Source organism: Pinus tabuliformis, chromosome 6 (assembly GCF_031772625.1).
Source record: "Pinus tabuliformis cultivar Carrire ecotype Pingquan chromosome 6, CPIR1, whole genome shotgun sequence".
NCBI lineage: Eukaryota > Viridiplantae > Streptophyta > Pinopsida > Pinales > Pinaceae > Pinus > Pinus tabuliformis.
The window spans coordinates 1,074,521,618-1,074,665,796 of NC_142292.1; positions in this window are offsets into that span (position 1 = coordinate 1,074,521,618).

Below are 144,179 nucleotides of genomic sequence, written 5' to 3' on the forward strand. Positions count from 1 at the left end.
TACCTGTACGCACTGTTGCTTTGTGCACAGTGCGTACCCGCGCCTGTGTGAACAGATGACTTGCGTACCCCTGTCAATTTTGAGAAAATTTCAATTTTTGCTTTTTTGCTCTTTAGATTTTGGTTTTAATTTGTTTTTACTGCCCAGATCCACTGATTACCTGCCATAAATCTTCACCTAAGCTTGTTTCATTGGCATTCTTGTTTTAAGCTTTCATCAATTGGGTGTTTTGAGTCTCTTTTTTGAGAAATTCTTGATTTGATTTCCTTTGGTCATTACTTGGAGGTTTGTCTCAGTCTTTTCACAATTGTGTATGAGTGTTAATCGCCTTTGAGTGTTTTTATTTTTGATCTTTGGAACTCTCACCCAATTTTCTCGACTTGCACTTGATTGATTCTTAGATTACATTAGAATCGTCTTGTGTTTGGGAATTCTCTTGCATAGATCACATTTGCATAATTAGAATTCTCATTTTCACAATATGAATGAAAAATGTGCATAGATTACATTTGCATACTTTTCAAGTGAATTGTGCATAGATTACAATTGCATAGTTTACATTCTGAAAAATCAATCGTAGATTTAGATCAGCTTTCTTTGATTTGAATTTACACAAAAAAAAAAAAAAAAAAAAAAAGATTTTGGAATTGATTTGCATTAGTTTTTCTTGATGAAATTAGTGCATTAGAGAATTTGTTATATTTTCTCTTAGTGATCAATTTTTTGCATTGTTGGAAGTGAATGGAAACTCTCTCCTTACTTTAGTTAGGATTCATCGAATTGAAAAGATTACATTATCATATTCGATTGCATTCAGTTGAGACGGGTCATAACACCATTGGTTTCATATCCATTTACCCATTTGAGTAATAACAGCCTTAATAACACAACGCTTAATTAAAATTCATCTAGTAATTTTTACATTTCTAGGGCTCTGAAACACCAACATAGCTTAGGCTAGTGTCTTGGAGTAGGAGAGTAATTAACTCTCCAAGACAGTAAAACCAAACAAGTAGCTCATCTTGTGGTAGGATAAATCCAACTGTTACATTTATGCTCTGGGAAATCTCCTCTTAAAGGAGAAGCACGAGACCGTGTCCGAACCAGTGAGGGGATCAATCCTCCTTCATTGGGAAAGACGCCAGATACGCACGTAATACAAACGGTAAACCTTGGATTATTGTCGAGGAGCCTGGGGTCACTTGTCGGTAAACCTTGGATTATTGTCAAGGAGCCGGCAAGGGGATTGAGCTTGTTACTCTGCCCTTGCGTGCTATCGGGTCGTAGACTGTTCCCCCAGGTATATCTGTTGCTGTTGGTGACCTTAGTGACCATTATCTTTAGGGTTCTACCCGAGGTGACGGTGGAGGGAAGATCCCACTGTACCTGGAGCAGACGTCGGCTAGACTCACTTGGATTTTCTGGGGGGTTCACTTCACTCGAGACGGTTAAAGTGGAGGAACTTGGTCCAGTCTATTCATTAAGCAGGTTGTCGGGGTAACTATTCCACCTGCCACTTCTGTACTGAATTCTACGATGTTGGATTTCATCCCCAACTAGTGTTTTCGGTCCGGAAGGTTACTGTTTGTGTATGGTTTGACTCCTAGATTTGATAGCGCGTGTTAATTTGTTTGTTTTTACTTTTAGAGACCATAAGTGTGAATTGTGAATTTTAATTGTTAGGTGTGCATTATGAATTGTTAATTTTAGTTTTAAAAAAAATTGTTAATAAAATTCACTGAAGTTGAATATAATGTCAAATGTTCCGGAATTTACCAACCTACGAACCCCTCCTAATGAGAATCCTAGTACTTTTCCTTACTTTGGAAATGTTGGTCCTCCTTATATGGCTACTTTGACATTACCCGGATTTACAATAGGTTTACCAATATGGTTATTTTCAACTTCGTTGGCCCAAAGTACTCCAATTGTTCCACCTCAACCGATGCTTCACCTCAACAGAGTTCACCATCTCAACATCACCAACCTTCTGTTGACCCTTTACCTTCTTCGCCTAATTTTTCTTCCTCCATTTCTTCCTCTTCGCCTGGTAAAAGCCTCGATGCTAGTAACCAGGTGTCTAAGAAGAATAAGAAAGGGAAGAAGAAGAAGAAGAAGAAGAAGAAGCAAGATAAGAAAGAAGTCAACCAACCAACCACGACTGTAAGTGTTAGTTTTGTTGAGGAAAACTCTGACATGCATCGTAAACCCAAATACCCTTGCAGGCTTTGTAAGGGTGACCACTTCCTTGTCAATTGTCCTAGTATTCCAAAGGTCTTGGAAGTATGGTGAGAAAAATCTCATCAACTTTCCATTGATCCATCGACCAGTGATAGTCAGGTTCCTGGGAAAAAGGGTAAAGTTAGGTTTCCTTGTAAGTTATGCAAAGGGAGTCATCAAACTCACATTTTCCCTCACATGGATGAAGCCTCAACATTGTTGGAAAAACTTACTGTTTCACAGCAAGAATTTCCAACTGGTTACCGTAAAATTTCTCCCAACCTACCGTCAACTGACGGAGTGATTGATTTAAATTCAAGTACAGTCGATCACACTCTCCCATTGGAGAGTGAAACTCATGTCACTCAGGTTGATGATCCATTAGTTGATCAAGTGATCGATTCAATTTCACATTCGGTCGATCCCACTTTCCATTTAGAGAGTGAACTTCATACCGCTGAGGTTCTTCTTGTTACATCAGATTCTTCTATGCCGGGGGGCATTTCATCTGTTTTTACAGAACCCCCTCCAACTACTGAGGTCTTTTCCTTTGATTGGAATAGACTGACAAAACCTCGTCTTCCTTCCTCCATCCCTTTCCAAATCATTGCCAAGGCTGGTGGTAGGGACATACATCGTACTCAGGTAGATGAAGGTGTTTCTGTTAGTATTTTATCCTCAACTGTTTGGAAAGCTTTGGGTTCCCCTCAGCTTGCGCCTATTACGCAGAATCTGAAAGCTTTTAACAAAACCATTAGTGAACCTTTAGGGATCCTTCCTAAGTTTTCTACTACCTTGGAAGGTAAAACTGTCTGTATTGATCTTATGGTAGTTCGAGGTCCCTTGGATTTCAATTTACTCCTTGGGCGAGACTATGTTTATGCAATGAAAGTTGTCGTATCGACACTCTTTCGCGTGATGTCTTTCCCTCACAATGGCAGTATTGTGACTGTAGACCAGCTTTCGTTCCCTAGTCTTGTTTCAACTACCAATAATATGACACCCCTAAATGTTCCTGAGTCTAAAGTGGTATCTACCCTGCCAGGGGTTAATTATGTGGCAACTGGTCCCATGTTTTCAGTTACCAATGTAAGTGAGCCTCTCACTGTTGATTTAGATCTGGTAATTGACATGGAAAACTCTATGGGATTATTTGAACACTATGTTCTTATCCCTTTTGAGTCCCTTGACATGTGTTCCTTCCAGAGAAGTGTTCTTCCTTCGGATGAAGACCTTTTGGAAGCCATGATCAAGGTGTGTCCATTGACATGTCTTTCTTCCAGTTGGAAGCCATGATCAGTGTGTGTGAGGATAGTTTCTTCTAGTCTCAACCTCATTAAAAAATGAAACTGGAAGTCATGAGCATAGTTCCTTGTCTTGTGTCAAGCTCATTAAAAAATGAAACAAGGAGTTGTGAGGAAAGTTCCTTTTACTGTGTCAACCTCATTAAAAAATGAATCAGTGTGTGTGAGGAAAGTTCCTTTTACTGAGTCAACCTCGTTAAAAAATGAATCAGTGTGTACGAGGAAAGTTCCTTTTACTGTGTCAACCTCGTTAAAAAATGAATCAGTTGGTCAGAGGGTAGTTCTTTTTACTGAGTCCACCTCATTAAAAAATGAATCAGGTACGAGGATAGTTTTTTCCTGTATCAACCTCGTTAAAAAATGAAACAGGCTAGTGTGAGGATAGTTTCTTCTAGTCTCAACCTCATTAAAAAATGAAACTGGAAGTCATGAGCATAGTTCCTTGTCTTGTGTCAAGCTCATTAAAAAATGAAACAAGGAGTTGTGAGGAAAGTTCCTTTTACTGTGTCAACCTCATTAAAAAATGAATCAGTGTGTGTGAGGAAAGTTCCTTTTACTGAGTCAACCTCGTTAAAAAATGAATCAGTGTGTACGAGGAAAGTTCCTTTTACTGTGTCAACCTCGTTAAAAAATGAATCAGTTGGTCAGAGGGTAGTTCTTTTTACTGAGTCAACCTCATTAAAAAATGAATCAGGTACGAGGATAGTTTTTTCCTGTATCAACCTCGTTAAAAAATGAAACAGGCTAGTATGAGGATAGTTCTTTTACTGAGTCAACCTCATTAAAAAATGAATCAGCTATATTTTAGGATATGTAGGTAGATTGTAGAAAGTAGGGTTTTGAGGATAGTTCCTGTTACTGAGTCAACCTCGTTAAAAAATGAAACAGGTATGAGGATAGTTCTTTTCTTGTGTCAACCTCCTTGAAAATGAAACAACTCCCTTTTCAAGTAAAATATTGAAAGTAAACCTTCATTCCATCCATCTAGTTGAATGCAATGAAGCCTGGGGGTCATGTACCTCGCTTTGCATCGTTATGTTGGGGGCATGCGAACTTTTTGAGCATAGTTCCTTGTCTTGTGTCAAGCTCGTTAAAAAATGAAACAAGGAGTCTTGAGCATAGTTCCTTGTCTTGTGTCAAGCTCATTAAAAATGAAACAAGGAGTCTTGAGCATAGTTCCTTGTCTTGTGTCAAGCTCTTTAAAAAATGAAACAAGGGTAGGTTAAGTAGGTAGATTGTAAAGAGTGGTCATGAGCATAGTTCCTTGTCTTGTGTCAAGCTCATTAAAAAATGAATCAAGGATTTTCGAGCATAGTTCCTTGTCTTGTGTCAAGCTCGTTAAAAAATGAATCAAGGTTTTTAGATTATAGTTTTTGTTAGGTAGATAGTAGAGAGTATTTATGAGCATAGTTCCTTATCTTGTGTCAAGCTCATTTAAAAAAATGAAACAAGGGTTTTGAGGATAGTTCTTTTCCTGTGTCAACCTCACTAAAAAATGAAACATCTCCCACAAGTCTTTCCAAGATCTTGAAAGTAAAGCTTCATTCCATCCACCTCATTGAATGCAATGAAGCTTGGGGGGCATGTACCTCGTTTTGTGTCATTATGCTGGGGGCATGTGAACTTTTAACAAGCATAGTTTTTCGTTTCAAGCTTGCATAAACATGAAACCGATTCCGAGCATAGTTCTTTTCCTGTGTCAAGCTCGTTAAAAAATGAAACAAATCCTCCTCTACTTGAGTCGAGAGATTGACTAGATCTCATAAATGTTAAGTATTTAGGTTAGTTATTTCAGTTTTTTGCATAATTTTCTTACAGTTTTAGGTTGAGTCTTTCAAATGATCTCGTAACTCAACCTTCATTTCATCCAACTGGTTGAATGAAATGAAGCTAGGGGGCATGCGCTCTAGCAGTTATGCTTAGGGGGCATCAAGCACAGTTTCCTCTCTGTTTCAAGCTTGCGTAAAAATGAAACTCCTTTGAAGCATAGTTTTTATCTGTTTCAAGCTTTTGTAAAAATGAAACCTATCTCGAGTCAATTTCAGTTATTTTCAAGACTCGTTAAACTCATGAAAATCTCGAGATTATTTTGCTATCCTTCATTCTCGTAAAACAAATGAAAATTCCGAGCTCTTTCCGTCGTTTCCTGCTCGTAAATTAAATTGAAAGTCGGCCATATGAGTACATTTTTGTCATTTTTTCGAACTCATTAAAACTTACGAAAAAGTGAAAACCATGAGTACATTTTTATCCCTTTTTCGAACTCGTTAAAACTTACGAAAAAGTGAAAACCTTGGAGTTCTCTTTTAAGCCCTTTTCAGACTCTCAAAACATGAAAAGATTGCCGAGCGTTTCTTTTACACTCGTTAAAACGGAATTAAAAGACGGTCCCCTTATAGCTCTTTCCTGACCGTAAAATCAGGAAAAGATTGCCGGGTTTTTGTCGTTTCAAACTCGATACGGAAATAAAACGACGTGTCCTTGATCGCTTTTTACTTTTCAGGTCAGAGACACTAATCATGAAAGTACTCCTTGGTCGCAAGATCAAGCGGTTCTCCCAAGTATTATTTTATACTTTTTCGGGCTTGGGGGACACAAATTTACGAAAAAGTTCAACCTGGAGTCTTCTTAAGTTTTTCAGACTCTCTAAAATTGAAAAACGCCGAGTTTCTCCTATACTGGACTCGTTAAAATTTCACAGTAAAGGACCTGTTCAATTACAAACATGAACGAACCACTCCTTCCCAGGGTTCGAATCAAAACTAGGTTGGACTCATCCGAAGGATGATCTTATAATCAAGCATATGTTATCCTCCTCAAGCTTGTTAAAAATAAAGAGGTACTTGCCAGAAATGGTGGGGGAAAAGAGAGAAGAATGAGCCTATTTGTTATCTTTTGTCTCAGAAGAAACTTTATTACCACTCTTGGACACGACACTTTTCATTCACCTGGGTTGGGAAATCCTTTACCTCACAGTTGATCAAACCACTTTGAAAGTCTTCAGCCGGGTTTCGGGGATTAACTTTGAGTCGTTTATCACCAAGCCATCTGTTGTGTCGTTACATGTTCAAGAGGTCTGCAAGCAAAACTTTCATCTGCAAAATACTTGTCACCCATTCGACCATCCCTGAGTCAGTCCTTACAGCAACATTTCTTCAACTTGAACAAATGATTTCGTGTTGTGGGCTTGCCTGCAACGGGTCGCTTTCTATCGACATCAGCACACTATCTAGAGAGATGACTTAGAAATCGTCAGTACCTTGAAGTCTGCATGCATCAATGGCAGGTTTCTCGCCTTTGACGTCAGTTTACATCATTGACTTTCGATCAAAGGATTCCGTGAAATGTTCGACATCAACTCATTCATTCACATCTCATGGATTGTACTGGGTACTTTGAGAACCATTGACATTACTGGTGGTCTCTCTCACACTTGTTAACAGTTTACATCATCGACTGGTAATCAAGTGGTTTCTACCATGTTCGACATCAACTCATTTATTCGCATGGCTAGAATCGTACCAATTCGGGAAGTAGAAATGAAGACCCTGGATCTAGTTTCCACCATCCAGGCTGCGAGGAGTTTTGTATTCATTATATAGTAGACTAATCATAAACAGATGGCTGCGCCCATACTGTGTCTACAAAAGTCTATGATTATGATGTACTGCAAGATCATTCCTGTATCAGAGTAGTTAGTCTGTTAGTTAAAGTTTTGATCTGAGTATGGGAATGCCTACCTCAGTGATGATATAATCTTATACATGTATTTTGTGTTGAAAATTGCAGGTTCTGACCAGGCTCTCCACGAGATAATCCTTGAAATGATAAAGCACTTCACCCTTCCTAGATAATACAAAACCCTAATCTACTACAGGCTTCGCACTTTAGGGGGCAATCTGTTACACTAAAAAATGTCACCATGGCTATATACATTTAGTATGGCTCTATCAACAGTCATGCTATCCTCTTAGGCAAGTCTTATGCCTCTGCTCTCCATGTCAAACTCCAAAAAGAGAGAAAGTCTTTATAAATGTATTTATCTCTGGGTACGCAGGTTCTCTCAACCTTACCTGCGGGTACGCATCCAATGTTCACAAAAGCTGCGTACTTGTACGCTCTGTATGTAAAGGGGCAGGTGCGTCCCCCTGTAAAGGTCAAAATGCGCAAGTTTCATCTTTAAAAAGTTACTTGTAGTCATTTCTAGAGCATTCTAGAAGGTTGTTCGACGTGTATTGAGCGCCTCCAGATGGTTCATGTACCCCTACCAAAGAGGAACTTATCCCATCAATGAGGGAGCTATCCCATCCAAAGAGGGGATTATCCCATTGATGGTGGACCTGATTAACTTCCTCTTGAGCACTATAAATACAGGCATTGGGCCAGAAGGAGGAGAGGTTGGAAGCTAAACATTTCTAAGGGTAGATGCTGCTGGAATTAGGACTCCCATTTAGAAGCTTGTGAGGAGAGATTGCCATCTTTGCTTGTTCTATTTGGAAGTGGGTGAGCTTTGTCAAAGTAAAGGAGAACTCTTGATGGACCCTGGGAGGGACTTGCACAACACCAAGGCTCAGGTTGTAATTGTTCCTTTTGTTTCCTATTAATGCAAATGAGTCCATTCTTCTCAATAACTTGTTATTTATGAGTTGTTTCATGTACTCCTTGGTCTATGTGTTAAGTATGTTTTATTCTATGAGATTATCAAGTGCTATTTAATCATTTGATTGTTAGTGGATGCAGGTTTCAAAGTGAAGGAGGAGCTCATCCGGATCAGCGGAGCTGGACTGCTACAACAGCGTTGGACTACAGGTAGGATCTAAACACTTGATTTCTTATATAGTAAATGCATGTTTAGAGAAGGATTGCTCTTATTTGTCTTGTTTGTCACTAGAGAGTCTTAGGCTCCTAGGGAGGTTGGTTGTGTCCGCACTATCGACTCTTTCCGCCTGACAGTTAGATTTTGAAAAAAAGGTAATTTCATCTAGGTATATCATAAGGAAATCATGAATTTCTTTTGCAAAGGCTATATCCATAGCCCTCTGGAAAGTTTCTCTTGCATTCATTTGCCCAAAAGGAATTTTCACAAACATAAATGTGCCCCAAGGAGTAGTGAAGGCAATCTTGGGTTGGTCATCTGGATGAACCAAAATTTTATTGTAACCAGAAAACCCATCCAATAATGAGATTCTGGTAGATCCAACTACCCTTTGTAAAATGTGATCCATCTTGGGGAGAGGGTAATTGTCTTTTAGTGACACTTTGTTGAGGTTTCTGAGATCAACACAGAGTCTGATCTCGCTAGTTTTCTTCCTAGTTGGCACCAAGTTTGAGACCCAATCAGAAAATCTAATTGGTGCAATTATTTTTGCATCATACATCCTTTGAATTTCTTTTTCAATTGAAGGTAATAAGATAGTATTGATCCTTATAAGTTTTTGTTTGAAAGGATTTTGATTTTCTTTAATAGGGATTGTGTGCTGGATGATGTTGGTGTCATAGGATTTGAGTTCCTCATAACTCCAAGCAAAAACATCCATAAATTATTTCAACAACTCAATGTATTTTACTTTTTCAGTGGGAGGTAATGATTTTGAAAGTTTGATTAGTTCAGGATTTTCACTGGTGCTTATATTACATTCCTCTATATCAGACCTTACTGGTTCCATTTTAGGTTTCCTAGGAACATCATTTGAATCAAATAATTCTTCCAAAGGGGTTAAGCCCTTTGGTAAGAAGTTATCCTTGAGATTAATTACTTTGGTTTCTTCACTTATTATTTCATCAATCTAAATTCACTCTAAGTTATCTACATCTAATTTAGTAAATTTAGTTTGGTTAAATCTATCTAGTTCATCACCTTCTATCTCATTAATTTCTAACTCATCCTTAGAGTCAGGATCTATGGATGTATCAGTATCTTTGTTGTGATTTGCAAACTCTTCTTCTAAATTTAAAAAGTTATTTATCTGTTTATCATTAGAAAATACTTGCCAATTCTTCTAATTATCTGGAATTGTAGGTCTATGCCTAACTTCAACAGTATACTAATGGTTAGTTTGGAAGGGTAACTTGCAAGTGATGGCAAACATTGCTAAACTATGGGCTTGCATATTGTGTTTTCTGGGGATAATTGTAAGCTTGGTTTCTAAGAAAGTATTAATTATTTCTACAATAGTTCCTCTATAACAACTTAATCTAGGGTCCTTTGTCATATATACAAAATCAGTCTATTTTATAACTAGTTCAGAGTCTCCCATTACAGAAACTCTTTTAGCTCCAAGATTCCTAACTAATTTAAGACCTGAAATTAATGCTTCATACTCGACCATATTGTTAGTACATTTAAAATTTAGTCTGTATGCATGGCCTTCTGAGTGATTATTCTCCAAATTATATATCCACACTCCTGCTCCTACTCCAAACTTATTGACTGACGCATCAAATTCAAGATGCCATAATATCTCATGCTCATAATTTTCACTATCTCATGCAAAAAAAATTTCATCACTTACAACAATTTGGCCACCTTGTTTATTGAAAAACTTTAAAGTTTGGTTAGTTTCAATTTGTGTAGAAACTGCAATTTCTTTTGGTTCTGTATTAATACTGTTTGAAATTTCTTGTGTGTGATCAACATTATACAAAATAAAATAATCAATGTCTAAATGTATGGAGTAGATGGGAAATTTTTGAGGTTGATCCTAGCTACTTACCATGTATTTCATTAAGGTTTCTCAGTATATTTTCTTAGGTTGTCCAAAAACAAAAATTGTTGCATATGACATATCTAGTTGTAAGGATCCCTGAATTTTGGCTCCCCATGATCTAGACAACAACATGCCATACTTTGGTGGGATGTCAGCCACTACAATATCCATAAGGATGCTTTTGGAAGGATATTGGACTAAAGTAACACACAAATCTTTAATCAATCCTAGACACTTTACTTGACTTGAGTCAAATGAGAATAAGTCCTTGTAAGGTCTTGTAATGTATAGGTTTAATTTCTCCATCACTGATTTGGCCATTAAGTTGTGAGAGGCCCTAGAATCCAACATTGCATTGTGTAGAATTTTATCATGGATACCAAGGCTAATTTAAAAAGGTGGTACTCCTCCTTCTAGTGGTTTGCCATTAACATCTAGACCAAATATGAGTTTTGGTTGGTCATCAAATAGGTTAACGGAATGCTCATTTTCAACAATGTTTAAGGTTTGGTTTGTCTGTGATTTGTAAGTTTCATTCTTGATTAGTTCTGTTAAAGGGACTGAAATCTTTAGCTTAGCCACCTCTTCTCCTAGATTGAATGGAAAATGGGCTTTTTCTATTTGAGGGTTTTGAATTTTCACAACAGGATTTGAGTAGGATGGTCTTCTTTTCCTTTATGAGGGACCTTACTTTGTCGGTTTTTAAATTTGGTGTTTTGAGGTTTTCCACTGGTTATTTAGGGGGAATTGAAGTGGATGGATGATCATCAGAAGGTTGATTAGGGGTTATATCTACAATGGTGGGGCCAAAAGGATTCTAGTTCTGTCTGGGGAGAATCTGGAGGATTTTAGAAACCGAGGCTTATTTGATTTTCTTAGGTTGATTTTGCATTGTTTTCTTTCTTTGGTTAGGGACATTAGTGTTCTTTCTGCTTCTTAGATTATACTATTTATGCACTTCAAAGATGGCAAAATTATAACCTTGTTTATAATCAAATGACTCTCCATACTGGATTTGCAATTGCTGCAACATATGCAATCCCTGCTCATCTTGGGTTAGAAAAACAGTATCCTCATCATCTAATCCCATTAAATTAATCTATGTGTCTTGTTCTAGGTCTTGAGGATGGGATGTTTCTGCATAATTTTCTAGAAAAGGAGGCCTAATGTTCTGATCTGGTCCCTTTTTCCCAATGTTTTGATTTTGGTTTTTTCTAAAGTTCGGGTTTCTAACTGGAGGTGCTTGTTGATTATCCCATTGGGGTTTCCTTTCTATGTTATCTATTCTATCCATTAGTCTCTCCATACTTTTGTCTAAACTATATATTTTGATGTTAGATGGTGAAGCTTCATCTTTAGCAGTTCCTCTCTTTTCATTTCTAACTCTAACTCTTTTAGCTAACAAATTAGCTTCGACACTGATAGATATACTTTGCAATTTTCTAGATGTTGGGGGGTTTCTCTCCCTAAGTTGTAATGCCATATCTATGTCAAAACCATTAGGGAACTTTATTAAGGCTAAGTCAGGTGCGGGTCTAAGATTAACTAGGATTTTGTTATATATACTATTATTAAATCTAGTGCACTAATCTTGAACTGTTTCATTAGGTCCCCTTCTAATATTTTCATATTCTGAAAGGATTTGCAGGGGATTTTCTTCTTTTCCCATCTGTTCAAAAATTGTTGATGAAATGCATCTAAACTATCAATACTATTATCAGGCAATGCTCTAAACCATTTCCTAACATCACTAGCTAAAGTCTAAGCAAATAATCTCATTTGAACATCCACAATATCAATTTCATGTAGTTCAAAGTAATTTGTCATCTTATTGACATGGTATTGTTCAGTGTAGTGTCATGTGCCATCAGATTGAACAATTTTTCTCTGGTAGTCTGCTAGCATAGCACCAAGTGGGGTAGGTAAAAAAAGAGGAGCATATCTGTTTGCCATGGTTGTAAGCTAGGAGGGGTTAAGATGTGGATGAAGAATGGATGAAGAACCATGACTAGTAGGTGGTGAATGGGATATAATAGGTCGGTGAGGGAGTGTGTTGGGTCCCTATAATACTATTGATTACCCCATTACTATTGTAGTTGTACCCCTTATTAATATTTTTGTGCCTCTATTGTCCCCATATTGTTATTACCGTGCCCCATAAAATCCCTTTATTGTTATTTTTGTGGCTTTATGTTATTATTGTTAGGTCAGCTGGGTTATATTGTGACTCCTTAGACTCCGATATATAGAAAGGAGGTTTTGTCATTTGAATCATCCAAGAATTGTTCATTTATGTAATGTAAAGGAGGTTGCCCCATCGAAGAGGCTGAATTTTAAGGCGTTGAACTATCTTTTCTATCTTTTTCTTGAGCTAGTTTCATAACATTTCGTATCAGAGCTTTGGATTCTAGGGTTTCGCTGCTCCAAATAGGTCATCATGTCATTTTCGCTATAGCTTTTTTTTCTGCGATGTTTTAGAGGCTAAAACCAAACCCCATTTGAGAAGACATCACGCTGAATCTTGGGTCCAAATTTAAGAGTATTTTGCACTATATTTGCGGATATATGATCTAAGGAAGTTGGTCTTTTTGCAGACTCCTGAATTACATTCCAAACAGGTAACCTAGGGAAAATCGTCATAATTTTCTCTCTGAAAATCGGATTGAAATCTCATAAGAAGGTACAGAAAGAGGATGGATTGTAGTTTCTTGTATATATTTTTCAGAGCCAAAGGTCAAAACTGTTACTCATGGCACGTTGTACAAGTTCACTCTACTGAACTAGTCTATAATCAAGTCACTGTGGGAGATTTCACATAACTCTTCCTTGGCGAATGAAATTTGGATCACACTAGTGGCATTGGAAAGAGGACAGAGAGGGCTATTACAGGTCGTAGTTTTCGAACTGGATGATTCGAAAGTACAGAGGTACATCAGAGGCAATATCGAGCTCCTACCAAGTGAAAAAAGGTGTGTAGAATTTTTTAAATTTTTTCTTAAGCTTGGTTTGAAAATTTATTTTGAAGGAATTCAGAAGGCATAGTAGAGCATTATTATTGGTAACTGATGCCCCGAGGAAAGAAAATGCAAACACATAGTAAGCAACCTGAAATCTCTAGCATGACTCATGAAGAAGAGGAAGAAATGCTACATGATATATCAAAATTACAAGACCAGGTGCAACAAATGTCACTCTCACAAAAGCTAATAGAAGCTAAGATAAAGGGCGTGGAAGCTATGATGGATGATTTGAAGATAGATTTGAAGACAGATTTGAAGAGAGACATGGCAGATTTGAAGATAGATTTGACAAATTTTCTACAAGAAATACTTACTAATGGTGAAAAGGTAGTAAAGGAAACTCATGATGCGAACAAAAGAAATGTTAATCATGATTTCATAAACTCTAATGTGGGATCAAAGACCCGCCATATTCCAAAAATCGATATGAGGAAGTTTGATGGCAAGGATCCCGCAACATGGATATTATAGATGGAGCAATTTTTCAATCTCAATAATGTGCAAAACACACAAGAGATATGTATTGCAACTTTATATTTGGAACCAAATCAGTTTGTATGGTATCAATGGCTTTGCTCTCGTAAACAAATTATCACTTGGGAAATTTTTACGGAAGATTTGATAGCACATTATGAGGATACAAAAAGCAACACTTTTTTTAGCCAATTGATAAGTCTCAAACAAAAGGGTTCAATAATGGAGCACATTGAGGAGTTACAAAAATTGAACATAAGGGTAAAAAATATTCTAGAGGAGCATAGGATTGATGTGTTCATATGGAATTTAAAGGATAATATCCAACATGATGTTCGCCTTTTGGAACCTGATTCATTAGAGAAGGCATTCAGGTTAGTAAGAAAAATGGAAAGCAAAATTATGGCAACCAGGAAGCATACCACTCACAACTATAAATATGGAAGTGTTGTTGCCCCTAGTATTCCAGAACTGATAAGGTTGACACCACAACAATTGGAAGAAAAAAGAGAAAAAGGGCTTTGTTACAGTTGTGATAGCAAATACACTAAAGGTCATAAGTGTGCTGAGAAGAAATTATTCTACATAGATTTTGAAGAGGAAGAATAAAAGGAGCAAGAAAGGTCAAAAGAAGAGGATATACTCCAGGAACAATGCCTAGATAAAGAAGAAATTAATTTGACCATATCTTGTAATGCATTGGCGGGAATTACCACTCCTCAAACCATCAAGATAGAAGGACAAATCAAGAAGAAAAAGGTAATAGTGTTGATTGATTCAGGAAGTACCCACAATTTTATTCATTGTAAGGTAGCAAAAGAATTGAATTGTTTCTTATATCCAGCAGCAGAGTGTCAAGTGATGGTTGCAAATAGAGGAACAATAAATTGCTCTGGAAAGTGCCATAATATCAAGCTATCCATGGGAGAATATGTATTGACTAGCACAATGCTTTCCATTCCAATGGGAGGTGTTGATGTTGTACTAGGAGTCCAATGGCTACAATCCTTGGGTAAAATAGCTTTTAATTTTCAAGAACTTTTCATGAAATTTTCTATGGAAGGAAAGGATTTTGAATTAAGGGGTATTGCAGGGAAACTAGGAAAGATAATTAGCTCTAACATTATGAAAAAGATTCTAAAAAGGGAACAAAGAGGTGTAATCGCACAATTATGTTCGCTAGATGTTTCCACATTGGAATCATTTATTTCTCTAGATCTCCAAAAAGTCTTGGACAATCATTCCAAGGTATTGGAGACTCCCAAAGGTCTCCCACCTATTCGCGATCATGATCATGCAATTCATCTGATTCCAGGAAGTGTTCCTCCAAACATCAGGCTGTACAGATATCCCTATGCCCAAAAGAGTGAAACTGAACGTATGGTTGCAGAAATGCTAGAGGCTGGTATAATTCAACCAAGTCAAAGTTCTTTCTCTACTCCAGTAGTATTGGTGCACAAGAAGGATGGATCATGGCGCATGTGTCCGGATTATAGGGAGCTCAACAAGCTCACTATTAAAGATAAGTTTCCCATTCCTATCATTGATGAATTACTGGATGAATTGAATGGATCAATTTACTTCACCAAGTTGGATCTTCGTTCAGGTTATCATCAAATCAGAATGAAGACTGAAGACATTCTGAAAACAACATTTAGAACTCATGAGGGTCATTATGAATTTTTGGTCATGCCTTTTGGCCTTACCAATGCACCTTCAACATTTCAAGGTTTGATGAATTCAATTTTCAAACCATTCGTTAGAAAATTTGTGTTAGTATTTTTTGATGATATACTAATCTACAGCAAGTCTTTGAAGGATCATGTTGAACATGTTGACAGGGTGCTACAACTATTGGAGGAGAAACAATTATATGCAAAAAGATCCAAATGTTTCTTCGGAGTACAAGAGGTGGAATATCTGGGTCATATTGTATCTCATGGAGTTAAGGTAGACCCTAGCAAAATTAAAGCCATTAAGGAATGGAAAATCCCCACCTCCATAAAGCATCTGCGAGGATTTCTTGGGTTGACAGGGTATTATCACAAGTTTGTTAAGAATTATGGGAGAATAGCAGCACCTCTAACAACATTATTGAAGAAAGATGCATTTTCATGGACTCCAAAAGCAACAAAGGCCTTCGAACATCTTAAAGAGGAAATGTGCCAAGCACCGGTCTTAGCTACACCTGACTTCACAAAAACCTTTATTGTGGAATGTGGTGCTTCAGGAAATGGAATTGGTGCTGTTTTAATGCAAGATGAAAGACCCATTGCTTTTGAAAGTCATCCATTCAAGGGAAAGTTTTTACACAAAGCTATTTATGAGAAGGAAATGTTGGCAATACTCCATGCACTTAAGAAATGGTGACCCTACCTAATGGGAAGACACTTCAATGTAAAAACGGATCATGATAGCCGTCAATAATTTTTAGAACAAAGATTATCCTCTGAAGAGAAACAAAAGTGGGTCACAAAGATGTTGGGTTATGACTTTGAAATCATACACAAAAAAGGGAAGCAAAATGTGGTGGCAGATGCACTCTCAAGAAAGGATGAGGATGTGGAAGAATTTTTGTGCGCCATTTCTATTATCCAACCAGATTGAATAAATGAAGCAAGGGAGGAATGAAAGAATGATGAAGAAGTGTGGGCACTTATTCGGAAGTTACAACAAGATTCCAGTATGTCTGATACATTTAGCTGGAAAAATGATTCTTTATGGTACAAAGATCGCTTATACCTCTGTAAGAATTCCAATCTAAAACAAAAGATTCTTATGGAATTGCACACTTCTCCCTTAGGAGGGCACTCAGGATTTTTAAAAACTTACCACAGGTTTAAGAAGGAATTTTTTGGAGATGGCCTTAAATCAGATATTCAAAAGTTTGTGGTGGAATGTTTGGTTTGCCAACAAAATAAAGTTGAAACAATTAAGACACCGGGTCTATTACAACCTTTATCCATTCCAAGCCAACGTTGGGAGGAGATTTCAGTGGATTTTATCACAGGTTTACCCAAGTCTGAGGGAAAGAGTGTCATCATGGTGGTAGTTGATAGACTTACCAAGTATGCACACTTTTGTGCATTATCACATCCATTTAAAGCCAGTACAATTTTTGTTGCATTTATGGAAACAATTCAAAAGCTACATGGAAACCCAAAGATTATTGTAAGTGATAGAGATCCCATTTTCACTAGAAATTTTTGGACGGAATTGTTTTCTTGTCTTGGTACTCAGTTAGCTCATAGCTCATCTTAGCATCCTCAATCTACTGGGAAAACTGAGATAGTAAACAAATTTTTGGAAGGATATTTTCGTTGCTTTGTATCTGATAAACAGACACAATGGGTCAAATGGTTGCCTCTGGCTGAATGGTGGTATAACACTTCCTTCCATACAACAACAAAATGACCCCATTTATGGAACTTTATGGGTATCATCCACCATCCATCACATCATATTTAAGAGAAAATTGTAAGGTTCAAGCAGTGGAACATCACACCGAACATCAACAACAAGTCCTCCAACTCTTAAAGGATAACCTTGTGTTGGCACAGAATAGAATGAAACAATAGGGAGATCAACATCGCAGTGAAAGAAGTTTTGATGTAGGTGATTGGGTATTCCTATGACTACAACCATATAAGAAAATGTCCCTCAAGCAAGCTAAGAAGGATAATAAATTATCACCAAAGTATTATGGTCCGTACAAGGTGTTGTAAAATATTGGTACTATGGCATACAAATTGGAGCTTCCTGCAGCTTCTTGATTGCACCCAGTTTTCCATGTTTCATGTTTAAATAAGGTTATAGGTGACAAGATCCTAGTTCAAACAATACTGCCAGAGCTTGGCGAGGAAGGAAAAATTATATTGGAACTGGAAGCAGTCATAGAAACAAGAACTCGACAGCTACGAAATCAATCAATTTCGGAGTATCTTATCAAGTGGAAGAACTTATCTGCTGAAGATTCCACATGGGAGGATGAGAATTTTATACAGAAGCATCCAGAACTACTCAAACGTTGAGGACAACACTTTTTTTAAGGAGAGGGGCATGTTGGGTCCCTTTAATACTAGTGATTACCCCATTACTATTGTAGTTGTACCCCTTATTAATATTGTTGTGCCCCTATTGTCCCCATATTGTTATTATTGTGCCCCATAGAATCCCTCTATTGTTATTTTTGTGGCTTTATATTATTATTGTTAGGTCAGCTAGGTTATATTGTGACTCCTTAGACTCCTATATATAGAAAGGAGGTTTTGTCATTTGAATCATCCAAGAATTGTTCATTTATGTAATGTAAAGGAGGTTGCCCCCTCGAAGAGGCTGAATTTTAAGGCATTGATCTATCTTTTCTATCTTTTTCTTGAGCTGGTTTCATAACAGAGTGAAGGTATAAATGGTGGTGGAGAATGGACTTTAGAAGTTGAAGGGAACAATGGTGTACTAAGAGTAGTGGACAATTGTTCAGAAAGCTCAGGGATCTTAGTAGTACTAAGGGATGATTGTGGAGAATTCAGAATGTATTCATCAATTGACTTGTTGGCCTTTTGGACTTCAAGGTCTGCAATGAGATAAGGGTCTAGAACAGTATCTTATATTTCACTTTCAGACTTTTCTTTAAATAATGACAAATCAAATTGCTCATCAAAGGGAAGATATTCTAAAAACAACCACTCATCAGGACATGAATTATCTTTAACTAAAGGTGTGTGACTAGCTAAACTATATTCATTTTTGGATTTTCTTGAAATCAGGTTGGGATTATCAACTACTAGGGCAAGGTATGGATCTGGGTTAGCCCTAGTATAATGAGTTCTCCTTGAAGCCAGAATTTCAAAATTTTTCTAATTGTTTTCTTCTGTGAGATTTTTTAAAATAACTTCTGATTTTTTAAAATTTCTTAAAGATTTATTAGGACTGAGGGTTTGAGTCCCCAGTATGGTCGCCACTATGTTATCACTCACAATTTTTCCCTAGAAGTTATTGGAAGAAGGAAAAGACTGAGGTAACCATAAACCAATATTTTAAGTATAGGCTTTAGCCAACCTATGACTTAGAGAGGGCTCTCTCTATATGATTTCGCTTTGTTTGCTGGGATTTTAGGCTAGTTCTTAATGTTCAGGAGGTTTTGATTTGTATTGAAGGTTGGATGGTGGAATCCTTAGAAGAGATGGTTAGAATGAAGTCTCTGGACCATTGGGCTATGGAGTCAAAGAAGGAAAATAGAACTGGGATTAACTCATTAAAGGGAGTGTTCAAAGGGCAAGCTAGTAGAGTGAGATACAAGTCTTTAGGTCAGATGGGTGAAATGATCTTAACCAGGGTGAGAGAGCACTTAAGAATTCTCAAACCAGGATTAAAATGAGAAATAGAGGATAATCATGAGCAAAGGAAAATTAAGAATCCTTTACTATATATTAGAGGGAAACTACCTAAACTATGGAGCAATCAAGAATTCATTAACTTAGATAATTAGCAAAAAACATTAAAATGCATAATAGTTAAAACAGAGTGCAATGAACAAGGATAATTTTAGGGGCGAATGTTCACCCTTTGGCGAAATTAAGGGGTTTTAAATTTTTAGTGGGTGAATATTTTGTATCATAGTACATTTTTACAAATCACCTCAAATAGCCCACCTTATTTTAAGGGAGAGGGTAAAAAAAGTAAATTTAGCCCTTGAAATTAGGACTTACAACCTTCCATTCGCCCATTTTCAAGAATAGGTTTTATTTAAGTGAATCCTATGGGCCAAATACCATATTTATAAAAGAGGTATGGTAAATTAATAAAAATATAAATAAATGAGAGGTATGGTAAATAAATAAAACATTTTTTATATTTACTCCATAAGTCACCTTATATACATGTAAGGGTGTAAAAAAATAAAAATATAAGTAAAGTGGAGGTATGGTAAATAAATAAAACGTCTTTTTATACTTACTCAAAAGGTATGGTAAATAAATAAAAATATAAATAAACTAGACGTATCGTAAATAAATAAAACCTCTTTTTATATTTAGTCCATAACCCTCGTTCTATTTATGAAGTCTCAAGAAAGAGGTTTTATTTAAGTGAATCCTATGGGCCAAATACCATATTTGTAAAAGAGGTATGGTAAATTAATAAAAATATAAATAAACGAGAGGTATGGTAAACAAATAAAATATTTTTTTATATTTACTCCATAAGTCACCTTATATTTACGAACACTCAAAAAATGGGTTATATTTAGGTGAAACCTATGGCCAAAATACTATGGGACAAATACCATGGACTAGATTGTTATTAATACCATGCAAAAAACCATTATTAACCCTAATATTAGAATTAATAAAAATAAAAATGGCACATGGTATTGACCCATGGTATTCACCAAAATGGCACATGGTATTGACCCATGGTATTCACCTGGAATGTAGCCTATTTAAATGGGGGAATTAAACCAGCATGTAGCCTATGCTAATATTCACTAGGACTTTACAAAGTTTTATTATTTAGTGAAAGACTCGCCAAGATCTTAAAAGATTTTATAATTGAGTAAAATATTTGCCATGCCTGGTGAGAGATTCGCCAAAAAATTATATATACATATTATATTATTGATAAAATCACCTTCCATTTTTCCTATATACCATGGAGATTCGCCCATTTATTATATTTATAAATTTAGGGGGGGTTCTTAAAATTTTCCCTGGCAATGAAGCAAATTCTGAGATATCATTCCATATTATAGCATTTAGATTTCATATACATTAAAGATTATGGGAAAATTTTTAAAGAAAGATAACAACACAAGAGAAAATACTTGTCTGTACTTCGCGCTACACATGAATCCTGTGAAATGTCTTAGCTTTATTCATTAATCTAGATTGTTGGTCCAAACAGTGATACAATAGTTTACAGTCTTTGATCAAGAAAGTCTATAGAAATGTCTAGGAATCCACCCTACATACTTCGAATGGTGAAGTATTTATACAAAAACTATTACAAAATATCTCAAAACAAACTTGAGATTTATTCTAGGAAATACAAGTATCTTCTTACAAGAAGATAGAGACAATTATTGAGCTGTTTCATGTTGTCCCTTTTATTGTGGTACTTCTAGGTTTTATGGTTGGATTTATAGCCCTTTATGATGGCTTGCAGTTGTGGTGTTTCACGTTGGAATCTTCTTCAACTTTTATCTTTCACCTGATACTCTTTGACTATGCTACCCTATTTTCATTTGTTTACCTGGTTGCTCTCATTTTTACTGTGTAGTGACTTTTTACTGTAAATTTCTCACAGTAAATCAGTCATCCTTTCCCACCATTCTGCTTTAGGTAATCTGACATTCATCATCCTCCTATACATCTCATCGGCTTCAGTATACTTGGCAAAATTGGGCTTCGTGAGGAATAAATGTTTTATCTCATGCTCAAGAAAAAACAAGTTTTCAAATGTGTTGTACAAAACTTTGCCTATTGGCATTGCTTTTATAGATGAAGTGCTAGTTTGTTCCTTAGCCAACCACCTTAATCTGTTATCATAGTCCAACTTTGTCATAAGTTTATCATTGATGACCAATGGACTAGGCAATCCTTTCTCCCTCAAAATTTGGAATTTGGCCATGAATTTGTCAATGGCCACCTACATGTTATGGCACTTTTCTTCTAAGTTCAGCATCAGGTTTCTTTTGGAAAGGACCTTCCTTATTTCCAAAATGGTTTCAGTCCTTTATTCTATATTGAGCTCCTGAAGCTCATATCTATTTTTGTTGTTAAGGAAATGGATGAGTCTATTGGAATCCTCTGGCTTATCCCCCAATTCCTCTTTGACTTTCTGAATAGCTACTGTAGCTATCTTTATCAATTCTGTTTGCTCAAAAATAACTTGAATAGATGGCAAAATATCCTTGACAGAGTCAATGATATTGGCCCATAATAGTTCCTTGGCTTGCCCAAAGGGTTTCTCTAATGTCAAGTCTTTCTCCAAGGCTTTGACCCTTTCACTCATTCTGTTGGCCTTCTGAGTTTCTTCCTTTTGCATAATCTGTGCAAGTTTATAACCAGTCTCTAAGCTTGCCACCTTTTCCTTTAGTTTTTTCATTTATGTAGCCTAAATTGACATATCTTCCATGGATTTAACTAATTCTACAACCTTTTCTCCTAATACATCTGATGTTGTGGTAGATTCTTCTGTTACTAGCAATGTTGTAGCAAGTGGAGCTGTTGGTGCAAGTGAAGCTGCAAATGTAGAAGGGACTGTTGTAGACATAGTAGGGATGACACTTGCAGAAGTTGATGCAATGTTAGTCTATTTCAATTGGATCAAGCTATCCAATTCTTTCTCTATCTACCTGAGTTGATCGTTGAGATTTAGGACCAAGTCCATCAACTCTTCATGTTTGGTTTGGTTCTCTATGACTTCTAGTGTTTGAGGATGTTGCAGCTGGGGAATTTTCAATTGCTTCTTCAGTGCAACAATATCATCATTCTTCTTCTTTATCAGTTGCTCAGTAGCTTTAATATCCTTGGGATCATGTCCCAATTCAATAATTAAGTCTTCCAAAGACTTAATCCTCATATCCTTGCCATGTGAGGAGGCCTTCTCCAACTGAAACTGGGTTGAGATGTTGTTTACTGAATTTTGTAGCTAATGGGCAGCTATGGCTTTACCTGTTAGGGTGGAGTATATCATCTCTCCAGCTTGTTTGTGCAGTTCTATTTGGTCTATGGGATGAATATCCCTTTCCAACACTTCAAAGTCAACCCTCTTGTAATCTGATGATGTTTTGGGCTGCTGAGCTGTAGGTTTGATAAAGGACATCTGCAGATTTCCCTGCTTGATGTCAAAGGAAGACATTAGCCTTGTTTGATTTATGGGAGTGAGCTTTAGGTATTGGGCATATGTTCAGGCTTTAAGCCTCTCATTCCTCATTTTGATTTCCTTATACCTATCCTTTATATCTTGGTCTGTGTCAGCAGGCCTACTGAGGGAAGACACTTCCACACTAAGTTGCCTTTCCAACATCTGAGTCTGTGATGTGCAAGGCTCTTGTATGTCTTCAGATGGAGTAGTGGGCCTACTTCTTTCTACCTCTGTGTTGGTAACCTATTTTGATTCTTCTATGTATTCCTATTCAGAGGCTGGATTGAGCCTTTGCCTCTTGCTGTGACTTGTTTCCTGTTGCAAATTAGAGGTGTCCATTCTTGAAGTGGAAGATCCATCTCTGTTTCTTTTTGGATTTTTCTCCTCATTCTGAGGAGTCTGTGTGACTGGAGGGGTACTCATAGCTCTTTCTTGCTCTTCTGGTACCTACAGGAAAGTTCTTTCATCAAGCTGCTTTTCCAAATCAATCAGAGCACATCTACCCTTGTACTGTCACTATCTACTAGGGTATTTTCCACCCATTCTGTTTGATTTGCATATGCCTCTATCTCTGGTATGGGGTTGTGGATAAAAGGTCCTAGCTTGACCTTTTGCCTTTTCTTGGTTATGAACTCTAAAGGATCATATATCCATATGAAACTTCTTTGTAATTTCAGGCTTTGCAGTATTAGGTCTGTCTCTTTCCCTACCTCTCTAGAATTGCATATGAAGGGACCTAACTATTCTTTGATTTTAAAATTGGCCTTCTTCTTGGCATTGACAAAGTTTACCTCATCTACATTGATGATCTATCTGTAATATTCTAAGGCAAACAACCTCATGGGGAGGTATCTTGGTAACTTATATGGTTCAAGTAGGCAACCATATATTTTGATTTCTGTGTGGTTTTGGTAAAGGTAGCAATCACCCACTTTGGTTTGCTTGGAAATCTGGAGGACTCTCTTTATCTTTGGGCTTATCCTAGGTGGAGGATTCCCAGTGAGCATAGTCATGATTGGATGCACAAAAGAGTCCTTGAAGTCAGAGTATGCATAAGGTGATCTAAACTCATGGGAAAGTGGGGTCCAAAAGATGACATATCTGGGCTAGCCCTTGGTGTCAAGCTTCTAGAAAGTGAAAGGAAACTTATCCGATTGATAATACAAAAATAGATGGTACAGAATAGAGGAGTATTTGAATACTCTCTCATTTCCAATTCTTGTGAATGCTCATGCATCCTATCAGCTATGAAACTGGAAAAGTCATATATGATTGCAGGAGGCTACCCTGGGGTATAGATGGACATGAAAGCAAGAATGAGTTTATCAATGTATTCACTGGTAGAGTAACCCAAAACACAGGATATCATGGTTACAATTTTCTGGCCCCATTGAGAGAAAATAGTTTCTATATATGGAGGGGGGTCCTTAGGGATATGCTTTTCTTCTCTAATGAAGGCCTAAAACAACTGGACAATCTTGATGGGCTTAGCTTAGGATACTGGTCCAATAGGGCTCCAATTGAGAGTGGGGTTAGGTTTGACCCTGGTTGAAACTGGAACATTTCATTAATTGACTCAGCTGTGACAGTGAATAGAACCTTCTGGTCATGAGACATTATGGCTCTATGGCTTGGGACATAGCATGCATAGCACATATGGATGATTTTTGGAAAGATGTGAACTTGGGGGAACTGGTATCTTGGTAAATTGGACTCCCAAAGGCCAATATCATCTGTATGGTGTAGGTATCTGTCTTTGCTTAAGTAATGGATTTTAAGAAGGAGCTCTATTGTAGTTGTGTCCTTGATTTGGAAATCCATGTCAGCCAAGGAAAGGTGGTCCAGGTCTAAATGTGGAGTAGCAATGGGTCTAATGTCCATAGAAACGGGGGCAACAATAGTTTAGTTCTTGTGGATTTGAATTATGCTCTAGGGGTTTATAAGAGGTTTTAGGCAAGTAATTTATGTAATTGACAGTATTTTTACTCAATTTCTTAATTCAAAATACTGCACAGGCCAAAGGTTTTGAAAATTTGCAGGGGTAAGAGGTATTTTGTGGTGAAATACCTGGAATTATGAGATTTTTCTCTGAAATCGCTGGTTCACGGCAACTGCAGTGGCTGGTGTAGTCCTAGTACGATCTGTAAAGGTTGATGGCTGTCTGCAGCTGTTGGAAATAATACTGAGAGGAGAGGTGAATCAGTATTAGTAACTCAATAATTTTTTCTTTTCCATAGGCAGATTTGTATATGCTACTTTAGCTAAGTGAACCAGCGTGTACACGCGACTGTTATTAAAGCAACCAGCGTATATGCAAAGAACCTTTTTATTTAGCCAATTTATCATGTATTGAACTTTAACCAGTATGTCAGATACTAATTAGATAATGCAGTAAAGGCAGAATAAGGCATAAGCATCAGATATGAACACCAAGATATAAGGTGGAAACCCAATGTGGGTAAAAACCACTTGCTGTTGCCGTCTCTATCTTCTTTTAATAAGAACAAAAATTCTGTTTACAATTTTGTACTGGTGCAAACTTATACCAGTACGCAAGCTTCTACCTACAGAAGGCTGCAACCTTCTCTCATTTTCCAGCTACTACTGGAAGGGAGATACAACCCCCTTAGCTCTTGTACTAGCAAATATGTTTTTTTGTACATAGGCGTCAACCTACAGTAGGCTACGACCTTCTCTATTCCTCCAGGGACAATGTTTCATAAATTTTCAGACTAGATCCATCAACAGCATCATAAGTGTAATTCAATCATCAAATATATCTACATCAACCAATCACCATTTGAACCGACCACAACTGAATCAATCAATCACTTTGACAACCCATCAATCTGATCATTCAGAATACTGTCACCAGAATATAATAACCAGAACCCAAACAAGAACCCAGAACTTTGCAACAATAAACAACAACAAATAAAACATAATTTATAAGGTATACACTACTTTCATGTGTTGAACCTGCATGTATACGCACTTTTATCAAAGCCAACCAATGTATACATCTGCAAATATTAATTCATAATTCAACAACTATTCCAGACTTCAGTTATACCCAGATCATATCATTTATAGAATACTATATGCATCAGTATTCAGATCTAGATTATACATGAGAAAAAACACATAATGATAGTTCATTTTATGCCTTAAGATCCTGATCCATCAGTAGATCTAATCCCTCATCATCCACTAAGGTTCATCCTTGGTTCATATCCAGCAATGCACCATAACCTAATAACCTGCATACTAGATCTCACACTTCATCAGATATTCGATACTTGCACACCTTGTCCTAATGATCTTCTCCTCCTTTTATATTTTTAGGCCTTTCTCAATACCATGGACCAAAATCACTTAGGAAAAATACCTTGGACCAAATACCTAGGGTCAATACCTCGAACCAGATACCTTGGACCAATACCATGGACTAAATACTTTAGACCAAAAACTTAGTTTTCCAAGGTATACAAACTTTTCCTTCTATGAAAGTGCGTGTGTATGTATATGCAACTTGTATAGAGTGAACTTGCGTGTATACACAGCTTGGTCAATGGTGAACCTACGTATACCTGTTTCTTCATTTTGTGAAGCCTGATCTATAATTATTTGTTGTTCACCTGCTATACTGTGATCTTTCATTTGAGTGAGCTGCCATCAAGGACAATACTTGTATCATAATGCCAACAATCTCCCCCTTTGGACTTGATGGCAACAACCACACCAAGTCACTTATCTCCCCCTTTGACATCAAGGGTAAAGGGTTATGTTCCCCCTGAGTACATGCTGAATTCTCTAATATGCTGAAGTGTGCTAATTGAGCTCCCATGAACGAGTCCATGCTCCCCCTGAGCACAAGCAAAGTCTGCAAAAAGATGTTCTAAAACATGACTCTATACATACATCCCCAATGACTCATACATACATCCATCTCTCAACCAAGTAGGGATATACCAAATTAGACTCATCCACCCAACAAAGTGGGGATATACCAATTATTTATACATGACAAAAGCAAGAAACATTACATCAACCATCCCATGCATAGTGGGGGTTACAAATTAGGTATTTTCATGACCTTTACATTAAATGATATACATGATATAATGTAACAGAGACCAAATATCTTAAACAAGACCATGATAGTCATCAACAGCATTTGTCAACAGCATCCAGACCAGCAACCTGTATATGTCCATAAATATCATCAACCTGTGTCAAAGTATGTCGGTATATATCAACTCATCCTATTGATCTCATCAAGATCAACTTGCTATGTTCCCTTATCATAACCTTCCATGAATCAGCTAAGCATATGTCATATCTCCAAGTAGTAGCGCAAAACCATGCACATCATATCATATGTATGTGAAAACACCATAGACATCATTATCAAGAATTGCATGATTTTTCCACAAGAACCTTTATTATATCATAACTAGGGAACATCCCATATCATCAACCATGATAAGTAAAATATCATCATATGACAAGAGCTCATCATCATTGATTAGGTATCGAAGACTTCTAGACATAATGCCAACAATGCTTTATTAGAAGCATACCATGTTCTCCCCCTGAACTTGTTCCACCTGTTCACTGTCAGATCTGATCATTGCATATGTCAGAAGAGATATCAAAACATCATCATCAATCAGATATACATCAATGTTATCGAGAAATCTAGTGTCTATCCAGAGCTGCTAGTCCCACTAAGACGGGTAGATATCTTAGAAACAAACAGATTGAATTCACTTGTTTTTCCTTTACGAGAGAGAGATGAGAAAGAAGTAGAGAGTACCAACCTCAGTCTTCTGCTTGCCTCTTTGCTTGTTTCCTTTCCCCTTTGACAGAATCTCGCCACTGCTTCCTTACTTGTCTAGCTTCAGACAACACCTGTATATTCAGAGCAGCATAATACCATCAAAGCATAGAGATATTTCACTGTAAACAATATAGGATCAGATATATACTGACCATACAAATGCATATAACAAACACAATATTCAGAGATACCCAAGAATATGGAGGAAAACTCAAATAGCTTTATTAGTAAAATTCATAGAAGAGAGGATTACAACCACTTGGTCTGACCCACCACGATCCTCCCAGCTTGAAAGCCCTCTTCACCTCACACAAAGCAAGATCACCCAACAATGTCTTCAAAGAGAAACCAACATCACCTCTTTGCAAATTACCCAAATTCCAACCTTTGGATCTCTTGGATGAGGGATCCATTTATAGATATTTGCAGGCGGGTGAGCTGTCAGCCTCTGGGATTTTGATTACTGTCATCTCTCTGAGAGTTCCTGGTTCCACATGGAGATTTTAGATCTCTTACTCATCCCTGGGTGAACTCAGAGAGGCAAGTGTCAAATGAGAAGTTTCTAGAAGATTCTCTGGGTTTCCACCTAGCAAATTTCTTTTTCTATTTGTTTGCTCTCGCTCATCACACCCTATAGAAGGGATTTGCAGTATGCATCACACTTTTTGCATGTGGCAGGTGAGATGCATCGCACCTTTAGCACTGGGTAGTCTGTATGGTCCCACTTTGACCAGTTTTGAGTAGCTTTTCAAGGAGAAATTTTGGGAGATGATGTAATCAGTTGACCTTGCTCCTTTAGGGTATGAAAGAACACTTTTAGGGACTTAGAAGCCCTTGGTTTATGGACATATGTGATTGGGGTGGTAGTGCCCAAATATGTCTATAACAGTTGCCCCCTAAAGCATGAGGTCATAAATCTTTTGATATCGAGTGAAATGCTTTATAATGAGGATCCGAGGTTTTTCGCACTGGAAGGTGACCTGTAATAAGATACAATACAATACATTATCTTCATAATATTTTCATGATCTAGCTGAGGCGGGCATTCCCATTCTTAGCTTGATAAATTCATTTTTATGTACATAGGACAGACAACCATCTGTGTCCAGACTGATGATTCGAGTAGAGCCATCATCCCTTAGTTTAGATGATTATCTGTGCAGCAATGATGTACATTTGATGTCTTTATTTTCTTGATTATATCGTAGCCCAGATGGATGAAACTAGATCTGGGGTATTCAAAACTCGTTCAATTTTCACCCGAAAGTACAAGTCGATCCATGTGAAAAAGATGTTTTGATGTCGAACATGGAAGGACATCGTCTGAGTACTAGCTGTTACACTAAAATTTGTCACCATGACTATTTGTAGTGAGTATGGATCCATCAACTGTCATACTATCCTCCCTAGCAAGTCTCATACCTCTGCTCTCCATGTCAAACTCCAAGAAAGAGAGAAAGTCTTTAAAAATCTATATATCTCTGGGTACGCAGTTTCTCTTAACCTTACCTGCGTGTACGCACCCCAAGTTCACAATACCTGCGTACTTGTACGCTCTGTCTGTAAAGGGGAGGGTGCGTACTCCTGTAAAGGTCAAAAGGCGCAAGTTTCACTCTAAAAAAGTTACTTGTGGTCATTTCTAGAGCATTCTAGAAGCTTGTTTGACGTGTATGGAGTGCCTCCAGATGGTTCATGTATCCCTATCAAAGAGGAACTTATCCCATCAAGAGGGGAGCTATCCCATCCAAAGAGGGGCTTATCCCATTGATGGTGGACCTAAATAACTTCCTCTAGAGCACTATAAATACAGGCATTGGGCCAGAGGGAGGGGAGGTTGAAAGCTGAACATTCCTAAGGGTAGATGCTGCTGGAATTAGGACTCCCTTGTAAAGCTTGAGAGGAGAGATTCCCATCCTTTCCTAGTCTTATTTGAGAGTGGGTGAGCTGATCAAAGTAAAGGAAAACTCTTGCTGGACCCTAGGAGGGACCTGCACAACACCAAGGCTCAGGTTGTAATGGTTTCTTTTGTTTCCACTTAATACAAATGAACTCATTTTTCTCAACAGATTGTTATTCATGATTTGTTTCATATACTCCTTGGTCTGTATGATGGATATGTATTGTTTTATGAGTTTATCAGGTGCTATTTAATCTTTTGGCTTGTTAGTGAATGCAGGTTTCGAAGAGAAGGAGGAGCTCATCCGGATCGGCGAGGCTGGACTACTACAAAGCGTTGGACTAAAGGTATGTTAAAATCACCTGATTACTTGTATTCTCAATGCATGTTTAGAGAAAGGTAGTGTTTATTTGTCTTGTTTGTCACTAGAAAGCCTTTGCTTCTAGGGAGGTCAGTTTTGTCCGCATTATTGACTCTTTCCGCATGACAAAATGGCGACTCCACTGGGGAATCCATTGATGTGAATGTTTTTTCCTTTGTATGAAATTTTGATCTGAGAAAAGTCGTTTGTTTTCTAGTTTTTGGCTGTCTGACTGTGTTTTTGGGTGGGCTAGCTTAGGGTTAAATTAGATTTTAGTTTTTCTTTGTTTTGCTAGAAGTACGCAGCCTCTGCGTTGAGCATAGTGCGTACCTGTACGCACTGCAGCTTTGTGCACAGAGCGTACCCGCACCTGTGCAAACAGGTCGCCTGCGTACCCTGTCAAAATTAAGAAAATTTCAATTTTCTTCTTTTTGCCTTTTAGATTTTGTTTTTAATTTGTTTTTTCTACCCAGATCCACTGGTTTTCTGCCATAAATCTTCACCTAAGCTTGTTTCGTCAGTGTCGAGAGTTTTAGTGAAATTCATAGAGATTTTGCCCTAGGGTTTGATTTTTGCACTGGTCCTGTAGTGACTTTGGCTTTAGAGGTTGTCAAACTTTGGATCTCCCTGGTTTTGTTCAGTCCTCTTAGGAGTCAGACCTTTCATAGAATCCACCCTTGTGAGAAACCTACCTTTATGTCCTCTCTTTGTGAATCTCGAAAAAGTTTGTTGATTGAACTTTGAATTTTATTCTTGAGAAAAAGAACAAAAGATTTTGATTTTTGTTTTTGACTGGTTTTTGGTTCTGCATCAACTAGTCCTTAGTTACATTTTGACTAAGTAAAACATCCGGGAATCATCTTTACTAGGCTTTTTGCCTCGTTAGATTTAGTTTTTAGGTGCTTTTCTCTTAGATTTGCTTTTGAGTGAAATTGAGTTGATTTGATTGCCATAGATTTTTTAACTTTGATTTTTGTTAAAGTAAGTTTTACATGTTTTATTAATTAGGAAAAAATACAAAAATATCTTTTGAAGGAAAGTTTTCTTTGGTAGCATTTGAGTCTTTGAAAGGAAAAGGAATTTTCGTGAAGTAATTAGTGGTCATGTGTTGTATGCTTTGGAAAAGATAAAGAGTTTGTTTCTTTGATTTTCATTACCAAGAAAGTTGTCTTTATATCAATTTTGCATTCTCCAACTTTCTTAGCTAGGGAATTCATTGAAAAATAAAATTAGTATAAATCATCCTAAGTGCATCTTTTTAGTGGATTTCGGTCGAGTCTACACACCATCAGTTTCATCTCCACTACCTTTTGTCTTAAAGAAAAGCCATAAAAATTAACGCTTAAAGTAAAATCAACTTAGTAACTTTTATTTACTAGGGCTCTGAAACACCAATATAGATCAGGCTAGTGTCTTGGAGTACGAGAGTAATTAACTCTCCAAGACAGTAAAACCAAACAAGTAGCTCATCTTGTGGTAGGATAAATCCAACTATTTCATTTGTACTCTGGGAAAGCTCCTCTTAAAGGAGAAGCACGAGACCGTGTCTGAACCAGTGAGGGGATCAATCCTCCTTCATTGGGAAAGACGCCAGATACGTACGTACTACAAATGGTAAACCTCGGATTATTGTCGAGGAGCCTGGGGTCACTTGTCGGTAAACCTTGGATTATTGTCAAGGAGCCAGCAAGGGGATTGAGCTTGTTACTCTGCCCTTGCGTGCTATCGGGTTGTAGACTGTTCCCCCAGGTATATTTGTTGTTGTTGGTAACCTTAGTGACCATTATCTTTAGGATTCTACCGAGGTGACGGTGGAGGGAAGATCCCACTGTACCTGGAGCAGACGTCGGCTAGACTCACTTGGATTTTCCGGGGGGTTCACTTCACTCGAGACGGTTAAAGTGGAGGAACTTGTGCCGGTCTATTCATTAAGCAGGTTGCCGGGGTAACTGTTCCGCCCACCACTTCTGTACTGAATTCGGCGATGTTGGGTTTCATCTCCAACTAGTGTTTTCGGTCCGGAAGGCTACTGTTTGTGTATGGTTTGACGCCCTAGATTCTTTAGGCGTGTGATTCAAATTTGTTTGGTTCTTTAGAGACTTTAGGTGGTTTGCTTTGAGATTTTACTTTGTTTGCGTGTGCAGTAGTTAAAAGTTTTTAGCTGTGGCTGAATTACCAAGACAGTCCTGTAGACTTCGGGGCAAGTCTCCTGAGATTGTTACCGTGGCCGATTTGTTGAGGAAGTCCCGTAGACTTTAGGGCGAACCTCCTGAAGAGGTTCTGGGTCATTACGAAGGTTTGAAAGTCCTTGTAACTCCTAGTGGCAGTAAAGTAGGTTCACCTGAAGAAGGAGAATCGTCGTTGGTAGTCCATCCAGATTACCAAGGTCTAGAAACAGGTTATAATCCTGAAGCTGTTGCAGTTTCCGAGCTTGCTAGTAGTTTTTCATCTACTAGTGATATAGGCGAAGAACCTGAAATATCTGAACCTGTTACTCCAACTTCTAGTGCACCTGATTCACGTAGGGTAGAAAGAGTCATCACCGAAAATCTTCCTGCTGGTTTGATAGCTATTGAAGAACTTGCTCCAGAGGAAGAATTTGGCGTCTCTATCCTTGAAGATCAACCTACTATTGATCTAAGGGAGCGTGAATCCATCTTTTACAGTCCTCCTAGAAGTAATACTTGGTACCTTTCGTTAACCAATTATTTAGACAACTCAGGGATAAGTTTTTCTCCACCTCGTACTCCTTTTCCACCTGGAGGTATTTATACTCCTGTAAATATGTCTGGTCAGTCGTCCGTGTTTACTCAAGCTCCTGAATCTTTCTTGTACGGCGGTCCTTCTGTTCCCTCTAGGTATCAGTCACTTTCTGGTACTTTTGCGGGAGCATCTCCTCAACCCATTGAACATGGGTTATTAGCTGGAAACAATGGTAATAAACCATTGGGTGTAGGGGACATTTACATGATGTCAGGTTCAGTTCCCGGTTCTCAACCTCAAGGTGGCCAATTACCGCCTGGGGGGCAGCCTCAATTAACGCCTGGGGGGCAACCTCAAGGTACACAAATTGCGTCTGGGGGGCAACCTCAAGGACAGTATGTACCCATAGTACAATACATTCCTCAAGGTCAACCCCAGCCTCAATATGTACCCCAAGGTCAACCTCAGTACCAATTCATAGCTCAAGGCCAACCCCAGTATCAGTATTTACCTCAAGGGTATCAACCTCAAGGTCAATACTCGAGTCAAGGTTATCAACCACCTCAAGGTCAATCTTATGTTCAAGGTATGGGAAATGTACCTTTCAATTATCAATCCTACCCTCAATCCGGTTATGGATCTCAATATCCTCAACCTGTCATGGGTCAATACCCCGGAATGAACATAGTGTGGGATCCATCGCAAGTTCAACAGATATTGCAGCCAAGCGTACAATTGTCATCTCAAGCTGGACAACCCTTAGTTGCTGGTTCATCCCAGCAACCAGTCCAGTCTAATGTTCAAACTTCTGTACCTCCAGTAGTTACTCAGTCGCCAATTGCACCTATTACTCCATCTCAAACTACTGCTGCAGCTACCACAACATTTGTTCCTTCCACCACACTTGCTTCTGGAGTATCGACAGCTCTAGTTTCTACTGTCTCTGCAACTACTCCTCAGACATCTTTACCATTGTCTGGATCTACGATTCAAACTACGGTTCAGATGCCTGTAGGACAACCTGGTTTAAGTACGGTTGTCACTAGTCAACCCCAATTCGCTTATCAACCGTACCAGGGACAGTACCAATACGGGCCTGCTGTCCAACAGCCAGTTTACCAGTATCAACCATATCCTGGGTACACTTATCAACAACCTCAACAACCCCAGTACGGTCCGGTTAATCCTGGTTTTCCAGGAGGATATAATATCCCGAATGCGATTTCTATTCCAAGTTATCCTGGATATCCTCCTCCTGGGACTGGTCTTGTGACCCAGAGTTTTAGGGATCCTAATCGGCAGTTACCGTTTATCGCAACTTTGGATTTACCAGACTTGTCGCGCCTAATGACGATCCAATAAATTATCTTCCGTTCTGGCCGCCAATGCCAAATAAGTCGCCCAGTGACATTACCAAGTTCGAAGGTAAGTCTGGAGAGGATCCGTCCAATCATGTGATGACTTACCACCTCTGGTGTGCTTCAAATTCCATCTCGGATGATTCGATCCGCTTACGTCTTTTTCAACGTACGCTCATTGGTCTCGCGGCCAAGTGGTACATTGAGTTACCACGGGCCTCTTTTTACAATTTTAGTCAGTTAGCTACCTCGTTCCTAACTCATTTTCAGTTGCCGGTCCGATATGATAATGGCACGGAGCTACTAACTTCACTAAAACAGTCGACGTCCACTTATATTTCCGATCATATACATGAATGGAGACATCGATGACGATTAGTGAAAGTTTTTATCCCGGACCAAATCTTAGCTGAATGGTTTGTTAAATCATTATTACCGAAGATTACTGAGGATGTAGCTAAGGCCGGAGTAGTTACTGAGGAGCAAGTAATTTCTCAAGCGCAATACCTTGACTTAGTATACACTCAGTCAGGTACGTTACACGAAAAGATCCCAGATCTTCCAAAGTCAAATCAAATCATTGCTGCTCCTTCGGGATCTCATGCTGCTGATGGCATGATTGGTACGGTAAATACTAAAAGCAAGAAGAAATCTTCAAAGAATTCTTTGCCCATTATAACCTTACCAGATTCCCCGACAGGAGAATCTTCTCCTGAAATTTCTGCTGATATTCACGCTGTAGAGTCATCTACGGCTAAATCCAAAAACGGTGGAAAGAAGAAAGGTAAGAAGAAGAGTAAAGCAGACAAGACTCCAAAGGAGAAAATAGAAAAGTCGGAAACCAATGACAAAAAGCGCAAACCTCGATATCCTTGTCTTATTTGTGAAGAGGATCATTTTACAAGAGATTTCCCCCATCGGGCCGAGGTTGTGAAAATCGTCAAAGGTTCCTCAACTCCTGCTGTTTTGAAAGATCCGTTTCCAAAGCAGGAGAGTAAGATGATAGATTCTTCCTCGGGTGCCACTGAAGAACCCATATTGATGATGTCTCATGTAAGGATTGTGACTCGATCGCAAGATTATGGTAGTAAAAGTCCTGTTGATGGATCGAAAGAAGCAGAATCTTCTCATTCAAATCCATCAACCTCAGCTCCCGGTTCCGATCCACTACAGATCGAGAAACCTAACCCTGACTTAGTAATCAAACCGCCCGCCAAGGGTGTACTTCGAAGGTCTGCTTTCAATCCACATGCGAGAGTGGCCTAGAATTACAACATTGTTGAGGATTTAGCTATTTCACCCTCAGTAATGTCGGCTTTAGAAGTGCTGCAATCATGCCCAGCACAACGAAAATTACTTTTGTCGGCTATAGGAGCTGTTGATGTTCAGGACCCGAACCTAATAATCTTTGATCTAGAAAATAGTACACCGCGTTTGCCTCATCATATGGCTTTCCAGATCCCAGTGATAGTCAAAAACAGGCCTATTCATCGGACTGTAATTGATGAGGGAGCTTCCACGTGTATTATGTCGATACAGTGCTGGAGATCTCTTGGTTCTCCTTCACTAAATCAATCCCCGACAATTCTTAAGGCCTTTGATGGCCGTGGGTTCCATGCGTTTGGCATTCTACAGGATTTGCCTATAGGGGTTGAAGGAAAAACCATTAGTCTAGATGTGGAGGTGGTTGATGCCTGTTATAGAAATTTTTGTGCCTCGCAGCATGGAGCATGAAATGTCAATAATTACAGGGATCCTCAGTCCCTAAACATGTTGTTCTTACCCCTAGAAGAACAAGGTCAGCAAACCACAGCACTTCCCATCAGTTCTCCACCTGAAAACACTCAAAAACAGGCTATTTTTGGATCATGTCAGCTGCTCCACTGAGCAACTGCGCTGAATGTCAACTGCTCCTCCTTGTACCTGCGCTGAAAGTCAACTCCAATGAAGGCTACCTGCGCTGGGCGAGATTGGCCAAGTGGCACAGTCATTCTGCAAGGTGTCAACTGCCCAGGAAGCTTCCAAACTGACACTTGATTCAAGGAATTCGCCCTATGATGAGTAAGAGGTACTTGATCTCCATGTGGAAGCAAGGATCTCCAAGTGGACTCAAGAACTGAAGTTTAACTAAAGAGGGAGAGGACACAAGTCAGCTTTATGCCAGCCTCAAGTTGACTCATCCTTTCTCCAAATCTCCTATATATAGAGCTCTTCTATGAGGTCTAAGGAGGCTGGAATTTTGTGCAAAGCAAGGAAGTGCTGTTGGTTTACAGTTAGAGCTATTGGGTGATTGCTTTTATAGAGGGGAAGAGGAGATTTCTTGCTGCTGGGGAGGTGCTGCTGGATTGGAGCCATTGATGGTTGTAACCTTCTCAGAACCTTTTACTTCTATCAATAAAGCTTTGAATGTTCTCCTATATACTTGTATTGCATTGATGTATTGTATTTACTTGTATATCTGATTCACTCTAATCCATGCATCAGTTATGAGTACATGTTTCTTGTAGTTTCCCTCTCTTGTTTGTGCAGGATCTTTGTGTAGCTGGGCCGGCAAGAGAACAAGGAGCTGGGAGCAAGGGACGAAGAGAGAAGACAAGATCGACAAAAGCGAAGGATATCGGTTGGTCAATCTTTTCCTCCTTCTCTGTACTTTCATAAAGGAAAAATATCAAAGCTTTACTTTCAGTTGTTGCTAAGGAACTATCACCCTTAGAGTAGGGATAGGGTCATTCCGAGTCGGATACTTTTCCCCACAACAAACTGGCGACTCCGCTGGGGACCGTATCCGTTTGATTTGTGTTTGTAGTATCTTTGCTATTCATTTCCTGAAGAAAAGAGTACCAAATCGAAAAGCTTTTGACTATATCAAAAGCGAAGTAGAGGGGCTGCTACTCTTGCTCATTTTCTGAGCAGATTCATGATTTGAAGAGCTGATCTACAAAAGACTCTTGTGCTCTTTGTGATAGCTTTTCATCCTCTTGATCATCCCTTAGCTTGTACTTGACCTATAGCTTTTTATTTCAGCAAAAACAGTGAATTTTTGAGCTTTTTATGACCCGGAAATCCTTGTAAACGCAACTCTCGTGTCTCAGTGCAGGATGCCCAAAGGCAGTCTGCATTTCAGCGCAGGTACTCCCTTCGGGAACTGCACTGAAAGTCAGTTTGACAGACCAGAGCCTGCGCTGGACCAGTTAGCCAGTGTCTTGCTGAGGTTTCCTACTGAGTCTTAGCCCTGTTTTCACTGTTGTTTTGCTGCTGATTGCTTGTCATTTGTACTTGCTGTAAACCAACTTTCCTTGACATTATTCCGCCTCAGTTGTGTGATGAAACTGTGATTGTTCTTTCAGTATTTCTTACTTCAGTTACAGTTTCCCATTGTGAAAAGCAAACCAGTATAGCTGTGGCCTCTTGGATCCTGAACTGTAAAAGTGTCTTTGAGATCTTAAGAGCTAGTTTTATTACTGTTCATGGCTGTTTGAGTTTGTTTGTTTTTCATTTTGTGGTTTGAATCTATACATTTCCAGTGTCTAAACAAGTCGATCTTAAGGTGTCTTTTGATTTTGGACAAGCTTGTTTACTTTCGCTTGAAATTAGATTCAAAGTTATACAACAGTTTCCTTTTTGTCTTACATCAACATTAAGGATAAAGAAAAGAAATATCTGCATTGTGCATGTGCATTATTGACAGTTTGCATGTTGATTTAGGAAAAAGTGCATTTAGTGTGTGTTCTATGATCTGTGTGAAATGTTGATGTCTTTCTTTTCCCTCAGTAGATTAAGGTTTTCAAAGTTGAAAGATTGAAAAGTTTTGCTTCTCATCTTAGATTGCATTTAGGAAGTTGTATATATACATCTCGTGGTGATCCTTAAAGGCAAACTGCTAAGCAAGATCAACATTAAAATAAATCCAATTTACATAACAACGCTTTGTAACATAACGCAAACATCTAGAGGTCTAGGTAGAGACGTGTTCCGGCGTCGTTAAACATAGTGACTGTCGATCTCTACGAAGGTGGGTGATTCCTCCTGAGAGTCGGTGGCACTAATACGGACTTGTGCTCCCACGTACCGTCGCGTATATATTGGGAGACCCCTATAGGCAATTATCCTTTATCCATAGGAAGCCGTGTCGACCGCCCTACTGATCGCGATGCAGTGAACACAGCATTCACGAAGATCGACCACCCGTACCGTAAAACGTATTCTGTGGTTTCGCGAAAGGTTTGGCACACCCTCTGCCTAGATCTCCAGAGCAGTTTCTTTTAGCCTTTTCAAACTCTATAACTGAAAAAGTCCAACCGAGCATTTGTCACTTCGGGCTCGTTAAAACATCGAAGGTGACTAGAGTCATCTTTAGCTTTTTCTCGACTCTTAAAACATGAAAAAGCAAGTTTGTGTCTGAAAGCGTCGTTAATAAAATTTATTTTAAGCGGAACAAAATCACCTGTTATTCCCACGTTGATCTTTCAGTTGAAAAGTATGGAGCCCACCAACCAAGGAGGCAACCTTGGCGGAAGTCCAAATCCCTTCTCCTCTTGGGGAGATGTTGGTGCGCCTCATATGGCAACATTGTCACTTCCAGGATTGACAATCGGCCTCCCTGTATGGCTCTTTTCAACTAATGTAGTCCAGATCGCCACTAATCCTGAGCAGTCGAATCAACAGTCAGAACAGTCTAGAACTACCCACCAGCCTTCCACTTCTTACAATACTTCCTCTGATCCTTCATCTTCGCAAGGTAGAGTTGGCAAAAGTCAGCCTCCCAAGGAGAAGAAGGAAAAGAAGAAGAAAGAAAAGAAGAAGAAGGAGCCTAAGGCGACTGGGGGCAAGCAAAAGACATCTGATGAAAACCCACCCACTGCACAGACCGGGCCTAAATCGCCATGTGTCATATGTAGAGGAGACCATTTCCACAGAGATTGTCCCTGTATTCCCCGGATACTAAGGGACTGGTCCCCTCGTCTGCACAATTCGGGGGCATCAACCTCTGACAATCAGGTTGATGGCTTTCCGTCAACCAGCGAAAGTGAAGGATCAAGACAAAAAGGGGGAGTAAGATTCCCCTGTAAGTTGTGTGAAGGAAGTCATGCCATCCACCGTTGTCCCTTCTTAGACGAAGCGAAGAGAGTTTTGGAAGATCGTCCGGTTTCACCGGTAAAACTTCCTCCTGGATACAAAAAACTCGTGCCAAGTCCTTCGTTGGTTGAAAATACAGCTGGCCCGCTCAAGTGGTCGGCTGAAGCGTCAGTCACTGAAAATGAACCTACTGAATCCAGACCGGACAAAAGTCCAAAGGTCGATACGACAGTTGACCCGGTTCTACCTTCAGAAGTTTCATCTTCAAATGACACCATCGCCGAAGAGTCATCTTCATGCGACACCCTCACTGAAGAGAATAAGGATGACACCATCCAGGTTCTTTTCATCAGCACCGACTCTGATGAGCGTCAGGGCAATGCACCCATTCCTTTATCGCAGGAAGGAACATCATCAGGGTCATATCCGGCCGTATATTCGGTCCCACCACCAAGCAACCTGGTTGTATCCTTTGATTGGAATCAACTAGGCAGACCCTGGTTACCAGCCAGTGTACCATTCAGAATCATTGTCCAGATCTATAGAATGATCATGGCTGGTACTATCGTTGATGAAGGGGCGTCTGTGAGTATCCTTTCCTCTGTTTCTTGGAAAGCACTGGGTTCCCCGGCGCTTTTACCTGAGTTAAGAAATCTCTCAGGTTTTGATAAAGGAACCAGTCGACCATTAGGAATCCTCCCCAATGTGCCTGTTACATTGAAAGGGAAGACCGTTAATTTGAACGTGATGGTCGTCCAAGGACCCTTGGATTATAACCTACTCCTTGGACGTGACTATATTTATTACATGGGAGCGATAGTCTCCTCACTCTTTAGAGTAATGTGTTTTCCACACGAAGGAAGGATGGTCAAGCTCGTAGACCAACTTTCATTTCCGGGATCTCGCATCGCAAATAGTCAAATACCATTCCTAAATGGTCTGTTCACACAAGATTCGCCTCCGCCCCCAGTCCTCCTTCCCGATGAGTGCGAGTGATTCGGAAAGGAAGACTGGAACCCAGGGGGCATGCACCCTGGTCTACTTCGGGCAGAAGAAACCCTGGGTATAAGGTAGAATTTCTGCAGAAGAATATGACTAGTCCGTACCCCGTCCGTGGATGGAAGAGGGGTTGTTCTGGAATAGTATTCTTTTGTTAAAGTTATGTGTTTGGCAAAAGAGTCATTCACCTTTGTCTAAAGAGGTGGGCACTGCCCAAGTAGGAATTCCCTTATTGCGACAAGCAGTAACCATCTTTGGGGAAAAGCAAGCCTCACCCATTAAAACAAATGTTTTGAAGGATAAGTAGGGGCAGCCTCCAAAGAAAGAGATTCTATTGTTGTGACAGAGGGTAACCATCTTTGAGTAACCCAATGATAGATATCGCCGAAGAAAGAGATTGATTTGCGGCAGCAAATAGAACCCTCTTCGGATAATAAGAAAGAGACAAGCCTCCCTCAATAATACCAATGTTTTGTCTTTGAGTAGTGTTCTTCTCTTGTCACAAATAGCTGTTCGTTAAAAGTTGGGCCGACGGGAAGACTGAGTACCGCGTAAGATCCCTTAAAATAACGAGAAGACTAGTATCGTTAACATTAGATTGGCAAGATGACAAGTAGCTGTGAACACCCAAAGAAAAGCAGAGGTAGGGGAGAGGAGGGGCAGCCTCGAAATTCTATCCTATGTCTGGGGGCATGCAAACTTTTGGAATGTGAGCGAGGGACGACTATTTATTTTTTTTAAATTTTTAGGTCCTCCCTTTAAACCTGTAGGTCTAACCCTTTAAACTCGTAGGATTAGCCGATTCCGACCTTGCATGAAGAAAGTCTGTGGGGCAAAGGTAAAACTTGCCAAAATTGGAGCATAGCTTCGTGAGATAAAGCTCCTTAAAAAATAGCTATCTCACAGGAGGCGTTCTTATTCTATGACTGGTATATCAAGCAGTTTTAGCACATAGTTCATGCTCGTTAAAAAATAAACGCAAGATCCGAGTAGTTTTAGCGCATAGTTCATGCTCGTTAAAAAATAAACATAAGTTTATGAGCAGGCTTTCCTTTAGAGTTCAAGCTCATTCAGAAAAAATGAACCGGTAAATACCCTTTTAAGATCGTAAATTCATCAGCCATAAAAGCCTTGGTCGTGTTTGTGCACCGTCACCTCCACCGTCATTTGGCCGATCATTCACTTCCATTTGTGTGTTTACCCATTTTGAGGAACATCTGCGAAGAGTGATTTCACCTAGCCATCCTTGTGACACTGCCGTGATTGGAAAATTCCAACTTGTACCTGGAATCAGTTGCTATCCCTGTTCATCACTCGTTCCTCAAAAGACGAGTCCTCTTTAAGCTCTTTTCAGACTCGTAAAATATGAAAAGTTTGCCGAGTTCTGGCCTTCCAGCTCGTTAAAGGGACCGGAAGAGCTATCCCTCTTTTAGACTTTAATCTTTTTGGACCTGAGGGATTATTACACAGAAAGATCGAGCGCTTGTCTTGTTCAGCTCGTTAAAAGTACCGAACACCCATCCCTTCTGTATTGTTTTATACTTTTTCGGACTTAAGGGATTAGATGACGAAAAAGGAATTATGGAGTTAACTTTCTGTACCTTTTCAGACTCTCTAAAAATGAAAAGGACCGAGTTTTCCTTGTCGTTAGACTCGTTAAAATGATTAAATAGCGACAAACTTGTCTTTAGACGAGAACGAGTTTCCCTATTGCTAAGCTCGTTAAATCATAGCGATGGGCTTGCCCGAAGGGCAGGTTATAGAACAAGCATATGTTATCCTCCTCAAGCTTGACAAAAATAAAGAGGTACTGGTCAGAAATGACTGGGGAAAAATTGGGAGAACATCGAAGCTTAATGGTAGCAAGTCGCTCTTGAACATGACACTTTTCTTCCGTACCACATCGGGTTGGGTTGTTTCATTCACCGGTCTCATCACCATGGTCTTCGCCAAACCATCCACATTTTGGGGTAATGCTACCGATCCATCGCATCAGTGTCGTTATATGTTCAAGAGAGGTCATTCTGAAAGTGTCAACCGTGTCCCATCCACTGCCATACATTATCCTTCATCCATTCATGATCGCCACCCTGAATCATATATCACAGTTTGTTTTCACCTCCACTAAAATCATTAGCTCCGTTCCGTGTCATTGATGTGGGATTCATTAAGGCCCTCCTTTGACGGATCACTTCTTGTCGACTTCAGCTCATTATCCAAGAAGTTGATCTAGGAACAACCCCATCAGTACTTTGAAGCTTGCATGCCTCAATGGCAAGTTTCTCACTTCCGGCGACAGGTATACATCAATGACCTTCGACCAGAAGATTTTGCGTGGCGTTCGACGCCAAGTCCTTTATTCACACCACGTGAATTGTACTGCAGTACCTTGAGGGTCATTATCATTATCGATGATTCCTCTCGCGCTTGTTAACGGTTTTCATCATTGACCGGTAATCAAGCGATGTCTTTCCATGTTCGACTTCAGCGAAATTCTCACATGGATCGACTTGTACTTAGAGTGAAGATCGAACGAGTTTGAAGACCCCGGATCTAGTTTCATCCATCCGGGCTGCGATATATATTCAGGACATAAAGCATTTGTCATGTACATCATTACAGCAGATGATCATCCTACTCAAAGGATGATAATTTCAGCAGAGAATTATCAGTCTACCATCAGACGATCGTCTGTTCTATGTACCAAAATGTATTTATAAAGCTGAGCATGGGAATGCCCGCCTCAGCTAGATCATGAAAACAAAATGAAAAATAATGTATTGTATTGTATTGTATTACAGGGCGCCTCCTCAGCACTGGAATGAACTTCGGACCCTCTAGATAAAGCATTTCACCCGATAAACGGCCTCATACTTTAGGGGGCAACTGTTATAGACATTTTTGTGCCTCGCAGCATGGAGCATGAAATGTCAATAATTACAGGGATCCTCAGTCCCTAAACATGTTGTTCTTACCCCTAGAAGAACAAGGTCAGCAAACCACAGCACTTCCCATCAGTTCTCCACCTGAAAACACTCAAAAACAGGCTATTTTTGGATCATGTCAGCTGCTCCACTGAGCAACTGCGCTGAATGTCAACTGCTCCTCCTTGTACCTGTGCTGAAAGTCAACTCCAATGAAGGCTACCTGCGCTGGGCGAGATTGGTCAAGTGGCACAGTCATTCTGCAAGGTGTCAACTGCCCAGGAAGCTTCCAAACTGACACTTGGTTCAAGGAATTCGCCCTATGATGAGTAAGAGGTACTTGATCTCCATGTGGAAGCAAGGATCTCCAAGTGGACTCAAGAACTGAAGTTTAACTGAAGAGGGAGAGGACACAAGTCAGCTTTATGCCAGCCTCAAGCTGACTCATCCTTTCTCCAAATCTCCTATATATAGAGCTCTTCTATGAGGTCTAAGGAGGCTGGAATTTTGTGCAAAGCAAGGAAGTGCTGTTGGTTTACAGTTAGAGCTATTGGGTGATTGCTTTTATAGAGGGGAAGAGGAGATTTCTTGCTGCTGGATTAGAGCCATTGATGGTTGTAACCTTCTCAGAACCTTTTACTTCTATCAATAAAGCTTTGAATGTTCTCCTATATACTTGTATTGCATTGATGTATTGTATTTACTTGTATATCTGATTCACTCTAATCCATGCATCAGTTATGAGTACATGTTTCTTGTAGTTTCCCTCTCTTGTTTGTGCAGGATCTTTGTGTAGCTGGGCCGGCAAGAGAACAAGGAGCTGGGAGCAAGGGACGAAGAGAGAAGACAAGATCGACAAAAGCGAAGGATATCGGTTGGTCAATCTTTTCTTCCTTCTCTGTACTTTCATAAAGGAAAAATATCAAAGCTTTACTTTCAGTTGTTGCTAAGGAACTATCACCCTTAGAGTAGGGATAGGGTCATTCCGAGTCGGATACTTTTCCCCACAACAATGCCCCTCTAGACTACAACCTTCTTTTGGGTCGAAGTTGGTCTTACACTATGACAGCGGTCGTTTCATCGGTCTTCAGAGTAATAAAGTTTCCACATAATGGCAAGATTGTAACTATAGACCAGCTGGCTTACTTTTCATCCGACCCAGCCTCTTCAGAGAGTATCCAGCATGTCGGTAAAATGACTATCCCTTATAAGGATGTTGGTGTAGGATTAGTTAAAGATGTCGGTTTACTGGGAACTTTTCCTTTTCCTCCAATCAACGCCGTGTCTTCATTTGCATCTATCCATATGATTACTTCAGATACTATTATTTATGACGATCCTTGGATCGTTCCTTCTGAATCTGAGATAGACTCATTTGGTGACACAATGCCTTTGAGTCCATATGAAATAGCCTATGAAGCCGTGCAGTCTTTTACCGACCCAAGTTCAACCAAAATCGACCAAATGAATGTGGTCCGTGAGGAATCCCTTTTCGCGTCAACCTCGGAATTAATAACGTTTCCCGAATTTGTGTCATTTGACGAACAACTTTGTGAAGTCCTGTGCGTAGACGATTTACCATGGGAAGATCTCCATCATAGATCTTCTTTTTTACCTGAGGATGATCGTTTTGAAAACGATTTCTCATCAATCTTTACAGCTAAATATGTCAAAGACGCTCAGAGTCCAATGAAACATCCTGATTCAGAGCTGAATTTGGGAAAAATTTCTCGCACTATTCCCATTGACATTTCAGTGAAGCCCGGAATTGTTGAACACATTCATATAGGTGGCTCATGTTCAGATGACGAAATTCAAACATACAAGGCCCTATTTCAAGAATTCCGCGACGTGTTTGCTTGGTCTTACGAGGAAATGCCAGGAATTGATCCTGCCATTGTTGTCCATGAAATCAAGACTTACCCGGACGCTAAACCCGTCCGGCAACTTTTGCGTCAGATTCACCCACGAAAAACGGCTGCGATTAAAGCCGAAGTTGAGAAGCTGTTGAACGCAGGTTTCATTTATCCGATCCCGTTAACGGATTGGGTATCGAATATTGTTCTGGTTAACAAAAAACAGGGAACAATAAGAATATGTATCAACTATAGGGATATCAATCGTGCTTGTCCCAAGGACAACTATCCAACACCCTATATCGATCAAATAATTGATGATTGTGCCGGCAGTGAAATATTTTCCTTTATGGACGGTTTTTCCGGTTACAACCAAATCAATATTCTACCTGCCGATCAACCAAAAACGGCTTTCATTTGTCCATGGGGGACATTTGCTTATTGCAAATTACCTTTTGGGCTTAAGAATGCCGGAGCCACTTTTCAAAGGGCGATGTCTTATGCATTTCATGACATCAAGCACATTGTGCAACCGTATCTCGATGATTTGCCCGCTCACTCCCTACATCGAGCTGATCACCTTGTCCATTTACGAGCAATTTTTATGAGGTGTAGGCATTATCGTATACGGTTGAACCCACACAAATGTGTCTTCTGCATAGAAGTGGGATGATTGTTGGGATTTGTAGTTTCAAAAGCCGGCATTCGCGTCGATCCCTCGAAGGTAGAAGCTATCATCAAATTGCCTCCTCCTTCGAGTCTGTGCCAACTCCAAAGTTTGTAGGGGAAAGCAAACTTTTTACGCCGATTCATTCCTAACTATGCCGAGATTACCAAGGGTTTTACTCGGTTGTTGAAACAAAATGCTCAATTCTCTTGGGATGAGATAGCTCAGAAATCTTTTGATGCGCTAAAGCACGCGTTGACCCATGCACCGTTGCTGCATCCTCCCAACTACAACCAGGATTACTTTTTGTACCTCGCCGCCGCTCATTCCACCATTGGAATGGTCTTAGTCCAGGAAGATGAATTCGGAACGGAACATGTGATCTATTATCTTAGTCGGGCGTTAAATCCCACTGAGCTCAAATATTCACATGTGGAGAAATTGGCCTTGGCAGCTGTTCAAGCTGTCCAACGTTTTCGTCACTACATTCTTCTCCGTAAAACTACAGTCATTTCGGATTGCAACCCTATGATATACATTTTGACTAAACAATTGCTAGGGGGCAAGTACTCTAAATGGATCGTTATCCTGCAGGAGTTCGACTTGGAATTTGAAAAGTCTAAGTCTAAGAAATCTTTAGTTTTTGTGGAATTGATGTGTGATTTCCCGCGTGCTGACACGGAAACTGTGGTAGAGGAACCCATTGCAGAAGAATCTCTGTTTCTCATCAGCACTTTAGATCAGTGGTATGGGGATATAATTGTCTATCTCCAAACCCAATCCTTTCGGCCCGAAGTTTCAAATTCGGAACGTCGGAAAATTCGATTCCAGTCCCAACAGTACAAAATTATTGGAGATACTCTTTATCGCCGTGGGGCAGACTTGGTTTTCCGTCGTTGCTTAACTGATGAGGAAGCTGAAAGGGTTTTGAATGATTGTCACTCTGGAGCGTGTGGCGGTCATATGTCTGGGTATGCCACAGCCCAAAATATATTGCGCGCTGGCTACTTCTGGCCGTCTTTGTTTAAAGACTGTATTATTGCGGTCCGGAAATGCCACAACTGTCAAGTGTTTGATCGCAAGATGTGCACACCACCTGCTCCTCTCCACCCTATAATTTCCGTTGGTCCTTTTTCTAAATGGGGTATCGATTTTATTACATGTAACCCTCACTCGGCCGGGGGGCATGCGTATATCATCCTTGCGGTTGATTATTTTACTAAGTGGGCCAAGGCGATGCCTACATTCGAAGCAGACGGCAAGACAGCTGCGATTTTCGTATTCAATCATATTATTGCTAGGTTTGGTGTCCCACAAGCGATAATTACTGACCATGGGCACCATTTTCGAAACATTATGATGACAGAACTTACAGGCCAGCTTGGTTTGCATCACGATAGCTCAACTCCTTATTATCCACAAGCCAATGGTCTGGTTGAGTCTATCAACAAAGTTTTAGTTATCATGATCTGACGAATAATTGGTATTCATCGGTCGAATTGGCACAACATGTTATTTTCCGCGCTTTGGGCGTACCGAACCTCAGTGAAAACATCAACAGGGTTCACTCCTTTCCAACTAGTTTATGGTTTGGAAGCAGTGCTGCCCATTGAATGCGAAATCCCGTCACTTCAAATGGCTGTCGAATTACTTCCAGCTACTTCCGAAGAGGAGAATCGTCTATTATACTTAGCTCAATTAGATGAGACTCGACGTGATGCTGCATTGGCAATCGAGACTCACGCAAAATAGATGAAAGCTCAGTATGATCGTAACGTGACCCCTCGAAATTTTTTGGAAGGAGACCTAGTGCTATTATATGATCAGGCTAACGATAAATTAGGTGCTGTAAAATTCGTTCCTATGTGGCATGGGCCCTACATTGTCAAGCGAAAGCTAGCAAAAGGGGCCTACGAGCTGGTAGATTTTGATGGGGACTCTTTGGGTAAGCCCAGAAATGGACTTTACCTAAAGAGGTATTATGCTTAAATGATGGGTATGGAGATTTAGTTAGGTTAGTTTTTTCTTTCTAGTTGGTGTGTTTGTTAGTATAGACAGTGTGCTTAGCTTAGAGAGTGTGCTTTTCGTCGTTATTCTGGCTTATCTTGGTTTTACTCTTGATATTACAGATGTCGATGCCTCTCCAAACATACATTGGATTCACTGATGGTGCTTGTCGTAGTACACGGAATATCTCTTCCGCAGCTTGGGTTATCTATTCGCCCTCTGACGAGTTAGTTTCTATGCATGGGGTGAGCCTCGGTCCAACAACAAACAACATTGCAGAATACAATGCAGTGATTGAGTTATTGTCTGAATCTATTTCGTTTGGGATTCGGAGTTTGATAGTGAGGTTAGATTCTGAACTCGTTGTATTACAGCTTAATAGAGTTTATGCCATTAGAAATCCAGTGTTATTAAGGTTATTTTTGAGAGTGTGCCTCTTGGAACGTGAATTTGATTACATTGAATATCAGCATATTCCAAGGTCATTAAATACATTAGCAGAGGCAATTGCTTCTCGAATGTTAGACAAACATTTGCGATAATCATACATGTAAATTTAAAAAACATTTCATCACACATGTTTAACAATATAAGCCGGTAATAATGATATATATAGATAGGAGTGTGTCAAAAAATACATCGTCTTCGATCATAGGTTGAAAAACACCTTATGATCGGCAAAAATGATAAGTACAAAAAACCAAAATGTCACATGTGTCTACAAAAAATGACTAGCCAATCACTGGTGGTGCTCTCTATACGACACCACTGCATGCGCTACCCTACACAAGAACCTCCTAAAAGGTCCTGGGACTGCGACCACATAGCGCTGAAGTCTGATAGGAATATCGTCTATAGTCGTCTCTGGTATGTCTGTCGTAAGACGCTCTAGGTCCTGTTCCAATTCAGCTAGGGTCTCTGCGGCCGCATCCTGTGGGGCTGGTGCTGGTGCAACTAGTACTCTCCTCTCGAAAGGCTGGAGATTGGCCGGACGCTGTGGACCTACATCTGCATTTTGAAAATTGTCACTGTCAGTTTTGAGACGATATAAAAAACAAAAAAAAAAGTAAATAATTTAAAAAACTTGTGGAAAATGAAGTACCTGTGTCGTCCCACTGTTCTCCCGCTGGAAGAATCATGTCCGGATCTCCGCGAAAATCAACTTCGGCATACGGAAAATCCTGAATCGAGAAGACCTGGTCCTCTAACCAGTGAAAATACTCCGGTCTAAATCGGACAACCTCCGTGCCCTCGTCAGGATGACGGGCCATCATCGCAACCCATCGCATCAACTTAGGCTCTCGGGGAGGCCCAACCTCAACAGTGAGATGCTGTGGGATCAGCATCGGAACCCTCTCTAGGGCAAAACTCACAACTAAAGGCCCATAACCAAAAGTCTTCAGCTGTCCGTTTTTAGTCCTAGTCAGTTGGCCCTTTAAGTTGGCCAACACAGCATCGCACCAGTTGAAAATGGTGCCCCGATAGCAGTCAATCGTCATCCGCATTTGGGACCCGGTGGCAATATGCAAAGTGGCAGCACCGCAAATTCTGGTAACTGTAAAGGAAATTACCATAAGTTCAAGTAGGGATATCTTTTTGATTTCTATCCCCTTATCTTGGTTTTGGTTGTTACACCACTCTAGCCGGAGGCTAGCAATGGACTGGCCACCCGGCCTAGTCCCGGACAGAGTCAATTGTTCGCCCCTCTTGGGCAAACCAGTGAGAAAGTAAATATCAGAGGGCTCTATCTCGAGCTGGTGCCCTCCGATGTAAAAGCATTGATCCTGAACATTCCACCTTTCGACCAGCCACTCTAGAAAGCGCACCTGGGCCCTCATGCCAGGTATGGCCTAGTATTTGTAAAGACTGCATGCCTTCAAAGCATCAACGGAAGGTTTATGATTAATCGCGGCCAAATCAACATCTTCATGCTCTCTCTCGCGCCAATCAAGCATGGTGGGCAATCTACACACCATAAAACATCTGTTAGAGTCCATAACAATGAAAATTTTTGGTTCATTTTGGAGAATTTGGAGTTCAAAAATCCACTCTGCGGTGTACGCAGCCCGCCTTTAGAGACAGGGCGTATGTACGCACCTTCTCTTAAGGCAAGCTGCGTATGCCCGGCATTTTCCCAATGGAGAAAATGTCGGGGTACGCAGGTCACCCATGGGGCACCTGCGTACCCCGAAAAGCGGACCTTGAAACCCCCAAGGCCTCCAAAAAATAAATTTAAAGCCTAAAAATGAATTCTAAACGGATGGAAATGCAAGGGAGGATGTTGTAGAATACCTGATGAGACGGCGTTCGGTTTCGACGGTCGGATTCTCCGCAACGACCACGGGAAGTTTCTTGCCAAAAGCCCTTTTTCTCTCCTCAACAGTGAAATGGTAAAAATGAAATGGTAAAAGCCCTTTTTATAGGTTTTTTGAGTAAATGAATGTTAAATTTGTTTATTTTCCACCATGAAAAGGTATTTTTCAAAGTATTTTTATCTATATTAAACAGGTATGAGTAATGTGTTGGTTTTTGTGTAGGATAAAAGGATTTTCAAGGAAAATTGTCATTTTTCACATACAAAAACATCAGAGTCATCTTTTAAGCCCTTTTCTGACTCCTAAAACATGAAAAGATTGTCGAGCGTTTCTTTTACACTCGTTAAAACGGAATTAAAAGACGGTCCCCTTATAGCCCTTTTCTGACCGTAAAAACAGGAAAAGATTGCCGGATTTTTGTCGTTTCAAATTCGATATTGGAAATAAAACGACGTGTCCTTGATCGCTTTTTACTTTTCAGGTCAAAGACACTAATCATGAAAGTACTCCTTGGTCGCAAGATCAAGAGGTTCTCTCAAGTATTATTTTATACTTTTTCAGGCTTGGGAGACACAACTTTACGAAAAAGTTCAACCTGGAGTCTTCTTAATTTTTTTCAGACTCTCTAAAAATGAAAAACGCCGAGTTTCTCCTATACTGGACTCGTTAAAATTTCACAGTAAAGGACCTGTTCGATTACAAACAGGAACGGACCACTCCTTCTTAGGGTTTGAATCAAAACTAAGTTGGACTCATCCGAAGGATGAGCTTATAATCAAGCATATGTTATCCTCCTCAAGCTTGTAAAAAATAAAGAGGTACTTTCCAGAAATGGTGGGGGAAAAGAGGGAAAAATGAGCCTATTTGTTATCCTTTGTCTCAGAAGAAGCCTTATTACCGCTCTTGAACACGACACTTTGCATTCACCTGGGTTGGGAAATCCTTTACCTCACAGTTGATCAAAGCACATTGAAAGTTTTCAACCGGGTATTAACTTTGGGTCAAATGTCACCAAGCCTTCTGTTGTGTCGTTATGTGTTCAAGAGGTCTCTGCATATAAACCATTCATCTACAAAATACCCGTCATCCATCTTGATCATCCCTGAGTCAGTCCTTACAGCTACATTTCTTCAACTTGATCTATGATTTCGTGTTGTGGGCTTACCTGCAACGGGTCGCTTTCTATTGACATTAGCACATTATCTAGAAAGATGACCTAGGAATCGTCAGTACCTTGAAGTCTGCATGCATCAATGGCAGGTTTCTCACCTTTGACGACAGTTTACATCATTGAATTTCGATCAAAGGATTCTGTGAAATGTTCGACATCAACTCATTCATTCACATCTCATGGATTGTACTAGGTACTTTGAGAACCATTGACATCACTGGTAGTCTCTCTCACGCTTGTTAACAGTTTACATCATTGACTGGTAATCAAGTGGTTTCTACCATGTTCGACATCAAGTCATTTATTCGCATGGATAGAATCGTACCTGTTCGGGAAGTAGAAATGAAGACCCTGGATCTAGTTTCCACCATCCAGGCTGCGAGGAGTTTTATATTCATTATACAGTAGACTAATCATAAACAGATGGCTGTGCCCATACTGTGTCTACAAAGTCTATGATTATGATGTACTGCAAAATCATTCCTGTATCAGAGCAGTAGATAGTGTGTTAGTTAAAGTTTTCAATCTGAGTATGGGAATGCCTACCTCAGCGATGATATAATCTTATATATGTATTTTGTGTTGAATACTTGCAGGTTCTGACTGGGCTCTCCACAAGATAATCCTTGAAATGATAAAGTACTTCACCCTTCCTAGATGATATGAAACCCTTATCTACTACAGGCTTCGCACTTTAGGGGGCAATCTGTTACACTAAAATTTGTCACCATGACTATTGGCAGTTAGTATGGCTCCATCAACTGTCATACTATCCTCCCTGGCAAGTCTCATACCTCTGCTCTCCATGTCAAACTCCAAGAAAGAGAGAAAGTCTTTAAAAATCTATATATCTCTGGGTATGCAGTTTCTCTTAGCCTTACCTGCGTGTACGCACCCCAAGTTCACAATACCTGCGTACTTGTACGCTCTGTCTGTAAAGGGGAGGGTGCGTACTCCTGTAAAGGTCAAAAGGCGCAAGTTTCACTCTAAAAAAGTTACTTGTGGTCATTTCTACAGCATTCTAGAAGCTTGTTTGACGTGTATGGAGCGCCTCCAGATGGTTCATGTATCCCTATCAAAGAGGAACTTATCCCATCAAGAGGGGAGCTATCCCATCCAAAGAGGGGATTATCCCATTGATGGTGGACCTGAATAACTTCCTCTAGAGCACTATAAATACAGGCATTGGGCCAGAGGGAGGGGAGGTTGAATGCTGAACATTCCTAAGGGTAGATGCTGCTGGAATTAGGACTCCCTTGTAAAGCTTGAGAGGAGAGATTCCCATCCTTTCCTAGTCTTATTTGAGAGTGGGTGAGCTGATCAAAGTAAAGGAAAACTCTTGCTGGACCCTAACAGGGACCTGCACAACACCAAGGCTCAGGTTGTAATGGTTTCTTTTGTTTCCACTTAATACAAATGAACTCATTTTTCTCAACAGATTGTTATTCATGATTTGTTTCATATACTCCTTGGTCTGTATGATGGATATGTATTGTTTTATGAGTTTATCAGGTGCTATTTAATCTTTTGGCTTGTTAGTGAATGCAGGTTTCGAAGAGAAGGAGGAGCTCATCCGGATCGGCGAGGCTGGACTACTACAAAGCGTTGGACTAAAGGTATGTTAAAATCACCTGATTACTTGTATTCTCAATGCATGTTTAGAGAAAGGTAGTGTTTATTTGTCTTGTTTGTCACTAGAAAGCCTTTGCTTCTAGGGAGGTTGGTTTTGTCCGCATTATCGAGTCTTTCCGCATGACACTAGCCAATGACGTAAGCTGTTAACAGATGCGAGAGGAATCACCGATGATGATGATGACCCTTAAGGTACTGCAGTACAATTCACGTGGTGTGAATACATGAGTTGATGTTGAACACCATGCAAAAATCTTTTGGTCGAAGGCCATTAGTGTAAACTTGTCGCCGGAAGTGAGAAACTTTCCATTGAAGCGTGCAAGCTTTAAAGTATAGGAAGGGTTGTCCCTAGGTCAGCTTCTTGGATAATGAGCTGATGTTGACAAGAAGTGACTCGTAATATGAGGGCATTAATGCATCTCACATCTACGACACGAGATGGAGCAAATGATTTTGTAGAGGTGAAAACGAGCTGATGATATAAGGTTCAGGGTGGCGGTCATGAAAGAATGAAGTGTGAAGGTATTGTAGTGGATGAGACACAAGCTAGTTAGGTGAATTCTCTGAGCGAATTCTCTTGAACATATTGGAAACACTGAAATGGATTGGTAGCATTAACCCCAAAAGTGGATGGCATGGTGGACCAATGGTGATATGACCGGTGAACAGAATAACCCAACCCGACTCAATCATGGTGATGGAGTGAAAGTGTCATGTTCAAGAGTGACCTGCTACCAATAAATGGCACAATGGACCAATGGTGATATGACCGGTGAATAGAATAACCCAACCTGACTCAATCATGGTGATGGAGTGAAAGTGTCATGTTCAAGAGCGACCTGCTACCAATAAATTTTCTTCAAGTTTTCTTCCCAATTTTCCCCAGTCATTTCTAACCAGTACCTCTTTATTTTTGTCAAGCTTGAGGAGGATAACATATGCTTGTTCTATAATTTTCCCTTCGGGAAAACCCATTGCTATGTTTTAATGAGCCTAGCAACAGTGAAACTCGCTCTTGTCTGAATGGACAAGCTTGTCGCTATTGTTTTAACGAGTTTAACAACAAGGATAACTCGGTCCTTTTCAATTTTAGAGAGTCTAAAAAGAGACGGAAAGAAGACTCCAATATTCCTTTTTCGTAATATAATCCCTTAAGTCCGAAAAGGTATAAAACAATGTGAAAGGGATGACTTTTCGATAGTTTTAACGAGCCAAACAAGACAAACGCTCAATCTTTTTGTGTAATAATCCCTCAGGTCCAAAAAGATTAAAATCTAGAGGAGGGATAACACTTCCAGTCACTTTTACGAGCTGGAGAGGCCAATTGCTTGGCAATCTTTTCATATTTTACGAGTCAGATGAAAAGACCTTAAAGGAGACTTGTTTTTTGAGGAACGAGTGATGTTTTCAGATAGCAGCTAGTTCTAGGTAAGGTTTGGAACTTTCCAATCATAGTAGTGTAAAAAGGTGGCTAATAGGATCACTCATTGCAGTTGTCCCTCAAAAGGGGTAAACAATCAAATGGAGGCGAATGACCGGCAACAACAGAGTGGAGGTGATAATGGTAAGAACATGACCAAGGCTCAAAAGCTGATGAAAATGCATTCACAATGGTTATTTACCAGAGGTGGGTTCATTTTTTAATGAGCTTAAAATCTGGTGGAACATATGCTCATTGCTAGGTTTAATTTTAACGAGCTTGAACTTCGTGTAAAACTGCTCGCGATAATGGTCATTGATATTTGATTCATCGCTGACACTATGTTCTTTTGACGTTCGTACTACCTATTCAATTTCTCCATCAAACTGATTAGAAATGAGGACATACGCTTGAAAAATGAGTTAAAAATCTAATACCCTACTTAAATTACGTGAAAAGTGATTTAAAAATAGCTCTTACCCCTCATTTTACCATTTCATTCGGAGTTGTGACTATTGGAGCTCTGGAGGTGTTTTCCCCTTTGATTTTCACCAGCTGATTCCGGGAGATTCTGTGGATGATTTTCGGTGCCGTCTGGACTAGGTAGGAGCTAAACCTGAGCTCTTTAATTGCATTCTTTCCTTTTTGAATTCTGAGCATGTTTTCCTGCTTTTCTGGGCCCCTGGGGTTTGATCATTTCGTTCTGCCCCCATCACACTTAGTGTATATCGAAAGATGCAATGCATCTTAAGCTATCCACTAGCCAAAATGTATGCATCACACTATGTACCTAGCTAGGGTGCGATGGGTGCAAGGAGGAAAACTTTTGCACTGATTTTTCATTGAAATTTTGCCTGTTTTTTACCAAATCAGGACCCTAATTCTTCTCTTGTTTGTTTTTTAGAGATTCATCGGAGAAAAATGGTCATTACATGGCATGAACACGAGCATGAAGAAGAGGACATGGTTGCCCTACATGATCCGAGTATGTTAACTACATTGCGGAATTGTGGCTTCCTCAAGTTCTTTCGCATTTCTAGCATGAGGCAACAAATCAATTTGTTGTAATATTTCCTCGATGCATGGGATCCTACCAACCAAGTGTTCTAGATAAGAGGCAAATCCATCCCCATGACTATTGAGGAAATCTACTTTTTGACCAGTTTATCGAGGCATGGTGCCCCTCTCTCACTTTCAGGTTCTGCCTGTGGGGGTGAATCCGTGAGGGATTATATTCACTGATATTGTAGGGAAGGATCTCAGCCGAGAAGGGACAACAATATCAACATCCGAGATGTCACCGACTGGCATTTGAGGACTACTTTATTCACCTTTTCTAGATTGGCTGGCAGCACAGCCCTTCACTTGGCCAATAGGTCATATATGCCGTACGCCTTGGAATCCCTCGAACTCAAGGTATTCAACTAGTGTGATGCAGTGTTTCCAGTTATCAAAGAACAGCTCACCAAGGTGAAAAATGGAATATCCAAGAACTTTTTATATGGTTCTATTCTGACTACTTTCGCCTCGGAGACGATCCCACTGATGCAGCCACAGTACATTTCACTTGGCCTACTACCACTGACTGAGCCACGGATGCAGAGATGGGTCGACCTTATGGCTAGACATGCTGGTCAACCGCAGGTTTCATTCTCTGATGCCTTCTTTGAGTTGTTCAACTGTCAGCAGATGGTTTATGTCGAGTATCCATATGCTGGGCTGGATTTCCAGGGTGACCCGGATTTGGTGCTGCCGGCTGGCGAGCAGTGGGGTGTCATAGGTAAAAATTTCTGACCATATCTCTGTTTATTGTTTTCATAATGTGCTTGTGCTTTTTAAATGTTTATCAAGACTAATCAAAACTCATGATTATGCAGATATTGGGTCAGTGTGACCAATAACGCGTCTGAGAGGAGCAGCTACCGTTCCAGCAAGAGAGGCTGTAGGGAGGGCCATTCTTCGTGACCTGGATGTATCCAAGACCCTTGCAGTGTTGCAGAAGCAGATCGAGGGTCTCACCCTTGGTATTCCGGATATGATGACTGATGAGCTTCCTCTAAGATTACAGTGCCATACCACTGGCATGCCAAGCCGATGGACCAGGCTCTTACGCATGATTTCCCAGGCGGTGACTAGTTATCACGAGCACCATTAGATTAGGGTGCCCCCTTGCATTTTGAGTTTTTGGGTCATGTGACTGATTTTGTCCTGGACACAGAACACTATGTACAAACTATAAATAGCTATATATATATTTTTGGTTTTTGGAGCTTTATTTTGGTTAATTTATACTATCCTGATACAGTTTATTGTTAAAATAATTTTCTTTTACAAATGTTGCAAATGTCTATCTAACACATAATTTTCTAATGAATTGGTTAATGTGTTCAAGTTTCTGGAAATATGTTGATATTGAATAGAATCAAACTGTGTTTCCAAAATCTTGACCCTTAGGAACATACGATAGATAGCTGGATTTCGAACGAAATAGATGCCTGTAAGTTGTAGAATGACGTGCTATGATTCTAGCCTGACGACAAGTCAGCATATGCCATGTGTGATGGAATTAGAGAGGAGTTCTATCAACGTGCTATATTCAGCGATGTTGTTCGTCGATTGACCAATACACCCCCCCTGAAACTCACTAACTCACCGCTTGGATCAAAGATGGCCCGAGCTATAGAAGAGAGGTTCCGCGTACTACGACTCGCCCCATCGGCATATCCAACAAACGATTCCAATGGGTTTGACATCTGCAACAAAATTAAAAAGTGGATTACCCAACCAAAACGATCACTCTTAATGAAAACAAAAATGTAACAAAAGCATATGACGAGGTTACCATGTTGAGTCAAGCATAGTAATGCTTAAGGTACAACCTGTTTTGGGGCTGCAACAATGGAATCCCGTCATAATCTACTAGCTCGTAGGCTCTCTTTGCTAATACATGCTTAACAATATAGGGACCCACCCATAAAGACTGGAACTTACCTGCTCCCAATTTGTCGGATCCCTGATCATAGAGCAAGACTAGGTCAGCATATGAGAAAACACGGGGTTTGACATTCTTGTCAAATTTCGCTTTGACTCGTTTCTTATGTGCTTCGTTAGCCAAGGCGGCATCATGATGAGTTTCATCTAGTTGGATTAATTCTAAGAAACGAGCTTATTCCTCTGAGGTTTTGGGGAGGAGGTCAACTGTGAGTTTGAGAGACGAAATCTCACACTGAACTAGTAATATTGCTTCCAAGCCATACACCAGTTGAAAGGGTGTAAACTTGGTCGCATTTCTCACCGATGTCCGGTATGCCCACAAGGGTGAGTACAAGATTAGGTGCCAACTCTGTTTATGGACTCCAATCATCCTTTGCAGCATGCGTTTCAAGACTTTGTTGATTGCTTCAACTTGCCCGTTCGCTGGCGGATAATACAGAGTAGAGCTGTCATGGGACAGTCCTAATTTGGCGGCCAATTCAACCATCATGTGATTGCCGAAATGTAATCCATGATTTGTGACTATAGCTTGCGGAATGCCAAACCTGGTGACTACATGATTCAAAAATAAAAGAGCAGCCATTTTGCCATTGTTGTTTAATGTAGGCAGCACCTCAGCCCATTTCGTAAAATAGTCAACTACGACTATGATATACCCATGCCCCCTAGCCGAGGTAGGGTTACATTGCATGAAATCTATGCCCCATTTGGTGAATGGAACAACAACAACTATTGGCTACAGAGGTTTAGGTGGTATTCTGGTTTTGCGGTTGAAGATTTGACAAGCATGGCAACTTCTGATTGCGGTTATGCAATCTTTGAACATTGTTGGCTAGAAGTATCCTGCTCATAAAATCTTTTGTGCCATAGCATAACCAGATTGGTGCCCCCCACATGTGCCTGAATGACAATCATTTAGGACTTTTTCGGCCTCGTCATGGGTGAGGCACCTTCGCAGAATAGTATCGACACCACGACGGTATAGTGTATCACCGACGATCATGTAGTCTTTTGCTTGGTATCGAGTACGTCGCTATTCTGAGCGGGAGGTATTAAACCTATATGTTTGGGTTTGGAGATAAATGATCATATCTCCATGCCATGGATCTCTTGAAGATATCAGAAACAAAGATTCATCAACGATTGTTGCTTTCGATGTTGAATTGTTGGACGATGATGGGAAATCACATAGTAACTCTGCAAATACTAAAGCTCTCTTTGATTTGGATTTTACAAATTCCATATCAAACTCTTGAAAAATTTCTATCCATTTTGAATATTTGCCCCCAAGCAACTGTCGTGACAAGATGTAAGTCATGGGGTTGCAATCTGACAAAACAATAGTTTTTTGTAAGAGAACATAGTGTCAAAATCTTTGTATTGCTTGAACAGCTGCGAGAGCTAGATTTTCAACATATGAGTATTTTCTTTCTGTATCATTTAAGTTTTAACTTAAATAATAAATAGGATGTTTGATTCCATTGTCTTCTTGAACTAAAACCATTGCGATGGTTGTATTTGCTGCAGCTAGATATAGGTTAAAGTCTCTTTGATAATCAGGAGCATACATTAATGATGCTTTTATTAGGGATTCCTTTAGAGCATCAAAGGAAGCTTGTGCGACCTGATCCCAGGTGAAGGGTACTTATTTTTCAAAATATGTGTATAACCTTTAGCAAGTTTGGCATAATTTGGAATGAACCTCCTTAGAAAGTTTGTTTCCCCTTGGAGTTTCTGAATCTGAAGCAAATTTGAAGGTGGAGGCAAATCAATGATTGGCTGAACCTTGCACGGGTCGAGACGGATTCCGTCCTTTGAAACTACAAAGCCAAGTAAAAAAACAGAACCAATGCAAAACACACATTTGTGCGGATTGAGTCTTATTTTGTAGTGTTGGCAATGTAGAAATATTGCTCTCAAATGCTGCGGATGATCGGTCCGCTTTCGCGAGTGAGCTGGAAGATCGTCAAGGTATGGTTGAACGATGTTCTTGATGTCATGGAAGGAATAATTCATTGCCCTCTGAAAAGTTGCCCCTGCGTTCTTTAAACCAAAAGGTAGCTTACGGTATGTGAATGTGCCCCACAGACAAATAAATGCAGTCTTTGACTGGTCCTGTGGGCGGATATTTATTTGATTATACCTGGAAAATCCATCCATAAACGAAAAGATTTCGCATCTGGCGCATTCATCAATTATCTGGTCGATGAAGGATGTAGGGTAGTTATCCATTGGAAAAGCTTGGTTTACATCCCTGTAATCGACGCACACTCTAATTGTCCCTTGCCTTTTCATCACAGGAACAATGTTCGATACCCAATTAGTTAAAGGAACCGGGTAAATGAAACGAACACGGAGAAGCTTTTCAACTCCTGCCTTGATGGCAGTGGCTTTCTTCAGGTGCACTTGGCGAAGCCATTGTCTTACCGGTTTGACATCTGGATACATCTTAATTTCATGTTCAACTATGCTCGAGTCAATGCCTGGAATTTCTTCATATGACCATGCAAAGACATCTCTGAACTCGCGAAAGACAGTGTGATATATTTCAAGTTCTGAAGAAGAACAAGATTTGCCAACATGAATATTTTCTACAACATCTGGTTTAGTCGAGATATTTATGGTGATGGTTTCTTCAATATTGGATAGATTTCACTCAAAATCCACTGTATTTATAGTATTTGATAGAAAATAAAAAACTGATGGATGATTAAGGTCGCTGTAGTAATCTTCGTTGTAATCCGGAAGATGGGAACGATGGTGGTAATCTTCCCAAGGTGCCCCCTGTATGTTCATTGACTGAAAAATTCCTTCGTCTCTAGAATGTACATGCAACCAAGGATCTGAAGAGGTGCCATACTCTTTAGACCTATCTACCCAAACACTTGATGAGCGTTCATTGGGGTTTGCCTCCCGTGCTGAGAACATTGATTGCTACAATATTTCTATTGGGCTTGGAGGCAACACCTGATGACGATCCATGCTAATATCGTTTTCGGACATCTTTTGAATGGAAGATACCATATTGCAGGTTCCCAACATTGCCACTTCCGCCATGTTATTTGGAGGCGGTAGGGAAAAAGTACGCATCAATGTAGGGTCTTTTAGTAGTCCTACTCTGATGTTTTGAAGCGACTGAGAGCTTCCATGGATGATCGGAATGCTTCCTGTAACTTGCGAACTTTTGGGGAGGAATGTCTATTGATCGATGATTGTAATTCCCCCTTGGAAGGGAAATGCAATATTTCTGAAGTATGTCGAAACAACAGCCACCATAGCATAAATCTGGGGCCTTCCGAGTAGAATGTTGTAATCGAGGTTTCCATCAATAACTTCCACATCAATTTCTACTCGTTTTCCCCCCAGTTCGACTTGTAAGATACTTAAAATCCTGTATGGAGTTTATGTTCATCATCAAATGCTTTTAACGTCATCGAAGATCGCGACAAGGGTGGTGAGCCTAAAGTTTTCCAACAACTCATTGACATAATACATGTAGATTCCCCCTCATCAATAATTGTTCGATGAACAGTATTGTTGAGGGCTTTCACTTGAATGAGGAAAGAAAGTTGAGCTGGTAACTGAGGTTCATATCTTTTATGATTAAAGGCCACAAGATTTGAATCTGCTGGGTTAATCCTACCTATTGCTGATAATAGAGCCTACCTTTGGGAGGGGCAATTTTGCAATACTTCAAGTGTCAACATAGCGGACGGCGATTGGGCCAGGTCCTCTACTATATTATAATTCTGTGCCGCTCTGGCACGAGGATTAAATGTCGATTTGTGTACTACTCCCTTTGGTGGCTTTATTGTTAGCTTAGGAATGATGGGTGGCACAACTTCGGTCGAAGTTGTTGTTGAACTACTAGGTTGATCAGTAGCCTTGTTGTTCGATAGTTGTGGATTCCTGTAATATTTATTCCTTGTTGATATCAAAGCATAATTTGCTATTTTGAAATGGATAGCATAAGGACTTGGGATAGGGAAACATTGTCACTAGCAACCAGATTGGTTCCTGGGTTTGGAAATGGATCAGTCAATACTGCTGAGGTTTTTGAATTCTTAAATAATTTCTTAACTTCAGCTTTATATGGACAATCTCTCGTCCAATGATCCTCATCACATATGAGGCATGGCTGAGTAGGTTTCTTTTGCCCAGAAGGTTTTGCAGAAGATTTTTCAGGAGATGAATCATCATGTTTCTTCTTTTTTCTCTTCCCTTTCTTCTCACCTCCTGGTTTCTTCGGTTCATTGCCTTTGTTAGTTAACACGGTGTTAACCTCCGAGGCTAGAATTTCTTCATTTTCATTTTGATCAGAAATCTTACGAGCTTTCTTAGATGTAGCCTTTGTCGATTTCGTGCTCGTCGTACCTATCACGCCATTGTTGGCATGAGAGTCTTTGTTTGATTTAGGAGGAGGAGGAACGAAAAATTCTGGTCTTGGAGCATCAGGAATTTTGTCATAGAGCGTGCCAGACTGAGTATAGATCAAGTCTAGATGTTTCACACGAGAAATCACCTGCTCTTCAGTGACAACCCCTCCCTTCGCCACATCTTCTGTTATAGAAGGTAACAAAGACTTAATAAACAATTCAACGAGTAGCTGATCAGGGACATATGTTTTTACCATTCTACGACGAAGTCGCCATTCATGAATATGATCGGATATTTGAGTGGCTGTTGTTTGTTTGAAATTGGTAACAAGATCTGTTCCTATTTAATACCTTATTGGTAATTGAAAATGGGTTAAAATGGTTGTGGCAAGGGCACTAAAGTTATCAAAAGAAGCTCTAGGCAATTCAATGTACCATTTTGCTGACAGACCAGTTAACGTTCACTGAAAAAGGCGAAGTCAAATCGAATCATCATTGAGAGTGTTGGATGAACACCACAGATGAAAGGTCCTCACATGATTCGACGGGTCTTCACCTGGATTTCCATTAAATTTAGGAATATCTGATGGAAGTTTATGAGGAATCGCCGGCCACCAAGGGGCATAAGCGATTGGATCATTCATCAGCCGATTTAGATCTGGTAACTCTAGAGTCACCATGAAGGGCAACTGTTGATTCATGTTTGGCGAAGCATACCCGAGATAATATGGGATCACCTGAGCAGTTGGTCTTTGCATACCAGCATAATGCATCTGATGTTGATAACTTTGATAAGGTGGTTGAGCATAACCAATTTGAGATAATAGGTTATAACTATTTTGAATATACGGCTGCCCATTACCTGCAAAGTTTTGCTGCTTAGGTCCTTGGTAAGCTTGGTGGAATTGTGGTTGTTGATATTGCACCATCCATGGTTGTGAAACCATTTGTTGTTGCCCAATACTGGACATTTGACTAGGATGAGGGTTAATAATACCCGTTTGAGCCTGAGTCACTCCAGTTAAGGAGCCACTAACTGGCGATTGCGGTTGTGTCGTGGAGACAAGAGGCTGTTTTACAGCGACCTGAGAAACTTGAGGTTGGCATACAACAGGCAATGCTTGTACTTGTGACACCGTCACAATAGCTGGTGTAGTGGGAATGTTCGACATAGGGAGACTCGGTTGCATTGAGTATACAACTCTTGGTTGTTGAGGCAGTATTGGCACCCAACCACTAGATATGATTCCAATTTGACTTGGATTCGATTGTGAACTCTCATATGGTGGCAATCTAGTGCTCAAGGGAATGATTGGCCTTTGGAGACTAGACTGCCCAAATTGACATTGTTGTGAAGGATCAATTTGTTGATATTCAACACAAGAGATTCCAGATACTATTCCGGATGAACAAACTGGAACAGACCATACTGTCGAAACAGTCCCTGGGTGGACTCCTTCTAGCGGTTGAGAGCTAGTTGGGATAGATGGTATACCAGCGAACATCGTCAAAGTGGTGGCAGGAGGTTCTGATATCGTTGTATCAGACGAGACAGTCCTAGATGTCAATGGTTGTCTAAACATATCGAGTCTATCCAAAATACTTCCCAACGCTTCTACAGGAACTTGCGATGAAGGGGTATTAACTTTTGAAGTAGAAGGATATAGGTGGATCTCAGTCCCAAAATGCAATGGAGTACTCGATGGAAGATCCTCCGTAATATCTTCTATAGCAATCAATCCAGGTGGAAGACGCAGACCGTCAGGTCTGTAAAATATTTCTGGTGCCAAAGAAGGTATAGATTCTGCAGCGACAGATGTTGGAGGGGTAACACCTTCTGAATCAACCCTCGATGGAGCTGGTTCAGGAATAGAAGTGCTTATTGTTACACTAGGATTAGTTCTAATGTCCTCTTGTAACTGCGGAACTTCTCCTATAGTGGCAGGGATACCAGAAATGGTTGGAGTAACTAGAGGCTCAGAGAATGTTGAAACACAAGTTTCAAACAAACCAGGAGACTTTGACCCAGTTAAACGAGTTCGCTTGACCAAGAATGGTTTGGTTTCCAGGCTCAAAGACGGTTGAATCATCAATCTCCATGAACGATGGGGTTTTGATTGACTTTCTTCCACGATTGTGAATTATTTGATCAACTCAAAATAAGAGGGGAAAATGTTATTCTGAATTAAATGAATTTTAGATGCTTTGACACAACTTGCCTTTTCAATTCTTAAGAGTCAAGAAAAAGCTAAAGATGACTCTATTTGCCTTCGATTTTTAATGAGCCTGAAGTGACAAGTGCTCAGATGGACCTTTTCCTTTAAGGAGTTTGAAAAAGAATGAAAGAGAATGCTCTGGAAATCTAGACGGAGGGATTACCAAACCAATCAAAAAACTGCAGAATACTTTTTACGGTACGGCAGTCAATCTTCCCAAATGCTGTGTTCAGTGCATTGTGATTGATAGCGAGACAGAAACGGCTTCATAAGGATAAAGGATATTTCCTATTGTGGTCTCCCAATATATACTCGATGGTACGTGGGAGCACAAGTCCATACTGGCACTTGTCGTCTCAAAGAGGAGGAATCACCCAACCTACGGTGAAAGTGGCAGTTACCAGGCTTTACGACGTTGGAATACGTCTCTAGCCTAGACTTCTAGATGTTGTGCGTTAGGTTCCAAAGCATTTTTATGTTCATTAAATTTATTTTACAGTTGATCTTTGTTAAGAAGTTTGCCTTTAAGGTTCACCCCGTGATGTAGATATACAATTCCTAAAATGAAATCTAAGATGATAAACAGTCGTTTAATCTTCTTTTTGCAATGAAAATCCTAGCTACTAAGGAAAGAGAAATGAAATCCTTTCAACATAGAGCAGAGAGCACGCACCAGATGCACTATCATAAATCAATATCAACAAGCAGTCTAAATGCAAATGCACATGCATGTATTTGTTTTCCACTTTCTTAAGGTGTGAATGACAAAAAGAATGCTAAATACAAATCTAAAATTATTTCTTCTTTCAGATCGACAATACTAACGATTTTCTTTTCAAAAAACGATAGGAAGGCAAGACGACACTTCGCGATTTTGAATCGAAAACTGCTTTTGACACTTGAAATACTTATAAATTCAAATCAAATACAAGAGTAACAGTGTATGTTATGAAACCAGCTCACAAAAATATAGAAAAGAGAGATCAATGCCTTAGAATTCAGCCTCTTTGAGGGGGCAACCTCCTTTACATTACACAAATGAACAATTCTTGGATGATACAAATGAAAAGACCTCCTTTCTATATATAGGAGTCTAAGGGGTCATAACATAATCAGAGCTGACATAACAATAATAATGTAAGGGCACAATAATAACAATAGTGGGTTTCTATGGGGCACAATAGTAACAATATGGGCAGTACATGGGTACATCAATATAATAAGTTGGTTGTACTAATAACAATAAGGGGTTACACTAGTAGTATAGGGGCCTAACATGCCCCTCTCCTTCAAAAAGCGTTGTCCTCAATGCTTGAGTAGTTATTGATGCTTCTGTATAAAATTCTTGTCCTCCCATGTGGAATCTTCAGTGGGTAAGTTCTTCCACTTGATGAGATACTCTGAAATTGATCGATTTCGTAGCTGTCGGGTTCTTGTTTCTGTGACTGCTGCAGGTTTCAATATGATTTTTCCTTCCTCTTCAATTTTTGGCAATATTGTTTGAATTGGGATCTTTTGCCACTTTTGAATAAGTGGCCATACTTCTTCGTCCTTCTTCCATTCATCCCTTGCTTCGTTTATCCAATCTGGTTGGATAATAGAAATAGCACAAAACAATGCTTCCACATCCTCATCCTTGAAGAGTCTTCCCATTCGGTAAGGTCACAATTTTTTAAGTGCATGTAGTATTGCCAACGTTTCCTTCTCATAAATAGCTTACTTGAGATGTAGCAGTAAAAGTACCCAATCATCTATATCAAAACATTTTTCACTACGATGTTGATCTACCTATTGTTTCATTTGATTTTGCACCGAAGTGGCGTTATCCTTTAAAAGTTGGAGAACTTGTTGTTGATGCTCGATGTGATCTTTCACTGCTTGAACCCTTTTCTTCTTGATATGTCCTTCTATCTATAGAGTTTGAGGAGTGGTAATTTATTCCAATCCTTTACAAGATATGGTCGGATTCATTTCTTGACGGTCGATGTGATCTTTCACTTCTTGAACATTTTTTTTCTTGATATGTCCTTCTATCTTGATAGTTTGAGGAGTGGTAATTTCGACCAATGAATTACAAGATATGGTTGGATTCATTTCTTCTTTCTCGATGTGATCCTTCACTTCTTGCACCTTTTTCTTCTTGATATGTCCTTCTATCTTGAGAGTTTGAGGAGTGGTAATTCTTGCCAATGCTTTACAAGATATGGTCTGATTCATTTCTTCTTTCTCTGGGGTGGTGTCCTAGCGTATATCTTCTTCTTTTGATATTTCTTGATCCTTTTCTTCCTCCTCTTGATATTCTATGTAAAATAATTTCTTCTCAGCAGACTTATGACCTTTAGTGCATTTTTTATCACAATTGTAACAAATCCCTTTTTCTCTTTTTTCTTCCAATTGTTGTGGTGTCAACCTTATAGGTTGTGGAAGACTAGGGGCAACCACACTTCCATATTTATAGTTGTGAGGGTTATGCTTCCTTGTTTCCATAATTTTGTTTTCCACTATGTCACAAAGCCCTTTCACTCTTTCCAATTGTTGTGGTGTTGCTCTAAAGAAGGTGTTGCTCTTTGTATCCTCATAATGTGCTATCATTTCCTCCGTGAAAATTGACCAGATAACAAGTTGTTTATTAGAAAAAAGCCCTTCATACCATAAAAATTGATCCGATTCTAAATATGAAGATGCAATACATACCTTTTGTAATAGTGGTACACCATGTAGATCAAAATATTGCTCCATCTGAAGTATCCAATTTACCGGATCCTTGTCATCAAACTTCCTCATCTTGCCTTTTCTTGATTTTAGGAGCTCGATCTTGAGACGATTGTAACTTTGTACTTTCAAATCTTTAAGTTCTGAAATTGTGATCTATAGTAGCGCTTTGTGTCCTCTTTCCAATGCCACTAGTCTGGTCCAAATTGGATTCTCCAAGGAAGAGTTATGCACAATCTCCCAAGATGACCTGATTATAGACTAATTTAGTAGAGCGAACTTGTACGACGTGCAACGAGTCACTGTTTCAACCTTTGGCTCTGAAAAATATCTACAAGAAACTAAAGTCTGTTCTCTTTCTGTACCTTCTTATGAGATTTCAATCCGATGCTCAGAGAGAAAGTTATGACAATTTTCCCCAGGTCACCTGTTTGGAATGTAATTCAGGAGTCTGCAAAAAGACCAAATTCCTCAAATCATATCTCCTAAAATATAGTGCAAAAAGCTCTGAAATTCCTACCCAAGATTCAGCACAATTTTTTCTCAAATGGGTTTTTTTTTTAACTTCTGAAACATCGCAGAAAAAAAGTTACAGCAAAAATTCCACGATGACCTATTTGGAGCAGCGAAACCCTAGAATCCAAAGCTCTGATACCAAATGTTATGAAACCAGCTCAGAAAAAGATAGAAAAGAGAGATAAACACCTTAAAATTCAGCCTCTTTGAGGGGGAAACCTCCTTTACATTACACAAATGAACAATTCTTGGATGATACAAATGAAAAGACCTCCTTTCTATATATAGGAGTCTAAGGGGTCATAACATAATCAGAGCCGACATAACAATAATAATGTAAGGGCACAATAATAACAATAGTGAGCTTCTATGGGGCACAATAGTAACAATATGGGCACTACATGGGTACATCAATATAATAAGTGGGTTGTACTAATAAAAATAAGGGGTTACACTAGTAGTATAGGGGCCTAACAGTGTAATTGACTATAAACATGAGAAGTATTCTTTTCTTTTACTGAAAATGACACTTGCGATACATCCAAATCAAAAGAAGACAGTTCGATTAAGCTACTATTTTGTAAAAGAGAACTATAAATGGTGCACAATACATAAAAACATTCACAATTCTTTGTACAATAGAGGTTGGATGATGCAAAGAAAGGGGTTTCAACAGTGGTCTACTGATCAGAGACAGCAAAACTCCTGAATAAAACTGAAGGCAGTGAAGAAAAAACCAAAATCTGGAGGTAGATCTAGTCTTATATGATAATCGCACCTGTAACACATGGAACGAGACTTTAACTTGGTTTTTGGTCACAGTTTGCAGTTTAGTTCAGGGATTTAGGCCGAGCAAATGATAGTCAGTAACTACAAAGTATAGGGCTGATCTAATGAGGTTACTCAAGCTACCTCTAGGGCACTTAGGATGTTTGCAGGTCAATTTTTCAGTTCATAAACAAACCCACAGATTGACTGAAGTAGTGTTGATCTACATTTCACTTGCATAGCAAATGCAGTTCGAAGGCTAGCTAGCTTGACTTCAGGCTCCGTCTGTGGTTTATGAATCAAACAATTAGAGACAAGAAATCAAACTAATCGCTCCCCAACGGAGTCGCCATTTTGTTATCAGGAAATCTAGTGTCTATTTAGAGCTGCTAGTCCCACTAAGACTGGTAGCTATCTTAGAAACAAACAGATTAAAGTCACTTGTTTTTCCTTTACGAGAGAGAGATGAGAAAGAAGAATAGAGTACAAACCTCAGTCTTCCGCTTGGCTCCTTGCTTATTTCCTTTCCCCTTTGACAGAATCTCGCCACTGCTTCCTTACTTGTCCAACTTCAGAGAGCGCCTGTAGATTCACAGCAGCATAATTGCATCAAAGCATAGAGATCTTTCACTATAAAAAATATAGGATCAGATATATATTGACCATACAAATGCATATAACAAACACAGTATTCAGAGATACACAAGAATATGGAGGAAAACTCAAATAGAGTTATTAGTAAAAGTCATAGAAGAGAGGATTACAACCACTTGGTCTAACCCAATGCCATCCTCCCAGCTTGAAAGCCCTCTTCACCTCACACAAAGCAAGATCACCCAATAATGTCTTGAAAGAGAAACCAGCAACACCTCTTTGCAAATTACCCAATTCCAACCTTTGGATCTCTTAGATGAGGGATCCATTTATAGATATTTGCAGGGAGGTGAGTCAGCTTCTAGGATTTTGATTAGTGTCATCTCTCTGATAGTTCCTGGTTCCACATGGAGATTTTAGATCTCTTACTCATCCCTGGGTAAACTCAGAGAGGCAAGTTTCAAATGAGTAGTTTCTAGAAGATTCTCTGGGTTTCCACCTAGCAAACTGCTTATGCCATTTGTCTGCTCTTGCTCATCGCACCCTATAGAAGGGCTTTCCAGTATGCATCACACGTTTTTCATGTGGCATGTGAGATGCATCACACCTTTAGCACTAGGCAGTCTGTATGGTCCTGCTTTGACCAATTCTGAGTAGCTTTTCATGGAGAACTTTTGGGAGAGGATGTAATCAGTTGACCTTGCCCCTTTAGGGTATGAAACAACACTTTTAGGGACTTAGAAGCCTTTGGTTTATGGACATATGTGATTGGGGTTGCAGTGCCCAAATATGTCTATAACAATCAAGTTATCAAACTTTATGAGTACCAATATATTTCCACATGTTATCAGCAGATTATAACCATCATTAAACAGAGAAGATAATTGACAGAACCACAACAGAATCCTTTTTCCTGAGTCTGACCCATTTCTTTTCTTCAAATCAACAGATACGTGACTGTGCCCACAGAAACTCATGTATGTACACGACTTTTCTTCATGAAACTCGCGTATAACAACCGTTCTTTGAAAAGTAGGATTTAACAGCAGGATGATGCAGCAACTACTCCCAGCTTTTGTCTGAGATATTCAAATGTCTCTTTGAGAAATGGTTTAGTGAATATATCAGCAACATATTCTTTGGAGGGAACATACTCCAATTTGACCTTTTTTTCAAGCACTTGTTCACGTAGAAAATGATATTTGATGGGTATGTGCTTGGTATTGGAGTGCATGACTAGATTCTTTGAAATACTGATGGCACTTGTATTATCACATAGAATGGAGATGGGTGGAGTACATGTAATATGAATATCTTGTAAGGTCTGCATCATCCAAAGTAGTTGTGTGCAGCAAGATGCAATAGCCACGTATTCTGCTTCAACTGTAGATAATGCAATTGAACTTTGTTTCTTGTTGAACCAAGACGCTAACCTGGGACCCATATAGAATGCATCACCACTAGTGCTTTTTCTGTCATCAACACTTCCTGCCCAATCTACATCTGTATATGCATGAAGTGTAAGATTTGTATCTCTAGGATACCATAAACCAAAGTTCTGTGTTCCTTGAAGATATTTGAAAATCCTTTTGACTGCCTGAAGGTGTGATTCCTTTGGATTTGCTTTGAATCTTCCAACTATTCCTACTGCATGCATGATGTCAGGTCGGGTATGTGTTAGATAAAGCAGACTGCCAATCATGGATCTGTAAGGTGGTTGATGTACTATTGCTGATTCATCATTTGAGCTGAGACTGCATCCTGTTACCGTTGGGGTACTTACTGGTTTATAATCTTCCATTCCATACTTTTTCAAGATCTGTTTGAGATATTTGGTTTGTGAAAGAAAAATACCATCTTTATTTTGTTGAACTTGTAGACGAAGAAAACAATTAAGCTCACCAAGCAAGGACATTTCAAATTCTTGCTACATTATTGAAGCAAAATTCTAACTCATGGATTCTTCATTGCTACCAAATATGATATCATCAACATAGACAACAATTATTAGCAATTTATCAGTGTCAATTTTTGTATATAGGTTGCTACCTGCTGATCCCTTTGAAAAACCCTATTGGTGGAGATATTTGTCAAGAGGGTAATACCAGGCCCTTGGAGCTTGTTTTAGACCATAGAGAGCCTTTGTGAGTTTACATACAATTTTTGCATCATTTCCAAGAATGAATCCTTCTGGTTGCTCAAAATAGACTTCCTCTTCTAAGTCTCCATTAAGAAAGGAAAATTTTACATCGATTTGGTATACTTTGAATTTCTGAAACCTAGAAAGAGCAAGAAACATTCTTATGGCTTCAAGTCTAGCAATAGGTGCAAAAGTTTCTTCAAAATCTATACCTTCTTGTTGAGCATATCCTTTACAAACAAGTCTAGCCTTGTTTCTAATAACTTCTCCATTTTTGTTCAGCTTGTTTCTGAATATCCATTTAGTTCCTATGATATTTTTATCATGAGGTCTAGGAACTAATTCCCAAGTATTATTCTTTTCAATTTGCTCGAGTTCTTCATTCATGGCCTTGACCCAACATTCATATTTTCATGCTTCATTTACATTTTGAGGTTCGGTGGAAGATAGTAATGCTAGATAGCTTCAGGCTTTGTTAATAGTTCTTCTTGTCTGCACACCTGCTCCTTTTTCTCCTAAAAATTGAGTTTCTGGATGATTTTTCTGAACATACCTGGATGAATTCTTTTCTTCTACTGTTATATCTTCTTCTTGTGTTTCATTGGTTTCTTCTTCAGAATTAGTGTGGTTTGATGCGGGAAAATGATCCTCATCTTCTTCATTGTCATAATCTTCGGTTTCTATCTGTTTTGGATTTTTACATGCTTCATCAACCACAACATCAATACTTTCAATAATTTTCCCATGTCTTTTATTATAACATTTATATCCTTTACTTCGGGTAGAGTAGCCAAGAAGAATACCTTCATTTCCTCTGGGTTCAAACTTACCAAGTTTTTCATCAGTCCTTTTGATGTAACATTTTCTTCCAAAAACTTTGAAGTATTTTATAGTAGGAGCCTTACCATACCAAAGTTCATGTGGAGTTTGAGTGCTCTTTACCTGAACATTTGCTTGGTTGAGAATAGTGATGACAACGAATGCAGCTTCACCCTATAAGGTTGCAGGAGTTCCAGATTCATCTAGCATAGCTTGAGCCATTTTTTGAACAGTTTTGTTCATCTTTTCTACCACTCCATCTTGCTGAGGAGTCCTTGCGGTTGAGAACTACCTTTTTAATGTTGTTCACAAAAATCAAAGAATTCATCCTAGATAAATTCCCCTCCTCGATTAGATCTAAGGCATTTGATTTTGTGATCTGATTCTTTTTCAACCAAAGCTTTGAGGGCTTTCAACTTTTCAAATGCTTCATCTTTATGCTTTATAAGACCTATCCAACATATTCTGGAAAAATCATCAATGAACAATATAAAGTATTCTTCTCCATGAGGTGACTATTTCCTTAATGGTCCACATAAATAAGTATCAACAAGTTCAAGAGGCTTACTAGCTAACCCTTCCTTTCCAACGAAGTGAGATCTGGTTTGCTTACCAAATTGACATCATCTGCATATAGTATTTTCAGGAATGATGATATCTGGAAGATCACAAATAGCCTGGAATCTCCATGCTTTTCTTATTTCAAAAAAGCTTAGATGTCCCAATCTTCTATGCCATAGCTAATTTTCATCGTTTTTGCTTAGATAGCACTGTTTTTGTCCTCCCTTGAGTATGTATAAGTTGTTTGGAGTTATTGTACCTTTGATCACGGTTTCTCCTGTATCAAGCTCACGAACAACACATCTGCTTGATCGAAACACCACATCATTTTCTTGATCACACATTTGACTCACACTGAACAAGTCATGCTTTAAACCATCAACTTACATAACATTCCCAGCTTTAACTTTTCTTTCAAGAAAATAGGTCCTTTACCTTTTATGATAGAAGGAGTGTCGTTTCCAAATGAGACATTATTTTCCTTTTCTAAGACATTATATGAGTGTAGTTTTTCTTTGTCACATGTCATGTGTTTTGAATATCCACTGTCGATGTACCATTGGTTTTCTTGTCCTTCTGCATACAAGGCTATACCACATCTTTCTATTTGCGGTTCTTTCTTTCTCCATATTTTGTGATTTAATGGAGTTTGCTCCTTTTGAGATATTTGCCAAAATTTACTCCTGCATTCAGATTCTTCATGCTCAAAGTTGTTATAGATTGAGCATTCTATTTCATTTTCAAGAAGAGAAAAGTTATTATAGGAATGTTATGTAAAAAATTAGTTAGATTAGGTTATTATTTAATTTTCAGTTAAATTAGATGAAAGGGCACGATCATAAGATCATGCCCTTTCCCCAAAGGGTGTCCATGGCGGTATATAAGCCAGGCACCCGCAATTGTAATAGAATCATCGGTATTTCACCATTTTAATAAAGTATTTTTTCATATATATTCTGCGTATCAGAGTTTTCTGTTCCATTGGTATCAGAGCAAGTTGTTCCTCAGTTTAGCGCTGCACAGGGCATGAAGTTCTCCAACCATTGTCCCCATTGATTGTCCTGCACAACCTTGCTGCCACTATAAAACACAGGCCACCGCTGTCCATACTTCCGCTGTCCATACAGCCACTACCGTGGGTATTGTCGGCTGACTCCCGCTGCCCACAGCCGTCAGTCCGCTGCCCACAGCCGTCCGTTGATCCCGCTGTCCGCTGTCTGTTGTCTGCAACCGTGTCCCTACTGTCCCGTCCGTCCACTAACATAGGCCGCAATTGTGCTCCTTGCTCCATTGAGGTGGGCTCTGCATGATAGCCACACAAGTCTACGGTGAAACGGTAAGGTGACCGTTCAGCCAAAACGTTCAGCAAAGACGCGACTATCAGCGTAATATATTTATAACGTTAAATTATATATATAACTTTGATTTATATATAATATATATATATATATATATATATATATATATATATATATATATATATATATATATATATATATATATATATATATATATATAAAAGTTAATTTAATTAATTAAATTTATTTTAATTAATTAAAAGTTATATATATATATAAGTTAGTTAATTAATTAAATCTATTTTTTAACTAAAAGTTATATATATAAAATTTATTTTTGCTAACAAAAAAAAAGGAGGAAAAATATTTTAGTTGGCAAATAAATATACGCCACCGCAAACCCGCTCAATGTCGATAATGACAATGGCGGATTTCCAAAAAAAATTGTTGGACGCGTAGCATAAGATAAATAGCAGCCACGACGAGGTCAGTAAAAGATTAAATGAATTCCAGATTAAGCTTGGGGAGCAAGCTGATGAAATCAAACATCTTCACGATACGACAAATCGAATAGAAATAAAGATGGAAAATTACCATGTCCAAACAGAAGCAAGCATTAGAGAGGTCTTAACAATGCTGAAAACTTGTGTAAAAGGTTGAATTGTACACCCGAACAACTACTAAAAGAAGGTGAAGAGAATCAAGAACACATCTCGTCAGATTCAACAAAGTCCACAGACTCTCATGACAAAGTTGAATCCCCAAAAAAATTAGTGACACCCCACCAAGAAGCAAGTAACAGGGCCTTTACAAACAAGCAACTCTGGGATAACTTTACCAATCAACACCCTTTTTTCACTCAACCAGTAGCAACATACCAACGAAGGGCAAAAGTCGGATGCCTAAATTCGATGGAAACGAAAAAAACAATGTTGCATGGATAAATAAAGCAGAATAATACTTTGAGATATATGACATCAATGACGATGACGAAAAGCTCAGGCATGGATCCATGAAAATGGAAGGAGAAGCATATAACTGGTATATGTGGTGGAAAAAGACAACACACGTCATTAGCTGGAGAAAATTTAAAGATGCATTCTTAAAAAGATTCCAAGGTGTAAAGGAAGAAGAATTCTTTTCAAAACACATCAAATTACGACAAAAAGGAAGTGTGGATGAATACACTCAAGAACGGGAGACCTTAGTAACAGGAGTACCTGGGTTATCAGAATCTCGTCTAATTCAGTCATACATCAGGGGACTCAAAACCCATTTACAAGCAGAACTTGAGATGCATGACATTACATCTATAGAAGTAGCAAGACGAAAAGCAAAAATAGCCGAAAAGAAATCCGAACTAATATTTTGGTCAAAAGCAGAAAAAGCTTATGCAAGACGAAGGATACCCCAGTATGTGGACTCAAATAATACAAGATATGTTCCACCACATCGTCGTGAAGATGAAAAATATAATGTGGAAATGCAAAGGATAAAAGAGGGTAAATGTAAACGCTGTGGTGAGAAGTGGGACCCCAAACATAGATGTGCTAAAGGAAAAGAACCAAAGAACCTATATAATTATGAAGCAACCAATGATTCAAACAGTGAAGATTATGACATAGAAGACACAGAAGACGCCCCAAAATTCTCACCAAAATTAGATGATGGAAGTATTCCACAAGTGTCATTATCAGCTATGACAGGTATATCACAACCTCAGACTTTAAAGTTAAAAGGACACATAAAGAAGAACAACATAGTGGTTCTCGTCGACTCTGGAAGCACACACAATTTTTTAGATGCAACCGTGGCAAAGAGACTCAATATCTTTTCATTTCCCTTACCAAACATGAAGGTGATGGTAGCTAATGGTAAGAAGATTGAAAAGGTAGGGAAATGCCATAAGGTCAATTTGCAGATTCAAGACTTTAATCTAGAGTCTCCATTCTTCATGGTATCGTTAGGAGGAGTTGATCTAGTCTTAGGTATCCAATGGTTACGAACTTGAGGTACTTATGCCGCCAACCATCAAGTACAATTTATAAAATTCAAATGGGGAGGTCAGAAGTACAAGCTACACGGATTCCAAGCACCAGAAAATCAAGTTGTATCATCATCTCAGATGATGAAGCTGAGTCGAAGAAGAGCACCTGCTTATGCAATACAATGTCACCAATTAGAAATGTTATCTGCAAATAATACCAGAGAAGAGTCACCAGAGATACACGATCTGATTCGGAAGCATGAAAAAGTATTTCAAGACCTACCTATGAAGATGCCGCCTAATAGGGAAATTGATCATACAATAGAAGTCAAGGCATGGTCAGACCCTGTCAACATCAAGCCATACCGATATCCACATCACCAAAAAATGGAACTTGAGAGATTAATCCAAGACCTTTTAAAGTGTGCGACCTTGATCATCTTGGACTATCTGATCAAGTGGAAGGACTTACCCGAAGAAGACACCTTCTGGGAGAATGAATCATTCTTCAACAACATCCGTCGTTACTTATGCTTTGAGGACAAAGCATTCTTTCGAGAGGAAGGCAATGTTATGTAAAAAACTAGTTAGATTAGGTTATTATTTAATTTTCAGTTAAATTAGATGAAAGGGCACGATCATAAGATCATGCCCTTTCCCAAAGGGTGTCCATGGCGGTATATAAGCCAAGCACCCGCAATTGTAATAGCATCATCGGTATTTCATCATTTTAATAAAGTATTTTTTCATATATATTCTGTGTATCAGAGTTTTCTATTCCAAGAAACTTTTCTTGATCCCTATCACATTCCTTTGATTTTGTGCTTCTCTAGTCATGATGGTTTTGTAAGCAACACATTGAGCAGCTTTGTGTCCAAAATTATGACATGAGAAACATTGACAATTGAAGAAGTTCCTGTGATTATCCAATCTATTGACCTGATGATTGTAGTTTCTATTCATCCTTGAAGCAAATTGAGTATGAATTACCTGAGGTTTGTTGTGACTTCTGTTCATCCTTGAAGCAAATTGAGCCTGATTTACCTGGTGATTTTCTTTATGCCTTTGCTGATGATTGTCATACTGTGCACTATTCTTTGCTGCATCAAGATAACTTTTAGTGGAGGTTGATGGCTTTTGTGATTGAGATGCTTCTTCAGTATATCCACGACCTGTATTTATCATAGGAGAATGCTGCACTTTGATAATTTCATTTAAGGTTTCTGATCCTTTAGCAAATCTAAGATTGAGAGATTCTGTTTTCTCGAGATCCTTTCTTAGACCCACAATTTCACATTCTAGTTTTTCATTGTGTTTTTCTCTTTCAGCAAGTTGATATGTCAAGGTATCTATAATCATATTCTTTTCTTCTAAATAGATTTTGAGTTTAGGAATTTCTTCATGAAGTTCATCTTCTTCTAAAGAATCCAAAAGTTTATCATCTTCATAAGCCATTAAAAGTCTAAAGTCATTACTATCTTCATCTTCATCACTATTTGATAATCCATCGCTATCTTCACGAGTATAGTAGCTCTTTTTACTTACACTTTTTTTTCTATTCCATTTTGCAGATTCCTTCCCTTTGTCATATTTATCTTTATGAGGACATTTGGCAGCATAATGATCGACTCTACCACAGGAAAAACATTTGAAAGGTAGTTTAGATCTAAATCTTCTGGAACCCCGTTGAAGCTTCTTGACAAAGTTTACTTCATCTTCTTCTTCTGATTCATTGCATTCTTCTTTTCCTTTTGCTGAAGCTTTAAATGTGGCTTCTCTCATATCTGATGGGCCTCCTTTTCTCATCTCAAAGGCAGTTAAGATTCCGTGAAGCTGTGTCATAGTAATAGTATGTAGATCCTGTTTTTCTTCTACGGAAAATACTTTTGATTCAAATTTAGCAGACAAGGATCTTAAAACTTTCTCAACTAAGGTAACTTCCTTTATCTCTTCACCCAGATTCTTCATGCAATTAACAACCTCATCTATACATAAGAAGTAACTATCTATACTTTCATCATTTTGCATCTTAAGAGTTTCATATTGTATTTTGAGAGTTTGCAGTTTAGCATGTTTTACCTGAGAGTCTCCTTCGTAGCTTAGAACAATTTTGTCCCATATTTCTTTGGCTAATTTGCGCTACATAACTTTGACAAACTTTGATTGTGACAGACTTCCCAATATTGTATTGACAACCTTGTCATTGGTTTCATATTTCTTTTTACCTGTTGTATCTATAGGAATTGCTGATGGAAATGTATATCCTCCTTCCACATTTTCCCAGACATCTGTTCCAAGTGATTGAAGATAGGTTTTGGTTCTTATCTTCCAATAAACAAAGTTTCTCCCATCAAAGATTGGTGGTCTGATGGATCCCCCGCTTTCTTGATTACTCATGATGATGGATCTTCCTTCAAGTGATCAAGCTTCTTATGAAGGACCTGCTCTGATACCAATTGTTGGAATAATACTGAGAGGGGGGGTGAATCAGTATTAGTAACTCAATAATTTTTTCTTTTCCATAGGCAAATTTGTATACGCTACTTTAGCTAAGTGAACCAGTGTGTACACGCGACTATTATTAAAGCAACTAACATATATGCAGAGAACCTTTTGATTTACCCAATTTATCATGTATTGTACTTTAACCAGTATGTCAGATATTAATTAGACAGTGCATTAAAATCAAAATAAATCATAAGCATCAGACATGAACACCAAGATATAAGGTCAGATCCCAATGTGGGTAAAAACCACCTGCTGCAGTCACCTCTACCTTCTTTTAATAATAAGAAAAATTCCATTTACAATTTTGCACTGGTGTAGACTTATACCAGTATGCAGGCTTCTACCTGCAGAAGGCTGCAACCTTCTCTTGTTTTCCAGCTACTACTGGAAGGGAGCTACAACCCCCTTAGCTCTTGTACTAGCTGATATGTTTGCTGGTATGTAGGCATTGACCTACAAAAGGCTACGACCTTCTCTCTTCCTCCAGGGACCACGGTTCATAAATTTTTAGACTCGATCCATCAACAACATCATAAGTGTAATTCAATCATCAAATATATCCGCATTAACCAATAACCTTTTGAACCAACCACAACCGAATCAATCAATCACTTTGACAACCCATCAATCTTATCATTCAGAACACTATCACTAGAATACAGTAACAAGAACCCAGAACTCTGCAATAGCAAACAACAACAATTAAAACATATTTTATAAGGTATACAGTACTTTCATGTGTCAAACCTACGTATATACGCGCTTTTATCAAAGCCAACTAGCGTATACATCTGCAAATATTAATTCATAATTCTGCAACTATTATAGTCTTTAGTTATACCCAGATCATATCATTTACAGAATAATATATGCATCAGTATTTAGATCTAGAATATACATGAGCAAAAACACATAATTATAGTTCATTTTACGCCTTAAGATCATGATCCATCATTAGATCTAATCCCTCATCATCCACTAAGGTTCATCCTTGGTTCAGATCCAATAATGCACCATAACCCAATAACCTGCATACTAGATCTCACACTTCATCAGATATTCGAAACTTGCACACCCTTTCCTAATGATCTTCTCCTCCTTTTATAGTTTTAGGCCTTTCTCAATACCATGGACCAAAACCACTTAGGACCAATACCTTGGACCAAATACCTAGGGTCAATTACCTCGGACCAGATACCTTAGACCAATACCATGGATCAAAATACCATGGACCAAATACTTCGGACCAAAAATTTAGTATTCCAAGGTATGCGTGCTTTTCCTTTTGTGAAAGTGTGTGTGTATGTATATGTGACTTGTATACAGTGAATTTGCGTGTATACGCAGCTTGGTCAATGGCGAACCTGCGTATACCTCTCTTTCTTCATTCTATGAAGACTGATCTGTAATTCTTTGTTGTTCACCTCCTATACTGTGATCTTTCATGTGAGTGAGTTGCAATCAAGGACAATACCTATATCATAATGCTGACAACAACATCTTCTGGAGTGGAATTGGAAGTCTGTGGGTAAATTAGATGTTTGTAATGGTTGGCAATGGTTTTTAGAATTTACACAGAGAATGTGCAAAAAAGGGCAAAAGAAGGCTTCGTGGTGTTTTATAGAGAAAATGATTGATTTTTGGCGAGTTCACTTTCAGATGAACAGTGATGGTTTTTTGGTTAAGTGGGGGAAGTGGTTTTTGGAGGGCCATCGCACCGCTTTCATGCTGTGGGAGGTATTTGGGAGGGGTTGCCCGATGCCATACATCATTTGACATGTAGCATTGGGGACTGGAAGGAAAACCACTTTATTAGGTGCTTATTGTTCATCCATTGGGCGTGACCGATGTGATTGTGCACCGTTGGATGTGGGGGAGGGAAGATCAATGGTAGTTGGGAGGCGAAACTGCGCGGAGGAAAATGAAGGGGGTTGATGGGGGGCCCAGGGATTTAGTTATGGTGGTTCGAGATTAGTTTAGGGACTAATCCAGGGATAAGTGATTAGGCCGAGCTTTAATGAGGGATTAGACAGTTGGGTGAGGCTGACGCAGGATTAACTTAAATTTTATCGAGGTTAAGTAAATTAAGTGAGATTATATCGGGATAAGGGGTAATTTATATTAGTTTTTATTTAAAACTAAGGGGTTGGGATATTCTATATAGGGTTTTAATTATTTACAGGAAAAGGGTTATAATGGGTTTATATAATAGAATTAGTTAATTAATATGAAAGTGATGGCAGAGTGGATTTTCCTAAGTAAAAAAGGGTTAAATTATATGCGATTGCGCATTTATATTTATACTTAGGATAAAAACTTTTGGTGGGTTTTTTGGTGAAATAGGATTTACATGGGGGGTGAGTCACTTCTCCTAAGTAAATGGTCTTCTAACCTAGGTAAATGGTTTTAAACCTTAGGAAAAAGGGATTTTCTTAGGTTAATGAGGGAAAATGGAATTTTATGAAGGGGGAATGTGTTTTTATGAAGGGGATTCTAGTACTTGTCCCCCTAAGTCATTAAGCCAAGGGTCTGATCCCTCCAAATGTCAAAGAAATGCTCTAAGCCTTTTTGACTTGTAGGATTTAAGTACTAGAACTTCTTTATGGGAAATTAGTGAAGTGAAGGGGTGAAATGAATGAGGAGATGTTAAATAAACTATATTATGAACCATTGTCTTTGCCTTGTTTACACCTTTATGCTCATTTGAAAGATGCATTTAAAACCATGACATAAATGCTTTTGTGTAATCACGTGATATTTCTGCAACCTTTCTACTACTTACCCATTTACTCATCCTACCATTTTTTCTTCACTTAATTAGGGTGCATTTAGGCTAGAAAACACTTGTCAATATTTTTCTTTTATTTTACAAAGTAAACTATCTAATTCTAACCTTATCACATCTAAGGGCTCATATTAAACTGATGAACTCCTTTTATTTACTCTACCTATCTAATGATATACCAATATTACACTGTTTGGTCATATTTTATTCACTAGCTATAAACGTAAAATTAAAAGCATGGTATAATCAAGATAAACAATTTGATTTCCATGGATTGTGGCATGAGTAACAAGCTGCACACAATCATTATTATGCATAAAAGTAAATAGCAGTGGAATTTTGACTTGCACACTTTCATGGTCTCTTTTTGTCTTTTGGGGTTCATATATCTTTATTTTTTGACCTTTTCTTATTCTTTTTTCCTTTGATTATTCTTTTAGGACATACCCTCTTTAAATTTCTTTATTTTTTAATATGGAAAACATTTGCAGAAAGCAAAGGTATGTACAATATTACAAGGTTTGACCTTAGTCATTCAAAATTATGACTCCTATTGGTATAGGAACCTAACAGTGTGAATGATGTTGTGGTGTAAGAATTGGTATATGTTGATTTTTCTCTACCAATTCGACTGTCCTACCCAGTCTTACTTGAATTTTGGCATAACGACCAATATCAGCCTGCTCAAAACGCTCATTAGGTTTTTAATCTTTGACATAATCATAACCTTGACAAACAATATCCAATTCAAAGAGGAATGTAATCAAGTCTTCCTGCATCTTCCTGTAGAATCATCGTAGGGTATTTAGGGGGATTGTTTTCCCTTTTCCCAAAGAATCATCACTAGTTGACATGGAAACTGGAAAAATAATGGAATCATTGTTGCCACTATTTTTGTGTGTGTTCACCATGGTTTTGGAGGGTCAAAGATTCAAATGTTGTTGTTCTGCTAAAGATACATTCATGTTCCTCAAATGGATGCACCATTTGCCTCTTTTTGTCTTCAGATATCTCCATTAGGGCATAGAATTTCCAAAAAGCATGTGAGGCATACATCCTCGACAATGGCATAAAAAATGTCAAACAATTTCAAAGGTTATAGGTTGGCAAATGAGTTCACAAAATTAAAATCCCTACAATGTCAATCTGAAGCCATAAAATTACATCCAGAAATTACAAGTCTAAAATTCATTTTTCTATTTTTACATTTTTTTAGAATCGAAATACCCGTGATAAACTTTGAAAAATTATAGCAGAACTTGGAAAATTATCTTTAACAACATTTCTTCATCCATAAATCACTACTGTAATAAAGTAACAGAACTAAAAACACAGAAAATCATCAAGAAACACAACTACATCAACACATGAAAAAAATGGTTGTTGTTATGTGTTGCAGGCGAACTCATCTAACCAACAAAATCCAAGATGCACTTGTTACAGGAGTACAGTGCATACAAAAGTGAAAACATAAATCTGAAAACCACCTTTAAAGTCTGCCTTCCTCTGTCTTCACAAGAACTACAATGTTTCATGATGTCTTTTAACTAAATTGACTTTTAATTACAAACAACATTAATGATAAATTACTTTTATTATATACGTAACATAGAAATCACATTAGATAGGCATAACAATTAGAAAAAAATTGGCCCAAAGGGTTGGCTCAATTGGTTGTCGCCCATGTTGCTGGGCATTTGGCTTCTTCCATGCCAGTAGGTACCCAATTCTAATCCCCTGGAGTGAGGCACACTAGTCCATGCCAATGGGTATATTAGACATGCCATCCACACATGTGGGGAAGCATCTATTGGATTTCCCCAGAAGTTTTTCTTGGAAAAGGTCATTAACAAAATTTTAGCATCTATCATAAGTTATAACTAGTCCACTTGAGGGTGACTTGTAGGTGGAGGAACGAGAACTCCATTTTGAACCCAATTTGGATAGAAGGTTGCTAATGTAGAGGTGAAAATTCTAATGCAGACAAAATTTCAAAATTCATCCTCCATATCTAAAAAAATGCTCTCAAAGGTCTACCTTAGTGGCCAAAATGAATAATTTGATGTCACATAATGGTGCATGATGGTGATAAGAGTAAAAAATAACAATGTAAATACTCACACATAAGAGAGCAAGTATGAAAGTATTAGATGACAGGAAATTGTCATAATGTCCACCATTGTTTTGGAGGGTCAAAGATTCAAACGTTGCTATTGTGCCAAAGATACATTTGTGTGCCTTAAATGGATGCACCATTTGTCTCTTTTTTTCTTCAAATATCTCCATTAGGGCACAAAATTTCCAACAAGGGTGTGAGGAATACATCCCCCACAATGGCATCAAAATGTCAAGCAATTTCAAGGGTTATAGGTTGGAAAATGAGTTCACAAAATTAATATCCCTACAATGTCAATCTAAAGCCATAAACTTATGTCCATAAATTACAAGTTTGAAATTCATTTTTCCATTTTTACAGTTTTTAAAATCAAAATACCCATGATAAAATTTAAGAAATTATAACAGAAATTGGAAAATTCTCTTTAACAACATTTCTTCATCCATAAATCACTACAATTTTAATAAAGTAACCAAACTGAAAACATAGGAAATCATCAGGAAACATAGCTACATCAACACAAGAGGAAAATGGCAGGTTTTCTGTGTTGCAGGGGAACTCATCAAACCAACAAACTTCAATATGCACTTGTTACAAGAAGACAATGCATGCAAAAGTGAAAACATAAATCTAAAAACCAACTTTAAAGTCTGCCTTCCTCTACCTTCACAAGGACTACAATGTTTCATGATGTCATTTGACTAAATTTACTTTTCATTATAAACAGCTTTAATGATAAATTACTTTTATAATATATGTAACATAGAAAGAACATTAGATAGGCATAAGAATTATAAAAAAATTAGCCCAAATGGTTGGCTCAAATGGTTGTCACCCATGTTGCTGGGCATTTGGCTTGTTCCATGTGAGTAGGTACCCAATTCTAATCCCCTAGAGTGAGGCACACTAGTCCATGCCAATGGGTCTACTAGAGATGCCATCCAAAAATTTTGGGAAGCATATGTTGGATTTCCCCAGAAGGTTTTTCTTGGAAAAAGCATTAACAAATTTTTAGCATCTATCATAACTTATAACCAGTCCACTTGAGGGTGACCTATAGGTGGAGGAATGAGAACTCCATTTGGACCCAATTTGGATAAAATGTTGCAAATGTAGAGGTGAAAATTTTGATGCAGACAAAATTTCAAAATCTGTCCACCATATCTAAAAAAATTCTCTCAAAGGTCTACCTTAATGGCCAAAATGCATAACTATGATGTCACATAATGGTGCATGATGGTGATAAGAGTACAAAATAGCAATGTGAATACTTACACACAAGAGAGAAAGTATGCAAGTATGAGATGACAAAAAATTGTCATAATGTCTGCATATGGTACACTCTACTTTGTATTATGCATATATAGAAGTACAAAATTGTGGGAGAGTGGCCAATCTTGACCAAGTTTCCTATCGTTACAATAAAACATACAAATGAGAATGGAAATATAGAGTACAAACTGTAAATTAAAATAAATCCTATATTTATGCTTCTTGTAGCTTGTCCTAGCCTATATTTATGCTTCCTGTAGCTTGTCCCCCTTGAGGGATAGGCTAAGTGAGGACACTGAGAGTGTTCTGGAGAGTAGCCACATCAAAACAATATATCCACCAAAGAAGAGTGAGGATGTTATATTATAGAATGTGAACTAACAAAAACAAAAAGAAAACAATACATGAACACAAATTGATTACTTAGGCAGCAAGGGAAACATCTATAATTTGAGAACTACAACGAATTGTATAAACAATTGACTTGAACCTTAATACATGTACATAACTGTGTGATCTTAAGGGTTAAAATCAAGCATCCATGGGAACAAAACCACTGCTCCGTGACTGAGGAGGGCTACCAACGACTCCCCCACATTCAGAGCCAAATCCACCTTGAATAGTACCTCCATTGAGAGTTCCATCTCCTGTAACAACCAACAATAGCGGTTGAACAACATTGAAACCATCATCTACAGTCCCTCAGGCGATTGTACTTGGTTGCATTTGTAGGAATGAAAATCCTTCTTCGATATCAACTCCCTCACATCATTAGTTTCCTCAACATCCTAAACTTGGAAACCATTCACATAGCCAAGCAAGAGAACATGGTGGGAAATATTTTCCCCATCTTAAAAGAGCATGAGTTGAGGGAGGATATTACTCTCTTATATGTGCTTGTGCCCATTACCACCCATTCAGGTAACCTCCCTCTAACTTAATATACCTGATACTCTTGATAGATTAGAATAAATTGTCTAATTATTCCCATAATTAATTTCTTCCTTTATTTATATAAATATATTTGTCCCTTAAAGAGATAAAAGGTTAGGTCTTGAAAGGTCCTCAGCCTCAAAGGAAAAAAAACTTATTTTTTACCCTCTCCTATAATTGAAATAATTTAACTATATGTCAATCATTGTTCCACATTAAGTAGTGCTCAACTATAATAATTTAGTAAGTGGGCATGGTTATTCTTTTCAAAATGCTAGGATGTTTATGTTAATTTCTCAAAAGTTTGAAAATAATTTTTAAATGTACATCCCCAATAGGCCTCATGAAGTATGACTCAAAGTTTCTATATGCTTATGTAAGTTGCGTAACTCTCTGCACAGTTACAATACTTCAGCAGACACATCAATAGCCTTAACGTCTTGTTGTATCTTGTTGACATCTTTCTCCAGAGATTTGATTCTTTCTTCTTGTTCCTTAAGAATGAGAGATAAAGAACCAACATCCACAGCTTCCAATATTTGACTTATGGATAAGGTCTGCAAAGAATGCATAAATATATGAGATCACCTTCATGAAATTCAAATTCTTCCCCTAAATTTAGTATAACTAAGAGATAATACACTTTACAGTGAAATAATACACAATATCTCCAACAGAAGATATTCCACTATCATTTTTGCAGCCTTGCATTTAAGAAATCATAACAAAGAGAAACAATTACAAGTAAGGGAATCCGCAAAGCACGCAGACATCCCAAAGTGATGTCTAGTACCAGAGAGAGGAAAGATGCTATCACATAAACATGGAATATTCCTGTTACTAATGATAATATTCCTGTTGCTAACATTGACTGGAATAACATTGGAACAAAAGCATCTAATAACTAAAAACAATGAGAAATAAAGCCAACAATCATGGTTGTGATAGTTTTCTGATGTCCAAATCCCAAAACCAAATATTTCAACTCCACATCTGCAAAGAAATAGCATAAGATACACAATGTCCAAATAAAAGACTAAGAAGAAGATATTTTACAGTTAGAACCAATATCTCCTATATTAAATGATTCTTTATATGCATTTTGAGAATGCATATGGAATTTATTCCCAAAGCTCAATGCTTCTTTCACTAAAAAGAAATGGACCAAGAAACCTGGAAATATTGATATGCATTAATATTTCTTCCTTTCAGAGTCAGCCCTAGAGGAAGGATCTTTGAAGTAATTATTCTGACAACCTCAAGGGACCTTTTGGAGCATAAAGCCATGAGTAAAATAGGATCCAAATTGAAAAACAGAGAAAATGAAAACTACCGCTACTCCATGCATCAAAGTCTATGTGTGTGAAATTGATTGGCATACATTTTCAAGCAGGTGAATGTGCTCTACCTAGTTCACAACCATAGTCTTCTGGTTTTGGAGTACTTGAAGGACATTGAGTAATGGGAGGCAATAGAATCATTGAAGTGTTGATCCAATGAACCTTGTGTAAGCACAATAGCACAACCAACCTTGTTGAAAGGGTAGGGGACCACTTTATTTGGGTAGATTGTGGAACAGTGGTTCTCCATGTCTTTCCTTAAGATATTGGCTTTACAAATTTTCTTGTAGGGAAACAACTTGAATGGAGATGTACCATCATGATCCTCACAGTGAATAGCTGACAACACCTCTGCACAACCTTCATTGGCACACATCAGAAGACTTAATGGGCATTTTGCCTTGTGTTCTACAAGCTCTAGTCTCTTCTCAAACCTCATTTGGCAATAATAAATTCTACTCCAATAAACCCTTTTAAGGAAAGACTTGGCTATAACTTCTCTTTCTCCTACCAGTTATGACCCTATCTTGTAGATCTCTTGAGCCAATTTGTCAATCCTCCCATCATTTATGTCCCAAAAAGAATGTTTCTCAAAACACACCTAAAAGAACTTCTCTTAGACTTTAGAAAGCTTTGTAAAGCATACCCTAAGACGTTAACTAGGCTCTGGAACCAACCATTCCACTCCTAGTTGCATAGGCTTCATCTTGCTAATGCAAGTATTCCAACATTTTATTCTTCAATTCTTCCACAAAAGGGGTTGTATACTTGAATGGATCAGCAGATGCGTTCTCCACACTATCCATAGCTAAAGTATTCAACAATTGTTGGATGATCAGTTGAACTTGTTGCACGTCATAATATCCACACTCTTTCAAATCAGGCACGATGTCATAATTTACAATGATTCCAATTGTTGAGGGGTGGTTTGATCCCCCCTAAAAGAATTGAATGATAGTATAAATTCTTCCAAGCAGGCCAACCAGAAAAAATAGGCAACTTCTCGGTAATGAAAATAGAGGTTTTATAAGGTGCTCACTAAGAAAACCGAGATTTTTGAGGTCTGCAATAAAGGTACTGAAAAATCATAGATTTGTAGGTGCCCAACAAAGGTTGAGGGTTTCAGAAAGAGTGAGGAAATTTTCAAGCTACACCCAAAAAACACACGAAATGCCCAAAAATAAATGGGAAGGGAATCCTATACGACTCAAAGCCTATAAAAAGTAAGCCAGCTTTTTCAAAGAGACTCAAACCTATGATTACCAACTCATTCATTTTCTATCATAAGTTCAGTTAGTGGTGACTTGAAGGTATGATCTCAAAAGGTTGTAACAAATTGCTTGCCAACCTCAATAGATACTTCATATCCAATAAGATCTTGCAGTCTGTGGGTAATAAAAGAAATCCATCTCACTCTGTTGTGCAAATAACAAGTTTCTTTCTATGGTTAAAATATTCAGGTCATTGTTTTCTCATTGACATGGAACGTTTTACTTTGCCAAAATATTTCTTACTCTGGATATGCACACACGAACATGCTCTCAAAAGATACCTACACCATGATCTCAGAATATACCTCAATGGACCCCTCGAAATTCCAAAACTTATGATGACTCTATCTAATATGTAAATATCTACACCAATATTTGTCAACATATGAGTTGATTGTGTCTATGGGAAGAACATTCGATTGACAACAAAACCGGTGCAATTTTCCACCACTACAATGATCAAATATGTTTAATATATCTAGAGTTCATCTATTTTTATTTCACCATTAAAATCTCTCTAGGTGTTTAAGGAAAATTCTTTAGGCCACAATGGATATGGTGGGTCCACTAGAGGCTTGCTAGAACATGATTCTCCAAAATGCCATTTACGAATGATTAATGTGGAATTCATGAAAAAGGGTAGAGTCCTCTACTAATATTTGTTTTAATGGCCGTGATATTGCAGTAGCTCAGTCTTTTGGAATATGGACATTTTGATTGGTTTACATATGTTTTTTTTCCAGGTATTTACTGCTCAAAAGACATACCTTTCCATTTTTTGTTTCTCAGTCTTGAAGCAATGAAACTACTGAAACTGAGAGCTAATTGATGAAATTCAAGCAATTTGCTTTCTTGGTTCTAGGAGTTGGTAAGTTTTCTTCCTCGCTTGAAAGCAACTACTTTTCTGCTTATGCTAAAGTGGAGCTAAACTGGCATATATTTTAAGATGGGTGACTGCAATGTTCTTGTCATGCGGAAAGAGTCGATTTTGCGGACAAAACTGACCTCCCTAGAAGCTAAGGCTTTCTAGTGACAAACAAGACAGATAAACACTACCTTTCTCTAAACATGCATTTAGAATACAAGTAATCAAGTGATTATAACATACCTTTAGTCCAACGCTTTGTAGTAGTCCAGCCTCGCTGATCCGGATGAGCTCCTCCTTCTCTTCGAAACCTGCATTCACTAACAAGCCAAAAGATTAAATAGCACCTGATAAACTTATAAAATAACACATATCCATCATACAGACCAAGGAGTATATGAAACAAATCATGAATAACAATCTGTTGAGAAAAATGAGTTCATTTGTATTAAGTGGAAACAAAAGAAACCATTACAACCTGAGCCTTGGTGTCGTGCAGGTCCCTCCTAGGGTCCAGCAAGAGTTTTCCTTTACTTTGATCAGCTCACCCACTTCCAAATAAGGCTAGGAAAGGATGGGAATCTCTCCTCTCAAGCTCTATAAGGGAGTCCTAATTCTAGCAGCATCTACCCTTAGGAATGTTCAGCTTTCAACCTCCCCTCCTTCTGGCCCAATGCCTGTATTTATAGTGCTCTAGAGGAAGTTAATCAGGTCAACCATCAATGGGATAAGCCCCTCTTTGGATGGGATAGCTCCCCTCTTGATGGGATAAGTTCCTCTTTCATAGGGATACATGAACCATCTGGAGGCGCTCCATACACGTCAAACAAGCTTCTAGAATGCTCTAGAAATGACCACAAGTAACTTTTTTGGAGTGAAACTTGCACCTTTTGACCTTTACAGGAGTACGCACCCTCCCCTTTACAGACAGAGCGTACAAGTACGCAGGTATTGTGAACTTGGGGTGCGTACATGCAGGTAAGGCTAAGAGGAACTGCGTACCCAGAGATATATAGATTTTTAAAGACTTTCTCTCTTTCTTGGAGTTTGACATGAAGAGCAGAGGTATGAGAATTGCCAAGGAGGATAGTATGACAGTTGATGGAGCCATACTAACTGCAAATAGTCATGGTGACAAATTTTAGTGTAATAGATTGCCCCCTAAAGTGCGAAGCCTGTAGTAGATTAGTGTTTCATATCATATAGGAAGGGTGAAGTACTTTATCATTTCAACGATTATCTTGTGGAGAGCCCAGTCGGAACCTGCAAATATTCAACACAAAATACATATAAGATCATATCATCGCTGAGGTAGGCATTCCCATACTCAGATTGAAAACTTTAACTAAGAAACTAACTACTGCTCTGATACAGGAATGATTTTGCAGTACATCATAATCATAGACTCGTGTAGACATAGTATGGATGCAGCCATCTGTTTATAGTTGGTCTACTATATAATGAATACAAAACTCCTCGCAGCCTGGATGGTGGAAACTAGATCCAGGGTCTTCATTTCTACTTCCCGAAAAGGTATGATTCTATCCATGTGAATAAATGAGTTGATGTCGGACATGGTAGAAACCACTTGATTACTAGTAAATGATGTAAACTGTTAAAAAGCATGAGAGAGACCACCAGTGATGTCAATGGTTCTCAAAGTACCCAGTACAATCCATGAGATGTGAATGAATGAGTTGATGTCAAACATTTCACGGAATCCTTTGATTGAAAGTCAATGATGTAAACCGTCGTCAAAGGCGAGAAACCTGCCATTGATGCATGCAGATTTCAAGGTACTGACGATTTCTAGGTCATCTTTCTAGATAATGTGCTGATGTCGATAGAAAGCGACCCGTTGCAGGCAAGCCCACAACACGAAATCATAGATCAAGTTGAAGAAATGTAGCTGTAAGGACTGACTCAGGGATGGTCGAGATGGATGACGGGTATTTTGTAGATGAATGGTTTATTTGCAGAGACCTCTTGAACACATAACGACACAACAGATGGCTTGGTGACATTTGACCCAAAGTTAATACCCGGCTGAAGACTTTCAATGTGGTTTGATCAACTGCGAGGCAAAGGATTTCCCAACCTAGGTGAATGAAAAGTGTCGTGTTCAAGAGTGGTGATAAGGCTTCTTCTGAGACAAAGGATAACAAATAGGCTCATTTTTCTCTCTTTTCCCCCACCATTTCTGGCAAGTACCTCTTTATTTTTTACAAGCTTGAGGAGGATAACATATGCTTGATTATAAGCTCATCCTTCGGATGAGTCCAACTTAGTTTTGATTCGAACCCTAAGAAGGAGTGGTTCGTTCCTGTTTGTAATCGAACAGGTCCTTTACTGTGAAATTTTAACGAGTCCAGTATAGGAGAAACTCGGCGTTTTTCAATTTTAGAGAGTCTGAAAAACTTAAGAAGACTGCAGGGTTGAACTTTTTCGTAAAGTTGTGTCTCCCAAGCCCAAAAAAGTATAAAATAATACTTGAGAGAATCGCTTGATCTTGTGACCAAGGAGTACTTTCATGATTAGTGTCTTTGACCTGAAAAGTAAAAAGCGATCAAGGACACGTCGTTTTATTTCCAATATCGAATTTGAAACGACAAAAATCCGGCAATCTTTTCGTGTTTTTACGGTCAGAAAAGGGCTGTAAGAGGACCGTCTTTTAATTTCGTTTTAACGAGTGTAAAAGAAATGCTCGGCAATCTTTTCATGTTTTAGGAGTCAGAAAAGAGCTTAAAAGATGACTCTAATATTTTTGTTTGTGAAAAATGACATTTTCCCTGAAAATCCTTTTATCCTGCGCAAAAACCAACACATTACTCATACCTGTTTAAAAATAGATAAAAATACTTGAAAAATACCTTTTCATGGTGGAAAATAAACAAATTTGACATTCATTTACTCAAAAAACATATAAAAAGGGCTTTTACCATTTCATTTTTACCATTTTACTGTTGAGGAGAGAAAAAGGGCTTTTGGAAAGAAACATCTCGTGGAGATTGCGGAGAATCCGACCGTCGAAACCGAACGCCGTCTCATCAGGTATTCTACAACATCCTCCCTTGCATTTCCATCCGTTTAGAATTTGTTTTTAGGCTTTAGTTTTATTTTTTGGAGGCCTTGGGGGTTTGAAGGTCCGCTTTTCGGGGTACGCAGGTGCCCCATGGGTGACCTGCGTACCCCGACATTTTCTCAGTTGGGAAAATGCCGGGCGTACGCAGCTTGGCTTAAGAGAATCTGCATACATATGCCCTGTCTCTAAAGGCGGGCTGCGTACACCGCGGAATGGATTTTGAAACTCCCATTTCTCCAAAATGAACCAAAAACTTTCAATTTTATGGATTCTAACAGATGTTTTATGGTGTGTACATTGCCCACCATGCTTGATTGGCGCGAGAGAGAACACGAAGATGTTGATTTGGCCGCGATTAATCATCAACCTTCCATTGATGCTTTGAAGGCATGCGGTCTTTACAAATACTGGGCCATACCTGGCATGAGGGCCCAGGTGCGCTTTCTAGAGTGGCTGGTTGAAAGGTGGAACGTTCAGGATCAGTGCTTTTACATTGGAGGGCACCAGCTCGAGATAGAGCCCTCAGATATTTACTTTCTCACTGGTTTTCCCAAGAGGGGTGAACAATTGACTCTGTACGGGACTAGGCTGGGTGGCCAGTCCATTGCTAGTCTCCGGCTAGAGTGGTGTAATAACCAAAACCAGGATAAGGGGATAGAAATCAAAAAGATATCCCGACCTGAACTTATGGTAATTGCCTTTACAGTTACCAGACTTTGCGGGGCTACCGCTTTGCACATTGCCACTAGATCCCAGATGCGGATGGCGATTTATTGCTATCGGGGCACCATTTTCAACTGGTGCGATGCTGTGTTGGCCAACTTAAAGGGCCAACTGACTAGGACCAAAAACGGACAGCTGAAGACTTTTGGTTATGGGCCTTTAGTTGTGAGTTTGGCCCTAGAGAGGGTTCCGATGCTGATCCCACAGCAACTCACTGTTGAGGTTAGGCCTCCCCGAGAGCCTAAGTTGATGCGATGGGTTGCGGTGATGGCCCGTCATCCTGACGAGGGCACGGAGGTTGTCCGATTTAGACCAGAGTATTTTCACTGGTTAGAGAACCGGGTCTTCTCGATACAGGATTTTCCGTATGCCGGAGTTGATTTTCGTGGAGATCCGGACATGATTCTTCCACCGGGAGAACAGTGGGACGACACAGGTACTTCATTTTTCACAAGTTTTTAAATTATTTACTTTTTTTTGTTTTTTATATCATCTCAAAACTGACAGTGACAATTTTCAAAATGTAGATGTAGGCCCACGGCGTCCGGCCAATCTTCGGCCTTTCGAGAGGAGAGTACCAGTTGCACCAGCACCGGCCCCACAGGATGCGGCCGCAGAGACCTTAGCTGAGTTGGAACAAGACCTAGAGCATCTTACGGCAGACATACCAGAGACGACTATAGATGATATTCCTATCAGACTTCAACGCTATGTCGTCGCAGTCCCAGGACCTTTTAGGAGGTTCTTGTGTAGGGTAGCCCGTGCAGTGGTGTCGTATAGAGAGCACCACCAGTGATTGGATGGTCACTTTTGTAGACACATGTGACATTTTGGTTTTTTGTACTTATCATTTTTGCCGATCATAAGGTGTTTTTCAACCTATGATCGAAGACGATGTATTTTTTAACACACTCCTGTCTATATATATCATTATTACCGGCTGATCTTGTTAAACATGTGTGATGAAATGTTTTTAAATTTACATGTATGATTATCGCAAATGTCTGTCTAACATTCGAGAAGCAATTGCATCTGCTAATGTATTTAAAGACCTTGGAATATGCTGATATTCAATGTAATCAAATTCACGTTCCAAGAGGTGCACTCTCAAAAATAACCTTAATAACACTGGATTTCTAATGGCATATACTCTATTAAGCTGTAATACAACGAGTTCAGAATCTAACCTCACTATCAAACTCTGAATCCCAAATGAAATAGATTCAGACAATAACTCAATCACTGCACTATATTCTGCAATGTTGTTTGACCGAGGCTCACCCCATGCATAGAAACTAACTCGTCAGAGGGCGAATAGATAACCCAAACTGCGGAAGAGATATTCCGTGTACTACGACAAGCACCATCAACGAATCCAATGTACGTTTGGAGAGGCGTCGACATCTGCAATATCAAGAGTAAAACCAAGATAAGCCAGAATAACGACGAAAAACACACTCTCTAAGCTAAGCACACTGTCTATACTAACAAACACACTAGCTAGAAAGAAAAATCTAACCTAATTAAATCTCCATACCCATCATTTAAGCATAATACCTCTTTAGGTAAAGTCCATTTCTGGGTTTACCCAAAGAGTCCCCATCAAAATCTACGAGCTCATAGGCCCCTTTTGCTAGCTTTCGCTTGACAATGTAGGGCCCATGCCACATAGGAACGAATTTTCCAGCACCTAATTTATCGTTAGCTTGATCATATAATAGCACTAGGTCTCCTTCCGAAAAATTTCGAGGGGTCACGTTGCGATCATACTGAGCTTTCATCCGTTTTGCGTGAGTCTCGATTGCCAATGCAGCGTCACGTCAAGTCTCATCTAATTGAGCTAAGTATAATAGACGCTTCTCCTCTTCGGAAGTAGCTGGAAGTAATTCGACAGCCATTTGAAGTGACGGGATTTCGCATTCAATGGGTAGCACTGCTTCCAAACCATAAACTAGTTGGAAGGGAGTGAACCCTGTTGACGTTTTCACTGAGGTTCGGTACGCCCAAAGCGCGGAAAATAACATGTTGTGCCAATTCGACCGATGAATACCAATGATTCGTCGGATCATGATAACTAAAACTTTGTTGATGGACTCAACCAGGCCATTGGCTTGTGGATAATAAGGAGTTGAGCTATCGTGACGCAAACCAAGCTGGCCTGTAAGTTTTGTCATCATAACGTTTCGAAAATGGCACCCATGGTCAGTGATTATCGCTTGTGGGACACCAAACCTAGCAATAATGTGATTGAATACGAAAATTGCAGCTATCTTGCCGTCTGCCTCGAATGTAGGCATCAGCTCGACCCACTTAGTAAAATAATCAACTGCAAGGATGATATACGCATGCCCCCCGGCCGAGTGAGGGTTACATGTAATAAAATCGATACCCCATTTAGCAAAAGGACCAACGACAATTATAGGGTGGAGAGGAGCAGGTGGTGCGCGCATCTTGCGATCAAACACTTGACAGTTGTGGCATTTCCGGACCGCAATAATACAGTCTTTAAACAAGGACGACCAGAAATAGCCAGCGCGCAATATCTTTTGGGCTGTGGCATACCCAGACATATGACCGCCACATGCTCCAGAGTGACATTCATTCAAAACCCTTTCAGCTTCCTCATGAGTTAAGCAACGACGAAAAACCAATTCCGCCCCACGACGATAAAGAGTATCTCCAATAATTTTTTACTGTTGGGACTGGAATCGAATTTTCCGACGTTCCGACTTTGAAACTTCGGGCCGAAAGGATTGGGTTTGGAGATAGACAATTATATCCCCATACCACGGATCTAAAGTGCTGATGAGAAACAGAGATTCGTCCGCAATGGGTTCCTCTGCCACAGTTTCCGTGTCAGCACGCGGGAAATCACACATCAACTCTGCAAAAACTAAAGATTTCTTAGACTTAGACTTTTCAAATTCCAAGTCGAACTCCTGCAAAATAACGATCCATTTAGAGTACTTGCCCCCTAGCAATTGTTTAGTCAAAATGTAGATCATAGGGTTGCAATCCGAAATGACTGTAGTTTTACGAAGAAGAATGTAGTGACGAAACGTTGGACAGCTTGAACGGCTGCCAAGGCCAATTTCTCCACATGTGAATATTTGAACTCAGTGGGATTTAACGTCCGACTAAGGTAATAGATCACATGTTCCGTTCCGAATTCATCTTCCTGGACTAAGACCATCCCAATGGTGGAATGAGCAGCGGCGAGGTACAAAAAGTAATCCTGGTTGTAGTTGGGAGGATGCAGCAACGGGGCATGGGTCAACGCGTGCTTGAGTGCATCAAAAGATTTCTGAGCTATCTCACCCCAAGAGAATTGAGCGTTTTGTTTCAACAACCGGGTAAAACCATTGGTAATCTCGGCGTAGTTAGGAATGAATCGGCGTAAAAAGTTTGCTTTCCCCTGCAAACTTTGGAGTTGGCGAAGACTCGAAGGAGGAGGCAATTTGATGATAGCTTCTACCTTCGAGGGATCGACGCGGATGCTGGCTTTTGAAACTACAAATCCTAGCAATCGTCCCACTTCTATACAAAAGACACATTTGTGTGGGTTCAACAGTATACGATAATGCCTACACCTCATAAAAATTGCTCGTAAATGGACAAGGTGATCAGCTCGATGTAAGGAGTGAGCGGGCAGATCATCGAGATACGGTTGCACAATGTGTTTGATGTCATGAAATTCATAAGACATCGCCCTTTGAAAAGTGGCTCCGGAATTCTTAAGCCAAAAAGGTAATTTGCAATAAGCAAATGTCCCCCATGGACAAATGAAAGCCGTTTTTGGTTGATCGGAAGGTAGAATATTGATTTGGTTGTAACCGGAAAAACCGTCCATAAAGGAAAATATTTCATTGCCGGCACAATCATCAATTATTTGATCGATATAGGGTGTCGGATAGTTGTCCTTGGGACAAGCACGATTGATATCCCTATAGTCGATACATATTCTTATTGTTCCCTATTTTTTGTTAACCGGAACAATATTCGATACCGAATCTGTTAACGGGATCGGATAAATGAAACCTGCTTTCAACAGCTTCTCAACTTCTGCTTTAATCACAACCGCTTTTCGTGGGTTAATCTGACGCAAACGTTGCCGGACGGGTTTAGCATCCGGGTAAGTCTTGATCTCATGGACAACAATGGCGGGATCAATTCCTGGCATTTCCTCGTAAGACCAGGAAAACACGTCGCGGAATTCTTGAAATAGGGCCTTGTATGTATGAATTTCGTTATCTGAACACGAGGCACCTATATGAATGTGCTCAACAATTCCGGGCTTGACTGAAATGTCAATGGGAATAGTGCAAGAAATGTTTCCCAAATTCAGCTCTGAATCGGGATGTTTCATTGGACTCTTAGCTTCTTTGACATATTCAGCTGTAAAGATTGATGAGAAATCGTTTTCAAAACGATCATCCTCAGGTAAAAATGAAGATCTATGATGGAGATCTTCCCATGGTAAATCGTCTACGCACAGGACTTCACAAAGTTGTTCGTCAGATGACACAACTTCGGGAAACGTTATTAACTCTGAGGTTGACGCGAAAAGGGATTCCTCACGGACCACATTAATTTGGTCGATTCTGGTTGAACTCGGGTCGGTAAAAGACTGCACGGCTTCATAGGCAATTTCATATGGACTCAAAGGCATTGCATCACCAAATGAGTCTATCTCAGATTCAGAAGGAACGATCCAAGGATCATCATAAACAATGGTGCCTAGAGTAATCATATGAATAGATGCAAAGGAAGACACGGCGTTGATTGGAGGAAAAGAAAAAGTTCCCAGTAAACCGGCATCTTTAACTAATCCTACGCCAACATCCTTGTAAGGGATAGTCGTTTTACTGACATGCTGGATACTCTCTGAAGAGGCTGGGTCGGATGAAAAGTAAGCCAGCTGGTCTATGGTTACGATCTTGCCATTGTGTGGAAACTTGATTACTCTGAAGACCGATGAAATGACCGCTGTCATAGCGTAAGACCAACTTCGACCCAAAAGAAGGTTGTAGTCTAGAGGGGCATCAACCACCTCCACATCTAGACTAACGGTTTTTCCTTCAACCCCTATAGGCAAATCCTGTAGAATGCCAAACGGATGGAACCCACGGCCATCAAAGGCCTTAAGAATTGTCGGGGATTGATTTAGTGAAGGAGAACCAAGCGATCTCCAACACTGTATCGACATAATACACGTGGAAGCTCCCTCATCAATTACAGTCCGATGAATAGGCCTGTTTTTGACTATCACTGGGATCTGGAAAGCCATCTGATGAGGCAAACGCGGTGTACTATTTTCTAGATCAAATATTATTAGGTTCAGGTCCTGAACATCAACAGCTCCTATAGCCGACAAAAGTAATTTTCGTTGTGTTGGGCATGATTGCAGCGCTTCTAAAGCTGACATTGCTGAGGGTGACACAGCTAAATCCTCAACAATGTTGTAATTCTAGGCCGCTCTCGCATGTGGATTGAAAGCAGACCTTCGAAGTACACCCTTGGCGGGCGGTTTGATTACTAAGTCAGGGTCAGGTTTCTCAATTTGTAGTGGATCGGAACCGGGAGCTGAGGTTGATGGATTTGAATGAGAAGATTCTGCTTCTTTCGATCCATCAACAGGACTTTTACTACCATAATCTTGCGATCGAGTCGCAATCCTTACATGAGACATCATCAAAATGGGTTCTTCACTGGCACCCGACGAAGAACCTATCATCTTACTCTCCTGCTTTGGAAATGGATCTTTCAAAACCGCAGGAGTTGGGGAACCCTTGACAATTTTCACAACCTCGGCCCGATGAGGGCAATCTCTTGTAAAATGATCCTCTTCACAAATAAGACAAGGATATCGAGGTTTGCGCTTTTCGTCATTGGTTTCCGACTTTTCTGTTTTCTCCTTTGGAGTCTTGTCTGCTTTATTCTTCTTCTTACCTTTCTTCTTCCCACCGTTTTTTGATTTAGCCGTAGATGACTCTACAGCGTGAATATCAGCGGAAACTTCAGGAGAAGATTCTCCTGTCGGGGAGTCTGGTAAGTTTATAATGGGTGAATAATTCTTTGAAGACTTCTTCTTGCTTTTAGTATTTACCGTACCAATCATGCCATCAGCAGCATGAGATCCCGAAGGAGCAGCAGCGATTTGATTTGACTTTGGAAGATCTGGGATCTTTTCGTGTAACGTACCTGACTGAGTGTAAACTAAGTCAAGGTACTGCGCTTGAGCAATCACTTGCTCCTCAATAACTACTCCGGCCTTAGCTACGTCTTCAGTAATCTTCGGTAATAATGATTTAACAAACCATTCAGCTAAGATTTGGTCCGGGATAAAAACTTTCACTAATCGCCTTCGACGTCTCCATTCATGTATGTGATCGGAAATGTAAGTGGACGTCGACTGTTTTAATGAAGTTAGTAGCTCCGTGCCATTATCATATCTGACCGGCAACTGAAAATGAGTTAGGAACGAGGTAGCTAACTGACTAAAATTGTAAAAAGAGGCCTGTGGTAACTCAATGTACCACTTGGCCGCGAGACCAATGAGCGTATGCTGGAAAAGATGTAAGCGGATCGAATCATCCGAGATGGAATTTGAAGCACACCAGAGGTGGTAAGTCATCACATGATTTGACGGATCCTCTCCAAAATTACCTTCGAACTTGGGTATGTCACTGGGCAACTTATTTGGCATTGGCGGCCAAAACGGAAGATAATTTATTGGATCGTTCGTTAGGCGCGACAAGTCCGGTAAATCCAAATTTGCGATAAATGGTAATTGCCGATTAGGATCCCTAAAACTCTAGGTCACAAGACCAGTCCCAGGAGGAGGATATCCAGGATAACTTGGAATAGGAATCGCATTCGGGATATTGTATCCTCCTGGAAAACCAAGATTAACCGGACCGTACTGGGGTTGCTGAGGTTGTTGATAAGTGTACCCAGGAAACGGTTGATACTAATAAACTGGCTGTTGGACAGCAGGCCCGTATTGGTACTGTCCCTGGTATGGTTGATAAGCGAATTGTGGTTGACTAGTGACAACCGTACTTAAACCAGGCTGTCCTACAGGCATCTGAACCGTAGTTTGAATCGTGGATCCAGACAATGGTAAAGATGTCTGAGGAGTAGTTGCAGAGACAGTAGAAACCGGAGCTGTCGATACTCCAGAAGTAAGTATGGTGGAAGGAACAGATGTTGCAGTAGTTGCAGCAGTCGTTTGAGATGGAGTACTAGGTGCAATGGGCGACTGAGTAACTACCGAAGGTACAGAAGTTTGAACACTAGTTTGGACTGGTTGCTGGGGTGAACCAGCAACTAAGGGTTGTCCAGCTTGAGATGACAACTGTACGCTTGGCTGCAATACCTGTTGAACTTGCGATGGATCCTACACTATGTTCATTCCGGGGTATTGACCCATGACAGGTTGAGGATATTGAGATCCATAACCGGATTGAGGGTAGGATTGATAATTGAAAGGTACATTTCCCATACCTTGAACATAATATTGACAGTGGGGTGGTTGATAACCTTGATTCGAGTACTGACCTTGAGGTATATACCCTTGAGGTAAGTACTGATACTGGGGTTGACCTTGAGCTATAAATTGATACTGAGGTTGACCTTGGTGTACATATTGAGGCTGGGGTTGACCTTCAGGAATGTATTGTACTATGGGTACATACTGTCCTTGAGGTTGCCCCCCAGACGCAATTTGTGTACCTTGAGGTTGCCCCCCAGGCATTAATTGAGGCTTCCCCCCAGGCGGTAACTGGCCACCTTGAGGTTGAGAACCGGGAACTGAACCTGACATCATGTAAATGTCTCCTACACCCAACAGTTTAATACCATTGTTTCTAGCTAATAACCCATGTTCAATGGGTTGGGGAGATGCTCCCGCAAAAGTACCAGAAAGTGACTGATACCCAGAGGGAACAGAAGGACCGCCATACAAGAAAGATTCAGGAGATTGAGTGAACACGGACGACTGACCAGACATATTTGCAGGAGTATAAATACCTCCAGGTGGATAAGGAGTACGAGGTGGAGAAAAACTTAACCCTGAGTTGTCCAAATAATTGGTTAACGAAAGATACCAAGTAGTGCTTCTAGGAGGACTGTAAAATATGGATTCATGCTCCCTTAGATCAATAGTAGGTTGATCTTCAAGGATAGAGACGCCAAATTCTTCTTCTGGAGCAAGTTCTTCAATAGCTATTAAACCAGCAGGAAGATTTTCGGTGATGACTCTTTCTACCCTAGGTGAATCAAGAGCACTAGAATTTGGAGTAACAGGTTCAGATATTTCAGGTTCTTCGCCTATATCACTAGTAGATGAAAAACTAGCAGCAAGCTCGGAAACTGCAACAGCTTCGGGATTATAACCTGTTTCTAGACCTTGGTAATCTGGATGGACTACCAACGACGACTCTCCTTCTTCAGGTGAACCTACTTTACTGCCACTAGGAGTTACAAGGACTTTCAAACCTTCGTAATGACCCAGGACGTCTTCAGGAGGTTTGCCCCGAAGTCTACCGGAGTTCCTCAACAAATCGGCCACGGTAACAATCTCAGGAGACTTGCCCCGAAGTCTACGGGACTGTCTCGGTAATTCAGTCACAGTTAAAAACTTTTAACTACTGCACACGCAAACAAAGTAAAATTTCAAAGCAAACCACCTAAAGTCTCTAAAGAACCAAACAAATTCGAATCACACGCTTAAAGAATCTAGGGCGTCAAACCATACACAAACAGTAGCCTTCCGGACCGAAAACACTAGTTGGAGATGAAACCCAACATCGCCGAATTCAGTATAGAAGTGGTGGGTGGAACAGTTACCCCGACAACCTGCTTAATGAATAGACCGGCACAAGTTCCTCCACTTTAACTGTCTCGAGTGAAGTGAACCCCCCGGAAAATCCAAGTGAGTCTAGCCGACGTCTGCTCCAGGTACAATGGGATCTTCCCTCCACCGTCACCTCGGTAGAATCCTAAAGATAATGGTCACTAAGGTTACCAACAGCAACAAATATACCTGGGGGAACAGTCTACGACCCGATAGCACGCAAGGGCAGAGTAACAAGCTCAATCCCCTTGTCGGCTCCTTGACAATAATCCAAGGTTTACCGACAAGTGACCCTAGTCTCCTCGACAATAATCCGAGGTTTACCGTTTGTAGTACGTGCGTATCTGGCGTCTTTCCCAATGAAGGAGGATTGATCCCCTCACTGGTTCAGACACGGTCTCGTGCTTCTCCTTTAAGAGGAGCTTTCCCAGAGTACAAATGAAGCAGTTGGATTTATCCTACCACAAGATGAGCTACTTGTTTGGTTTTACTGTCTTGGAGAGTTAATTACTCTCCTACTCCAAGACACTAGCCTGATCTATATTGGTGTTTCAGAGCCCTAGTAAATAAAAGGTTACTAAGTTGATTTTACTTTAAGCGTTAATTTTATGGCTTTTCTTTAGGACAAAAGGTAGTGGAGATGAAACTGATGGTGTGTAGACTCGACTGAAATCCACTAAAAAGATGCACTTAGGATGATTTATACTAATTTTCTTTTTCGATGAATTCCCTAGCTAAGAGAGTTGGAGAATGCAAAATTGATATAACGACAACTTTCTTGGCAATGAAAATCAAAGAAACAAACTCTTTATCTTTTCCAAAACATACAACACATGACCACTAATTACTTCACAAAAATTCCTTTTCTTTTCAAAGACTCAAATGCTACCAAAGCAAACTTTTCTTCAAAAGAGTTTTTTTTTTGTATTTTTCCCTATATTAGCAAAGCATGTAAAACTTACTTTAACAGAAATCAAAGTTAAAAAATCTATGGCAATCAAATCAACTCAATTTCACTCAAAAGCAAATCTAAGAGAAATGCACCTAAAAGTAAATCTAATGAGGCAAAAGCCTACCAAACATGATTCCAGGATTTTTTACTCAGTCAAAATTTAACTAAGGACTAGTTAATGCAGAATCAAAAACCAGTCAAAAACAAAAATCAAAATCTTTTGTTCTTTTTCTTAAGAATAAAATTCAAAGTTCAATCAATAAACTTTTTCGAGATTCGGCAAAGAGACAACACAAAGGTAGGTTTCTCACAAGGGTGGATTCTATGACAGGTCCGACTTCTAAGAAGACTGAAAAGACCAGGGAGATCCAAGGTTTTTCAACTTCTAAAGCCAAAGTCACTACAGGACCAGTGCAAAAATCAAACCCTAGGGCAAAATCTCTATAAATTTCACCAAAACTCTTGACACTGATGAAACAAGCTTAGGTGAAGATTTATGACAGGCAACTAGTGGATCTGGGTAGAAAAAACAAATTAAAAACAAAATCTAAGAGGCAAAAAAGGAGAAAATTGAAATTTTCTCAATTTTGACAGGGTACGCAGGCAACCTGTTTGCACAGGTGCGTGTACACTCTGTGCACAAAGCTGCAGTGCGTATAGGTACGCACTGTGCTCAACGCAGAGGCTGCGTACTTCTAGCAAAACTAAGAAAAACTAAAATCTAATTTAACCCTAAGCTAGCCCACCCAAATACACAGTCAAACAGCCAAAAACCAGAAAACAAACGACTTTTCTCAGATCAAAGTTTCACACAAAGGAAAAATCATTCACATCAATGGATTCCCCAGTGGAGTCGCCATTTTGTCATGTGGAAAGAGTCGATTTTGCGGACAAAATCGACCTCCCTAGAAGCTAAGGCTTTCTAGTGACAAACAAGACAGATAAACACTACCTTTCTCTAAACATGCATTTAGAATACAAGTAATCAAGTGATTATAACATACCTTTAGTCCAACGCTTTGTACTAGTCCAGCCTCGCTGATCCAGATGAGCTCCTCCTTCTCTTTGAAACCTGCATTCACTAACAAGCCAAAATATTAAATAGCACCTAATAAACTTATAAAATAACACATATCCATCATACAGACCAAGGAGTATATGAAACAAATCATGAATAACAATCTGTTGAGAAAAATGAGTTCATTTGTATTAAGTGGAAACAAAAGAAACCATTACAACCTGAGCCTTGGTGTTGTGTAGGTCCCTCCTAGGGTCCAGCAAGAGTTTTCCTTTACTTTGATCAGCTCACCCACTTCCAAATAAGGCTAGGAAATGATGGGAATCTCTCCTCTCAAGCTCTATAAGGGAGTCCTAATTCCAGCAGCATCTACCCTTAGGAATGTTCAGCTTTCAACCTCCCCTCCTTCTAGCCCAATGCCTGTATTTATAGTGCTCTAGAGGAAGTTAATTAGGTCCACCATCAATGGGATAAGCCCCTGTTTGGATGGGATAGCTCCCCTCTTGATGGGATAAGTTCCTCTTTCATAGGGATACATGAACCATCTGGAGGCGCTCCATACACGTCAAACAAGCTTCTAGAATGCTCTAGAAATGACCACAAGTAACTTTTTTGGAGTGAAAATTGCACCTTTTGACCGTTACAGGAGTACGCACCCTCCCCTTTACCGACAGAGCGTACAAGTACGTAGGTATTGTGAACTTGGGGTGCGTACACGCAGGTAAGGCTAAGAGAAACTGCGTACCCAGAGATATATAGATTTTTAAAGACTTTCTCTCTTTCTTGGAGTTTGACATGAAGAGCAGAGGTATGAGACTTGCCAAGGAGGATAGTATGACAGTTGATGGAGCCATACTAACTACAAATAGTCATGGTGACAAATTTTAGTGTAACAGTTCTTAAAACTATTTAATGCATTTCCCAGGATTCAAGGAAAGTAGGCAACAACTTGGGTTGTTTTTACTTGGAAAGAGTCTTTTAAGTGTGTTTAAGATGTGCCTTGGAGATGAATGATTGTGCTATATGCATCAAACATTCAGATTTATTTATAAGACTATGCCTATATTATAATTCTTTTTTTGTAAAAGATTTCTTATTTCGTGTTAGTGTTACAGATAAATTAGAATTTAGAGAACTATTATAAAGCAGGAGAAATTTTATGTTATTGTTAAGGATTTGAATTTCCTATGAATTAAGTGTGCCACATGAATGGTAATTAGGAATCACGCTTTTTCCCTTGTATATTATTTATAATTGTTCTTGTTCTTTGGACTTGGTTGCCTTAATCTTGAAGTTATTCCTTCCTTGTTCTTGATTGCCTTAGACTTTTTTCTGTGATGTTGTGTACATGGTCTCCTAAGTTTCTTTACTCTTCTTCGCACGCCTTTCTATATGTATGGTTCTTAAACAGGTCCATTTATTTCATACTAATTTCTGATGCTTTTTCCATTTTTTGTTTTATGTTTTACTTTCAATATTTGACTTATGGATAAGGTTTGCGAATAATGGAGAAAGATATGAGGTCACCTTCACAAAATTTAAATTCTTCCCCTAACTTTAGTATAACTAAGAGATAGTACACATTTCAGTGAAATAATACACAATATCTCCAATGGGAGATATTCCACTGTCATTGTAACCGACTTGCATTTAAGAAACCATAACAAGGAGAAGAAATTACAAGTAAGGGAACACACAAAGCAAACAGACATCCCAAAGCGATATCTAGTACCAGAGAGACAAAAGATGTTATCACATAAACATGGAATATTCTTGTTACTAATGACAAAATCAGTATAGCTTTGTTCCATCGTTGAATAGCTAACATTGATTTGAATAACATTGGAACAAAAGCATCTAGTAACTAAAAACAATGAGAAAAATAAATCCAACAATCATGGTTGTGATAGTTTTCTAATGTCCAAATTCCAAAACCAAATATTTCAACTCCACATCTGCAGAGAAATACCATAAGATGCACAATGTCCAAATAAAAGACTAGGACGAAGATATCTTACAGTTAGAACAAATATCTCCTATATTAAATGATTCTCTATATGTGTTTTCAGAATGCATATGGACTTTATTCCCAAAGCTCAATGCTTCTTTCGCTAAAAAGCAATGGACCGTGAAACCTAGAAATATTGATATGCATCAATATTTCTTCCTTTTGGGGTCATCCCTAGAGGAAGGATCTTTGAAGTAATTATTCTGACAACCTCAAGGGACCTTTTGGAGCACAAATCCATGAGTAAAATAGGATCCAGATTGAAAAACAAAGAAAATGAAAACTACCGCTACTCCATGCAACAAAGTCTATGTGTGTGAAATTGATTGGCATACCTTTTCAAGAAGGGGAATGTGCTCTACCTGGTTCACAGCCATAGTCTCTTGGTCTTGGAGTACCTGAGGGAAATTAAGCAATGGGAGGCAATAGAATCATTGAAGTTTTGATCCAATGAACCTTGTGTAAGCACAATAGCACAACCAACCTTGTTGAAAGGGTAGGGAGCCACTTTATTTGGGAAGATTGTGGAACAATGGTTCTCCATGTCTTTCCTTAAGATATTGGATTTACAAATTTTCTTGAAGGGAAACAACTTGAATGGACATGTACCATCATGCTCCTCACAGTGAATAGCTCACAACACCTTTACACGACCTTCATTGGCACACATCACAAGCCTTAATAGACATTTTGCCTTGTGTTCTACAAGCTCTAGTCTCTTCTCATACCTCATTTGATAATAATAAATTCTACTCTGATCAACCCTTTTAAGGAAAGACTTGGCTATAACTTCCCTTTTTCCTGCTAGTTATGACCCTATCTTGTTGATCTCTTGAGAAATTTTGTCAATCCTCCCATCACTTATGTCCCAAAAAAGATTTTTTCTGAAACAAACCTAAACAAACTTCTCTTAGACCTTAGAAAGCTTTGTAAAGCATCCCCTAAGACATTAATTGGGCTCTGGAACCGACCATTCCCACTCCTAATTGTATAGGCTTCAACATTTTGATGCAAGTATTCAAACATTTCATTCTTCAATTCTTCCTCAAAAGAGGTTGGCTACTTGAAAGGATCAGCAAAGGCTTTCTCCACACTATTCGTAGCTAAAGTATTCAACAATTGTCAGATGATATGTTGAACCTCTTGCACGTCATAATATCCACACTCTTTCAAATCAGGTACGACATCATAATTTATAGCAATTCCAATTGTTGAGGGGTGGTTCGATCCCACCCTGAAAGAATTGAATGATAGCATAAATTCCTCCAAGCAGACCAACAAGAAAAAATAGGCAACTTCTCAGTAATGAAAATAGAGGCTTTATACGGTGCTCACCAAGAAAACCGAGATTTTTGAGGTCTGCAATAAAGGTACTGAGAAAACAAAGATTTGTAGGTCCCCAACAAAGGTTGAGGGTTTCAAAAATAGTGAGGAAATTTTCAAGCTAGACCCAAAAAACATAGAAAACGCCCAAAAATAAATGGGAATGGAATCTTATATGGATCAAAGCCTGCAAAACGTAAGCTATTGTTTTAGAAGAGACTCAAACTTATGATTGCCAACTCATTTATTTTCTATCATAAGTTCAGTTAGTGGTGACTTGAAGGTCAAATAAGACCCTGCAGTCTGTGGGTAGTAAGAGAAATCCATGTCACTCTGCAGTGCAAATAAAAAGTTGCTCTATATGGTTAAAATATTCAAGTCATCATTTTCTCATTGACATGGAACATTTTACTTTTCCAAAATATTTCTTACTCTGGATATGCACACACGAACATGCTCTCAAAAGCTACCTACACCATGCTCTCAGAATATAAGTCAATGGACCCATTGGAATTCCAAAACTTATGATGAATCTTTCTAATATATAAATATCTACACCAATATTTGCCAACATATGAGTTGATTGAGTGTATGGGAAGAACATTCGATTAAAAACAAAGCCAGTGCAATTTCCAACCACTACAAAGATCAGATATGTTTAAGATATCTGGAGTTCATCTATTTTTATTTCACCATTAAAACTTCTCTAGGAGTTTAAGGAAAATTCTTCTGGACACAATGGATATGGTGGGTCCACAAGAGGCTTGCTGGAACATGCTTCTCCAAAGTGCCATTTATGAATGATTAATGTGGAATTCATGAAAAAGGGTAGAGTCCTCTACCAATAATTGTTTTAATGGCCATGACATTACAGTAGCTCAGTATTTTGGAATATGGACATTTTGATTGGTTTACATATGTTGTTTTTCCAGGTATTTAATGCTCAAAAGACATAGATTTCCATTTTTTTTTCTCATTCTTGAAGCAATGCAACTACTAAAACTAAGAGCTAATTGATGAAATTCAAGCGATTTTCTTTTTTGGTTCTAGGAGTTGGTAACTTTTCTTCCTCCCCTTGAATACAAATACTTTTCTGCTTATGCTAAAGTGGAGCTAAACTGGAATATATTGTAAGATGGGTGACTACAATGTTACTAAAACTATTCAACACATTTCCCAGGATTCAAGGAAAGTAGCCAACAACTTGTGTTGTTTTTACCTGGAAAGTGTCTTTGAAGTGTGCTTAAGATGTGCCTTGAAGATGAATGATTGTGCTATATGTATCAAACAATTAGATTTATTTATAGGACTATGTCTATATTATATTTCCTTTTTTGTAAAAGATTTATTATTGCATGTTAGTGTTACAAATAAATTAGAATTTAGAGAATGATTATAAAGCAGGAGAAATTTTATGCTACTATTAAGGATTTGAATTTCCTATGAATTAAGTGTGCCACATGAATGGTAATTAGGAATCATGCTTTTTCCCTTGTATGTTATTTATAATTGTTCTTGTTCTTTGGACTTGGTTTCCTTAATCTTGAAGTTGTTTCTTCCTTGTTCTTGATTTCCTTAGACTTTTGTCTGTGATGTTGTTTACATGGTCTCCTTAGTTTCTTTACAATTCTTCACACGCCTTTCTGTATGTATGGTTCTTAAACAGGTCTATTTATTTCATATCAATTTCCTATGCTTTTTCCATTTTTTGTTTTGTGTTTTAGTTCAAATATTTGACTTATGGATAAGGTATGCAAAGAATGGAGAAAGATATGAGGTCACCTTCACAAAATTCAAAATCTTCCCCTAACTTTAGTATAACTAAGGGATAGTACACATTTCAATGAAATAATACACAATATCTCTAATGGGAGGTATTCCACTGTCATTACAACAGGGTTGCATTTAAGAAATCATAACAAAGAGAAGCAATTACAAGTAAGGGAATCCATAAAGCATGCAGACATCCCAAAGTGATGTCTAGTACCAGAGAGAGGAAAGATGCTATCACATAAACCTAGAATATTCCTGTTACTAATGATAAAATCAAAATAGCTTTGTGCCATCGCTGAACAACTAACATTGATTTGAATAACATTGGAACAAAATCATCTAATAACTAAAAAAAATGAGAGAAATAAAGCCAACAATCATGGTTGTGATAGTTTTTTGATGTCCAAATCCCAAAACAAAATATTTCAACTCCACATATGCAGAGAAATACCATAAGATGCACAATGTCTAAATAACAGACTAAGAAGAAGATATTTTACAGTTAGAACCAATATCTCCACTATTAAATGATTCTATATATGGGTTTTGAGAATGCATATGGACTTTATTCCCAAATCTCAATGCTTCTTTTGCTAAAAATCAATGGACCATGAGACTTGGAAATATTGATATGCATTAATCTTTCTTCATGTTGGAGTCGGCCCTAGATGAAGGATCTTTGAAGTAATTATTTTGACAACCTCAAGGGACCTTTTGGAGCATAAAGGCATGAGTAAAATAGGATCCTAATTGAAATACAGAGAAAATTAAAACTACCGCTACTCCATGCATCAAAGTCTATGTGTGTGAAATTGATTGGCATACCTTTTCAAGCAGGTGAATGTGCTCTACATGGTTCATAGCCATAGTCTCCTGGTTTTGGAGTACTTGAAGGACATTGAGCCATGGGAGGCAATAGAATCATTGAAGTGTTGATCCAATGATCCTTGTGCAAGAACAATAGCACAACCAACCTTGTTGAAAGGGTAGGGGACCACTTTATTTGGGCAGATTGTTGAACACTGGTTCTCCATGTCTTTCCTTAAGATGTTGGCTTTACAAATTTTCTTGAAGGGAAAAAACTTGAATTGACATGTACCATCATGCTTCTCACAGTGAATAGTTAACAACACCTCCACACAACCTCCATTGGCACACATCAGAGGCCTTAATGGGAAATTATCCTTGTGTTCTACAAGCTCTAGTCTCTTCTCAAACCTCATTTGAAAATAACAAATTCTACTCCAATAAACCCTTTTAAGCAAAGGCTTGGATATAACTTCTCTTTCTCCTGCCAGTTATGACCCTATCTTGTTGATCTCTTGAGAAAATTTCTCAATCCTCCCATCATTTATGTCCCTAGAAAAGAATTTTTCTCAAAACACACCTAACAAAACTTCTATTAGACCTTCGAAATCTTTGTAAAGCATCCTCTGAGATGTTAACTGGGCTCTAGAACTGACCAGGCCCACTCCTAGTTGCATAGGCCTCAACTTGTTGATGCAAGTATTCAAACATTTCATTCTTCAATTCTTCCACAAAAGAGGTTGGCTACTTGAATGGATTAACAGAGGCTTTCTCCACACTATCCGTAGCTAAAGTATTCAACAATTGTCAGACAATCAGCTGAACTTGTTGCATGTCATAATATCCACAATCTTTCAAATCAGCCACAACGTCATAATTTACAACAATTAGAATTGTTGAGGGGTGGTTTGATCGCCCCTGAAAGAATTGAATGATAGCATAAATTCCTCCAAGAAGACCAACAAGAACAAATAGGAAACTTCTCAGTAATGAAAATAGAGGTTTTATAAGGTGCTCACTGAGAAAACCAAGATTTTTGAGGTCTGCAATAAAGGTACTGAGAAAATTGGGATTTCTAGGTCCCCAACAAAGGTTGAGGGTTCCAAAAATAGTAATGAAGTTTTCAAGCTAGACCAAAAAAAAACAGAAAACACCCAAAAATAAATGGGAAGGGAATCTTATACAGCTCAAAGCCTATAAAAAGTATGCCAGAGGTTTAGAAGAGACTCAAACTTATGATTACCAACTCATTTATTTTCTATCATAAGCTCAGTTAGTGGCGACTTGAATGTCGATCTCCAAAGGTTATAGCAAATTGCCTGCAACCTCAACAGATACTTCATATCCAATAAGATATTGCACTCTGTGGGTAATAAAAAGAAATCCATCTCACTTTGTCGTGCAAATAACAAGTTTCTCTCTATGGTTAAAATATCCAGGTCATTGTTTTCTCATTGACATGGAACATTTTACTTTGCACACACGAACATGCTCTCAAAAGATACCGACACCATGCTCTCAGAATATACCTCAATGGACCCATTAGAATTCCAAAACTTATGATGAATTTGTCTAATTTGTAAATATCTACACCAATATTTTCCATCATATGAGTTGATTGAGTGTATGGGAAGAACATTCAATTGACAACAAAGCGATGCAATTTCCCACCACTACAAAGATCATATATGTTTAAGATATGTGGAGTTCATCTATTTTTATTTCACATTTAAAATCTCTCTAAGTGTTTAAGGAAAATTCTTCAGGCCACAATGGATATGGTGGGTCCACTAGAGGCTTGCTGGAAGCCTAGAACATGCTTCTCCAAAGTGCCATTTCAGAATGATTAATGTGGGATTCATGAAAAAGGTTAGAGTCCTCTAACAATATTTGTTTTAATGGCCATGACATTGCAGTAGCTCATTCTCTTGGAATATGGACATTCTGATTGGTTTACATATGGTTTTTTTTCCAGGTATTTACTGCTCAAAAGACATACATTTCCATTTCTTTTTTCTTAGTCTTGAAGCAATGCAACTACTGAAACTAAGAGATAATTGATGAAATTCAAGAAATTTTCTTTCTTGGTTCTAGGAGTTGGTAACTTTTCTTTCCCCCACTTGAAAAAAACTACTTTTATGTTTATGCTAAAGTGGAGCTAAACTTGAATATATTTTAAGATGGGTGACTACAATGTTCCTAAAACTATTTAGCACATTTCCCAGGATTCAAGGAAGGTAGCCAACAACATGGGTTGTTTTTACCTGGAAAGTGTCTTTGAAGTGTGTTTAAGATGTGTCCTGGAGATGAATGATTGTGATATATGCATCAAACATTCAGATTTATTTATAGGACTATGTCTATATTATAATTCCTTTTTTGTAAAAGATTTCTTATTGCATGTTAGTGTTACAAACAAATTAGAATTTAGAGAACTATTATAAAGCGGGAGAAATTTTACGTTACTGTTAAGGATTTGAATTTCCTATGAATTAAGTGTGACACATGAATGGTAGTTAGGAAGCATGCTTTTTCCCTTGTATATTATTTATATTTGTTCATGTTCTTTGGACTTGGTTGCCTTAATCTTGAAGTTGTTTCTTCCTTGTTCTTGATTGCCTAAGACTTTTGTCTATGATGTTATTTACATGGTCTCCTCTGTTTCTTTACTCTTCTTTGCATGCCTTTCTATATGTATGGTGTTGGAAATAATACTAGGGGGGGGGGGGGGGGGGTGAATCAGTATTATCAGATCTATAATTTTATTTCCCAAATAGATTTATATACACTACTTCAGTGAAGTGAACTAGCGTGTACACGCGATTGTACTTACAACAAGCAGCGTATATGAAGGGAACTTTTGATTTAGAAAATTTATCATGTATTGAGCTTAAACCAGTATATCAGAGATTTATTAGACAGTGCAGTAAAAGTATAATAAAGCATCACACATAAGCAACACACATGAACACCAAGATATAAGGTGGAAACCCAATGTGGGTAAAAACCACCTGCTGTTGTCGTCTTTATCTTCTTTTTAATAATAAGAAAATTTGTTTACAATCTTGTACTAGTGCAGACTCATACCAGTATGAAGGCACCCACCTGCAGAAGGCTACAACCTTCTCTCATTCTCCAGCTACTATTGGAAGGGAGCTACAACCCCCTAGCTCTTGTACTAGCCGATATGTTTACTAGTACATAGGTACCAGCCTACAGAAAATTCCACTCTTCCACCAGGGACCACATTTCATGAATTTTCAGACTAGATACTCCTGGAATACAACACCATAATCTGAAGGCCATGTTTCATCCAATTTTCATACTGGACCCATCAACAACATTGAAACTCAAAAATCATAGCTGAAATATAACGATCAAATACATCTGCATCAACCAATCACTGAAACCCAATCATCACTTTCTGAATCAACCACAACTAAATCAATCAATCACTTGAGAACCCATCATCACTGAAGAAAATCACAATTAATCAATCTAATCATTCAGAACACTGTCACTGGAATACAGTCACCAAAACACAAAGCAAAACCCAGAACTCTGCAACAGTAAACAGAAACAACTCAAAATTTTAAACATCATACTTCATAAGGTACACGCTACTTCCATGTTTTGAACCAGCGTGTATATGAACTTTTGCTAAAGGGAACCAGCATACAGATCTACAAATTCAAATTTATGATGTATACGCTACTTTGATATGTTGAATCAGCGTGTATACGATCTTTTACTAAAGCGAACCTGCGTACATATCTTTAAATGATAACTTAAACATCACAACTATTCCAGACTTTAGCCATACCCAGATCGTCATATTTACAGAATAAAACATGCCTCAGTATTCAGATCTAAATTATTCAATATCAAACCACATAATAATAATACTCTTAAGCCTTTATGATCCCGGTCCATCAACCTTCATCAGCCTTATAGGTGCATCCTTAGATCAGATCAAGCAAACCATCAGAAGCTCATTAACCTACATATATGATTCAACACTTCATAAGATATTAAGATCCTTGCGCACCTTGGCCTAATGATCTTCTCTTCCTTATATAGTTTTAGGCCTTTCTCAATATCATGGACCAAAACTTCTTAGGACCAATACCTTGGACCAAATACCTCTGACCAATTACCTTGGGTCAAATACCTTGGACCAAAAACTTTGTTTTCCCAAGATATATGTGCTTTTCGTTCTGTGAATGTGTGTGTGTACATATACGCTCCTTTTTTTCAGTAAACCTGCATGTATATGCAGCTTGGTCAAGGTGAACCTGAGTATACCACTCTTTCTTCATTCTTTGTAGTCTGATCTGTAATTCTTTGTTGTTGACATGTTGCACTGTGATATTTCATCTGAGTGAGTTTCCATCAAGGACAACACCTGTATCATAATGCCGACAATCTCCCCCTTTGGACTTGATGGCAACAACAACAACACCAAGTCATTCTCCCCCTTTGACATCAAGGGGAAAGGGTGGACCAAGATATGTTCTCCCATTGACATACATTATGTTGTTCATTCTCCCCTTGAGTACATGTTGAATTCTCTGATTGAGCTCCCCTTTTGTACATACTAAGATGCACTAAAACCATCCATGCTCCCCCTGAACACAAGCAGAGTCTACAAAAAAAATAAAAAAATCTAAAAGAATGACTCTATAGCTCAACTATGTGAGGATGACCTTCCTATCACCAATGACTCATACATACATCCATCTCCCAACCAAGTGGGGATATACCAAATTTGACTCATACACCCAACCAAGTGGGGATATGCCAATTGTTTATACATGACAGAAACAATAAATATTACATCATTTGTCCAAGAGGACTCATTCAAATGCATGAGAAGACATATCACACCCTAGACTTTTACATGACTTAAGCAACAAATGGTATAAATATCTGAAGCGATAGATGGACTCAACAACCATAATGCCAAAAATTCTGTATGTACGTGAAGGCTAATGCTCCTCCTGAACTTGTGCTACCTATGCTTTGTCAGCAAATCTTTGAACAAAGCATATCGATAGACACTAATCATCAATATAAGTTAGAGCACCCATATCAGAGCCTACCCCACTATTTTTCTTGTCTGAAAAACATATACACTCCTTGACCCACAGAAACCCATGTGTGTACGCGACTATTCTCCATGAAACACGCATATAATAACCTTTCTCTCAAAAATTGGATTTAACAGTAGGATGATGTAGCAACTACTCCTAGATTTTGTCTCAGATATTCAAATGTCTCTCTAGGCAGTGGTTTAGTGAATATATCATCAACCTGTTCTTTGGAGGGAACATACTCCAATTTGACTTTTTGCTCAAGCACTTGTTCACGTAGAAAATGGTATTTGATGGGTATGTGCTTGGTCTTGGAGTGCATGACTGGATTCTTTGAAATACTGATGGCACTTCTATGATCACATAGAATGGAGATGGGTGGAGTACATCTGATCTGAATGTCTTGCAAGGTTTGCATCATCCATAGTATTTGTGTGCAACAAGATGCAGTGCCCACATATTCTGCTTCAGCTATAGATAAAGCAATTGAACTTTGTTTCTTGTTGAACCAAGACACTAACCTGGAACCCATATAGAATGCACCACCACTAGTGCTTTTTGTGTCATCAACACTTCCTACCCAATCTGCATCTGTATATGCATGAAGAGTAAGATCTATATCTTTAGGATACCATAAACCAAAGTTCTGATTTCCTTGAAGATATTTGAAAAATCTTTTGACTACCTGAAGGTGTGATTCCTTTGGATTTGCTTGGAATCTTCCGACTATTCCTACTGCATGCATGATGTCAGGTCGGGTACCTGTTAGATAAAGCAGACTGCTAATCATGGATCTGTAAGTTGGTTGATGTACTACTGTTGATTCATCATTTGAGCTGAGACTTCATCCTATTACCATTGGGATACATACAGGTTTAGAATCTTTTATGTCGTACCTTTTCAAGATATGTTTGAGATATTTGGTTTGTGAGAGAAAAATACCATCTTTATTTTGTTGAACTTGTAGACCAAGAAAATAGGTAAGTTCACCAAGCAAGGAAATTTCAAATTCTTGCTGAATTACTGAAGCAAAATTATGACTCATGGATTCTTCATTGCTACCAAAAATGATATCATCAACATAAAAAACAATAATTAGTAATTTATCAATTTCAAACTTCGTATATATGTTGTTATCTGTTGAACCTTTTTTAAAACCTTATTAGTGTAGATATTTGTCAAGGCAGTAATACCAGGCCCTTAGAGCCTATTTCAGACCATAGAGAGCCCTTTTGAGTTGGCATACAAGTTTTGCATCATTTCCAAGAATGAATCCTTCTGGTTGTTCAATATAAACTTCTTCTTATAAATCTCCATTAAGGAAAGCAGATTTTACATCCATTTGGTGTACTTTGAATTTCTAAAAGCTAGAAAGAGCAAGAAACATCTTTATGGCTTCAAGTCTAGCAATAGGTGCAAAAGTTTCTTCAAAATCTATACCTTCTTGTTGAGCATACCCTTTACAAACAAGTCTGGCCATGTTTCTAATGAATTCTCCATATTCATTTAGCTTGTTTTTGAATATCCATTTAGTTCCTATAATATTTTTATCATGAGGTCTAGGAACTAATTCCCAAGTATTATTCTTTTCAATTTGTTCAAGTTCTTCATTCATGGCCTTGACAAAACATTCATCTTTGCATGCTTCATTTACATTTTGAGGTTCGGTGGAGGATAGTAATGCTAGATAGCTTGAGGTTTCTGTAATAGTTATTGTCTATACACCTGCCTCTTTTTCCCCTAAAATTTGAGTTTCTGGATGATTTTTCTGAACATACCTAGACGGAGTCTTTTCTTCTACCGTTATCTCTTCTTCTGGTGCTTCATTGGTTTCTTCTTCAATATCATTGTGATTTGATGTGGGAAAATAATCCCCATCTTCTTCATTGTTATATTCTTTTGTTTTTGTTTATTTTGGATTTTTGCATGCTTCACCAGCTACAACATCAATACTTTCAACAATTTTCCCAAGTCTTTATTATAACATTTATATCCTTTACTTCAAGAAGAGTAACCAAGAAGAATACCTTGATCTGCTCTAGGCTCAAACTTACCAAGTTTTTCATCAGTCCTTTTGATATAACATTTCCTTCCAAAAACTTTAAAGTATTTTACAATAGGAGTCTTACCATACCAAATTTCATGTGGAGTTTGAGCGCTATTTACCTGAACATTTTCTTGGTTGAGAATAGTTATGGTGGCAAATGCAACTTCACCCCTGAAAGTTGCAGGAGTTCAAGATTCATCTAGCATAGCTCGAGCCATTTGTTGGACAGTTCTGTTCATTCCTTCTACCACTCCATTTTTCTAAGGAGTCCTTACGGTGGAGAATTTCATTTTTATTCCATGTTGTTCACAAAAGTCAAAGAATTCATCTAAGGTAAATTCCCCTCCTTGATCATATCTAATGCATTCGATTTTTCGATCTGATTCATTTTCGACCAAAGCTTTGAAGGCTTGGAACTTTTCAGATGCTTCATATTTATGCTTTAGAAGACATATCCAACACATTCTGGAAAAATCATCAATGAACAAAATAAAGTATTCTTCTCCACAAGGTGACTTTTTCCTTGATGGTCCACATAAATCAGTATGGACAAGTTCAAGAGGCTTACTAGTTGACCCTTATTTTTCAATGAAGTGATCTTTGGTTTGTTTACCGATTTGACATGGTTTGCATATTGTATTTTCAGGGATGCTGATATCTGGAAGATCACGAACAACCTTGAATCTGCATGCTTTTCTTATTTGAGAAAATCTTATATGTCCCAATCTTCTATGCCACATCCATCTTTCATCATTTTTTCTTAGATAGCACTGTTGTTGTCCTCCCTTCAGTATGTATAAGTTGTTTGGAGTTCTTTTACCTTTGATCACGGTCTCTCCTATATCAAGCTCATGAATAACACATCCGTTTGATCGAAACACCACTTCATTTCCTTGATCACACATTTGACTGACACTCAACAGGTTATGCTTTAAACCGTCTACATACATAACATTTCCAGCTTTAACCTTTTCTTTGAAGAAAATAGAGCCTTTACCTTTTATGAAAGTAGGAGTGTCATTTCCAAATGAGACATTCTTTTCCTTTTCTAGGGCATTATATGAGTGAAGTTTTTCTTTGTCACCTGTCATTTGTTTTGAGCATCCACTGTCAATGTACCACTGATTTTCTTGTCCTTCTGCATACAAGGCTATACCACATCTTTCTGTTTGAGATTCTTTCCTTCTCCATATCTTGGGATCTAATGGAGTTTTATCCTTTTGAGATGATTGCTGAAATTTTCTCCTACATTCAGATTCTTCATGACCAAAGTTGTTACAGGTTGAGAATTCTATTTCATTTTCAAGAAGAGAAAAGTTATTATAGGAACTTTTCTTGATCCCTATCACACTCCTTTGATTTCATGCTTCTCTACTCATGATGGTTTTGTAGGCAACACATTGAGCAAATTTATGTCCAAAATTATCACATGGAAAACATTGCCCATTATAGAAGTTCCTGTGACTATCGAATCTATTGACCTGGTGATTGTAGTTTCTATCGATATTCATCTTTGGAGCAAATTGAGTATGATTTACCTAAGGTTGGTTGTGGCTTCTATTCATCCTTGGAGTAAATTGAGTTTAATTTACCTAGTGATCTGCTTTAGGCCTTTGCTGATGATTGTCATACTGTTCACTATTCTTTGTTGCATCAAGATAGCTTTTAGTGGAGGTTGAAGAATTCTGTGATTGAGATGCTTCTTCAATATATCCAAGACCTGTCTTTATCAAAGGAGAACACTGCAATTCGATAATTTCATTTAAAGTTTTTGATCCTTTAGCAAATCTAAGATTGAGAGATTTTGATTTCTCGAGATCGTTTCTTAGACCCACAATTTCACATTCTAGTTTTTCATTGTGTTTTTCTTTTTCAGCAAGTTGGTATGTCAAAGTATCTATAATCATATTCTTTTCTTCTAAACAGATTTTGAGTTTAGAGATTTCTTCATGAAGGTCATCCTCTTCTAAATCATCCCAAAATTTATCATCGTCATAAGCCATTAGAAGTCTATAATCATTATTGTTTTCATCTTCACCACTATTTGATAAACCATCGCTATCTTCATGAGTATAGTAACTCCTTTTATTTACAACTTGTTTTTTATTCCATTTTTCATATTCCTTCCCTTTTCATATTTATCTTTATGAGGACATTTGGCAGCATAATGACTGACTCTACCATAGGCAAATCATTTGAAGGGTAGCTTACCTCTAAATCTTTCGGAACCCTGTTGAAGCTTCTTGACAAAGTTTACCTCATCTTCTTCTTCTGAAATATGTCCTGATTCATTGTGTTCTTCCTTTCCTTTTGCTGAATCTTTAAATGTGGCTTCTCTCATATCTGATGGTCCTCCTTTTCTCATCTCAAAGGCAGTTAAGATTCCATGAAGCTATGTCATAGTGATGGTCCGCAGATCCTGTTTTTCTTCTATGGCAGACACTTTTGATTTGAATTTAGTAGACAAGGATCTCAAAACTTTCTCAACTAAGGTAACTTCCTTTATTTCTTCACCCAGATTCCTCATACAATTAACAACCTCATCTATACATAAGAAGTAAGTAGCTATACTTTCATCATTTTGCATCTTAAGAGTTTCATACTGAATTCTGAGAGTTTGAAACTTAGCACATTTTACCTAAGAGTCTCCTTCGTAGATCAGAATGATTTTGTCCCATATTTCTTTGGCTGATTTGAGCTGCATGACTTTGACAAATTTTGATTGTGACATACTTCCCAATAAAGTATTGATTGCTCTGGCATTGGTTTCATATTGCTTTTTACCTGCCATATCTCTAGGAATTTTTGTTGGAAATGTATATCCTCGTTCCACAATTTCCTAGACATCCATTCCAAGTGATTGTAAATAGGCTGTGGTTCTTATTTCCCAATAAATAAAATTGCTCCCATGAAATATTAGCAGTCTGATGGATCCCACGCTTTCTTAATTACTCATGATGATGGATCTCCCTTCAAGCGATCAAGCTTCTTCTGAAGGACCTACTATGATACTAATTGTTGGAAATAATACTGAGAGGGGGGACAATCATTGTTATCAGATCTATAATTTTATTTCCCAAACATATTTATATATGCTACTTCATTGAAGTGAACTAGCGTGTACATGCGACTGTACTTAAAGCAACCAGTGTATATGCAGAGGACTTTTGATTTAGACAATTTATCATGTATTGAGCTTAAACTAGTATATCAGAGATTTATTAGACAGTGCAGTAAAAGTAGAATAAAGCATCAAACATAAGCAACACACATGAACACCAAGATATAAGGTGGAAACCCAATGTGGGTAAAAACCACCTTCTGTTGTCGTCTCTGTCTTCTTTTTAATAATAAGAAAATCTATTTACAATCTTGTACTGGTGCAGACTCATACCAATATGTAGGCACCCACCTGCAGAAGGCTACAACCTTCTCTCATTCTCCAACTACTAATGGAAGGGAGCTACAACCCCCTAGCTCTTGTACTAGCCAATATGTTTACTAGTATGTGTTGGCATTTTGGCACAGGTGTGGCCCTATGGTACAGGTGTTGTCCTTGATGGCAACTCACTTTGGTGTCAGACCTCAGCTCAGGCGCTCAGAATGAAGGAAATCTTGTATACGTAGGTTCACCTTGCTGAAGATGCGTATACACACGGGTTATACGTTTAGAAGTCGCGTATGCGTATACACGCACTTTTATGAACAAAAAAGTGCGTACATGGTGGGAAACTTATTTTTGGTCCATGGTTGTTAGTCCTTGGAATTTGAACCTATCGTTTTGGACCATGGTATCTCGTCAAAAGTGTTGACCCCAGGTTTTGGGCCCTTGGTATTGGTTTATTATGGTTTTGGACCGTGGTATTGTGGAAGGCCTAAAACTATAAAAGAGGAAGGAGATCATGTGATAAGGTAACATCTGAATTATTATTGAATATCTGATAAAGTACGAGATCTGAAATATTGGTGATTAGCATTGTGGAGAAGATCTAGATCTGAATGAAGGAGGAACCTTAGCGAAAAGAAGGATAAGTTCTATTGATGGGTCATAATCTCTTGGCTTGAATGATAATATCTTTGCATGATTTTGATCTGTTATATCTGGCGCATGCGTGATCTATAAATCTGATAATCTGGGTTAATCAGTGCCTGAATATTTGAAAGAGTGAATTATCTTTTGTAGATCTGTACGCAGGTTCAGTTCAGCTAAGGCGCGTATATACACAGGTTCAGTGAAGGAAAACAATGTATACGGAGGTTGTTCAATACGCAGAAGCGTATGCACGCAGGTTTTAGGCTATTAAAGTAGCGTATATTTTTTTTGAGTTGTGTTTAGCTGCTTCTGTTTTATTGCTGCAGTATTCTGGGTTTAGAATTGGTGTTTGATTACAGTTACTGTGTTCTGGGTACAATGGTCAAAGAAGTATTTATTTGATTCAGTTTTGATTGGTGAAAAGAAGTTTGGTTGATGCATAAATTCTTGATGTTTGATTGATGCTATCTATGGATCCAGTCTGAAAATTAATGAAACGAGGTCCCTGAAAGTAAAGAGAAGGTTGCAACCTGCTGCAGGTAGAAGCCTGCATACTAGTATCTTGGCTAGTGCAAGAGCTAAGGGGGTTGTAGCTCCCTTCCAGAAGAAGCTAGAAAACGAGAGAGGGTTGTAGCTCTCTGCAGGTTGCAGCCTGCGTACTGGTAAAGGACTGCACCAATACATTTGTAAAAAGAAGTTTCTAATTAAAGAAAAGATAGAGACGAATTGCAGCAGGTGGTTTTCACCCACATTGGGTTTCCACCTTATATCTTGTGTTCTTGTGTGCGATTGTCTTTCTACTCTGTTTTACTGTTTCTAGTTACTGGTTATTTTCTTCTGAATCACACATTAACAATCAACATCAAAATGATAAAGTAAATTAAAAGTTTGCATTATATACGCGTTTTTCTTCTGCATAGTTGCATATATACGCGGGTTTGATTCATCGAAGTAGCGTATAGCATTTGATTTTGAAAAATGAATATTTGACTTAATAATATTGATTCACCCCACCTCTCAGTATTATTTCCAATAGTATGTAGGTGTCAGCTTACAGAAAACTCCACTCTTTCACCAGGGACCACATTTCATGAATTTTCAGACTAGATACTCCTGGAATACAATATCACAATTTGAAGGCCACGTTTCATTCAATTTTCATGCTAGACCCATCAATAACATTGAAACTCAGAAAATCATAACTGCAATACAAACATTAAATACATCTGCATAAACCTATTACTGAAACCCAATCATTACTTTCTAAATCAACTACAACTAAATCAATCAATCACTTGACAACCCATCATCACTGAAGCAAATCATAATCACTCAATCTGATCATTTAGAACACTATCACTAGAACACAATACATAATCTAGAACTCTGCAACAATAAATAGAAATAACTGAAACTTTTAAACATCATACTTTTTAAGGTATATGCTACTTCCATGTGTCGAACCAACGTGTACATGCACTTTTGCCAAGGGGAACCAGCATACAGATCTGCAAATTCAAATTTATGATGTATACACTACTTTGATATGCTGAGCCAACGTGTATATGCTCTTTTACTAAAGTGAACATGCATATAGATCTGTAAATGATAACTTAAACATCACAACTATTATAGACTTCAGTCATACCCAGATCATCATATTTACAGAATAAAACATGCATCAGTATTCAGATCTAGACCGTTCAAGATCAAACCACATAATAATAATACTCTTAAGCCTTTATGATCCCGTCCATCAACCTTCATCAGCCTTATAGGTGCATCCTTAGATCAGATCAAGCAAACCATCAGAAGCTCATTAACCTACATATATGATTCAACACTTCATAAGATATTCAGATCCTTGCACACCTTGACCTAATGATCTTCTCCTCCTTATATAATTTTAGGCCTTTCTGAATATCATGGACCAAAACTACTTTGGACCAAATACCTCGGACCAATTACCTTGGGTCAAATACATTGAACTAAGAAATACATTGGACCAAAAGAAAAAATTTCCCAAGATATACGTGCTTGTCCTTTTATGAAAGTGCGTATGTACGTATACGCTCCTTTTGTTCAGTAAACTTGCGTTTTTATGCAACTTGGTCAAGGTGAACCTATGTATACCTCTCTTTCTTCATTCTTTGTAGTCTGATCCATAATTCTTTGCTGTTGACATGCTGCACTGTGATATTTCATCTGAGTGAGTTGCCATCAAGGACAACACCTATATCATAATGCCAACATATGGTTCTTAAACAGCTCTGTTTATTTCATACAAATTTCCTATGCTTTTTCCATTTTTTGTTTTATGTTTTACTTCGAATATTTGACTTATGGATAAGGTCTGCAAAGAATGGAGAAAGATATGAGGTCACCTTCACAAAATTCAAATGCTTCCCCTAACTTTAGTATAACTAAGAGATAGTACACATTTCAGTGAAATAATACACAATATCTCCAATGGGAGATATTCCACTGTCATTGTAACATGCTTGCATTTAAGAAATCATAACAAAGAGAAACAATTACAAGTAAGGGAATCCACAAAGCATGCAGACATCCCAAAGCAATGTCTAGCACCAGAGAGAGGAAGGATGTTATCACATAAACCTGGAAACTTCCTGTTACTAATGAGAAAAACAATATAGCTTTGTGCCATCACTGAAAAACTAACATTGATTTGAATAACATTGGAACAAAAGCATCTAATAACTAAAAACAATGAGAGAAATAAATCCAACAATCATGGTTGTGATAGTTTTCTGATGTCCAAATCCCAAAACCAAATATTTCAACTCCACATCTGCAGAGAAATACCATAAGATGCACAATGTCCAAATAAAAGACTAAGAAGAAGATATTTTATAGTTAGAACCAATATCTCCACTATTAAATGATTCTCTATATGCGTTTTGAGAATGCATATGGACTTTATTCCCAAATCTCAATGCTTCTTTCACTGAAAAGCAATGGACCATGAAACCTAGAAATATTGATATGAATTAATCTTTCTTCCTTTCAGAGTCATCCCTAGAGGAAGGATCTTTGAAGTATTTATTCTGACAACATCAAGGGACCTTTTGGAGCATAAATCCATGAATAAAAAAGGATCTAGATTGAAAAATGGAGAAAATGAAAACTACTGCTACTCCATGCATGAAAGTCTATGTGTGTGAAACTGATTGGCATACCTTTTCAAGCAGGTGAATGCGCTCTACCTGGTTCACAGCCATAGTGTACGCATTTTGGAGTACTTGAAGGATATTGAACAATGGGAGGCAATAGAATCTTCGAAGTGTTGATCCAATGAACCTTGTGTAAGCACAACAACACAACCAACCTTGTTGAAAGGGTAGGGGACCAATTTATTTAGGAAAATTATGGAAAAGTGGTTCTCCATGTATTTCCTTAAGATAATGGCTTTACAACTTTTCTTGCAGGGAAACAACTTCAATGGACATGTACCATCATGCTCCTTGCAATGAATAGCTGACAGCACCTCTGCACAACCTTCATTGGCACACATCACAGGCCTTAATGGGTATTTCGCCTTGTGTTCTGCAGGATCTAGTCTCTTCTCAAACCTCATTTGACAATAATAAATTCTACTCTTATCGGCCCTTTTAAGTAAATACTTGGCTACAACTTCTCTTTTTCCTGCCAGCCATGACCCTATATTATCGATCTCTTGAGCAAATTCACCAATCCTCCCATCATTTATGTTCCCAGAAATATTTTTTCGCAAAACACACCTAAAAAAACTTGTCTTACACCTTAGAAAGTTGTGTAAAGCATCCCCTAAGATGTTAACTGGGATCTGGATCTGATCATTCCCACTCCCAGTTGCATAGGCTTCAACTTGTTGATGCAAGTATTCCAATATTTCCTTATTCATTTCTTCCACAAAAGATGTTCACTACTTGAATGGATTTGCGGAGGCTTTCTCCACACTATCCGCAACTAAAGTATTCAACAATTTTTGAATGATCAAATTTTAGTAATATCCACACTCTTTCAAATCAAGCACGACGTCATAATTTCCGGCAATTCCAATTGTTGAGGGGTGGTTTGATCCCCCCTGAAAGAATTGAATGATAACATAATTTCCTCCAAGTAGACCACCAAGAAAAAATTGGAAACTTCTCAGTAATGAAAATAGAGGTTTTATAAGGTTCTCGCTGAGAAAACTAAGATTTTTGAGGTCTGGGATAAAAGTACTAAGAAAATAGATATTTGTAGGTCCCCAACAAAGGTTGAGAGTTTGAGAAATAGAGAGGAAATTTTCAAGCTACACCCAAAAAACATATAAATTTACCCAAAACTAAATGGGAAGGGAATATTATATGACTCAAATCCTATAAAAAGTAAGCCAGAGTTTTAGAAGAGACTCAAACCTATCATTACCAACTCATTTATCTTCTAGCATAATTTCAGTTAGTGGTGACTTGAAGGTCCGATCTCCAAAGGCTATAACAAATTGCTTGCCAACCTCAACAGATAATTCATATCGAATAAGATCTTGTAGTCTGTGGATAATAAAATAAATCTATCTCACTCTGTCATGAAAATATCAAGTTTCTCTCTATGGTTAAAATATCCAGGTCATTGTTTTCTCATTGACATGGAACATTTTACTTTGCCAAAGTATTTCTTAAGTTGGATATGCACACACACAATTTCTCTCAGAAAATATATACACATGCACATGCTCTTATAATATGCCTCAGTGGACCCACTGGAATTCCAAAACTTATGATGACTCTGTCTAATCTGTAAATATCTACACCAATATACACCAAGATTTTCCAACATATGACTTGATTGAGTGTATGGGAGGAAAATTCAATTGACAACAAGGACAGTGCAATTTACCACCACTACAAAGAATCGGTATGTTTTATATATATGTACTTCATCTATTTTTATTTCACCTATCATAGGAAGCTTGTCCATTCTAATGAGTAATTTCAAACATTTAGGCCAAAGAACTCCAAAAGGGAAAATACTTCCTTTCTAAGCATTATTGAAAGGTTGGACACTTAGGGTTGATGTCAACAATTTCTGCTACATTGATCCACACTTGATGTTAATGCCCAAAGATATCCTTGCCAGCAACAAGGAAGCTCTTTGTACATAGAACTGTCAAATCAAGCACAAACTAGCATATATGGTCATTGATAATGGAAACCAAAATAACCTTTTCTTGCTTCAATCAGAAAAGGAACTTAAGTTACCAACCTCAACTCATCACAACTCACATTGGCTTGGATGGGTAAAAGATGCACATTAGCTTGTGCTAATGAGATGACAATAGATTGAACTGTTTCTAAAATATGGCAACATTTTGCAAAATTGAAAATTGAAATTCAACCAACATATGACAAAAACCTAAGTGAAGATGGAGATAATGGACTAGACTATAGTTCTAGTTTCCCCAAGAATAAGAGTAATAAAACACACATTAATGAACATAAATCTTGAATATCCCCTAAGGTTCAAGATATCAACACTCCTATCTATGATTTTGAATATGGTAGAAACTTTGGCACCCATAATTATGTGCATCTCTAATCAACATTACCTATTAAGTTTGAATAGAACAATGCAAGACCCTATATTTTTTCTTTGACATTCATCCTACATATCACATGGACTCTAATGAGGAAGACAATAAGGTTGATCATATTATGAAGCCGTTTTGTGAACCATATGAGATAAAGGTAGAAAGGTCCATTCCTTTTGTTGAAGGCATACTTATTGAAGATGAATAGTCCTGTCATATTGGAAGAACTAACCAATATCCAGGAATACAAGAGGACTTCTGCAAACCCATGATTTATTAACTACACAATGAGCATAATCATTTCCAGGTTTTTCTCTTATTGTTCATAGTTAGGATAATTGTTATTCAAAGGAGGTCGTTTAGGTACCTTTAATTTCCAATATAAAACAACCCCCTATCTGCAACAATGATGCTAATGGCTAGCATAAAATTGTTCCTATGTTTGGTCTAGAAACGTTGAAACTAAAGTCTCAATATTTCCTTTGACCAGAATGGCCCAAGGAGACTAGATATTTATAGGAATGAAGAGCTAGATATGGATCTATGTCCCGACTCAAGGTAGAGTCTCAAAGGGCCAAAAATATACCCTCTACAATCTACACCAAATTCTTTTGTGGGTTGTTCCCTAGTATTAGAAATAAGTTAGAGTTTCTTCTATTTCCTCCTCAGAGCTTTTTATGCAAATTGGTTACAAGATTGAAGCCAAGTTACATAAGACCATTCAATTCTTTTAGATGAAGGGAATTTCATCCTCATTTTATTTCTACTAATTACTTAGCCCAACAATATTGGGTAGAACAAAGGAGAAACCTTTTCCATATACTCTACCCATTGTGGGAAGAAGAAATATGGTATCTATCATAGGAAGCTTTCCCATTCCAATAAGGAATGTCAAACATGTATGCCAAAGAGCTCCAAAAGGAAAAATGCTTCCTTTATAGGCATTATCGAGAGATTGGAGACTTAGATGTTGATGTCAACAATCCTAGCTACATTGATCCACACTCTATGATAATTCCCAAAGATAACCTTGTCAGCAACAAGGAATCTCTTTGTACATAGAACTGTAAAATCAAGCACAAACTAGCATATATGGCCATTGATAATGGAAACCAAAATAACCTTTTCTTGCTTCAACTGGAAAATGAACTTAAGTTACCAACCTCAACTCATCAGAACTCACATTATCTTGGATGGTAAAAGATGCACATTAGCTTGTGTTAATCAGTTGACAATAGATTGAACTATTGCTAAAAGATGGCAAGATTTTACAAAATTGAAAATTGAAATGCAACCAACATATGACAAAATCCTAAGTGTAGATGGAGATAATGGACCAAACTATAGTTCTAGTTTCCTTAAGAATGAGAGTAATAAGACACACATTATTGAAGGGAAGTCCTGAAGATCCCCTAAGGTTCAAGAGACCAACACTCCTATTTGTGATTTTGAATATGGTAGAATCTTTGGCACCCATAATGATGTGCATCACCAATCAACATTACCTATTAAGTTTGAAGAGAATACTGCAAGATCCTATATTTTTTCTTTGACAGTCATCCTACAAATGACATGGATGCTGATGAGGAAGAAAACAAGGCTGATTATATTATCAAGCCAGTTTGTGAACCATATGAGACAAAGGTATAACTGTCCATTCCATTTGTTGAAGGCATCCTTACTAAAGATGAATAGTCTTGTCATATTGCAAGAGCTAACCAATATCCAAGCATACATGAGGACTTTTGCAAACCCATAATTTATTAACTACACAGTGAGCAGAATTATTTCCAGGTTTTTCTCTTATTGTTCATAGTTATGATAATTGATCTTCAAAGGAGGCTTTTCTCATAACTACAAACTATATTCAGGTAGCTTTAATTTCCCATATAAAACATCCCCCTGTCCGCAACAATGATGCTGATGGCCATCATAAAACTATTCCTATGTTTGATCTAGAAACATTGGAACTAAAGTCTCAATATTTCCTTCGACCAAAATGACCCAAGGAGACCAAATATTTATAGGAATGGAGATCCAGATATGGATCTCTCTCCCAAATAAAGGTAGATTCTAAAAGGGCCCAAAATATACCCTCTACACCAAATTCTTTTTTGTGTTGTTCCCTAGTATTAGAAATAAGTTAGAGTTTCTTCTATTTCCTCCTCAAAGTATTTTATGAAAATTGGTCCAAGATTGAAGCCAAGTTACATAAGACCATTCAATTCTTTTAGATGAAGGCAATTTCGTCCTCATTTTATTTCTACTAATTACTTAGCCCAACAATATTGGGTAGAACAAAAGAGAAACCAATTCCATATCCTCTACCCACTATGATAAGAGGAAATATGGCACCTATAATAGGAAGCTTTCCCATTCCAATGAGGAATGTCAAACATTTAGGCCAAAAAGCTCCAAAAGGAAAAATACTTCCTTTGTATGCATTATTAAGAGGTTGGAGACTTAGAGATTGATGTCAAAAATCCCAACTACATTGATCCACACTTGATGCTAATGCCCAAAGATAGCCTTTCCATCAACAAGGAAGTTGTTTGTACATAGAACTGTCAAATCAAGCACAAACTAGAATATATGGTCATTGATAATCGCAACCAAAATAACATTTTCTTGCTTCATTTGGAAAAGGAACTTAAGTTACCAACATAAACTCATCACAACTCACATTAGCTTGGATGGGTAAAAGATGCACATTAGCTTGTTTTAATCAATTGACAATAGATCGAATTCTTTTTAAGAAATGGAAATATTTTGCAAAATTGAAAATTGAAATTCAACCAACATATGACAAAATCCTGAGTGTAGATGGAGATAGTGGACCTGACTATAGTTCTAATTTCCCTGAGAATGAGATTAATAAGACACTCATTAATGAAGGGAAGTCCTGAAGATCCCCTAAGGTTCAAGAGACCAACACTCCTATCTATGATTTTCAATATGGTAGAAACTTTGGCACCCATAATGATGTGTGTCTCCAATCGGCACTACTAATTAAGTTTGAACAAAACAGTGCAAGATCATATATGTTTTGATTTCATAGTCATCCTACATATGACATGGAATATGATGAGGAATAAAAGAAGGTTGATCATATTATCAAGATTTTTTTGAACCATATGAGGAAAAGGCAAAAGGGTCCATTCCATTTGTTGAAGGCGTCCTTATTGAAGATAAATAGTCTTGTCATATTGGAAGAACTAACCAATATTCAGGCATACAAGAGGACTTCTGCAAATCCATAATTTATTAACTGCATAGTGACTAGAATCATTTCTAAGTTTCTCTCTTATTGTTAATAGTGATAATAATTGATCTTCAAAGGAGGTTATTCTCCTAACTACAAATGATATTCGGGTAGCTTTAATTTCCCATATAAAACAACCCCCTATCTAAAAAATTGATGCTGATGCCCAGCATAAAATTGTTCCTATGTATGATCCTGAAACATTGGAACTAAAGTCTCAATATTTCCTTCGACCAGAATGACCCAAGGAGGCCAGATATTTATAGGAATGGAGAGCCAGATATGGATCTCTCTCCCAACTCAAGGTAGAGTCTCAAAGGGCCCAAAATATACTCTCTACACCAAATTATTTGTGGGTTGTTCCCTAGTATTAGAAATAAGTTAGAGTTTCTTCTATTTCCTCCTTGGACCATTTTATACAAATTGGTTCCAAGATTGAAGCCAGGTTACATAAGACTATTCAATTCTTTTAGATGAAGGGAATTTCATCCTCATTTTATTTCTACTAATTACTCAGCCCAAAAATATTGGGTAGAACAAAGGAGAAACCTTTTCCATATACTCTACCCATTGTGGGAAGAAGAAATATGGCATCTATCATAGGAAGCTTTCCCATTCCAATAAGGAATGTCAAAAATTTAGGCCAAAGAGCTCCAAAAGGAAAAATGCTTCCTTTATAGGCATTATTGAGAGGCTGGAGACTTAGAGGTTGATGTCAACAATCCCAGCCACATTGATCCACACTTGGTGCTAATGCCCAAAGATAACCTTGCCAGCAATAGGGAATCTCTTTGTACATAGAATTGTCAAATCAATCACAAACTAGCATATATGGTTATTGATAATAGCAACCAAAATAACCTTTTCTTGCTTCAATTGGAAAAGGAACTTAAGTTACCAACCTCAACTCATCCAAACTCACATTAGCTTGGATGGGTAAAAGATGCACATTAGCTTGTGCTAATCAATTGACAATAGATTGAACTATTGCTAAAAGATGGCAAGATTTTGCCCAATATCTTATATGTTCTTACAAACAAAGATGAGAAGACTTACGAAAATAATATGATGATATCAAATGTAACTAGTTTCTCCTTTTCCTTCAAGTAATATAAGTGGAATTTAAAAAATAAAAGGAATACTACAAAAGAGGAATTCCACAAATGCAGATATATTGTAGTACATAATGTCAAAAATTTAATGCAGTCAATTGATGGAGTAAATGATGGAAAAATCAATGGGATCATTGGTGGTTGTTTGTCTCCTAAACAAGGGAGTTACAATTAGATCTTTACAAATACACTGTGATACATTCCCACTTGCCACCTGTCACCTAGTAGTACTCTCACCTCTTCCTCCTTGCTTACAAGGAATTGTTCCCTAAATTAGCGAAATGGAAACCAATATGCTAGGCTAATTAGTGCTCTAAACCAGTATGCTATTAGGAGAAATAGGAACTGTGTTATAAAACTATCTATGACACAACACCAAATTTCTGTTATGATGCATGACTGAAACTCACCAATACATTGAAGATGCTACACTTATGGTTCTATGTAACTCTTCACCTCTGATACAATGACTACAGTGTGAACATACTTAAAATCTCCTTGAATACTCTCATAGATACAATTTATTCAGTTAACAGACTCAGTCAACCTCTGACTCCTTCCAAGCTCAAACCTCCCCTTTCAAGAGTCATTGATCACCAACAACTATCCTGTTGGTTGGGGAAGCTTAGCTTGAATATGCTCCAAGGTGTACCACTTGGTAGCTTGGGATGACTTTTATTTCATCCAAAACTAATAAAAAACTCAAGGCCTTTAGCAATGTACATGAAAAGGGCCTTGGACTAGGAATATGGGCGTCATTACTATTCTTTTCATAATAAGAATTAGTATGAGGGAAGGAGAAAAGGGGCTTTACTTCTAACATGAATCTTATCATGCTTATTGGTTATGAATTTGGCATTGATGTTGGGAAGTTATTAATGGTTTCAACAAGATTGTGGTCTCAATTTTTAATCCATTACAAACTAAATTGTCTTGCATGTTCTTAGGATCGATGAAGCTTGTTAATGTGCAAGTACAAATTCAATTAGTGTTCAAATTTCATCCTCAATGTTTCAGCAAGACCCTTAGCTTTCATTTTTGCAACTTTTAGGTGATTTTAAGATAAAATTTGAAGGATCTCAAGAGCATGCTAAAATTTCTCTACACCCTCCAGAAAAAGTCCCCTTTTCCAAGTTGAAATGATTAAATGTCTAGAAACATGGCTTTCAAGGATTTAGTTATATTTACGGAGGATTTTGGTATGACTATTCCTCTATTTCATCTAAGGGAAAATATTTTAAATGATTTGTAAGAGGAGAGTTTTCATGATATGGATTATAGGTTTTCATCTATGACAGAGTGTAAAATAGTGAATCTTTACAATACTAAATCTCCTAATCACAGAAGGAATGGTTGCAGTTTAAAAAATCCCTGTAAAACATCGACTTCTACATAAGAAAGTGGCTCAAATGAATGCACAATAATTTGAGATTTATGAACTACAATTTCATGTTTTTAATCATGATATTCTTATGGTTTTGGAAGCATAACCATTACAAGGTACCTCTTAGACATGAAACCAATAATGGATTTATATTCAAGTAAATAAAAATAAGCATCATCCAATAGTAGAAATTGAATAAGATTGTTTAAATCTAATCGACATGCACTTACCATCGATAGAAAACCCTCCATGTCATCTTTAGAAAGCTTTGGAAAGGCATGAAGGCCCTTTTGAATGTAGTGGAATGGATCCCAACCAAAATGGCAATACTCACATGTGTTTACTCAGCTTTCATTGCAGCAAAGGCTGGACTTGCCTGAGGGATCACTACGGAAACCTCCACTGGAAACATCTCAATGCAAGGTACCATCAACATATCCTCAGGCAGGGGCAAATCTACCTTCACTCTTCTGGGAAGAGGCTGGCAATGGATTCAACCAGCTTGCTGATTTTATCGATGAGAGGAGGCCTCAACCCATATGGATCCCAATGTGATGGAAATTTTAGTTTTTGGGATTTGGTTTCCATAGAAAAATAGTTTGGAGTGTTAGATTAGGCTCCAAATGGAATTTACAAAAGTGATTTTTGGTATTTATCTGTGGTTTCATGTCTGGAAGAAAGAATGGGATAGTTTTTACAGTATAAATCAAACCCTAATATATACGAGAAGTGTAGTCTCATGCTTTTAAAGATGAACTGAAAGCTACGAATGACTCACCAAGTTTTGAATACATTGAGAGGAGGACAGGAAGATAGATATTTCCAACCACAACGAGAATAATTGCCTCCAAGTTTTTGAATGAATATTCGATGGTAGCATTCGATATTAGATCTACAGGGATCAAGTGACAAAAGAATCGAGGGGCATTCGATATTGGGTTTGGCGCGATCAATGGACTATAGATTCATGCTGGGTCAGCTAGCCATAGAACCATAATTCACAACTCTCAGATATGTCATTTTCCCACAATATGAAAAGTTTGGTTTGTGGTTGGGAGGGGTATTTTAAAGAAAAATTGGCATTCGATATTGGGTCTGGCTTGATCAATGGACTAAAGATTTGTGTTGGGTTAGCTATTCGTAGAACCATAACTCAGAACTCTCTGATATTGTTATAGAAATTTTTTGGCACTTCAACCCCAATCATACATGTCCATAAACCAAGGGCTCCTAAGTCCCTAAAAGTGTTGCTCCACACCCTAAAGGAACAAGGTTAGCTGATTATATCATCTCCCAGAAGTTCTATATAGAAAATGGCTCAGAACTGGTCAAAGCTGGGCCATACAGATTGCCCAATGCAGAGGGTGCGATGCATCTCACCTGCTCAGTGAAAAGGGTGTGATGCATACTTGAAATCCCTTCTATAGGGTGCGATGGGCGAGAGTAGACAAATGGAAAAGACAGTTTGCAAGGCAGATCGTCGTGGAATCTTTCAGAAACTTCTCCTGTGACTTTTTCCTCTCTGAATTCGCCCAAGGATGAGTAAGAAATCATCAATCTCCAAGTGGAATCAAGAACTATCAGAGAGAGGACACTAATCAAAATCCCAGAAGCTGACTCAATCCCCTGCAATCATCTATATATGGATCCCTCATCCCAAAGATCCAGAGGCTGGAATTTTGTATCTTGTAAGGAAGTGTTGTTGGTTTCTTGTTGGAATATCATAGTGTTGAGTGATCTAAGCTTTTCATGAGGTGAAGAAGGGCTTTCATGCTGGGAGGATGACGTTGGGTCAGAACAATTGGTTGTAATCCTCTTTGCTATTATTGATATTAATAAAGCTATTCAAGTTTTCCTCCACATTCTTGTATGTTTGATGATATATGCATTTGTGTGGTCAATATATATCTGGTCCTATATTGTTTGTGATTGTAGGTCTCTGTTCTTCAATAGTATTATGTTGCTTTGATTCCACAGGTGCTCTTTGAAGCTAGGTAGACGAAGGAAAAGCGGCAAGGATCTATCAGAAGGGAGAGCAACCAAGCAAGGAACCAAGCGCAAGACTGAGGTTGGTGTTCTTTGTTCCCCTCTTATCTACTTCTCATAAAGGAAAGAGAAAGTAGTTTTAGTTTATTTGTTTCTAAGATAGCTATGAGTCTTAGTGGGACTAGCAGCTCCAAGTGGACACTAGATTTCCCGATAACAAAATGGCGACTCTGTTGGGGAGCGAATAGATTGTTTGCTTGTCTATATTTGTTTTTTTTTATAAACTTACAGATGGAGCCTGAAGTCAAGCCAGCTAGCCTTCGAACTACATTTGTTATACAAGTGAAATTTGATCAATGTTGCTTCAGTCTATCTCCGGGTTTTGTTTACAAATTGAACAATTGATTTGCATACCTTCTAATTTCGCTAGTGGTGGCTCTAATTACATCATTAGATCAACCCCTGTGATTTATATTTATTGAACATCACTTGCTCAGCCTAAATCCCTGAACTGGGATGCAAACTGTGACCAAAGACCAAGTAGAAGTCTCGTCCTGGTACCATCGCACCCTCTCTTCAAGGAAGTTTGTATGCATCGCACCTCCCATGTGCAGTAGGTGGGATGCATACTGGTTTCCCTGTGTAACAGGTGCGATGGTCAGAAAAGGCTAATTTTGCCTTCAGACTTTGGTTTTTCTTCACACTCTTCAGCTCTATTCAGGATTTTTGCTATCTGTGATCAGTATACCACTATGGAAACCCCCTTCCTTTCCATCATTCAACCTCCATTGTGCAAAGAATTGTAAATGTTTTTTATGTATTGTGCGCCATTTACAGTTCTCTTTTACAAAAAGTAGCATAATCAAACTGTCATATTTTGATTTGAAAGTGTCGCGTGTGTTGCTTTCAGTCAAAGAAAATAATTCTATTGTTCTTGATGGTCGATTATACAGTCACTCTTGTATTTGATTTGAATTAGTAGTTTTTCAAGTGTCAAAAGAAGTTTTCAATTCAAGATAGCAAAGTGTCATCATTATCTTTCTTTCGTTTTTGAAGAGAAATTTGTTAGTACTGTTGCTTTGAAAAGATAATTGAGATTTGTACTTAGCATTCTTCTTGTCATTCACACATTAAGAAACCTGAAAACAAATACATGCATGTGCATTTGCATTTAGACTGCTTGTTGGTTTAATTTAGGACAGTGCATCTAGTGTGTGCTCTCTGCTCTATGTTGAAAGAATATCATCTCTCTTTCTTTAGTAGCTAGGATTTTCAGTGCAAGAAGAAGATTAAACGATTGTTTATCATCTTAGATTGCATTTTAGGAATTGTATGTCAACATCACGTGGTGAACCTGAAAGGCAAATTTCTTAAGAAAGATCAACTGTAAAATAAATTCAATGAACATAAAAATGCTTTGGAACCTAATGCACAACATTTAGAAGCCTAGGCTAGAGATGTATTCCAGTGTCGTAAAGCCTGGTAATTGTCACTTTCACTGTTGGTTGAGTGATTCCTCCTCTTTGAGACAAGTGCTAGTACGGACTTGTGCTCCCATGTACCATAGAGTATATATTGGGAGACCACAATAGGCTATATCCTTTATCCATAGGAATCCGTGTCTACTGCCCTATCGATCGTAATGCATTGAACACAGCATTCGGGAAGATTGACTACCATACCGTAAAAAGTATTCTGTAGTTTTGCGATTGGTTTGGTAATCCCTCTGTCTAGTTTTCCAGAGTAGTCTCTTTCGTTCCTTTTCAAACTCCTTAAAGGAAAAGGTCCATCTGAGCACTTGTCACTTCGGGCTCATTAAAAATCGAAGGCGACTAGAGTCATCTTTTGTTTTTTCTCGACTCTTAAAAATTGAAAAACAAGTTGTGTCAAAGCATCTAAAAGTTATTTTAATCGGAATAATATCACCATTCTTGCGTTGGTCTTAGGTTGAGAAAAATGGAGTCCACCAACCAAAGATTTCCCTTAGAGGAAATCCTAGTCCTTTCTCCTCTTGGGGAGATGTTGGTGCACCTCATATGGCCACATTGTCACTTCCAGGATTGATGATTGACTTGCCAATATGGCTCTTCTCGACCTCCGTCATTCAGAACACCATCATTCCTGAACAATCGAGTCAGCAACTGGATGATACTAAAGTTACCCCCCAATCTTCTACTTCATCCGATTCTCCATCTCCTCCTTCCTCTTCGCTTGATAAAGCTAGTAAAGCCAAAAGTCAAGTAAATAATAAGGATAAGAAGGGGAAGGAGAAGAAAGAGAATAGGAAGAAGGAGCCAAAGGCGAAAAGGAGTAACCGAGCATCGTCTAGTGAAAATTTGCACACTGCACTGTCCAAGCCTAAATATCCATGTGTCATTTGTAAAGGAGACCACTATCATCGAGATTGTCCTTGCATCCCTCGGATCTTAAGGGACTGGTATCCTCTTTTGCACAATCTGGTGTCATCAACCTCTGAAGATCATGTTGAAAGTACACCATCAACTAGTGAAAGCGAAGCATTTGGACAGAAAAGGAAATGTAAATTTCCTTGAAAACTATGTGAAGGCGATCACGTCGTCCACCGTTGTCCCTTCCTGGATGAAGCTAAAAGAGTCTTGGATAACCGTCCTACTTCATTGCTACAACTTCCTACTGGATACAAGAAACTCTTGCCGAGTCCATCACTAGTTGAAAATCCAACTAACACGACATTTTGGTCGATCGAAGCATCTATCATTGAAGATAAACCCACTGAGTCCATACCAGACGAAAGTCAAAGGGTTGAGGCAGTATTCGACCTGGTCTTATCTTCGGAAGGTCCATCTTCAGATGATACAATCATCGAAGAGAATGGGAATGACACCATTCAAATTCTTTTTGTAAACACAGACTTCGATGAACATGGGGGCAATCTACCCGTTCCTTTACCGCAGGAAGGATGTTCGTCAGAGTCATATCCGGCCGTCTATTCGGTCCCACCTCAAAGCAACCTAGTCGTTTCCTTCGATTGGAATCTACTAGGTAGACCCAGTTTACCGGCTAGTGTACCATTCTGAATCATTGTACAAGCTTACAAAATGGTCATGGTTGGTACCATCATGGATGAAGGGGCTTCTGTGAGTATCCTTTCCTCAACTGCTTGGGAAGCGCTTGGTTCGCCATCGCTTCTACCTGAGATGAGAAATCTGACAGGCTTCGACAAAGGAACTAGTCGACCATTAGGGATCCTTCCCATTGTGCCCATAACGTTGAGAAGGAAAACCATTTATATGAACGTAATGGTAGTCTAAGGACCTCTAGATTATAATCTACTCCTTGGGAGCGACTATATTTATAGCATGGGAGCCATTGTCTCATCACTCTTTAGAGTAATGTGTTTTCTGCATGAAGTCCGAGTGGTCCAGCTCGTAGACCAGCTTTCATTCCCCGGCTCACACATAGCTAATAGTCAAATGCCATCCCTAAATGGTCTTTTCACGCAAGGAATGTCTCATCATTCTCCATTCCGTCCACCTGAAGAGTGCGAGTAATTCAGGAGGACATGATTGAAACCCAGGGGGCACGCACCCTGGTCTGTTTCAGCAGGAAAACCTTGGGTATAGGGTAAGTTTCCGCGAAGGATTTAAGACAGTTCTGACGCCCGTCCATATAGGAAGAGGGAGCTAGACCGGGATAAGATTCTTTTGTCAAGGTTAGGCGATTGGAGCCTTTGTCCAGATGGACTAAGCCGAGGAAGTGTTTCTATCTGCTGTGTGGATGGAAACTATCTTGTGAACGTGAGAACTTCTAAACGGTAACCTAGAAACATTACTTCACTATACCTGGGGGCATGCAAACCTTTTTGCCTGAAAGTAAAGAGTGACCATTTATTTTCTTAGTTTGTATTTTCTCAACCCTTTAAACTCGTAGGATTGGTCATTCCTAGCTTGCATAATGAAAGGATCTAGAGCAAAGTTTCGAATGGTGCAAGCTCCCTAAAAATTGAACCTATCGATGAGACATCCTTATTATACGACTGGCACAAGCAGTTTTTATGCGAAGTTCAAGCTTGCTAAAAATTAAACCTTAGCGATGAGCAAATGTTTCCCCCAGAGTTTAAGCTCATTAAAAAATGAACCAATCCCCGGTAAATAACCATTGTGAATGCATTATCATCAGCTTTGAGCCCTGGTCGTGTTCTTACCATCACCTCCACTCTGTTTTAGCTGATCATTCACCTCCATTTGATTGTTTACCCCTTTTGAGGAACAGCTGTCAAGAGTGATCCTATTAGCCATCCTTGTGACACTACCATGATTGGAAAAATCCAAACCTTACCTGGAATCAGCTGCTACCTGAAATTATCACTCGCTCCTCTAAAAACGCGTCTCTTTTAAGCTGTTTTCATCTGACTCAGAAAATATGAAAAGATTACCGAGAAATTGGCCTCTCCAGCTCATTAAAGCTACCAGAAGTACTATCCCTCCTTTAGATTTTAATCTTTTTAGACCTGAGGGATTATTACACAGAAAGATCGAGCGCTTGTTTTGTTCGACTTGTTAAAATTACCGAAAATTCATCCCTTTTGTATTATTTTATACTTTTTCGGACTTAAGGGATTATATGACGAAAAATGATTATTGGAGTTTCCTTTACGTCCCTTTAAGACTCTCTAAAATTGAAAAGGACCGAGTTATCTTTGTCGTTAAACTCGTTAAAACCGAATAGCGACAAACTTTTCCATACAGACAAGAACTAGTTTCACTGTCGCTAGGCTCGTTAAAGCATAGCGACGGGTTTGCCCGAAGGGAAAATTATAGAACAAGCATATGTTATCCTCCTCAAGCTTGACAAAAATAAAGAGGTACTGGTCAACAATGACTGGGGAAAAATTGGGAAGAAATCTTGAAGAAACTTTATTGGTAGCAAGTCGCTCTTGAACATGACACTTTCACTCCACATTCGAGTTGGGTTGGGTTATTCAGTTCACCATCATATCACCATTGGTCCATCGCACCATCCATATTTGGGGTTAACACTACCAATCCATGTCAGTGTTGCTAGTATGTTCAAGAGAATTCGCTCAGAGAATTCACCTGTGTCTCATCCGCTGCAATACATTCACGCTCCATTCTTTCATGACGGCCACCCTGAACCCTGTATCATCAAATAGTTTTCATCTCCAAAATCATTTACTCTATTCCATGTAGTAAATGTGGGATTCATTAAGGCCCTCCTACGATGGGTCGTTTCTTGTCGACATCAACTCATTATCCAAGAAGTCAACTTAGGAACAACCCTTTCAGTACTTTGAAGCTTGCATGCCTCAATGGCAAGTTTCTCACTTCCGGTGACATGTTTATATCAATGGCCTTCGACCGAAAGATTTTGCGTGGTGTTTGACGCCAAGTCCCTTTTCACACCACCCGAATTGTACTGTAGTACCTTGAGGATCATCATCATTAACGGTGATTCCTCTCGCGCTTGTTAACAGCTTACATCATTGGCTGGTAATCAGGCGATGTCTTTCCATCTTTGACTCCAGAACATCTTTCACATGGATAGACTTGTACTCTGAGTGAAGATTGGACGAGTTTGAAGACCCCGTATCTAGTTTCATCCATCCGGGCTGCAATATGTTCAGGAAAATAAAGACATCGAATGTACATCATTGTTGCACATATGATCATCCGAATCAAAGGATGATGGATCTATCAGAATCATCAGTCTGCCACACAGACGGTTGTCTATCTTATGTAGGTGAAAATGAATTTATAAAGCTAAGCATGGGAATGCCCGCCTCGGCTAGATCATGAAAGATACTATGAAGATAATGTATTGTATTGTATCTTATTACAGGTCTCCTTCCAGCTCGAAAAAACTTTGGATCCTCATGATAAAGCATTTCACCTGACATCAAAAGATTAACGACCTCATGCTTTAGGGGGCAACTGTTATAGACATTTTTGGGCACTGCGACCCCAATCATACATGTCCATCAACTAAGGGCTCCTAAGTCCCTAAAAGTGTTGCTCCACACCCTAAAGGAACAAGGTCAGTTGATTATATCATCTCCCAGAATTTCTCCATAGAAAATTGCTCAGTACTGGTCAAAGCTGGACCATACAGACTGCCCAGTGCAGAGGGTGTGATGCATCTCACCTGCTCAGTGAAAAGGGTGTGATGCATACTGGAAAGCCCTTCTATAGGGTGCGATGGGTGAGAGTAGACAAATGGCAGAGACAGTTTGCAAGGTGGATTGTCGTGGAATCTTCCAGAAACTTCTCGTGTGACACTTGCCTCTCTGAATTCGCCCAGGGATGAGTAAGAGACCATCAATCTCCAAGTGGAATCAAGAACTATTAGAGAGGGGACACTAATCAAAATCCTAGAAGCTGAATCACCCCCCTACAATCATCTATATATGGATCCCTCATCCCAGAGATCCAGAGGCTGGAATTTTGTATCTTGTAAGGAAGTGTTGTTAGTTTCTTGGTGGAATATCATAGTGTTGAGTGATCTAAGCTTTTCATGAGGTGAAGAAGGGATTTCATGCTGGGAGGATGACGTTGGGGCAGAAGAATTGGTTGTAATCCTCTTTGCTATTCTTGATATTAATAAATCTATTCAAGTTTTCCTCCACATTCTTGTATGTTTGATGATATATGCATTTGTGTGGTCAATATATATCTGGTCCTATATTGTTTATGGTTGTAGATCTCTGTTCTTCGATAGTATTATGTTGCTTTAATTCCACAGGTGCTCTTTGAAGCTGGGTAGACGAAGGAAAAGCAACAAGGATCGGTCAGAAGGGAGAGGAACCAAGCACAAGACTGAGGTTGGTGTTCTTTGTTCCCCTCTTATCTACTTCTCATAAAGGAAAGCGAAAGTAGTTTTAGTTTGTTTGTTTCTAAGATAGCTACCAGTCTTAGTGGGACTAACAGCTCTGAGTGGACACTAGATTTCCTGATAACAGATATGTCATTTTCCCGCACTTTGAATAGTTTGGTTTGTGGTTGGGAGGGGTATGGTAAAGAAGAATTAAAGGTTCAATTTCAAAAAAGGATTAAAATTTTCCAATGCTAAAAAATACTATATTTTCTTTTCACTTATGTATTTTAATTGTATGCGAGAAATTAATAGGCTTTTACATGTTGTTGGTTGTGATATTAGGTAGTATTTATTAATAATAATCTAATAACTTTAATAGGTTTTTACATGTTTTTGGTTGTGATAATAGGTAGTATTTATTATAATAATAATCTAATTTTAAGGTTATATTTTTATGCAATGATTTTTCTATTAAAGTTTATGGAGGAAAAATGTGAGATATTGGAAGGAAACAAGTGATTTTAACTTGGTTGTATTGAAAACATTTAGGTGTTCTTGCATATTAGGTGGGTAAAAATAAAATAGAGTATATATTATTATTATCCAATTTTAAGGTCACGGCCAAGCCAGACACCAAATTGGTGTATGAGACCCATTTGTTTGTGGGATAAGGGACCCACCTCCATGTAGCGATATGACTGCTAAGTCTATGAAGGTATACATACTAATAGTTAAAAAAAAATGTTAGTTTATTAAAATTCATATGCCAAATTTGGAAGGAGTAGGATACACATCCTTCTTTAGGTTAAATATATTCAAATTGTTGCGCGAATGGGGTTTTAAAACCCTATGTTTTCATCTTGAGAAAATGGATTTCTCTCATAGTCATTCGTGTAAGTTAGGTTGTTATAAGCAAAGTAGGTGCTTTTCCTTAAGACATGAAAAATTCATTTTAAGCAGTGCGATAATGTGGTTTCAATGAGGCATTGAAAGAGGGAATGAGCATGCACATTCAGGATGCTAGTGTTAGGTTCTGCTTCAGGCATGAGTGCACGTCTAAGAAGACTCTAACAAAGGTTGAAGATTTTGAATAGTTAGAGATGTTGGAGGGTTGTAGTCTCAATTAGAGGTTTAGACAAGTAATTTAAGCACCATGAGAAGTTGTGAAGAAAACTTAATACATTTGACAAGTTGCACGAATTAGCAAACTTTGTAGTGGTACTAAGCAAACATTCCTTGATCAAAGTTCATACCCTCTCCTTAGCACTACGACTTTGCAAGATGAAGAAGAAATGTGAAATAAATGTGCAACCCACTAAATAAGTTAGCAAGGTTGTTGTAACATATATAGGTGGTCATGTCGTGTTGCAACAAGAGGTGTTGTCCCACTCCCATTTTCGATAATTTGTCAACCTTTGAATTTAATTCTTCGTGAATGTGATCAAATGATGTGACCCTAAAGATTCTAATAAGCTCCATAACTCTGATCATATGATCCAATAAAGAAGCGTATAAGGAAGTATAACCTTTCATCCAATCTATAACAGCCTTTGAATCCCCTATGAATTGTAAGTTTAGATTGTTGAAGTGTCAGAATAAAAATGACTAACATAAACGACTAATTCATATTATTGTAGTTCTGGTTAGATAGTCGTATTTTTGTTCCTGGACTAAATTAGTCATTCACCTTAGTCATTGTTAGTAGTATTACTTCTTATCTAGTCGTATATTTTAACTCGAGACTAAATTAGTCATTTATGTTAGTCGTTTTTAGTTGGGTCTCTTAATATTGCTAATTTTTTGTAGTATTTCACTTGGAAATGTTGTGGTGACTAATGTTTTTAGTCACCTAGTCACTAGTTTCACCATTTTCTACTAGTGACAGAAGATTCTACACACAGGGTTATGGTAGCCAAACCTTCATAAGGATTCAAAAGCATATTGCAAGTCGTGTGATGTATGTCAAAGAAAAGGTAGGCCATTGTGGAGAGATGAAATGCCTTTGAATCCACAAATAACGTTGCAACCTTTTGAGAAGTGGGCAATAGATTTTGTAGGACCCATTTAGCCACAAGGGAAGAGGGTGGCGAGGTACATTGTCACTATGATAGAGTATTTGATTCATTAGGAAGAAGCGTAGCTTGTGAAGGATTGCAGGGGCGTGACAACCACGAAGTTCCTATTTGAGCATGTACTGACACGATTTGGATGTCCAAGGATATTGATGAGTGATCGTGGTACACACTTCCTAAATGAGACAATCAGTGCACTAATGGAGAAATTTTAGGTATATCACCAGAAGAGCACACCTAATCATGCATAAGCTAACGGGACACTGGAGACATTCAACAAAGTGCTTGAAAATGTGCTAACCAAGGTTTGCAATGCTCAATGAAGAGATTGGGACCTACACATACTTGCAGTATTGTGGGCTTATCGAACAACAAGTAAAAAGCTAATGGGACAAACCCATTTTAGGCTTGTCTATAGTGTGGAAGCCGTATTTCCTATGGAATACATTGTGCCCAGTCTGTGCATAGCAGCGCACATAGGTATGATGGATCATGGAGCCCTGGAAGAAAGACTCACACAATTGGATGAGCTCGAAGAAGAAATATTTTTGGTTGTTGTCACACAAAATATTGTCACCGTGACATTCTGCAGTCAGTATGAGTCTATCACCACTCATACTTTCCTCCTATGCAAGTCTTAAACCTCAGCTCTTCATGTCAAGCCTTGAAAAATGAGAGAAATTCCTTGCAAATCTCTGAAACGCTGGTTTCACACTTTCTCTTAGCATTACCTACGGTCCCACACCCCCTGGTCATGTTCCCTGCAGACTTGCCCGCTCTGTTTTTGTGTAATGGGTGTGGACCCTTGTAAAAGTCAAAAAGGCACAAGTAGATTCTTAAAAAATCACTTTGGGTTATTTCTGGAAGCTTCTAGAGGGAATCTTGAGGTGGCAAGTTCACTCCTTGGTGGTTCATGCATCCCATAACTAAAGGAGCTAACCCCTTGATGTGAGGAGCTTATCCCTTTGAAGGAGGACTCTATCTCTTCATAGGTGGACCTGGTAACTTCCTTCCTCTGCACTATAAAACGAGGCATTGGGTTGGTTACTAAGGAGGTTGAAAGCTGAATATTTTTGAGGGTAAATGCTGTTGGAATTTAGACTTCCTAATTGAGCTTGAGAGGAGATATTACATACCTTTTGACCTCATTGGGAAGAGTGTGAAGCTTGTCAAAGTAGGGGAGATTCTTGCTTGGACCCTGGGAGGAGCTTGTATAGCATCAAGGTACCAAGGTTGTAAAGTTCTTCTTTGTTTAAAGTTAATACAATCAAGTTTATTTTTCTCAATAAGTTGTCTTCTATAGTTTATTTTGTGGATTCCTTGATCACCATGATGAATATGATTTATTATATTGGCTATGCAAGTGTTATTTGATGTGTGCTTGTTTGTTTTTGCAGGTTCTTTAAAAGGAATCTCATTCAGATGGTCGAAGCATGGCTGCCACAAACTAGCGTTGGAATTAAGGTAGGGTATAAGAACACCTTTTGGATTTTATTTATAAATCACAATATTTAGAGAAAGGTAGATTTGCTTGTTCTGCTTGTTGCTAGATATCAGTTGATACTAGGGAGATCGGTCTTATCCACAAGAACGATTTATCTGGCCAACAAAATGGCAACTACACTAGGGACTTCAATTTTGGTTTTTGCCTTTACTTTTACTCTGACTTGAGAAACTTTTTCTCTGTTTCTAGTTTTTTCTTGATGTGTGTGGGATTGGGTAGTTATTTTAGATTCTGAATTGTTTTTTTTTTTTTCACACTTTTGAAAGAGGACCGCACTTTCTGTTTGTAACACAGTGCGAACATCCCCGCACTGTTGCTTTACTACACAGAGCGGTACCGCACCTGGTTATACCGGATGCCTGCAGACCCTGTCAAATTTTTGAAAAACCTAAAATCTATTCATCCAGTTAAGCTTAGGATTTGTTTATGTTTTTTAGCCTCTGCCCAGATCTGCATGTGTCTTGTTAGAAACTTCTTGTAGGTGAGTTCCATTGGCATTTTGGTTTTAGGTGATTTTCTAGAAGTTTTGTGTGCTTGGCTTGATTTTCGTTTGGTCTTTGTAGTAACTCAGAGTTTAGAAGCCTAAGAAACCTCAGATTACCCTGGTTTTTGTTGGTCTTCTTAATGAGTCTGACTGATTTGTAAAATTCGCCTTTGGTGAGAAATAGATCTCATTTTCTCTTTGCAAAGCTTTGAAAGAACTTGTTTTGAAAGTTTTGAATTTCATTTTTAAAAAGAAAACATAATATGGGTGTTTTTTTATTGATTTGTTATTCTGAATGAATTAGTCCTTAGTTTTCTTAATAACTAAGTAAAACGTCCTTGAAAAGAAATTTTGTAAGCTTTTACTTCAATTAGGTTTTTAGAAATT